Raw genomic sequence first — 108,753 nt, 5'->3', positions numbered from 1 at the left:
GATACTCTAACTCACATACTTCCAAAATAATTATACTTTTTCACATTTTTTTAAACAAATAAATATTTAAGAGACCCATGCCAATTTATAATATCATTAGCTCTCATGCATTGCTTATTTGATGGTCTTATAAATCATTTACCAAAAAGTTTCCCCTTTTACCCGACTCCACCGTAGAGAAATCATAAGAAAATATAAATAAGAAATATGTATGAGTGCAAATAATAATGCTGAAAAATAGGATACATCAATAAGTGTGCAAAAATGAAAGAATAGTTTCAATAAATAAGAATATTATTTTAAATGTACTATATAAATAAATGCACTGTTTATGCCAGAATAAACCAGATTATTGCACAAACATTATTATACTGTTAAGTATAGTTGAAGATATAATAAATTATGGGGTTATAGCTGTTGACAGGGGTAAAAAAATAATGTTGCATATGTTGTATATATGCGGTATGTATAAATATACAATACTTTACAATCAAATGAACATGTCTACCATTTTCTAGACAAGACAAGAGTGTATTTGATCCTAAATACAATCTATTTACCTGAAGTCGATGACAACTGTATGACAATTAAAGTAGTCTATCTTAGTTTGAGATACAGTCTAGTTTGAGTAGTTTACGAGTAAGTTTTTACCGGTAGTCCCACGGAACTGACATTGGAGCGTGTACCATGACGAACACACCTACAATGAAACTAACCTGCATGTCTTTGGACTGTGGGAGGAAGCCGGAGAACCCGGAGAAAACCCACGCTAACAAAGGGAGAGCATACTAACTCCACACAGAGGGGCCCTAAGCTGGGTTTTGAACCTGCGACCCTCTTGCTGTGAGGCGACAGTACACACTGCACCATTTGAAATACTAATTGTATTGTAATTAGTATTCCAAATTTGCCACACCATAACCAGCTGCAATATTAATGTAATACAGTAATGCATCAATCACTATTATCCAATAGTATAATAGGCCTACATATTATTCTGAAATGGGCCCTTCTCAAAGCGGATTGACAAGGCAGTGTAACTGGAGCTGCCAGATCAGATTTTACTGCGCATGTGTCAAATCCCCGAGATATGACGCGTGGATGACGTGGCGTATGTCCTCTTTTCACCCTCCGTGGAGTGTCTCACTTAGTGATGGGAATTTGGTCTCTTTTTAGTGATCCAGATTATTTGGCTCAGCTCACCAAGAATAGTCGGCTCTTTCGGCTCCTAAACGGTTCTTCGTTTTACCACTTCTGCGTTTTATAATTCAGCCAAATTTAGCGCATTTCTGACCTATGATTATTATGTGTGCACATATATCATTTAAATTATTCAATATAATTATACTAAACCTTATAATTTCCAGAATACCGTCATTTTAAGTGCTGCTTCGTTTCCGACTGTCACTCATCTTGTCTGCTATTTGCGCATCACACTCCTCTCTCTCTTTCTCTCCTCCTCTCCCTCCTGCTCTCTACCTGTAGACCGTCAGCGCGCCGGGCACCGCCGCCCCTCACTGCTTGATGGTATGATCCTTGTCTGTCATCACCTGATTGGTTGCATGGACATCATTAACACAAAATTAAGTCACAGTCATAGTATCTGTCCACAGGGGCGTTTTTTATCACGAGGGGACGTGACGCTTCCCAACATTGGACGCTTGGTGGGCTGTCACTAGACACAGGCTGTCCCCACCTGATTGGACGAACGCTTTCCCTCCGTTGGCTGCTGCTCCCAGCTTTCAAACCGCAAACAGTATAGAGGCTTGTTTGGAAACTTTCTTCTCTTATTTCACAAAAATAGTTCACCAAAATGTGTTTCTGAAAACATTTGAGGTGAGAAATAAGCCATGCAGCTGCTGAATCCGTCTTTATTTTAGATTGACAACGTTTATTTTAAAAGATTCTCAGGAGTTTCAAGAGGCGGCGAGTCGCGTCGGACGTCCATGATTTGCATAAAGTATACTAGCCCTCCACTTTATGCAAATGAGGAGCGGGCGTTGTGACGCTCCATTTTTCTAATCGCGACGCCACAATACCAGAATGCATTGCGCGGCTGCTTACATAGACAATGAATGGGGAGCGTGGAAAGCACGGAGCCTGTGGACACGTACCATCAGTGCATGGAGTGCCCGTGGCGCAGAGAAGATCGTCTTATCATTCTGCCTTGAATTAAGTAAAGAAAAAAAAAAAAAAAAGGCTCTCGGACGGGAGTCGGCACTTATCGTTCACTTAAAAGAGCCGGCTCTTTGAACCGGCTCGTTCGTGACCGACACATTACTACTGCGCAGTGCTCGATGTCCAGGCTCGGAAGTGGAAAGTGACAGTGTGACTGCGCTTCATGAATCTATGTAGTTTAATATAGATATATAATATATAACAGCGTCACCAGACCAGAGACAGACAGACAGCTCAGCTCAGCTCAGCTCAGCTCAGCTCGTAAACATGATTTGGTTTGACGGCTCGATCCCTGACGCCATTAACGAGGCCAAACAGCGGGGCTCCGTGTTTGTCGTTGTCATCACAGGTATGTTTGTGTGTTTGTGTCTGTTAGCCAGCTAGCGAGCTAACGCTAGCCTGCATAGGGAACAAGTGATTAAGAAGGGATAGAGCTAGCCTGCTAGCTAGCTAGCCGTGGCAGTCGTCGTAACGTTGCTAAGCCATTAGCCAGCTAGCATAGCTACTAGCATACCCAACCAGCTGTCAGAGACAGACGGAGTGTCGTCACGCATGTTTGATGACAATGTCCCCGAGAAGACGGAGACATTGTCCCCCACATATGATGGACAATGTTGTGCTAACGCGTCATGCTAGCTAGTGGTGTCGGTGACTGGCCTGTGTAACGTTATATGGTCATGTCTGTCTGGTGTCTCTGACAGCCTCACGTCGGACACATTAGGTCCATTTAACGACAGATAGAGGACAGGACAGTTGATTCTGGTGCACCAGCTAAATGCTTTCACAACTCTGTCACTGATGTGACATTAGTCCGGTTATGATGGGAGAGATCCGGGCGGTGGGTTCCCTGCTGACAGGATGGGTACTGTTGTTTCTAATTCACATGATAGATAATCAACGTTACCTTAGTCAGGTGAGTTAAAACGTCATCAGTTGGTTCAGTATTGCATCGTAGGGACCATTAGTAGCCGGATGGGGTAATGCAGGGATTCTCAAGGCCCACTTCCCATTGTTAACCACCTTCTCAAATAAATGACAAACTGGGCTATAAAATAATGTGTGATGCCACTGTCAGGTGTACTGACCCACATAGATATTCAGCTTACCCTCACCATCACTGCCTGCCATTATGAATCCAAAGTACTCAGGGTCATATTTCCTCACTAAACACTTTTACTTGATTTTGTTTCACTGCATCTGTGACATATATGTCTATAAAGGGGAGACTCCTGGGTACCCATAGAAACTAATTGCATTCATATATCTTGAGGTCAGAGGTCAAGGGACACCTTTGAAAATGGCCATGGCAGTTTTTCCTCACCAAAATGTAGCATCATTTTGGAGTGTTATTTAGCCTCCTTCCCGACAAGCTAGCATGACATGGTTGGTACCAATGGATTCCTTAGGTTTTTCTAGTTTCATATGATGCCAGTACCTTCACTCTAGCTTTAAAAGTGAGCCGCTACAACCTCTGAAATACAGAATAGCGGTTAATCTAACTAACTAACTAACTATTTGGCAGCACCTTCGCGGCCCACCAGGTGGCTCTCTGAGGCCCACCAGTGGGCCCCAGCCCAGTGGTTGAGAATAGCTGAGATAGAGGACAGGCCAGTTGATTTTGGTGGACCAGCTAAATGATTTCACAACTCGGTCACTGATGTGACATCAGTCCGATTATGATTGGAGAGATCCGTGCAGTGGGTTTTCCTGCTGACAGGATGGGTACCGATGTTTCTAATTCAAATGATAGCCAATCAACGTTACCTTAGCCAGGTGAGTTAAAACGTCATCAGGTTGAGTTGGTTCAGTGTATTGCATCGTAGGGAACCAGTATTACTAGCAGGATGGGTTAATGTGTTGACAGTGAGCTATGACTAAATGACTCATCTCTCTGTCACTTCGTCTCATCTCAGGGGAAGATGACCAGTCAGCACAGCTGATGTCCAGCTGGGAGGATGACAGAGTCTCAGAGGCAGCACACAACTGTTGTGTGGCCATCAAAGTCGATGCCAAGAGGTACTGACGTGTTCAAGTTTAATGCACACTGCATGGTACTGAATTTTAGAATCAGTTTTACCTCTAGATATTCCATAAGTGAGCACTCATCGCTGTCTCCCGTAAGCAAAATATGATGTCCCACAGCTTTAGTGCTTACCACCGCAAATATCCAATTTCCTGGGGAAACTGGTGTCTAAATAGTTTTGCAGGGCACGTTGGCTTAAGAGTATTCGGCGTACAGATATCAGGCTGCTTGCATGGCCTGTTTTGAAATTCAACTTAAAGTTGTTGTAGTCTCAAAAGTCATTCGATGAACTTAAATTTAAAATCTTAAGGTTTCCTCCCACAGACCAAAAACATGCAGGTTGTTATCGGCTCCAGCCCCCCCCGCGTCCCTGAATAGGATAAGCGGTTACGGATAATGAATGAATAATTTGTCTTTAAAATAATAAGAAAATGTTATGTTAAGAACCTTATTGTCCACGCTGTGAAAAAATAGTTTTGGCTGCACAAATAAACTGATAAAAACAATACAGGACAATACATATTGACCATACAGGAAAAGGATTGTCCTCTATGTCTTATAGGAATGATAAGTAGCCTTTTCCTAAAAAACAACGTATAGACTCGTTAAAAAAATAATCCCTCTCAATCATCACTATGCCCCACTAGAAATGTGTGTTATTTTGCCTTACTCTGTATGCTTCTGGGCATCTGCAAACAGCCTTTCAGCCCCACATGGGGATGTAACCCCCAGCTAATAACAGCACACAGGGTGTGCAGCCCGTTCTAATACCCAGGTCGTCAAATACTGCTGCTTTGTCATGCCCCTCGGCTTCTGATACAGAGGATCAGGGCATCCTTAGAGGCGGTATTTGATGACCAATGGATTGTTCTTTTATCTGGCAGACCTCAACTATCTTGACAAAATGGAGAATTGCTTCTACATTACTGCCTGATTTGTTAAAATTCTTTGAAATATAAGGAGTCTGTGCACCCTAGAAAGCCTCTCTGTTGTACAGAACAGAACAGTCTGCTCTCAATCCCAGCAAAAGCAGCAATTTGCATCTACATCTTGATCACACCAGTAACTTATTTATTGCAAATTATTAGACTGGTGTTTGATGTAATACAGTTAAAGAATAGATGTGTTGATGTGTATAGAGATTCAACTTATGATGCTTCAACATTTTTTTCCACAGCGAGCCATGTGTGCAGTTCTCTCAGATCTGTATCCTTTTTGTTGTCCTAAATATTTACAATTTCTTCTTGGGTTGAATGAGTGTGGAGCTACTCCAGAAGGAAGTTATTGATGAGTGGCTAATCTCTGAGGAAAGCTAATAGTATTACTGTATTCACAGGGCCAATAGATACCTCTTGACCTTAACGTACTCTCCCGTTTCTTTACTGTACTCTCCTGTGTTTCTTTACCATACTCTACTCTATTTGTATTACTGTACTCTCACTGGCTGCAGGGAGCACACAAACCTGACAACAGTTCAAGTTCAGTTTCGTTCTTGAAGTTACACAGAAGGAATGTTAACTAGCGACAGCTATTATGACCTTTCTGTCGTAGATGTTTGACATTTTAACCGGTGAAAGTGACGTCAGCACCGGCTAAAAATGAGAATCTGCCACCTGAAGGTTTTCTACACTGCTCAGATAAGTAATGTCGGATTTTCGCTAATCTGTGTACTTTACCGACCTCACTGTCAGAACTCTGAGTCAATCACCGTTGCAACCAAGTCATTTTTCGGTTTCACACATTCTAATTTTCTCTTTGATATGCAGTGAAATGCTGTAAAAACACTGTGACGCCCAGCTGAGATAAAGGAGAGCAGCACTGCTACACTAGCAGGCCGAGGGGGACGGGGTCACGTACAGAAAAGAAACGCAGTAGAGTCATTAAGTACGACTTTCTTTGTGTCAGTACCAGTCCATTAAAATATACCCGGATCAACTCGGGCCATCTCTATATTTTAATTAATTTTATAACTTTTAGTCAGACTTTTGACAGGGCATCTCAAAATATCATTCCTTACCTTTCAGTTTTTTCAGACTTTCAGACTATGGTGTAAATTTTCCTCCGTATGTGATCAGTGAAGAGTGCTATTTGTACTGTGTATTATGTAAACAATACAAAATGTCAGTTGCTGGGAGCTTGTTCCTTAACCCCCCCCCACCCCGGTGTGAAGATCCAGTGGTGTGCATACCCTCAAGCTTCTTTATCGGGGAGAATGGGATCCCTCTGGAGGTCATCGCTGGCAGTGTGTCTGCTGAAGATCTGACGACAAGAATCATCAGAGTTAAGCAGGTACGGTCACGAAGGTTAGATTGTAAAGAGTGTGATTTGGCAGGGAGCTCACTACTGGTTTTATCTAGCTATCCACAGCACCCCATGATGAAGTATCACATGCATGTTTTCAGCCATGCTAGCGGCTCTTGGGATGGCAATGTCAGGTGTACGGCTGCAACTAACGATTCTTGTCATTGTTGATTAATCTGTCAATTATTTTCTTGATTAATCGATTAGTTGTTAGGTCTATAAATGGTGTAAAATGAAAATGGTCTAATTGTGAAAAATGTTGATTAGTGTTTCCCAAAGCCCAAGATGACGTCTTCAGATGTCTCGTTTCTTCCACAACTCAAAGACATTCAGTTTACGGTCATAGCTCCCCTTTACATCTGGCATTAAAATGCTTTTTGGGTGTTCGGATTGCAATTGGGTAGTGCTTGACCACATGATAGTACAGGTGTAAATGCACCCGAAACACACTGAGGACAGATTGCGATCCGATCAGCCAAACCACCTCCGGAGGTGGTCAGGGACACATTGTGACTACATCGAACACAAGTGTAAATGCGTATGCGTTTTCAATCCAAACGACATGGGCGGAAATAGTAATGCTTGGTCTGTCCTGAATACCATTTTTTGGCTCCGGAGCTTCGGTAGTAATCAACAGATGTTGGATGTGTGTGTGTGTCTGGGGGAGGGCTTAACCTGCAGCACGCTCCCGGTGCTCCTCCAGTCACTGGACTGCCGTGACCAGAGAGGTCACCGCCACCGCTGTCGGCGCTCAGCATCTCTCCTCATCCCACTCTGTGAGTGTAGACGTACCTCAAAGTCATGTTTGCGGGCCCTCTCCCCCTTTAACGGTGACATTTTGAGGCTTAAGTGTCTGCGAATTACCGGCTGGAAGCCTGTGCTTAATGCAGCCTTTTGCTCAGCCCAGAGCGATCGGAACTCAATGTGGACACTGGAGACGCATATTAATACCAGGTGTAAATGGGGTCATAGAGGAGTAAAGAAACCAGAAAATAGTCAAACCAATTATGAAAATAGTTAGCAATTAATAAATAGTTGACAACTAATCGGTCAATCATTGCAGCTCTAGTCAGGTGGTCAGTCCAGCAGTTTGGTCCTGACTGAAATATCTCACAATTATTGTTTTTTAATTGTTATTTAACATCCATGGTGCCAAGACGATGTCTCCTAATGACTTTACCATAGTTGAATGCAAGTATATCACGACCATAGACATGAAGATGACCCTCTAACACCTGAGTGACACTACTGCTATTCAATCTACATGATGTTATTTTCTGGTAAAGATCTTTCTCTCTGTTTTCTGACAGATGCATGCTCAGCAGATTGGAGGTGGGACAGTGTTGCCTGAGGCCAGTGGTCCTGTGGAGACCAGCCCACTTGATAGCACAGCTCAAGCCTCTGCTCCAGCAGGGCCCGTCACGTCAGCAGCAGCCACAGAACTAGCAGCAGTACCAGGAACAGGTGAGTGAGCCTGGATCATATAGTCATCCAGTAAGCTAAAAGCTAAATCTATCAGGTAATCTTTGAATTATTTTTTTTTTAATCAATTTTTGTTCTCAGCATGGGGAAGTAAAATATACAGATGTTTTGGCTATGCCTACCTCAGTGTCCAGTAGTCTTTCCACCTTATGCTGGAAAAGTTGCTATGGCGTGTCACGACCAGCCTGTGGACCTACAATCGGAGCCAGGCCGTATTAGCCTTGCAACATGCTAATGTTAACAGGCAAACAGTCTGCTAAATAAACAGAACATAAAACAACATGAACATGACAAACTTACAGCTTCCAAGTTTGAAGCTGGGTCCCAGACAGCCTGTTCAAATCCATCCTGAGCTTCAGTTTGAAGTGAATCCTGCTGTGTAGCCTACTGACCCTCGTGTTTTCCTGTTGCTGTGAGGACATTTCAGTCAAAAAACACCTAAAAAATAAAGTGAATCCACTGGGTCTTCACGTCCTCAGATGATGGGAGTACATGAAGACTTCTCTGTTGATTCTTGCAGCCAACAACAGAACTACTAGCTTGCTTTGCTTGTTCTGTGTTAGCAGGTCCGTGATAGCGAGGAAGTCGTGGACAGCGAGAGATTTAGCAGCTACTCCCTAGATGGAAGTTCCACCTGGAAACCCATATAGGGCATACTAAAAGTGTTGATGTCAACAAGGGAGACAAATCTGATCCACTTGTTTTCAGACACAGTTTCTGATAGATGTAGCAGAATAAAAAGAGAGAGGATGGTCTTTTCTGAAACTTTGGGGGTCTGTAGACACACCGGGACACATTTATGTTCAAAAGACCTAAAAAAGTGCATTTTGCATAACAGGTGACCTTTACAATACATCTACAGCATGTGCAGTGGAGCGAGAGATGAAACCTTGTTTCAGCAAACTATTTAAAGATGAATTGAAACTCCTTTGCCAACGGCTGCATAATTTCAATGAGCAGCCATTGAAACGAACAACACGGATTTAGGCCTAGTTGCAAAACACACTGCAGCGCTGTGTGGCATAAAATGAAGAGAAAAAAATATATTGTCAATGCAATTATTTTCATGACAATTAATCGTCAACTAAAATGTCATGATTGTGACAGCCCTATGGATGTATAAATCAATCGAGGGTGGATAGACTTTGTTTGCTTTGTACTGATAAGGTGTCAATAAGCCAGTTAACCCAGTGCTTTCTGCTTGTGTTTCTATTCCGCGTAGCGTCCCTCTCGAGCACAGTACATGATAGCAGCCTTCCAGCCGCAGAGACTCTCGCAGAGAGTGCATCTTCAGATGCAACTCAGAGTGAAGAAAACCTGGATGCCAAGGTGGAAAGGTAGGAGCCTACATTCTTGTCAAGCTCTGTATGTTCTAGACAGAAATGTGCTTTGTGTTGAGGTGCTGGTACTAAAGACCTCATCTGTGTGTAAGTCAGATGGCAAAACAACAGTTTAAAAAAAGTCATTTTAGGCTACCAAACACACACTGTTCATCAGTATAAGAACTAAACTAAAAGATGTTTCTGATATCAAGTCCCAAACATTAGAAAGGCCTCTCACTAGAATGGAGTCTAATATAAATCCACCTCTGTTATAGCCAAAGCCCAGAGTTTACTCACCTTGTGAGCCAGTACCAGTCACCAGTGTCAATCTGACTTAACATTATCAGCTTCACAATCCTGACTTTTATCACAGGGATGTTAGATTAGATTGGTACCTCAGTGTACCTGTAAATTACTCCTTTATATAGATGTTTTTGGTACAGTCTGAACAAAAATGTAACATATAAAACACAATATTTTCCCTGGATACTGAATTTCATTACAGCTACTAAGGCTGGACAATGATCACATTTTCTTGAATTACCGACATTATACTATTACTCTCATACTGACCTTATGTCACTCATTTTTCATTTTCAATAAATTATCAGAATCCCATCTCATTAAACTCTGAATAGCTACATCAACCAAAGACATCTAACCTGAAATGCAACCAACCAATCAGTCCAGTTCAGAATCGTTTAACTGATGAGATTGTAATGAATTAAAACAGAAATGACTCAACATGATGGAAATAGCATGCATGTATTAAAAAAGTCTGTAATTGTTACATTTATCATTCTCAAGTTAAATGTGATATTTCATCGGTATATTGTCCTGTCAGGTTAACAAAGAAACTGGAGGAGAGACGAGAGCAAAAGAAGAAAGGAGAAGAAGAGGTAAGGAGACTAGCCGGTTTTGGGCACCATATTTACTCCGTATTTTCATGGGTCACATTCCCCCAATATATCAAATATGGAAATATTTATAATATTTGTTATCGACTAAGACACATGATGAGATTCCCCAAAAGCTGACAGAAAACTAATTTGTTACCTTCAATATTCAGTGTTAAGCTGACTCCAGAATGGATGGATGGATGTGTGAACTCCTCATGCTTTATGTTGGTGTCAACCAGCAACAGAGAACAGCTCAGCAGCTGCTCTGTATCCTCCACACTCCATGCACACATCTCTGATCGACACAAGCTAATCACTCACATGTTAAATATACTGTACATCAGAGCTTCACTGCTCTTGTTCATCAACATGGACAGGTGTTTTTCAGTATAACATAAACTCAATCTCTAAAGTCTCTAAACTGTGTTGTTGTTGTTGTGAACCGACCGGGTAAAACGCACACAGTACTTGCATCCAACTGCTGTATGTAACTTTTAAATGTACAAAACGCACATTACTTTCCCCTCACTTGAAGACACTTGATGTTTTCATTTCCTGGGAGTCCCAGTCTTGTGTCGAAGTCTGTTCCCCTTCAAATATAGTAATACGTTTTTCCCTCCCGTTAGAATAGTGCAGTACCTTCAAAGCTTACGTATCAACACCATCCTGTAATCGCCACTGGTGGCGACAGAGGCAGCTGTAGCTCTAGCTTTAAAACTGAGCCCGCTAAAATAGATTTTATTTGATTTTATTCCTTTTATTTATTTAAATTTTTTTACTTGTGTGTATTCTTTTTATTTTTTTATTTTTTTTGTGTTTGTATGTTTTTCCTGTATATATACTGGCTTATTTTATATTAATATTATATTTGTTAAGTTTCTTTTTACTGAGAATGTTGTTATTGGGGACGTTTGTGAATATTTGTTCCATTGTTTCAAAATGAAAAAAAAAAACAATAAATATATTATTGGGAAAAAAATAAAACTGAGCTCGCTACGACCTCCGAGGGACTGATCGCATTAACGAGTTGCTAAAGAAACACATAGTGCTAAGTTGTTTTTACAAAAGCAGCTAGTCCACAGACGTTGTGCCAGGTGTTTGCATGTTTGGTTACAAACAGGACATCTGACCTATCTGTCTTTCTGTCAGACTGAAATCAAGAAGGAAATAGACCGGCGGAAGATTGGGAAGGATGTGGGGGACTTAAAGAAGAAACAGGAAGATGACAAGACCAAGCGACTCATGGAGGAAAGGAACAGGGAGAAGGCTGAAGAGAAGGCTGCCAGGGACCGGGTCAAAGCACAGATTGCCTTGGTAAGCTCATCTTTCTCTCTCCTCTCTTGCCCTACCTAAAGATGACGTCACAGTTTGCAGGAAGTGAAAAACAGTTGTCAAGCTACTCTCTGACATGTAAGAAATAACATTTAGAATAGCCCTTTTTTGCCAGTGTTTGAAAGCCACGGTGGTTAATGCTGGAAGCATTCACAACCTATGTTCTTCTAAATCTTATTTAGTGTTTTGCCTGATGTGCAAAGCACAAGGCAACACTACTTGTTATGTGTTGGGCATATACTTATTCTTCATCTTCTGTCTAGATTTTTGCTGTACTACTCATCTCACACCACATTACAAACACATGCGTCAAAAATACATATAAATATGCGGAAAGATTGGGAATGGTGATGCAATGACTTTTCTCAGAGATTCGCTGAACCGTTTTTGCAAAAAACGCAATTTTTTTTATAAATATCCACGCAAGCTGAACTTCCACCGTGGCGTTGTTCTATCAGGAGAAGCAGTGACATTATGTTAAACCAAGTAAGAGTAGAAGAGCTATGAGTAAGGAAAAGTAACTAACTAACTAGAGTGGGCTAGCCGCTAGGCTAATTCATGTAGTATAAAATGCCATTGACATGTAGGAAGTGCTCTGAGTATCATAGCGACAGGTACGGCCCACATTTCCCCATCATGCCTCCCTGGTCCCGAGTGCTGGACTGAGTAGTTTCAGTTTGCTGTTTTATGTTCCAAAATGCAAATGTTACTTTCGTTAGTGTTTGTAATGTAATGTGTCTGTTCAGAACACAGTGGCTGATGTTGGTAATAGTGATTTGTATGCTGGTTTATAGTTTTAATTGTGAGTGAGGTGGCTGTTACATTTCTTGAGTCCAGCTGTATTTTCCTTCCAATACACTAAAGTAGGCGACAGCGCAGAAAAACAAAATAATCGTTATCCTGCTTTTGATTTTGATGACCAAAATCGAAAGTTGATTTCAATGGATTTAGAATTGAAATTCGGTTTATCTGTCTGGGTGTGACTAAATAGTTCACTAGAGCACACAGCCCTTCACAGATCTAGCCTCGTGATGTTGCTCTCAGAGTCCACCACATTGATCCATTTAACAGTAAAATGTAGGCTATAAAACAGTTATTTCTAAATGCATGATGTTTCCAAAGTCGATGAGTAATCATGATTCAATAATAACCCAAATAATTGTGATTATGATTTTTTCCATAGTGGTGAGTATGACATGACTGTGTTGTACTGATGGAATTAGTGCTGTAGAGACATGTGAGCTATTACAGCTAGAGAGTTACCAGGGTTCACTCTTTATTTACAGTTTCAAAATTCAGGTACTATTAGATAATATTGGAATATTGATACACAGCTCAACACAAAGTATGCCTATGATATGAATAGATGAACATGAGATTACCACCTTTTTAATTTGAACTGTTTGAAACAATGCAGACATATTTAAGCCTTTTGTCCTCTCTGTCCTGCAGGACCGAGCTGACAGAGCAGCTCGCTATGCCAAAAACCAGGAGGACGATAAGACTGCCAGGCAGGACCTACTGCAGGCCAGACAGGCAGAGCAGGATGCCAGGAAGGAGGCGTTGGTCAGGGAGAGGAGGTAAAGGCTTCATGGAGGCAAATCATTGATATAAATATACACAAACTGCCAGCACTGCAGGATAAAATGTACATTCAAAACAATTATCATCCTGAAGTGTGCATATTAACATAACACTATTACAACCGGCACTGTTTTACACCACACACAGTCTGACATATAAGAGGCTATATTTTCTGAAGAAAATTTCCGTGTGCTTGTTGCTGAAATTTATTTAGCAGATGAAACATTTGAAACAGATGAAGTATTGAAAGAAGCTCATAGAGCAGTCGAAATGGAAGTGCACATGCATACATACATACATGCTGTCCATCCCTGATAAACCGTGTGTGTGCGTGTTGTGCGTGTGATTTATCAGCACCATAGCGAGGATACAGTTCCGCCTCCCAGACGGCTCCTCCTTCACCAACCAGTTCCCCTCACAGAGCAGACTGCAGGAGGCTCGCCAATTTGCTGTTCAGGTCTGTCTTCGCGTCTACTTGTTGGTCTGTTTGAGTTTCAAATGATTTCCACGAGGGAATAAATCACTCTTTTACCTAGAAAGTCTGGATTCACCACCACCATCATAAAGAAGTGAGACTTTAAACACAGAACTGGGGGGAAATGAATCATAATCTCATCATGAAATTCTGTCATACTTGTGGTAATATTTTTAGGGAGAATGCAATTCCTCTTAGAAGTACACAATCTTTGAGATGATTGAGGTAGCATGTGCTGATAGCACTGAGCTGAGGTTACCCACTCAGCCATGTTGTGTTGGGTGCATTGCTCAGTTGTACCATCCATACCGTCCTGCATTCATACTGGGCCACAGATCTGGGCTGTAAGCTGACACACTAGCATGAAAAGTAACTGAAGGAAAGGTACAAATATATCCCTGTAACAACAGCACATTAGTGTTAGACTTAGTATTTGTCCATGACCGTAGCATGGGAGTTTTAGAACATGTACACATAGACACAGATACGCGACCACACATTTAGTTTCCCAGGTTCCTGCAGGTATTTTTCCTGAGTAAATGGAGCAGATTTTGGACAGAAAATGTGGGAAAATACGGGAAAATACCGCATTCTCAACTCTAGTGACAGGTTAACAATAATACGACATGAGACAAGAGGCAGAGTTGTTGTTAATTACAAGTGACATCATCGGAACCATGAATGAAGTACTTGTGTGGAATGAGATGAAACAGTGATAGCAACAGCAGAACGTGATATTTTATGAGCTGAAATGTAAACAATATAATCACATAATCAAATATTAAAGTAAGGCAATAAATAAATGTCTTTGTCTGATGACAAACAAACTCTTATGACCATGTGATGCAGATGAAAGTAGTTCATGTGTGATGAGGACTCGTGACTCATGGCATCATGAATCATGGCAGCTCATTTACAGTGTGGTGATCATGTTTCTAATAAAAGACAACAGAGGTTATTCTGAACTTTGCGCAATGAAAAAGCAACATGTATTTAGTGTGATAAAGAGTGACACATGGAAAGTCTTTCTACTGATCTATACAATATCTACTGCTGCTTTACTTTACTGTACTTCACTTTATTGTTGTGTCAGCACTTCTGTCCCTGTCAGGATCCTGTAGGAATGCTGACTGTGTATTTTAGTGATGGGATTATTGGTCCGTAGTCAGGCTGTGGACAGCGTTCTGTCTGATCCTGTGAGAGCTGTGCAGTATAGATGATGTACCCAGATTAAAACCTGAATCAGTCCCAAACATAGCTGCATGACCCACTCATCTGGCTCCGTGATACAGGCCTCTGGTGTTGTAGAATCTCAGAGAGAGTCTCTGGACACAGCTGTGACTTCCCTATGGCTCCTTTTCATTGTGCTAACTCGCATCCTATCTCCTCGCTTGACCCGTAAATCGTTCCCCTTCCACCGTTATGGAGGATCTTCCAATCCCTTAAATGCACCTCGAGGAGATGAGGGGAGAGGAGGCTTCTGGAGGAGCTGAGAGCGAGGAAACCAAGGCCTATTGAAAGAGTCTGGGACACGGGTCTTGAGCTCTGGGGTATGACACATGCGCAGTGTAACTGGAGCTGCGGTCGTGCATTGCTGTTGGCTCAATTTCGGTGAGTGCAGATCAGATTTTACTGCGCGTGTGTCGTACCCCAAAGATATGACGCGTTGATGACGCGTGACCTCTCCTCTTTCCACTCTCCTTGGAGGAAACACCGATGGGTGTATCCCCGCCGTCATCAGAAACAGACGTCGCTTCAGAGGAAAGGACGTCTCATGTCTCTAAAGACGTATTTCCTCTCTCCTTGCATGGTTTCCTTGCGTCTCTCCATGCATCCCCGGTAGGAGGGACTAAGACGCAAGGAAAGGAATCGAGGAGACACGTTAGCATAATGAAAAGGACCCACTGTTTCCACATCTTGTAATAATGTTTCATGCTGGTTCTGTCTCAGGAAGTGGGAAACCGCTATGGTAACTTCTCCCTGGCGACCATGTTCCCTCGACGGGAGTTCACCAGTGAAGACATGGACAAGACTCTGCTGGAGCTGGAACTGGTTCCGAGTGCCTCCATCGTGCTTCTGCCGGTGAGTAGACCAGAGTCGCCCCTGAATGATCCAAATAGATACCTAATAGATAAGAGATACCTGATCATTTTCAAGTGATCTAAAGAAACATATTCGAGTATGACCTTATGCCACTGTGTTTTAGTTGGACTATGTCTCGTAAAGTATGCACTTTATTGATCAGAATGTTGGCATTTTATAAAGTTGCCCTTTTATATTGATCAGTCATAAAGCCATTTGGTATCCCAAGTAGCATGCATATTGGATCACTTTCTAGATTTTATTAATTGCCTGCCCTATAATATGCCAAAACCTCTGAATTTTCCAGCAAGACTACAGGCAATGAGTGAGACTACCCGTCTCTATTTTGCACTTGAGACATAGAGGAGAGAAGTTAGCATCAAACTTAATGGCATTGGGATGAGGATGAGTTGAGCTTTTATTCTATTACAGATGCTTAAGGTTGTCACACTCTCCCAGGCATCATCCCATTCATTGTCATTTCTATATTAAGTTCCTTTAAGTGAAGGGTGCCTGTAGTAACGTACTCTTTGAGCATACTGTGGTTTATAGAACTGTCCACCCGCATGAAGAACTTTGATTGGAGATGGTGTAGAGTCCCTCCAAACATCATCTCTTATCTGTAAGGAGCAGGGAAATCCCTGTTTTTTAATATTTTGTCTTTTGTTTAATTGACTAAAAGACATTAAAGTGGGTTCATGAAATAAATCACACAGATTAGAAATGCCTTTAGTTGCCCAAATCCGGAAGCTACAGTCTGTTGTACCTGGCAAGAAATCAAGATCATCACGTATCGGAGTGAAACCTGCCCTCTAATCCTCCTCTAGCCCGCCATGATGATTTACTGTGACATTTTAAACTGCCATATTCAGTCGCACTGGTGTTAAAGGAATGATTCAACATTTTGGGAAATGATCTGAGATCAGTCTCATGTCTGTGTTAAGAGCTTAGCTTAGTTTAGCATATGTGGAAACTTACCTTAAACGTGCCTCTTGTATCAACATTATTTTCGATGCTCTCCCTTCCAGCAGTCCAGCAGGCCCGCTAACTCAGTGGTCCAGTCCTCTGAAGGTGGGATCTGGGCAGTTCTGGGCACAATCCTCTACCCTCTGCTGGCTGTGTGGAGATTCCTCAGCTCCTTCCTGTTTGTAACCCCGCCCCCTCCCGGAGCAACATCCAGAGGCCCCGGCCACCAGCCCAACTCTTACACAAACTCAGCATCAGCCTCCGACAAAACAAAGAGGTAGATTTCAGATAGAAATGCATGTAGTATTCAGTATACAGCCGTCTGTCTGAATGTCCTTCACATATCTCGCCATCCGATCGACTTCACATTTGGTGGGTGTTTTGCTGGGGACCCAGGGGAGTGCTTTGGTGCAATTTGGAAACGTGACACCGTCAGTATTAATAAACTTTGAATAAACAAGAACACAGCGCTCTGTGCAGCAGCGGGGGAGGGGCTACAGGGCTCCGCAGACTGAGTCCAGCATGTTGTCTACAGCGACAGTGAGTAAGCTGCTGGTGTGTTTTTCCTCCGGGAGTAAGACTGTAGTTCCCTGGTGTCAGGGATAGTAACTTATTGTGTCATAAGTTACTTGATAGTAACTTATGACACAAACAACGTTACCACCAGCAAAATACCTCCGCTAATTATATATCTATGCCCTACTTTATAACCGCAGTGCCCTACTTTATAACTGCAGTGGTTATGTCAAAACCATCGACTAATGCGCCTTTTTGAAAATGACCTCCGCTACGTGTACTTCACAGATGTTTCTGACTGCGAGTAACTTACCTGGAAGTGGGTTTTTTTCTGTGTGTGAACCAGAGTGTATTTCACCAGTGTTTCTGACCGTGAGTGGCCAGGGTGACACAACTATGTCGCAGCTGTATTGCTCAGGACCAAAGGAAGCACAGTGTGAAGTTGTTTGTATGAGCAGCTCTCAAGAAAGCTGGAAGCAGCAACACCACAGGCCAAGATCGGCCTAACATCATTCCTCTAAAATGTATTAAGCCGTCAAATGTGATCAGAAATCTACACAACATAAGCTGATAAAACTGGCAAAATTAGGATTGAATTCAGGAACTAGCAATATGACAAAGAAATTGAAGAAAATTATGAATTTGACCAGACATGGCAAAAGAGCATTGAGGTTCAATATCTAACCTTAACAGACCATAAAAAATATATATATATATCAGAAATGTGAACATGAGCAGTCTGTAAACCACACAGTGGATTCCTAAAATCTGCTGCTGGAAGCACAAGCTGAGCTGTGTTATTCACAAGGATGTGCGTTCATGTAGTGTTGTTGAAAAAAACACATTTAGATGGAAACTCTGACCCGGGAACTCGCATAAAAACACAAATACAAATCTGAATCCTCGCTGAATCAGCCGTTTATCACATGGTTACGAGTGGATCTGTACGTTTGTGGGATAGAAAACAACTAAACCCTCACACACCAGACAACATTGCAGCTTTGGTGGCAGAGACAGTTTCTGTGCTTATTCATTTTATTGTTTCCATGATTCATCAGAAAAAAGAATGGCTTAGCTTTAATAGAAGGAATGCTCCTCTGTTTGTGTCTTTATTGGTCAACACTGTTTCCAGAACAGCCCAGGAGTCACATGGACTTGACAGCAATGTTAGCAGCACTTTCTCAGGGTATAACAAACACAATCCCACACAGCATTTAGTGCGTGCGTGCGTGCGTGCGTGCGTGTGTGTGTGTGTGTATGTGTGTGTGATGAGAGCTTAAAACATTATTTAACTTATAAAAGAACTAATGGAACACTCATTCTCTACAAATAAAAAGCAATAAAACAGTGAATCAGGGCTCTGCTGCTATGTCTTATTTATTTGTATTTATTCACTAGTGCTGTGACCAGTAGTAAACTTCACAGACATTGTTGTGTAACCGTCTGATATTATTGAGTCAGTATTGTGTATGTGGTGATTCACTCCCTGTGTGCCCTGCCTTTTTTTCCACTCAGAGAAAGTCTCACCAAGCACACTCTGGAGAAGAGAACCAAGGACTTCAAGAAGGATGGGAAAATCTGCCGGCTCAGGACTCAGGAAGACAGCGAGGACGACAACAACACCTGGAACGGGAACTCCACCCAGCAGATGTAGCGCAGTGACGGCAGCTCTCCCCCGTCCTCTCGCTCTCCTGGTGTGATTAGTTCAGTCTGACCGGTTGAAGGTTTCTGCTGCACTTACTGTAGGGCTGATCCTTTTTGTTCTCTTCTTCTCTTACTGTGCTCCAGGCCTGCGCCCCTGCACCTCGCCTGCATGGGTACATCAATAATAATCAACAGAACCTCCTTTGGGCTTAAGCTGAGTGTTTTTTGTGTTGATTATGACACGATTCTGTCTCCAACCCCAGGCTCAGGCTACACCAGCAATCCTCTCATGTTTCATCATTGTCAGATCCAGCAGACAGGTTTAAACTGACCTGCTGCCACCAAATATATAACAATAAACCGCTGACCTGACCTGAGGCCTGTACTACGAAGCCAGTTCACCATACCCAGGGTATCTCCTCGTTATCTTGCTTCACTAACCCTAACAAACGAGATTTCGCTGAGCGGTCCTACGAAGGTGGTCATCAACTCTGTAAATCAACCCAGTGTTTCTCAGTCTGGCTAGGAGCGCGATCACAAACATGGACAAGTTTACTGACTTGCGGACAGACAAGCAGAGCGGCACGTTTTACAAAGGAAGAGCAAACTATATTAGACAAATACGAAGAAGTGAAACACATAATCCAGACTGAAACTAACACAGTTGAAGCTGCCAAATGCAGGAAGGACAGCTGGCAAAAGAAAAGAACTCCCGATGTGTGAGTGCGTAAATTAACAGACTTATTAATTTAACGGAACACTCAAAAGTCAGATATAGTCGTCTAGATAAAAATAGCTTTTAGAAGAATAATGGATGAACAGATTACACTTCATTATGCCCTTTATCAAAGACGTGGAGTTTATGACTATTTCAGCCTTCCTTCAGCTGCATCTACATCTACAGTGTGAAACGGACTCGAGAGGAAGTAAAAAAAATAAATTATATAAATATAATTCAAAGAGGTAAACACCCACAGCACACAGCCAGCCGTCCTTCCTGCATCTGTCAGTTTAAACTGCTGTTTTTAGTCTGGATTATGACTTAAACTTCTTCATATGTGTGTAATATTATCATACGATCTGCGCACCGAGCTCCGATTGGTCAGTAGGCGGTGTTTTTACACGAGTTGATTTCTTATCTGGAGCAGGTTAGGTGTTCAGCATCAGTTACCATGGCGATTTACCCCGGTAAGAAGTGAACCACCTTCGTAGGACGGAAAACCCTGAAGGGTTAACCCTGAAGTTACCTCGCTAACGCTAAATCCTGCTTCGTAGTACAGGCCTCTGAAGATGTTGTAATCTGAGCCTGGCTTCACATTATTTTATGGAGTCGCTGTGTTTTGGAAATGTTTAACTTTGAAAGGTGATTGGCTGATTGCCAGGGACTCATGCAGATTAATAGCTAACAATGAAGAATGAAGACATTTTTGTTTTAGATGTATAAAATATTTCATCAAACAGCTTGCAGCTGCTGGCTGAGGACTATGTGTCTGTAGCTGTTGGAGTTCTACCATGGTGGTGGTGGCACATACAAACACACACGCATACACACACACACACACACACACATTGACAGAGTACGTGTCTCTATTAGTAGACAATGGGTGACTACTGTAGTTCTCCTCATCCAACAATAAAAATTGAAGCAGCCTGTTTTTCAAACATCCTTTGAATTGTGTCTTGGTTGTTTGTTAACAAGGAACGAGTCTTACCTGACCGGCGTATCTTAACCAGGCCAACATGATGTCATCATGATCCGGATAAGTTGGCTCTTATTAATTATCTTAAATAATTGTTTTCTTATTTTAAAATAAAGACAACATGATCAGAGTGAAAACATCATCAGTAGTCATATGATGCAACCTCATCTTTATATGTCTCATATCTAGTATCTAAATAATACTATCATTTATTAAAACGAGTCAAATGTAACTAAATTGTTTGCATCCCACTCTATCCAATTTGTATTTGTAATTCAGCTGAATATATTTATTTTGTTCATAACGTCCCAAACTAGGTTTACTGATTAAAATGTATTGTATAATCTAGTTTATCATGTAAAGATACTTGATCTTTATTGTGATGATCTCTCAATAATTTGCATGTTTTCATTGAAAATCTGAAAAATCTACTGTAACTCATCCTTTTTCTATTGGTGCCATTTAGGGAAAGGTGTCATTAGCATCTGTTAATTACTTCAGGTTCAGGTTCAGGAGGTTTGGGCTGAAGGACAACTAGATCAACTTTAAAGCAGCTTTGAAGGACTAACTAATCCAGCAACAATCTATCTACTTATAGATGAATTCAATGACATTTTTTACGATTCTATTCATTATTTCATATTCATCTGACAACTTTTAATCAGTCCTGTCTGAGTTCAATGTGAAGCAAATATCGAATAAAATAAAGTAGACTATTAGGCAACATTTGAGTGAACAATCAGTGAGGCGCATCTTGATTTAACTATTAATCTTAAACATTAGTTTCATGGAAAGAGTGTGTGTGTGTGCGCGTGCATGGGTGCACATGGGGGAAGTTTGCTTTTTCTCACAAATTTCCTTCAGTTCAGGCAACAAACCCACTTACTTGAACATTGTGGAAATACTGCTACTTCTTACAGCTACTTCCTACCTGCTCTGAGTTCGATTGCTAAGACTGAAGCATGACACAACATGAAAGCAACGCCCCCTCATTTGCACAATGAAGCAGAAATACACAAAGAAATGTAAAAACAAAGGAATAAATGTATAAAGAAAGGAAAACAGAGCTAAATAAGTTTAGGGAAATAAATAAGGGGTGAAATGCTAAGAGAGAATCATGCCGAAATAAATGAATAAAAAAAAAAAAATGCTTAAACACATAAATAAATACATAGATTTAAAAATAAATATGAAATAAATTTTAAAAAATGCATAAATAAATACATCAATTTAACATTTCTTAAAAATGAATACATAAATAAATAAAAGTGGAAAAATAAACGAGTACGAAAATTAGGGAATTAATACAAAGGTAAATAAAAAATAAAAAAGCAAATTAATGAGAAATATCAATTTCTGTCACATTTTATCAATTACTTAATGATTACATTTATACAATATGTTTGCTACTTTTAAAGGCATATTTGTTTAATTATCGAGTCATTTATTTATTCCTTTATTTTTGATTTTGGCAGGTTGCATCCTTCATACACAGTAAGTAGTATACCGTTGAGTTGCATATTCTTAAGAGCTTTGGGGGCCTTTTGTAAGTTACTTTGGGGTACAAAGAGTTACATCAATCCATTATCTGTAACCACTTATCCTATTAAGGGACAATGAGTTACAATAGTAACATTATTCAATACTTTTCATATGTAAACATAATATATCTATAGATGTTTGGGGCCCTTAATGACAGCAACGGGTGGTTACAGTTGTACTAAGTGAGTGTATAGAGTTAATACTCAGTGTGGAAGATGTAAAGGGGTCAGATGACTGAATACTGTCTAATATATGGACCGGTGGGACTGATGTTCATTTCACCATGCAGACATCCCAAAAGTGATTCTTCTTTAACAGCTGGGTGGAATATGAGGATGACTTTTCAGTCTGTGTAGAAATGAACGTAACGTCTGTGTGAGTTTGTCCATATGAACACTGAACCATGAACAATTTCTCTGAACTGTATGTTCCACCATTCTAAATGAAACCCAGTTGTGTTGTCACTCACAGCAGGCCTGAGAAGAAAGGAGACACTAGATGGATAGTTAGCCACTCACTGGTGAACATAGTGGAGCATTCAGGAGCTGGTAGAGACCAAACCAAAGCTAAAAGGAGACTGAATATTGCATTTATTGTTGTGTGGTGGACAGAAACAGCTTTAAATCGTACCTAGTATATACAGTATGACATTTAAAATAACAAAATTGTGAAAATGTTTCATTTTCTGATATTTTTTCATTCATTTTGCCTCAACTTCAAATTGTATTTCACAAACATTTTGAAGCAATCATTTTAGAAATCACTACAAGCATCAACAGAGAAACTGTGTTGAACCAAAAAATGAATATCAATATTCTAATGTATGTATGTTACACTTCATCAAATCCTGCCCTTCTTCTGCCCTACTCTCCTACTGTATATATTATGAGCGACATGTATTACAATATATCACATGTAAATATTACAAGCAATAAGCAACAATATGCATATTTTTTGGAATAATACGTAAAGAAATACAAATGCAACTGCAATCGCAGTAAATGACAAGCAAGTCACCATTAATGCCAGTAAATAAATGTGAATGTGGACAGTTGCAAATAGCATTACAAATAATACTCTCCTAACATACAACTCTCGCCACAGCTGTGTTTGGTCACAGCGGTCGTCCTCATTCTCCAGTGAAGGTCGGGTTGGTCACAGTGGTCATCCTCATTCACCAGTGAAAGTTGGGTTGGTCACAGTGGTCGTTGTCATTCTCCAGTGAAGGTCGGGTTGGTCCCAGCGGTCATCGTCATTCTCCAGTGAAGGTCGGGTTGGTCACAGTGGTCATCCTCATTCACCAGTGAAAGTTGGGTTGGTCACAGTGGTCGTTGTCATTCTCCAGTGAAGGTCGGGTTGGTCACAGTGGTCATCCTCATTCACCAGTGAAGGTCGGGTTGGTCACAGCGGTCATCCTCATTCACCAGTGAAGGTCGGGTTGGTCACAGCGGTCATCCTCATTCACCAGTGAAGGTCGGGTTGGCAACAGTGGTGGTGGCAGTCTGGAACAGGGGGTTGTCAGCCTGGCAACAGAGATTAATCCAAATAATTAGTTTCTTTTCATCTATGTTGTTTTAAAATATTGTTTTCAAGTCACTGAAATTCAAGATTTCACATGATATGGAACAAGCACTTTACAAAAAAGGCTGGTGTCTCATAATGTTGTATTGATGTTTCTTCTTTCCTTCGATAATAACTAGGGCTGTCAATCGATTAAAATATTTAATCGCGATTAATCGCAAATCAATCACACATTTTTTATCTGTTCAAAATGTACCTTAAAGGGAGATTTAAGATTAAAAAATTCAATTCAGATGGATAACTCAACCCAATAATGGCTTCTATCCGACTACGTTATAGTGAAAAAAACACATGTATAACTTCATGTTGTATAGTTCTGTGTTTGCCGTTAAAATCACAACCGCTGCTGCTTCTATGCCCCGCCATTTTCACAAGTTTGAAATAGGTCGGTGGCCCCTCTTCCTTCCGCTGCGTAGCAAAGATGGCGACCGTTGAGGGTGAGAAGTGTCCAGCGTTCCACACCCAATGTTTTGACAGTTATGAGTACAACATCCGGGTACTTAGGGTGCACTGCATTTTGCCATACTTTTGAGTGTGAACATACTTGTGTAAGTACGGTAGTAGTAGTAGTTTAATAATATGTAACGTGAGCACAACATCAACTGGAATAATAAAGCACAACAAGATTAATGTATGAATAATTAATAACTGTTTCTCCTTCAGGATCATTCTTTCCAACTCTTTTCCAATTAAACCTTCAAGTCAAGTTGTGGCAGTTGTAGAAACACAATGAAAGGTCATGGTGTGACGCTACTTCTGGCAGTAGCACATCTTTACATTATTGTACTGTAGAATGCTCCAAACTGAATATTTTTCTACAGATTGGATCATGTATCGTGCCATTCAAACCGTAAAGGAGGCTTGCTTTCAATACACAACACTTGATAATGTGGCAAAAAGACACCAACATGAAAGTTCTTGCTCTTAAAATGTTTTTATTTCTAGTTTTTTATTTTTGTTAGCAGTGATAATAAAAGAAATACATGTTCTCACCTCTGCCCACTTGGATTTCTTCTTTTCATTTTCAAATTTCTTGAACTCTTTCAGGTCCTTCAGGTGGAGAAGTCCCTTGATGAGCATCAGCAGCAGGATGCCAATGAGAGCCACCGCCGCAACGGAGCCTCCGATGATAGCTATGACGCTGGGTGGTTCCGGACATTCTGGAGGAAGAGGGATAAATTACAGACATTTTTCACATATCCAAATGCAAGAATGAATGTATGTATGTCTGCTGAATTTTCTAGCGGTGGCAATTTAGGTCTGCCTGTTGGTCCGTTCCTGGTCCGTCGGTCTACCACTTGTCCTCAACAAAATGAGTTTGGTTCAAACATCCATGTTCACCTCAGGATTGTAACAGCTTTGGTGATCCTCTGACTTTTTCATCTAACACCATCATCAAGTCAGCATTTTAATTAGTCCAATAGGCCTGGTTTATGACCACATACCTGCTAAACTTCCCATCAGCCTCAGTGCTAATCAAGCCTCCAGGAAGAGCGCCGGGCTTTAAAGTAAATTGTACATAGTGGCCAAACGGCGGTACTACAACGTCCGTGTCCGTCACGTGATGCCATTAGGCCGAAAAATACTTTTTCCCCATCGACACACATTGGTAAAGAGACGTCTGTAACTCGGCGTAGCTTTTTTTTTTTAGGTGAATCAACTTCCCAGTATGAACAGTTGAATAGCCCTTATTTAAATCGTTAGGTCCTAAAAGTTGTAAAATGCGCCGATAGCTGAATGCAGAGTTATTTTCCTTCCTCCGTTCATGTGAATGAGACCCAGACTGAGGCTGGAGGGAGGGCTGGGAGGTGTGGTTAAAGGAAACGCTACAGCGCCTGCTCTATGGGCCCAATGGATGCAGAAGATCCGGGTTCTTTATCACTCGGCAGTCGAGTCATTCCGGCTCTCATAGGTGTGAACTGGAGCCTCCAATGCTGAATCCAGTTCTCTTCATACATCCATGGTGCCAATTAGCAAATGTAAGCATGCATGAACATGATAAACATCACACCAGCTTAACATCAGCATGTTAGAATTATCATATGATTGTGACCATAGCACAGCTACTCCTAAAGTAGCCTACAGCCTAGCCTGGCAGTCTCAGTCCTGTTTAATGTTTCCAAATATTAGAACCAATGAAAACTTACATTTAAGAGTTTGACTGCTCTGTAGCGTTTTCTGTATTTCATCAGCAGCTTACCTCTCTCTTTCCTAATTTCAGCTTTGTAGACGTCTACTCCGTCCAACTGTTCCAGATTAAAGTTGATCCAGCAGCCCTTCGAGTCCTTCTGATGGCACTTCTTGCTTTGTATGTTGAACTGATCTACCATCGCGTAACTAATCTGGCTGCAAGCCTCACTGCAGTTTTTTTCAAAGGGACCTGATTCAAAGCCGAGGCATTCAATGCAGTTCCTGAAAACAAGATTAATAGCAATAGTTAATAATTAGGTCAGTAGTGGAGCTACTTTGTTGATATATGACCTAATACTCTGAAGTCTTTTTTTTTTGTAATTTTGGTGAATCAAACCTTCAATAATAATTTGAAAGTAAAGGTTAAGTAGAAGTTTGGACTCCTTACAGTTTGGTCTGGCAAGGGTCAGGGCAGCCGAGGCATGTCTTGCATCGTGGATGCTGGTATCCCTCGTTACATTCACAGCGGTTACACTTGCAGGTCCCTCTACCATGGCACACGGTTTTCTCGGTACTACAGCCTTCCACAGACGTCTTACACTGACAGGCTGAGCCCTCGTGGCCTGAATCGCATTCACATGTGCCACAGTTGCACCTGCCGTTTCCTACAAGTTGAGAGAAATGGAGAAAACAGTTAGAAAGCTGTACTTTGCAACCTCACGTCTCCTGCATTACAACTGAGGGGTGGTTTGTGAACAAACTCGGGAATTAATGCCAAGTATCTGCAAGCTGCACCTAAGCCCATAAATAGTTGGGGCCAGTAGATCTGGTCAGCACTAGAGTCTGAAAAAATCACAACAATGGCAAAAACCTTGGAAGAGGAGCTAAAGAGGGATGACAAATACTTCTGCATATCTGTTGAACCATAAAGGAAAATGTTTGGCTGTAAAACTTTAAAATCCAGATAATTTGGAAATGACTGAAACTCTACCTCCACATAGTTTATTCTGGAACCTCTCGCAGTGTTCGTCGTCACACTCGCAGAAGACACCATGGTAACTGCTTCCGGTGACTGTGGTGTGGCACAGGCACCTGCCACACACGCAGTCTCCTTGACCCTCGCACTCGGTGCCATTCTGCCTCTGACAGGATGCACGCAGGGTTCGCTCGTCTTTGTTGCCAATGGAGCACTCGCAGAACTGACCGATGAAGCCTTCGTTGCAGCTGAATGAGGACATGTTAGAAAGAGTGTTAAAACCTCAAATCAGCAAAGAAAAATACAAACCGTAACAGCTTTCTTCGCTCTATGATGCATTTTATTATAAAAACTGATCCGTTTTTGTTTTTCTTATCTCAGATTTCAGATTTAACGATGACATCGTACTATTTTGAGAGGGGACACAAGGGAAAATTATGGACTTTGTATCATATCTTAATAACAGCTCAAGTTTCCTGAAATTCACCTGTGAATTTGCCCTATTTATTTTTTCCGCCCCTGCCCCTCAGACAGCCTGATGGTATGTGTCCACAGGGGCGTTTTTTATCTCGAGGGGACGCGACGCTTCCCAACATTGGACGCTTGGTGTGCTGTCCCTAGAAACAAGGCACTCCGCTCCTTATTGGACGAACGCTTTCCCGCCGTTGGCTGCTGCTCCCAGCTTTCAAACCGGAACCAGTATGGAGGCTCGTTTGGAAACTTTCTTCTCTTATTTCACGTAAATAGTTCACTGAAATGTGTTTCTGAAAACATTTGAGGCGAGAAATAATCCATGCAGTTGATGAATCTGACTTTAATTTGGATCAACAATGTTTATTTTAAAAGATCCTCGGGAGTTTCGAGAGGCGGCGAGTCGCGTCGGACGCCCGTGATTTACATAAAGTAGACGAGCCCTCAACTTTATGCAAATAAGGAGCGGGTGTCGTGACGCCTATTCTCTCGAATCGCGACACCACGCTACCAGAATGCATTGCGCGGCTGCTTACATAGACAATGAATGGGGAGCGTGGAAATGACGGAGTCTGTGGACACGTACCATCAGACAGAGACGCGTCGCTACAGGCGCAGCACAAAAAACGCTTTCTAAAAAATGTTAGAAAGCCACAGCGCAAGAGAGGAGTGCACAACAGGCATGCTGTACCGTAGGAAAACTATGTTTTTTAGCGACATGTCTCTGTCTGATGGAGGCCTGAGTCCACCACTGGAATAGAGTAACCATTGATCGCTACGATCGGCATTTCCCCCATTCATTGAAGTGCTGCTTACATAGTTGAGCTGGAGTAGAAAACAGCTGTGGCACCATGTTCCCTGAGAGTGGGATTGGTTGTCTCTGGACTGTCGCGCCCGTGCATCAGAATATAGTTTGCACAAAGCTACGACATCAAGCTATGCTATGCATTTTTTTGCTCCTGACAGAGGACAGTCGGTCATTATTCGCAAAAGAGTTTGTTTGTCAGGAAAACAGGTAATTTTACATGTTTGAACAAATGACTGATGCTCGCAATTTTTTGGCGAAGACCAAATACTCTACTTTTTTTAAGAAATCATTGTGTAGGAGGTATAAAGCTTACCTGCAAATACCACAGCTGACTCTTCCCTTGTCCTTGCAGTGTGTGCTTGTGCCCAGTGGGTCCTCACATTGACACTCACAATTTGTAGATACGGTCACCGTCAATGTGTCTTTAATGCCCAGTGGTCTGATAGTGAAAGACTTCTCCTCCATACATGAGAGGGCTGTCACTGTGACATCAAAAGAAATCTGGAGAGGGCAGTAAGGATTGTAAAGTCAGAAGTGTAATACATTTGTTACAAAATTTTAAACATGGGTATTAATATTCAGTGTATTCAGCTCTCCTTCTCAGCTCTTCCTTAATCTGAGGTTCTACAATCAGCTGGATCCTCTTTTCCACCATTGTGGCATTATCTTTTGCTGGGAGCCTCTGGTCCCTTTAAAAATCCTGGCCCTGGCCACCCTGGCCTGCACAGGCCCAACAATGTCTAGAGACTTCAGCATCTCAATGCCTGATGCCTTGCCTCTGAATTGTTTGACTTCCTCAGAGACCTCTACCAATTGTCGAACCTCAGATTCAGGAGAGGCAATGCAGATTCCTTCCTGGTTGTGGAACAGTGGACATGCTCTTTGCAATTGCAAGGATACTGAGGAGGGGAATGTGGGGGTATGAAGTGCCAGTGCCATTACTATGGCTCATTTGGTTATGGTATATCTGAAGTGAGAGCTGTGTTTACTTTCTTGGCAGGAAGTCGAGTTCATTCTCAGTTTGTGTTGGGCTCTGCCAGATTTGTGCCTTATTCTGCCAAGGTGAAGAGCGTGCATCTCTGCTTGTTGCAGATGATGTTGTTCTGCTAGCTTCATCAGGCTGTGACCTCCAACACGCACTGGCATCCAGTGGCATCAGTACCTCCAAGTCCGAGGCCATAGTCCGAGGCCTAAGGTCTTGAATTACTGGTCGATCTAAGTCCCAGCCATCACTCATGATCATGAATTTAGGGCAAAGACTAAAATAATTTGCAAATTCAAGTGTCTGAGATGAGTTTCCTTCACAGCGTTGCTGGGCTCAACCTTAGAGATAGGGGGAAGAGCTCAGATATCTGGAGGGAGCTTGGTGGAGAACCACTACTCTGGGCATGCCCAACTGGGAGGAGACTCTGGGGGGGGGAAGACCCTGAATATGGTGGAGGGATTATGTATCCCATCTGATCTGGAGAGGCCTTGGGATCTCCCCGGAAGAACTGGAGGAGGGGGGCCAGGTTGGGCTACCTACTTAGTCTGGGGGGGCCACCAGGATTGATGACTGATCACTGATTGATGGATGACTTTTGAATGAGAATCACAATGTGGACATGTGGAGCTTCCAATACAATGTTTAAACCAAGAACTACAGTATGTGTATTTGATACACGAACATCACCATGAAAAGTAAAAAAAAAAAAAAACATAAAAAGAACTGACCTCCGTTGCCACTGGTACATCGTCACAAATCCCTTCATTCTCGCTTTCTCGTCCTGGATTTGTGCATTTAGGGGTGTAGACAACTCTCACGCCATCAGGCAAATTGTCGTGGGTCAAGGTTACTTTGGAGGACAACCTCTGTCATGGTACACATTTTAGAGGGTTGTGAGATGTAGACAAAAAATAGCACAAAATCATGTGGAAAATAATGCATTGGTCACAAAGGACTGTTACACATGCATACGAAAGGAGAAAGGTAGCAAAGTGACAACTTACGCTGTAGGCCCTCTCAATCAATTCAACAACGTTTGTAGAATCCCTTGACAGAACTCCCACCTCTGATTTTGGAATCATCCCGGAGAGTTCCTGAAATAACAAGGTCAAATGAAAAATCCATCGTAGTAACAATATAATGTGTACTGTATAAATAAATAAAATTAGGTACAGAAATAAAAGGTAAATTTACTTCGTACACACTCTTCACATTTTCTGTCACCGCAAATATCGGCTGGATATTGTTTTTTTTCAGCTGTATAGCCAGTTGTCCAACAGATGGGTAGTCCTGCACACAACAGTCATAGAAATCAGTGACAGTTTGTAAACCTAATGTCCATGTTTCACCTTTTTGGAATCAGTGTGGCGATAGAAATGAAAATGGATACTTGCAATTTATTACAACCTGGGTGTTATTTTTTTTATAGTTTTGCCCATCAGTTATGATAACATGGCACTCAACCCTTTTGATTGTTGAGTCCTTTACGTGATCCCATACATACCATCTCAGTGCTCTGGGTATAAAGGTTGTTTTCCATGTGGCACCGTTCATCATTGGGTTCCAGTATGCCAGCTAGTTTTCCATCCCCGGCCATGTGGAATCCATCATCAGTGGTCAGCACAATCAGTCGAGTGCTGCTGTTCCTCCAACCTATTTTGTCCTAAACGACAAAATGTTTTAGAAACTTTTAACTTTTAATTGGTTAAAAAAAAAATGTGATTGCCCTTCTCTGCCTCCTACAAAATACCTTTATACCCCAGTACTTTGCTTTGCTGCCTGGGGTATGTTGTAAACCTTTTGCAGCCCACCTCTTAAGTCTAGGCTTTCAGAAGAAAGTGGCAGTAGGCAGTATATTTTTGGCATCATTGGGCAAAAATTCCATAATAACCTTTCAGCATATTGTAATCCAAGTGTTCTGAGAGAAAACTAGACTTCTGCACCTCCTCATGGCTCTGTTTTCAGGCTTTAAAAAATCCACCAATCACAGGTCATTTCATTGAGAGAGCGTTCCTATTGGCTGTGCTCCGGTCATATGGCCGGAACTTGGCGTTCCTTCACCAGATTTTACAATGGCGGCGGCGTCACAAACTTTCTCATTTTACAGCTAAACCGTGCACTACAAGATGATTCTGAAAACATTTGAGGAGAGAAAAAGGCATTACAGTAACAAAATATTGATTCATATTTGATCAGCACTGCCTAGTTTAACCGTTTGGTCGGAGTTCGCGAGTGATTGACAGCCGGCTCTCATAGACAGCAGCTGGACAGCAGACCTCAGATCAGCTCTTACTGCTCGTTTTCCTCCTCCTTTTTCTATAGGCTTGACTACTGTTCATATAGGGTGATTGTTTGCCGGCCAGCCAACACTACAAAATTCTTTCACATCCAGACAACAATGATGTACTTTCATTCCCGTAGTTTGGTTCAATTGGACAGTTTTGGTGATCGTCATCCTGCATCATTTGTGCTTTAAGGACCCATTAAGGACAAATGTATTAACAGCAGGTCATGCAGCACTTTACTGAACTTTATGAACTTATTTATTTTCTCTGGTGTGATAAGGAGCTCACAAATAATGAAATGATTATGAGAATGTCTGTAAATGGACCTCTATCATAAATAGTGGCTTAAAGCTGAAGCCTGTAACTTTGAGCAAATATGATAAAAAATCGTATTTTATAAAACTGTAACTATGTCCTGACAGTAGTGAATGAGACCGATAATCTGTGAAAAAAGTCATGTTCCTCTGTGTCCTCTGGTGCTCCTAATGGCATTTGTAAGATTTCACAGCGCCAAAAAATCAGAGCCGAGGAGTCTCTACAGCAGCGCTGATCAATTATGAATCAATATTCTGTTACTGTAATGCCTATTTCTCTCCTCAAATGTTTTCAGAAACATCTTTTAGTGTACTGTTCAGATGTAAAATGAGAACGTTTACTTGCTTGGTTTTGGTTTTAGTTTGCACTGTCGCCTCACAGCAAGAGGGTCACAGGTTCAAACCCGGCTTGGGGCCCTTCTGTGTCGAGTTTGCATGTTCTCCCCGTTTCTCGAGTCCAATAGTTGACTCTAAATGTCTCGTAGGTGTGAATGTGAGTGTGAATGGTTGTCTGTCTCTATGTGTCAGCCCTGTGATAGTCTGGTGACCTGTCCAGGGTGTACCCCGCCTTCACCCAATGTCAACTGGGATCGCCACCCCCCCCCCCCCCCCCCCCACAACCCTGAATAGGATAAGCAGTTACAGATAATGGATGGATGGATGGACGTTTTCAACATGGTGACTTTCTCATTTCACAGCTAAACAGTACAGTAAAATATGTTTCTGAAGACATTTGAGGATTGAAATAGGCATTACAGTACCAGAATTTGTATTTATATTTGATCAGCGTTGCCTAGTTTGACCGTTTGATTGGAGTTTGTGAGTTTTCGTGAGCGGTGATTGACAGCTGCTTAGAGACTGGTCCAGCTCGGCTCTGATTGGTTCTGGTTGAGGCGCGGTGAAAACTTGCAAAAGCCATCAGGAGCACCGGAGGATGCAGAGGAACATGATTACTTGTCTCATGCACTACTGTTAGATACAGTGGTCGTGTTATTAAAATAAAATTACAGTTCACGTTAGAATGAGTGTTATACATGGTACTGCTACTTGAATGGGTTAGGGTTAGGAAACAGAAGGTTTTCTAGTTTAAGTCTTTTCTAATAATAAACCCATGCTTGCTTTTCTATTGTGTTACTCACAGTACATAGTTATCTCTTTGGTTGAGTCCTTACCCCACATACAGCAGCCTGCATCATGGCATCAAGACTCCCTTCTGGAGAGTCCAAGTTCCCAGAAATGAACTGCTGGGTCACTTTTTTGTTGAACTCATCTTTCCTTGGTGTCATACTAAGCACGTGTCTGTAGCCAAAGGCAGCCTGGCACTGCTGGTCACTCTCATCACATGGCTTCAACAGTTTCTCCTTGTTGGTGTTCGTGAAAGGGAGGACGGTCTTATCAACAAAGGCACCAAACCCTGTAGTTATAGAAACAGTTATTGATTCCCTATGCTTTTTTTTTTTTTCCTTATTGGAAAGGTTTAACAAACATTTGAGACCATTGAGATGCATTAACAAATAACAAACTTAAATAAAATGCATCACATTAGATTACAGCCCGTACTTTTTGTGTTAATAGTTTGTGCACATGAGATACCAACAAAATACATACCGGTAAGTACAAGGGAGGGAGTACAGTGAGACTATACCATACTATATTATACACAAGATCTTTGTGGCTACTGGAGACGATATGCTGCCGTTCTAGCCAGAGTGTGTGTTTGCATCTGGTCTATTTTTGCTGGAGCATCTCCAGAGAGCATTATCTTAGTATATGCCCTAAATTCAAGACACTGACTACCTTGCAAATTGTGGAGTGGACCAAAGTAGAAGACCATTCTCATTCTCATACCGGGGCTTAGTCACAGCCATCGGCGTTCGATATACTTTCAGTTTAAAAAATACTTAAAATGTAATCTATTAAATCCCTCCTAAAAACAAACCTCTTGACTTCTTTCCTTGTACCGACTTACAGTATGTGTCCCAATATGTATTTATTGATACGTGATATGTACAAGATAATTACACTTTAAGTCGTGGCTGTATTCTAAAGTGTTATCAAATAATAAATATTAGTATTTTGGACAAATTCAAGTTGCCTTATTAAGATTGATTATTACCTATTTGAGCATGTTCAGTGATTTTATTCAGTGCTGCAAAAAGACTTTGTCCCAGCTCTTTGACAAATTCCAAGTCATCTTTCATGGAGTAAGACAGGTCCATCAGGTAGTAGAGATCAACTGGATAACCCTGAACTCTTTTAAAAGAAACAGGGAATGTGGTAGGAAGCCCTGTAAAAAAATGAAAGAAAGATACGAAAATAAAATGCTACCATGCTCATGTGTGAATATTTAAAGTTCAGTGACATTAAGTTTATACAATGTGATGGTAGATGATATTGAAACACATGAAAACATAGAAAGGTTATTAGAATTTCTCACTGCCCAGCCCAATCCTGTACACATCCAGATAAACTGCTTTAGTTTTACTCTGATCTGGAATTAACATATTCCACTAACCAGGTCGCAGTTTCAGACTAATCCTCTGTGGACTCAGCTGGACGGGCTGTTGCTGCAGTTGGTTGAATGACTCGGACAGAGGATCTTTCTTTACAATCGTTACAAAGTTTTCAGGGGAGATCATTTCTTCCATCTTGCAGCCTCTCTCCATCAACTTAGCTTTGGTTTCACAGCGTACTGCTTCCTGCTCCCCTGCTTTGGTGAAATTCTGCACAAAGGGAAGGCAAAAAAACAGAAAAAAATATAAGAATTGTCTTTTATACAAAAGATATACGAAGTTCATTTTCATCTGTGTCTGCATAATGTTGTTACTATTACTCCCTTTCATTTTGTCTTAGCAAACTACAGTATACTATAAAACTCAAGTAAAAGTCAGTTTTCAAATGTCTCAACGAATATCTGTACTATAATATCTGTATAATGTTCACCACACCATTCTGCTGACTTTTTAACACTACTACTGTTTTTATTCCCTAACTATTTCCAGTCTGCGTCACTTTTGCCATTTTTTTCAATCATAGTTAAGTTTCAGGTTATCATTCCTCATTGTTGGTGTGCTACATACGAATGCGAAGAGCAACTTTTGTTGAGACTGTGATGGGCAATGAATGCTGTAACCCTCATCCCGAAGGTATTTTGATTTATGTCTGTATCTGTTTGCTAACCTAAATGAACTGAAACCAACACTGAGCTGCACAGTTGGCGACACAAGGAGGGAAGAGGACGCCAGGCCAGGCTCTAAAGACCAGGACAGACCGTCGCAGGAGCAGCGCGTGACGGCTGCGTTATCTGTTGTGTTTTTATTTCGGTGTCCGTGTTAACAGGTTTGAGCAGCCACAGAGCCCGCATGAGACGCGCAGCTCGGCTGCGTGTCAGCTGCGTCTCTTCTAGAGATTCGAGGTCTCGCCTATTTTTGACTCGAGCCGCGCGGTTCACAGCAGCAACAGACAGTGAGGGTGATCTATTGACTGTATATTGACATCATACCAGCAACGTTACTACAATTTCAATGTCTATATCTGTAGAATATGTTACGGACATGAAAAAAAGTAAAGATTTATTTTTAAATCAACACTTCCTGCTTTCATTTCAGAATAAAAGCCCTCCCGCGTTTTTTTTTCTGTGAACAGAATTCCTTATTCTGAAATATGTGCAGGACAGTGTTGAAGAACATGCAGTGACTTGCAGAGCTCCATGAATGAATATAGTACTGGGTTTCAATTGTGGATTATTATTATTATTTACAAATAACCACGTTTCTTAACCTTTCTCCTGCTAAAATAAATTAAAATGACATTTATAATGAAATGAAATGACCATTAGGAAAGGCAAACTTTATGTAGAAAGAAAGGGCTGGCAGCAGCCCAGTAGCAGAAACGCAGCTGGTCTGACCACCCAACGCATGAATCACACAGCCGCCACGCACTCCTGACGTGCCCCGTCTGTCCCGGTCGTCAAACTCACAGACAGTGATGGGATCAGGCTGTCTGAGGGGCATCAACAAAAATAAAAAAGGGCCCCAGCTGCATGCGGTGGGAGAAGCGTGCAGAAGGTTTTCTAGCATGTAGGGCAGCCTATATGGCGTTGCATCACGTTTTCTCCACTGAAGGGCCTCCTAGAGGGCACTTCTGAGCTTTGCAGGCATCTGCAAGTCGCCGCAGTGTTTTCAATGGTAGGGTAGACTACATCGAGGAGTTGCTATAGTGTTTCTATAGTAAAGTACTTTTAGGAAAAACTTAAATTCTTTTGATTGTGGTGTTTCAGGGCAGAGTTATAAAGATTTTGTCTGTGTTTATGTCACACTGTGGGAAAGAAAAAGAGAGCGATAGAGGGGCTTTGAGTTTAAACATGTCTTCAGATTGTCTTTGTCACCGAAGCCATGATCTGTTCATAAGAAGCCTGCACCAGGATGTGGTGTTTGCCATAGCATTACTTGCATTAGGTAATTAAACTAGGGTTGTGCCCTGGGGATGATTGGCTATGTCATTGGAATGTAAGAAACTGTAAGATACTGTAATGTTAGTAATTAAAATAGATATGAGTAGTGGAGGCCGCCCCAGTCAAAAGAAGTCTGGTGTAAACTCCTGAGTAGAGACAGTATGTAGGTTACAGAGGTTAACTGTTTCTCACCAGCTGGTGACACCACACACAGTATGGCCCAGATCTGATACAGTCACCACAGGAGTTGATCAACGACTTCGTGCAAACTTCCTCTTGTTGACACAGTCCTGCAAAAGAAAAACACTAACTTGGTCAACAACACAACAAAGTATCAAGAGACGCAACTCAAACTCTAACATTGAAGTAATGTGCTGTGGACACAGATACTTAAAAAAATATTTTTTTATGTTTATTTTGCATTGAAATGAAATATATTTTGTAGGGGTGGGCAGATCGATACCTGTAGAATCTTTAACATTGATATGAAATCATTACAATCAATGCGTGTGACATAGTAAGTAATAACAAAGATGAAAAAGAGTAAAAGGAAAAAGAAATGCATTCTCTGCATTCATGTTTTAAACTAGGATCACTTGGTCTGAACATCCTTTATTATTGACATTGACTGTTTATAGTGTGTCTCTCACAATAACGGAGGATAAAAAGCTCTGAAGAACTGCAGGGCCTGTATGTTTGCTAGTACGACTGACCCGTTTGGCATTACACAGTTAATTGATTTATTTTCAAATAAATTATGTAATGTTAACTTTTCAAAACTTACCATCTCTGCCCATCAGCAGGAGCAGAGCAAACAGCCAACACATATCCATCTCCTGATGACAAAAACAAAAAGACTTATTTTTCTCTTAGAGCAACCAATAAGAATGAGAATCGTTTGGTATTTCAACATTTTTACGCTGATTTACTTAATGACTTACTTAATTTTTCAATTAAGGTGTAAATTGCCCTGGCCTTGTTACTTGATGAATATCAACCCCAGATTTGGGGTTAATTAATGATTAATTAATTGGTTCTAATATGGTAGTGTTTTTATGGGTTTTCTGCATGGATTAAAGCATTTACTGTTGTTATTACTGATATTACTACTATCACCCACTGCTATTGATTATTGTTATTAGTCCTATTTGTATTCCTCCTTATAGCTGTTGTGCTATTATTGTGGTTGATGTGCATCTCTCTCTTCCTCTATCTCTCTCTCTCTCTCTCTTTCTCTCTCAACCCAACCGGTCGAGCAAGATGACCGCCCACCCAGAGCCTGGCTCTGGTTCTGGTTCTGCCCAAGGTTTCTACCCATTAAAGGGGAGTTTTTTCTTGCTACTGTCGTACCTAGTGCATGTTCATGGGGATCTATTGTTGGGTCTCGGTCTAGACCTGCTCTATATGAAAAGCGTCTTGAGAAAACTTCTATGATTTGACGCTATATTCAAATAAATTGAAAAGAAAAATGAATTGAATTTTTAAGGAGTAGAACCCCTTCAAATGTACCCAAGTAGAAAAATACCATCCTTGAAATTTCACCATAATTTACCTTTTCCCACAAAATATAGCTAATGATACGGTGTTCATAGGCTTGCTCACAACCAAACGCTAAAACGCAAGAGGACCACAAATCAAACAAACACACTTAAGTCATCAGAGAAAATATAAGTTGTGACATTTCTACTGATGGAGGTGTGTCTGAAATCCTTCCTGCTGCCGTCCCTCCGTTTGTCTATGAGCCACGGCGAACTGTGACAGTTACGTCACAGACCGTGCACCCTCATGTGCAACCGAATAGGTTTGTCCCCACCAGTTTGATAGCGACCCTGGTCCGTGCCGTTCACATCGAAATCGACCCTGGTCTGACCAACCTATCGACCTGGGTCGCAAAGGCGAGTCGATCAATGCGGGTTAACCCTTTCTTACACACATCCAACCCTGCTTGAGTCCTTGGCGTGAAAGGGGTAATAGACTCAGGTAGACATTACTCCTCTATATCTTTACATAGACAATAGTTGATAATAATATATCACAGTAATGCTCTGAATATCATATAGAGCACCTTTAATCTATCAAAGGAGGTCCTTGTAGCATCATGCAATCAGGGGACGACATACGAAAGTGACCGACATTTTGTTGATATGTGTGAAACATCCAGCCGCTGTCAGAGCTGAGGCTAACAAGTGTAATACTGACATGGTTTCCTGAACACTCAGGACTGAGTTGCGCTCTGTGTCAACGCTGTCAACACCATAAAAGGGAACAATGAAGTGTTGTGTCATCAGAACATTTCCACTTTTTGACTCAGGCTGAAGGAGTTGTGATAAGAAAGCAGAATGTATCTACAGTATCTTGTGTATTGATATGTGTTTCTTTGTTTATTCTACTGCTGCTGCTTCTTTTAGCTAAACACTTCACTGAGTACACAACTCTATCCCAAATGACACATTTTCTAATGTGATTTCAGATGGATGGATGTTGAGGTAGCAGCTGGTGGATTAGTGTTGTACTTAAACCCTTACAGTACATAATGTATTCCAATATGACACTGCTAACTATGGCCTCAGAAATGACCATCAACACATCTGTGACTCAGTCTCTCTACAGCGTAGATCTAGTTCAGTTTCTGTGTCCAGCCATGAACACAACATACACTTTTCATACCACTCACAAGAAATAATCTGAACTGAACTGAATTAAAAGACACATTAAAGGGTTAAACTATGTAACTTTTAAATGTACAAAACTTACATTGTTTCCCAAAACAAAAGTTACATTTCTAAGTAATAGAAGTAATGTACCACACCCACCCTAACTTCAGTTTCGGTCACTACTGCCTACTGTTCTCATGTATTAGGGTATGACCCAAACCTCCAGATGTGAAAGTACTGGTGTAACTTCCTTTTTTTTGAAGGTGTAAACAAAGGTTCTGTGGGGAAAGCAAAGGGACCATCAAAGACACAGTCCGTAGTAGTGGCTGGCAGTAGAGCGTCACTACAAGGAAATGCTGAAATATTTTTAGTACGGCAGCACTGTGAGAAATCCCGTCATGTTATGTAGATAAGCGAGATAGACTCACCATAGGATAAATAGAATAAATTCACATTCTTGCTTTCTTGGCAGCAAACTCAGCAGTAGGATCTGTGTAACTCATCTTGGATGCATGAGACACTGATGTACACAAATATTGGGAGGAACAGAGGGTTTGTTCTGTAGTTGTATCCTGTCTCTGAGTATCCTCGGAACAGGTCCTGGGAGTTTATCTCCTGAGATTCAGACATGTTCAAACGTTCAAAGTGGAGTTTGAGAGGATTTGAAGATTCTTTCCATCGACTTCCATTGTAAAACAATTTTTTTCTGGAAAAAGTTTAATATTTTAAAAAGTATAAATGGTATAAAAAATATCATTAAGGAGGTGAATATTTTGATATTTGAAAGGTTTCTGTAGCTTAAAGTATGCAGAAGTAGTTAGAGCCAAAAAAAAAAACGTACGGAAGAAATCGAAGATGAAGATGATGAATAAAGATTTGGATAACAATACTGTGAATGTGGCTGTGCTGTTGTACAGCATACACACAAATACACTATAAATATACCAGACTATTACAACTAACATTATATATATATATATATATATATATATATAAATATATATAAATATATATACATATATATAAATACATATATATAAATATATATACATATATATAAATATATATATAAAAATATAAATATATATATATATATATATATATATATATATATATATATATGATTTTGTGCTTCAGTGCAAATGTTCAACGAAATGATCACAAACCAGTTGAGACAAAGCAAACCTGGAGTGTGGGCAGTTACCAGCTTTGCCTGGTCATGATGATCTTAAATTTATGAAAAAAAATATATATAAAGAAACTTTTTGATCTAAACTTTATTTACTTTAATAAATAATTACTGCTCTGTAACTGTGTTTCTTGTTGTCTTCTTTTTTGCAGACCCGTCTCTAGAAATTACAATTTTACCAAATACTATAATTTTATTTTACAATAAGTTATTGCTGGTTTTATTTAAATAAGATATCTTAACACCTCAACCACTGCTTGTATATATTGTACTCAGTGAAGACAACCGCTAGTTGTACTAAATGAGGAAGCAGCAGCAGGGTTAGCAAAGAATATATTTAGATACATTGCTGCTTAATCATGAAAGTGGAAGTGGTTTATTGGTGTTAACTGCAGTGGAGCAGAGTAAAGTGCCAATTCTCTTTTTGAATATGAAAGTGGTGATGTGTTAAGTCTGGTTCTCATGAAAAGGTGGAACACCCACAGTCAAAATATATTGTTTTATTAACTTAAATTCAAAGCATTGATAAACTGCATCATGTTTTGCTCACTTAACAAAAACAGGTGACTCTATGAGTGTTAACATACCAGACAGTTGAGATTTTTATTTTCTTGATATGCCAACAGAAGTGAGAGCCTAAAGATAGATATTTCTGCCTGTCAGCAGCACATTTGTATGGGTAATATGATATGATATAGACGACGTGAATTAAAAACTAAATTCACATCATATAATTAAAGTGTTCTGGATTCAGAAATCCAATTAAAAATACATTTCTTGGAACTTGTCGAATGTGTCTGTCAGTAGTTAATTCAGTCAACTTCCTCTCAGAAAACAAGAAGCTAGTCTTCCTCGTGTTAATATGAATTCATTCCAAACAGCGGTGTTGCTACAGTATATAGACTTTTTTTTTCATATTAAAGTATAGTCTGACTTCTCTGACTTGATATGACACTAAGAAATAAAATATAGTTCTTCACAAAATCCTTTGATGATGAAGTTTTTTTGTCCTTCATCAGACTTCCTTTGAAACACAATATCACCAGTTTTTCATGTTAGAAGAAAATTGACGAGGGTTATAAGAGTAAAAAAACAAACTATTTCTTTAATAAAACAAACAATTTTGTAAGAAAAGCAAACTTACCAGTAACAGGAAGACGTGTGTGGTTGACAGCTGTGTTGAACGCTATGTGGATGGAGAGACTACACCCACATGACAGGAAGTGTGTTCGAGAGAACAGGGAGGGTTGTGTCACAGAGATGTGAAATCTTGATGTAAAAATAAATTGCACATTAAACTGCCAGTAAGAGGCTTAGTCACATTTCAATCACTAAAATAAGAACTTTAGACTTGATCTGTGCCTGACTTCCTTGTCAAAGTTTTACCAGATCTGAGATGGGGCGGGGGGTGGGGAAGGGAGAGAAAAAATACAGGCAGACTAGCATATACATACATACAGTGGAGGAAATAAGTATTTGATCCCTTGCCGATTTTGTAAGTTTGCCCACTTACAAAGAAAAGAACGGTCTATAATTTTAATGGTAGGTTTATTTTAACAGTGAGAGACAGAATATAAAAAAAAAATCCAGAAAATCAATTCATATAAAAGTTATAAATTGATTTGCATTTGATTGTGGGAAATAAGTATTTGATCCCCTAGCAAAACATGGCTCAGTACTTGGTGGAGAAACGTTGTTGGCAAGCACAGAGGTCAGATGTTTCTTGTAGTTGGTCACCAGGTTTGCGCACATCTCAGGGGGGATTTTGGTCCACTCCTCTTTGCAGATCATCTCCAAATCCTTAAGGTTTCGAGGCTGTCGCTTGGCAACTCGAAGCTTCAGCTCCCTCCACAGATTTTCTATGGAATTAAGGTCCGGAGACTGGCTAGGTCACTCCATGACCTTAATGTGTTTCTTCTTGAGCCACTCCTTTGTTGCCTTGGCCGTATGTTTTTGGTCATTGTCGTGCTGGAAGACCCATCCACGACCCATTTTCAGTGTCCTGGCTGAGGGAAGAAGGTTGTCGCCCAACATTTCACGGTACATGGCCCCGTCCATCCTCCCTTCGATGCGGTGAAGTCGTCCTGTCCCCTTAGCAGAGAAACACCCCCAAAACATAATGTTTCCACCTCCATGCTTGACGGTGGGGATGGTGTTCTTGGGGTTATAGTCAGCATTTCTCTTCCTCCAAACACGGCGAGTCGAGTTGATGCCAAAGAGCTCGATTTTGGTCTCATCTGACCACATCACCTTCTCCCAAGCCTTCTCTGAATCATTCAGGTGTTCATTGGCAAACAGACGGGCCTGTACATGTTCCTTCTTGAGCAGGGGGACATTGCGGGCGCTGCAGGATTTTAAACCATTACGGCATAGTGTGTTACCAATGGTTTTCTTGGTGATTGTGGTCCCAGCTGTCTTGCGATCATTAAGAAGTTCCTCCCGTGTAGTTCTGGGCTGATCCCTCACCTTTCTCATGATCATCGATACCCCACGAGACGAGATCTTGCGTGGAGCCCCAGACCGAGGGCGATTGATGGTCATTTTGTGTTTCTTCCATTTCCGAATAATGGCACCAACAGTTGTCTCCTTCTCACAAAGCTGCTTGCTGATGGTCTTGTAGCCCATTCCAGTCTTGTGCAGGTCTACAATCTTGTCCCTGACGTCCTTAGACAGCCCTTTGGTCTTGCCCATGGTGGAGAGGTTGGAATCTGATTGTGGACAAGTGTCTTTTATACAGGTAATGAGTTGAGACAGTTGTCTTTTATACAGGTCACGAGTTGAGATTCAGAGTACTTTCTTAAAGCGAGAGGACTAATCTAACCGGTCTGTGGGGGCCAGAATTCTTGTTGGTTGCTAGGGGATCAAATACTTATTTCCCACAATAAAATACAAATCAATTTATAACTTTTATATGAATTGATTTTCTGGATTTTTTTTTTTATATTCTGTCTCTCACTGTTAAAATAAACCTACCATTAAAATTATAGACCGTTCTTTTCTTTGTAAGAGGGCAAACTTACAAAATCGGCAAGGGATCAAATACTTATTTCCTCCACTGTATATACACACACACACATATATATATATATAATATTATATAATATATAATATATATATATTTTTGAAAATGCACTGAAGCACAAAATCATATATATATATATATATTTATATTTTTATATATATATTTATATGTATGTATATATATTTATATATATGTATTTATATATATATTTATATATATATATATATATATACATATATGTATATATATATATATATATGTATATATATATATATATATATATACACACACACACAAAGTGCTTTAAAATGCATAATACAATACAATTTATAAAAAGGAAGCAGATCCTCAACAATAAAAGCAATATAACAAACACAAAACAATGGATAGATAAATAAAACAAAAGGATTTTCGAGCAACAGAACGACAGCCTATATACTGTAGGTGGGTTTTTACACATTTTTTAAAATGTGGTTCAGACTCAGCTGATCTGACATTGAAGGGAAGCAATTCCATAGTGTTGGAGCTAAAACGGTAAAAGCACAGTCTCCCTATATGTTTTAAGCCTGGACCGTGGGATATTTAAGAGCAATTTGGTCAGAAGATCTGAGAAATCCTGGTGCAGAGTATTGGGTTATAAATACAGAAATACATGTATAAGAGGGTGCTATGGAGGGCTTTGAATGTGATCAGGATTGGGAAAGAGACGCCTGTAACTCAGCGGATAATTGTTTTTTTAGGTGAATCAACTCCCCAGTATGAACACTCTAATAGCCCTTATTTAAATCAGTAGGTCCTACAAGTTGTAAAATGCACTAATAGCTGAATCCAGAGTTATTTCCCTTCCTCCGTTCATGTGAATGAGACCCAGACCGAGGCTGGAGCGAGGGCTGGGAGGCGAAGTTAGCAAGCCTTGACGACAGCGGCAGATAACATTTGTGTTTCTTCCATACAGTCCCACCCGTTTGGGTAAATAACTAATGTAACCGATCTTGACATCTTCTGAGCAGTAACAAAGAGCATTGCATTTGGGCACTGCCTTGGCTCATTTACAGCATCAAGTGCATCCCTTCCTGCAGCCACAGTGGATGCATCTGGAGGTGTGGTCGCCACTCTATTCCCTCCTTCACCTAACCCCAAGTCAGAAGAGCGTGGCAGCACAGGGTTAGGAATATATACAGTAAATTGGCCTGGTAGGCTGTGCACTTTACAAGTTGTTCTCCAGACGCCTAGATTTCTGATTAAAAAAAGCTGTTCCCTTGCTTCAACCACTTCCACGATGTCGCTGGTTCTGTCGTACATCAGAACCACAAAAAGCTCCAGCAGCAACATGGAGGGCTCACATCTCTAACAGCTCTTCAAATGCCTTGGTCACCTCAGGAAACTCTCTCATCCAGAGAGTCCCAAACCGGGGTTCTGTGTCTGTCAGACGGTGTGAAGGGGATACTACCATATCAGCGTAGCAGTAACGTAATGCACAGCAAACTATAGGGCAGGTAGAGTTTTTCTTCAAATATTACGACTTTATTCTCCACTTCTCAGAGAACACAGATATCTGGGAAAAGTTTTCAATGTGCATGTGTCATTTTTTAAACATGAGCAGGAATCTTTCTGAAACACATATGAGCTATTAAAGTCCTGGGGTTTAGCCTTGCTGCATTAAATTCCATTATATTTTATTTTGAATTGTCACCTGCTGCCTGCATTTTGTGTTTTTGCTTTACATACATACATACATTTCTTGAGGGAGGACCCCCCCACCCCTCCGGTTATCATGTGTGTGTGTGTCAAATTTATAAATATAATTTATATTCACATGGCATTTTTTCTCGCTGGGAAACTAATGATAATGATATTCACACGGTCCAGTTTAATCAAAATCTGTTATTGATCATTCGGTGATATGCTTTTTTAATGATATAACACATAATAATTGTAGCCCGTCTACCCTCTTATGTATGTAGGTGCAGGCCCTGAGTTCTTTCCCCCCTATTAACTTCTGTAGGGTAACTCGGATTTACTCAATGTTATTTATCTTGGGTCACTACAGAAATAATTGAGTGTACCATTTAGCACAAGGCTATATACACCCTTTAACCTCTGAAATAATAAACACACCCAGAAACCGTTTTAAAATAGAAATAAGTAATTTCTTACTTTAAATGTAAGGAAAAAATAAATAAAACAATATTAACTTAAACTTGTGTTTTCTACTTTTGTTTCTTAAACAAGTGTTTCCACTTAACAGCAAACATACTGTGTATTCAAACCATAGCAACAGCATATTTTCCCGTAACTTATCTTATTGACCAAACACACACCAATATTTACATACTAAGCCAGCAAAATATCAAATCAAATCGTTGAAGGCAGCTGGTTCGCTGCTTGTGATCGTAGGGGCCAAAAACTTAGCGGTCACTTCAATCCAACAGGATCAGTGTATCTTCTGGTCATTCGATTTTCCTTTCACAAACGGATATTAAAAAACTAAAAATAAGTTGTTATTTGATTTTCGTTTTAAATTACAAAAAATAAAATTGAAATACAAGGCGTTTTTCTTTATCAGGGTCATAAAGGGATGAACTAAACTTTAAAAACAGGTTGATTTTCATTTTCGATTTCTAAAAACAAAAAATAAAATCACAAAACACCCGTTTTTTCATATTCTGCGACCGGAAGTTGCGTGTATGAGGACGGTGACGTGTATGAGAGGGGGAAAAGACATGACTGCAGTCATGTCTTCTTACCTGAGACAAACCCTTTTATTGTTTCAAAAAAACGACGTACTGCGTAAAACGATGGACATGGATCGATCCATGTCCATCACCTTCTGTTACACAGCAGCACCGTCCTCATACATGCTCTTACTTTGTAAATGGCAACTTCCGGTCACAGAAGATGAAAAAACGGGACGTTTCTTTGTTTCTGTCTTCTAGTGATTTTATTTTTTGTTTTTAGAAATAGAACATGAAAATCAACCTGCTTTTTTAAGTTTAGTTCATCCCCTTTTTAACCCTGATAAAGAAAAACGTCTTGTATTTCAATTTTAATTTTTGTATTGTAAAACGAAAATCACCACAATAACCACTTATTTTTTGTTCTTTAATATCCGCTTGTGAAAGGAAAATTTAATAACCAAAAGATACACTGACTCAACAGGAGCATAAACTAAATAAAGCAGTGTGGTTGGTACCTTTGAGGTAGTTCTGATGTCCTCTGGGCATCACCACCAAGTCTGGTGGTTAACCAGCGTTGCCAGAGGAACTCTGTCCATTCACCGGACGACTCAGAGAGCTACCTGGGTGCAAGGCCTACAGAAAGGAGGTTGAATCACGGGCAGAGAAGGGGTATAACGCATGCGCAGTGTAACTCAAGCTGCGGTCGTGCGTTGCGATTGGCTCAATTTCGGCGAGCGCAGACCAGATTCTACTGCGCATGTGTTAAACCCCCCTAGATATGAGGCGTGACCCAGCCTCCTTTCCATAGGCCTTGCCTGGGTGTTGTCTCTTGCTTCCACTTCGGAAAGAGTCCAGACGAAGATAATGTGTTAGCTGGGTTAGCTATAACAGCAGACGACACAACTGTGCTAATTCACCACTCACTTAGTTAACGAGCGGCCTCATAGGCTACAGATTACAGGTTACAACGGAGCAAACTTCAGGTAGAAATGTTCTGTAACTCCGTCATTGTGAAAAGCATGTCCTCTTGGAGGTTCTCTAGTTGACAGACTCAGACATGTTTAATACAAACTTTTCCTCTCTCTGTCTCTCTCTCTCTCTCTCTCTCTCTCTCTCTGTGCATGCACACGCACGCCAGCCAAAAACCAAAAGCACGTGATTAGATACACAGAAGGATGCCACTCTGTCAAATGAAAAGCTTCATCAAAATAAAATTAAAAGAATACACGCATGAAAAATATGTATTTTTACCATTCTTTTTTTTTTTAACAAACCGTATTTATTTATTTATCACAGACAACTATTTATATATGCATCATTTTAACTGGGCTACATAATAATCAACATTCATCACAAAAAGCCCCAAAAAATAATCTATAAACAAAAACTAAAAGACTAAAACATGAAATGTAAGATTAGGATCTGGGAATAAAAAGTCAGGAAGAGTGAGAAGCAGGCCATGAAGGGCCTTAAAGTAATCAATAAGATCTAAAAAAAATCCATTCTAAATCATAATTGTGAGCCAGTTGAAATACTGAAGTTTCACAAACTGCAGTCCACCTCTGTGTCCACACGGGGGTAGTCTCCCGCTGTCACAGCACTGAATCCACATCACAGTGTCCTTTTACACTTGAGCAGAGGGTGGTGATATTGCTGCTGGTAGATGCCTCTATTTTGACAGCAGCATTTTAAAAGTGCACATTTGTAATGCCTCAAGAGAGAGAGAGAGAGAGAGAGAGTGTCTTTATCTTTTCCAGAAGACTCCTCAGAGCTCTGAGGGAGGAAGTAGCATCAGATCTCCTGTCAGGACTGTTTTACACTCAGCCATCAGTCAGCAGAAACACCAAAGTCTGCTGATTGAACATTGCAATATGTTTTGTTCATTCAAACATAACCTCAATTTTGGTGACAACTGCATTGCAAAAAGCTTTCTGAGGCAGGTGAAAGGGGAAGGAAATATCTTGAACTTTTAATGTTTTACTTTCCTGTTAAATTTTCAGTTTTACAAGTTAGTAGGCGGTATATTTTTGGCATCATTGGGCAAAAATTCCATAATAACCTTTCAGCATATTGTAATCCAAGTGTTCTGAGAGATAACTAGACTTCTGCTCCTCCTCATGTCTCTGTTTTCAGGCTTTAGAAAATCTAGCCTGTGACGGGAGACTTCGACCAATCACAGGTCATTTCAGAGAGACAGCGTTCCTATTGGCTGTGCTCCGGTCATGTGACCAGAATTTAGCATTCTTTCACCAGATTTCACAATGGCGTCACAAACTCTCTAATTTTACAGCTAAACCGTGCACTACAAGATGATTCTGAAAACATTTGAGGAGAGACATGGTCATTAACGTAACATAATATTGATTCATATTTGATCAGCGCGGCCTAGTTGACTGTTTGGTCGGAGTTCACGAGTGATTGACAGCCGGCTCTCAGACAGCAGAATTCAGATCAGCTCTTACTGCTTGTTTTCCTCCTGTCTGTGAAATCTTGCAGATGCCGTTAGGAGCACCGGAGGACACAGAGGAACATGATTTTTTTCAGGTTACCTGTTTCATGTACTACTGTCACGATATAGCGACTGTTTTATAAAAATAACTTTTCTTAATCATATTTGCTCTAATCTCGCCTACTTCAGCTTTAAGTGTGTGCTTATTGACAAAAATTCTTTAAAACACATATTAATTAGCAAAGCAGGAATTGTGCATGGTCTGCCCTATTATGACCATTATTTATTTAGAAAGAAAGAAAGAAAGAAAGAAGGCTGGATGTAGCCTACATGTCAGTCTAGTGGAAATACTTATTTAGTCCATAATGGATAAGAAGTCAGTGATGTGGTGCTCATGGAAAACATCATTTTTAAGAGGACCCAGATACTGTACAGCCTGAGAGCAGCCTGGCATCGTAGTGAGTGTAGGACATCCACACCATGCAGAGTTAACAACTGATATTTACAGAATTCACAAACTGTTAGATGTCTGTACAGCACACACTTGAAAAAACATACTGAGGGGATTAGACAGAGAAGTAAGTGATCATTTCAATGTACACTGTAAGTATTCACAGTAACAGGATGTATTAACCATTGCTGTGTGTTTCTCTCCCAGCAGACCAGTGATCCAAGAAAAATAAAAGGTCAAAGCATGGTGGTGTCCTCTCCCTGTTGTTTCATGAATATACAGAACACTATATAGTTACTGGTCCAGTGAACTTCATCAGCCATTTCTAATCAATAATATATTCATCAAACCTCTAACAACAAAATGAACAGCAGTCTTCATAAACACAATATAACGTAATAATGATTATCACATGAATGATTATAAAAATAAAAATTAATGATGATCACAATGTTTAAATAACAGTACTGAACGGAATGGTGGTATGTATTCAGTTAAGTACTTGTTTTTATTAAAATATGGTATTTTAATGCAGGCTATCAAAAGTTCAGTAACAAAGACATCGGGGAGGTGGTTTTACAGCTGCAATAAACCCTGCTCACTAAACAACCCAAGACAAAATCTTCAATAAAATGTGTGATAAAATGTTATCAGACCAATTATACTCGGTCTCCAGTAGTTCTTCAACCTCAATGTTGTATGTTTCTGTAGTCAGAGTAGGGGATTAGAGAGAAAAACTATTTCACCAACTAGATTTCTCCTCGATGGTTAATACAGTTTCTGGTCAGCTTTTATGTATTACGCAGGAACAAGACTGACTAGAGGAGCGACACTAAAGGACGAGGAAACCACTAAGACACTACGAGGACACTGCGAGGACACCACTAGGACACTACGAGGACACCACGAAGCGTTTTCATATTCAAAATAGTTAGAAAAACTAGACAGAGAGTAGTCGGCCCTAGATAACATTCACATGACTAGTGAGTTAAAATAAGAAATACTTCCAAAGTAAAGTCGGGGAAAGAAGAAAAAGACGGAGAGACAACTGTAGGACCTATAAAAGTGAGCGATTATGGGCAAAATGCTAATCACGATTATTTTGATCAATATTGTGATCTAACATCTGCCGCCGTCGCATCATCATTACGGATCTTCTAGTGAAAGAGCAGTGGGATTCTCTGAACACCACGGTTGTCTTTTCCTGAGTCCTTCTGAATCCTCCTTCTCATCTTTCCTTGACCTCACGACGTTTTCCATCGAGGTCAAGGAGAAATGGTTAGATAAATGCATTTTGACTTTTCAAACGTAACGTTACAACAACCCACTTGCAACTCTTCTCACTAACATTTCCATAAATCCCAGTGCACATTATGTTCATACGAACATTAATAGTACAATCATTTAGAGCAATAATCCAGCTGTGCAATAATCTGGTTTACTCTGGCTTTCACTCTGCTTTTATTTATACAGTACATTTAAACTAACACTCATATGTATACTTTTCTTGCATTTTTACTCACTTAATGATAGTGTCGCGGGTTTGCCATGGTGAAACTACAATGATCTGAAGATGGACTACAAAAGGCACATGGTGTGTGAAAGAGAAATATATACCACACGTCCTGCTGCTGTAACACTTTACATTAACATACTATAATAAAGGATTATTTTACCTTAAATGTGGACAACCATTGAACAAAATATCACTTCATTACCAAGGTAGGAATTGAAACAAAAAAAAGTAATGTATGATAAATATTGAGTTACTTGCTTGAGTTATGGAGAAGGACCATATAAGTGTATACTTAAAACGGAAAACTGAACCAACTCACAGCTAAATCTTAATGATGAACTCTTCATACAGTGATGATGACTGAAACAAATATAACAGTTTACAGATTTTAGAGGATCTTCATGGAGTCACATCAACCAGACTTGACTGTTTAGACGTCTTGTCTCAGCACAACTTCTGAGGTGATGTTATCTGTCATTTACCAAAACAGTCACATTTTATACTGTTTGACATCAAACATCTGGAAGGATGGAAGCATCATTTACCCTGACATTAGTTATTTCTGCTGTAATAACACGAAGCGGAGGGGTCTCTCATCGCCCTGGAGGGGATTCTTTCACACCAGTGACCCGCTAGCTGTACATTATCCTTCTTATTACACGGCTACTTAATGAAGAAATCAATAATTTGACACAAAAACGGTCCTGCAGAGTCCGACATCCGAACTGCGCCCATAGCAACGGTCTGTTACACATAGCAACGGTCTGTTATAAAGAAATTATAAAGAAATTGACCTCTATTGGTTGAGGTTAGGCACTGACGTTGGATGGTTGAGGTTAGGTTAGGTTGTCTGGCAGCGAGTGCCGCAAGAGTTTTCGTACATTTTCGCAGCTTGTGGGTTACCTTCTAGACACAACCTTATCTTAGCACCGGAGGTTGTCGTTTGGTTGGTCGTGATGGGTTGTTTCTCTAAGAAACTGAACGTCTGTACGGCTGTATCGATGTTTCCTCTATTACCAGTAGATTTAGTAAAAGAAAGACAGAAGACAAAGCAGAGTCCAGCACAGAGAGCCAGAGCTGCTGTCAGTCCAACGTAGAGGCCGATCCTTCCCCGACTCTCTGGTTGTGGTCTCATTGTTGGTCTCTCTGGTTGTGGTCTCATTGTTGGTCTCAGAGGTTTGGGCTCATCAGCAGCTGCTGTAAAGGACAGAAAATAAAATGTGGCTCATTGTCTGAAGTTTCACACTAAACTAAAATGATACGACGACAAACTGAGACTTTCTGGACTTCAAACATTATGTTTTAAATTGACAAACATCATGTGTGTGATTCATGGTACGATTCAAACAGGATCAAAACAAATATTGATTGCGTTGACTAGCGTTCATATTTTTTCAGAAATCAGGTCCCATGGTGGTCCACTAGAAGAGGAGGGACTTCACCGCTCTATGGAGTTCCCAGTGTTAGCCGCCATGTTGGAACAGTGTTTTGCCCTCCAGGCTCTGTGCCAGTCGTGACTGCAGCATGCTAACATGCTAAACTAAGATGTGTTTAGCACTAGCAGGGCTGTAGACTCTTAGTCTGGTTTCACTTACTGAGTTCTACTGAATCAACTCACCTGTGACATTGAGTTGACATATCTTGTAGCTTTCACCATAACCTGTGTGCACTTCACACGTGTACCGACCAGAGTCATTAATCCTGAGTCTGGACATGTGAAGTCTGATTCGTCCGTCTCTGAGGACGTCTTTGTCACACCGGACTCGTCCTGTAAACTGTTTATCCTGAGACTCTGGGAGCTCAACACCTTCATAGAGATGAAACAGGACTAAGGGTTTGAGATCAGCTAACAGTTCACAGTAGAAATAAAGTGAGTTGGGGGAACTGTCGGTTCTGGTTGTGAACATCCACTCCAGTGTGATGTTGTGGTTCTCCTCTGCCTGATAGGAGGTCTGTGTCACATTCACTACAAATGATCCTGTAGAGGAGACAGAGAGGGAAAGTGAGCAGCAGACAAACTCACAACTTTAACATGTCAAACTCCATCTAGAGATGTTTGTCTGAATGTGTATTTAGTGTTTGTGGATAATAAAGTGAAGGTAAACTAACCAGAGACACAGGAGGTCAGACTGAGGAGCAGCAGGATGCTGCAGATCATCTTCATCCTGTGAGAGGAGACAGAAACACATCAGATACAAGTTCAGTTGTTACAGGTAGAACAGAGAAAATCTACAGCGGGGGTCTCCAACACGTCGCTCACGAGCGACCAGTAGCTCACGACTCGTTTCTGAGTCGCGAGCTAAAGGTTCAAAGAAAGCGATACGGCCCAGCTGGCTGTCTTGAATGCCATGAAATCTAAGTTCAGAACCAGACTGACAGATGAACATTTAAATGAGTCCATAAGAGTGAACCTAAGTGGATCCACTCCAGCAGACACCTCTCTTGTTGACTCCATGCAGTGCCAGTCATCTCACTAACTGTTAAAGGGACTGAATGCATGTAATACATGCATGTGAACTACAGATGATGAAGGGAATGTGAAGGTAAGTGATGTGATACAGTGATATGTGGACAGACAGAAAACAAGTTACAACATAGTTTTGTTTTCTATGACTTTAATCTGATGTGGATTTATGAGTGTGAGCTTGACACGTTGAAAATGTAAAGAAATGCAAACAGAAAAAAAACATGCACATGCTGCTGAATTTAAGATGTTGATGTCAAAATGTGAGTGTTTGACATCAACATTTTCTAAATGTTCACACAAAAGAAGCTTATTCAGCTGGTTTGGGTGGAGCTGAGCAATGTGAATAAATGTTACTAATAATATAAAATATGAGGAGCTCTCGGCCACTTTCATTTTGTCAAAGTAGCTCTCTGAGGAAACAAGGTTGGAGACCCCTGATGTACAGTCTGTCTTTAGTCCTCACAGTACTTCTTCCTCTGTGCTACTGATTACACATGACTGACCAGGAGACTGACACCAACACAGGTACACTAATGTACTTCTGACACAAGATGGCGCCAGTTTAGTAGATTACAATTTTACAACTGAGGAAAAAGAAGTTCTGCTTTGAGATGTACAGTGACTCAGACTGTCACTATAACTCAGCACCTCCTACTGACCAATCAGAGCTCAGTGCGCGGATTGTATGTTAACATTACACACATATGAAGAAGTTACAGTCATAATCCAGACTAAAAGCAACACAGTTTAAACTGACAAATGCAGGAAGGACAGCTGGATTTATGCTGTGGGTGTTGACCGCTTTGAATTATGTTTTTATATTTACTTGTTTATTTTTTGATTTGCTCTTGAGTCCGTTTCACACTTCGTTGTTGTATCATATAAAACTAGAAAACATAAGGAATCCATTGGTACCAACCACGTCATGCTAGCTTTTCAGGAAGGAGGTTAAATAACGCTCCAAAGCTACGCTAAACTTTAGCGAGGAAAAACTGGCATGTCCATTTTCAACGGGGTCCCTTGACCTCTGACCTCCAGATCAGTGAATGTAAATGGGTTCTATGGGTACCCACGAGTCTCCCCTTTACAGACATGCCCACTTTATGATAATCACATGCAGTTTGGGCCAAAAACTATGCAATTATTTGCATGTATGTATACATTTTTTATTTTGTTTTCTATTCTAAAATGGTGTTTGAATATGTGCGGGGATCTGAGCAGTTTACACAACAGTTTTTGATATGTGTTGATTAGAATATTTATTTTTTCCCCTGGTTGCCAAGACTTGGGAGAACAATTTTCAAAAGCCAAACATCTTGTTCTTTATTGTTTTCTGTGTGATTTGTGATGTGAGATTCAATTTCCGTTTTGTTTTTTCTTTTGTATTTATGGTCATAAATGGTTTTCAAACGCGCTAACTTTTGTAACTTGTGAATATCTTAACAAACATGATTACCATCAGTTCTTAATGCGTTCTTGTTTTTTATCTGAATTCCAGGTGATGAACATGCAGGCTCCTGCTGTGGCAGAATGACCAGGACACAGGTAATGGAGTAATGTAGACACTGTCAACACAAACTATTTATGTTGACCTGCACATTATGTAGTTCAATTACCAAGATAGGAAGGTGTTCACATTGCTTTTCTGATACAGCTTTTCAGTCAGTGTTACTCATTGGGTGATGTGGCAGACGTCTGATTGAGAGAACAGAGTTAACCTGACAGAAAACGTTCTAGTCCATTCCGCATGGTGCCAGTTAACCTCACACACATATATGTTTCTAGTCCACCCTCATGGGGCCCTCAGGTGTAGATCTCCCTCTGGGTGAATTTAACAGTTAAGCTCACACACACACATACATTTCTAGTCCACCCTCATGGGGCCCTCCCGTATGGATCTCAATCTAAGTGATTTTACATCATTTGGGCAACACTTTCCAGTATCTAAACTCAAGTTATTACAGGTATAATTTTACACTTCCTGCGCTGTTGCATGTTTAAAAATTGCATGTTTGAATATGTTCCATTGCAGCCCCTTATATGTTGTTGTGAGACCACAACCACACCCACATACGTTTCTAGTACATCCTCATGGGGCCCTCCTGTATGGATCTCACTCTAAGTGATCTCTCATCATTTGGGCAACACCTTTCAGTATCTACACTCAAGTTATTACAGGTATACAAGTATAGAAGATCATATTTGTATGCACTGGTCCCATGGGCCACCATGCCCCTAAATTTGGTCAGCCAAATGTAAACGTACTTAAAATTTGTAAATAGAGTAAAGTTATATGCTGTTTCAGAAAAGGTTTTCACATGAGCCAACTATTGTAACTTGTGAATATCTCCACATTCATGACAACTATCAGCTCTTAATGAATACTGATTATTTTGTGTTTAACTATATTTAGGTGTTTACTGTCAGAGGGTTTCGTCTAGTGGAGTATCCCGACACTGATGAAACCGATGAGGATTGTATAAAAGACCAACCTCCGACTCCACACTGTGATGAACCTTTTCGAAAGCTCAGGGGGATGGAAAACATTCTGGTATGCCTCGGATTTTGAATGCCGGTACAATTTTGATAGACTAGTAGTCCAAAAAAACTTTCACTGTGATTGGTTTTAATAGAATGGAAACAAAAATGAATAACTATATCTTGACATGACTCCCTTTTTGCGGATTGATAGAGAACCAGATTTTCCTGATGCTCTGTACGACTCAAATGAGAGTAAAGTGCACGAAACCGATGATGAGGATTCTATAAAAAAATATTCTAGTGTGCAATCAGACAATGAAGTTGTTCGAAAGCTGAGAAGGACAAAAAGCATTCTGGTATGTCTATGACACTTTGAATACTAATAACTAGTTGATAGGCCATTTCCTACAAAATCTTTCCCCTTTGATTGTAATGAGATGATAGAAAAGATATCCGCACACTTAGATCTATGCAGTATTTCACTTCATTCTAAGCTTTTGGTCTGTCAGACCTTCATCAGAGCATACATCTTTGATTTTAGTACAATGTCAAAAAAAATGAGTAACCATACCTTTAACTCCCTTATTGCAGATGGATAGAATACCAGACTTTTCTGATGCTCTCTACGATTCAAGTGATGACAGTACAGAGGGCCCTCCCAATTCTAAGTCTGAAATGGCTTCACAAAGGCCGAGAAGAGGCTGTTCCCGTCCTGCAAGTCTCTTTTTTTACTCAATGTGATCACTAAAAGGATAGCGCCACCCAAACTCAACACCATGTTCACTAACTAGAGTGCCAGACATGCATATAGACAATGCATGCATGTCTGGTGTTAATTGTGGGGGGTACTACCCTTTAAGTAGTAACTCTTTATTGTTTTCAATATTTTTTCCCCAAGTATTTTAGTAAATGTATGCCTGGAGTGTGCCTTTTTATGCTTTACTCTACATTTGACACATTCAAATTATTTTGAATGTGTTTAGTCCCTTAGTGCTCTAGTGACGGTGAGCAGTGTGACGTCCACAGTGTCTGCCCAAAACCAGAGGAAGTCGGCAATAAAGAGAGGTGAGCTTAGAAGAATAGTAGATTGAAAAGTAGATTGATAGATATAGATTGATTGATTGACTGACTGACTGACTGACTGACTGACTGACTGACTGACTTTATTGTCCACCTCAGTGGAAATTTGTCTTTGATTGATCGTTGACTTAAAGTGGGTAGAATAGAGGACACTGAGCAGTGATTGGAATCACCTGAGAGAATAATTAATTTATCAGGGTACTAATTCTGTAAGTCCTCAGTTGCCCTGTATATTGTATCTGTTGCAGTCTTAGTGTCAGCCAAATAGTGCAGGAACCCCTACCTGGGGTAGAACATAACATGACCTTGTTTTTTCATAACTTTGACATGTGACCTTCATGAAAAGGATGGAACATTTTTTTCTTTTTACTGCAAAAATTATTAAATTCATCAGTGAAGTAATTCACCACATAGGCAAAACAGTGCACTGGTAGTCTACAGGTAGTGTCCCTACAGTCCAAATGAACCAGAATGTCAAAATGTGGTTCTATTGTGAATCAGCAGCTTTTTATATAATGTCTTATGATAGGCAGAAATACTCCCCTCTAATCCTAATCTAATAATACTGTAATTAGTACCCAATCATGCTAATAATTCATTTCAGGTAGTCACTAACATTGTCTCATCAAAAACACAAGAAGTAATAGTTTACCACTGAACACTATTATTGTGACTATCCAGTGAGTATAACCCAAAAAGTACACAAAAATCCCTGCCTTGTAACACAATACCAAGTTGATCCCATGTTTATTACCCACTGGTTGTATTTACATATTTCATAGGACAGCAGGGATGGTTCTCAGGTAATATCTCTAGAGGTATAAGGCACATAAGTTATAGGTCTGTAAGCGTGCAGTAGTCTGGAGTATAGACAATCTCTCCACAACTGTTGTGTAGAATAAAAGTATGTACAGTATAATTCTCAGTGACTGGGGGAAAGTCCTTTGTGGTCTCTGAACCAAGTCAGTACTACAATGGATGGCCTGTGTGATCAAACCAGTAGTGTTTTAGTTCTGATTAAGATTTAAAGTTCTTAAACTTTGAATGTGTTCTTTTTATGCCTACTTAGGGAAACAAGCTGCTGTGAAAAGAAGCTGGACACCAGAGGAATGTGCTGCAGTGGAAAAGCATTTAAGGAGATGCATCGTGATGAACCAGGTTCCAGGTAAAATGGACTGTCGGCGCTGCATTGATTCAGAACCTCAAGCCCTAGGAAACCGAGACTGGAAAGCAGTAAAATACTTTGTCAAAAAACGGATTTCTGCCCTGAGAAGAGTGAATGCACTTCAGTGAACAGGGGTAGCTTGGACTCAAAGATGAACGGATTAGAATTTGGTGGTCAAAGGTCAAGGACACTGTGACCTCAGAAAACTGTCCATAACTCAAGACTTCATATGCTAATTACGGCCATTTTGTTTTGTTTATGTTGGTATATTTATGTGTTAACCCTAAGAGACCCGTGGGGCCGGGGGCGAGCCTGACTGACTTTACTGTTTTTCGGATGCTCAGCAGGTTCAGTTTTAGGGCTAGAGTGAAGCTACAGATATTATATGAAACTAGAAAAAGGAATCCATTGGTACCAACCATGTCATGCTAACAGGTCGGGAAGGAGGCTAAATAATGCTCCAAAGTTGGCCTAAATTTTAGCTAAAAACTGGCATGGCCATTTTCAAAGGGGTCCCTTGACCTCTGACCTCAAGATATGTGGACAAATCTCCCCTTTACAGACAAGCCCAACTGTATTCATGTGTGATGTTAGTCCCCATAGGAGACATTTCATTGTAGTGAGACCATTTTTTGAAACATGACCTCACTGTATAAAATGACCTGTGGTGACCTCTAGGAGAATCACAGCCTCATGAAACTTTACAGCCACAAACTAGAGACCTAGAGCATTCAGAGGATGGATGGATCAGACTAGAGATCTAGAGAATTCAGAGGATGGATGGCTCAAACTAGAGACCTAGAGCATTCAGAGGATGGATGGATCAAACTAAAGACCTAGAGCATTCAGAGGATGGATGGATCAAACTAGAGACCTGGAGCATTCAGAGGATGGATGGATCAAGTCTTGCACATTTTTACAATTTATTTTAAATAATTAAAGGGACTGTTTGTAACTTTTTACACGTCTAAATCTACCGGGTCGGGATTCCATGCACGTATGCGCGCTGGCGTATGCGCGCTGGCGTATGCGCACTCGTGTGTGGCAGGAAAAGCCAACACTAGGATCAGCAGTGATTCATGGAGAGACCTTCGTCTGGTCAGCTAACATTACTGCCAAGCAACTGAAATATAGAGTGATATTGTGGTTTTAGCTGACGTGTGTCGCCTCACTGTTTTGAGCGATGCTCGTTCATGTGAGAGCTCTCAGACCTTCTGAGGTCTCAGAAGGTTAATGCGTTGTTATGTTATGTTATGGTATCACGTATGTGATAAAAATTATAATGGTAAATGGACTGTTCTACAATATTTACTCCATTCACACACACATCCATAAACTCATAGCAGAGGCTGCCATACAACTAATGCTCATTCACACACACACACTGATTGCACAGTCTTCGGGAGCAATTTGGGGTTCAGTAACTTGCCCAATGACACTCGAGATCGGGCATCTCCTGAGCCACAGCCACTACCAAGTATAGACTCAGACCAACCCATAATGGCAGGTATATTTAGTTTCAAAGAAAGACCCAAAATGGGATTTGGGGACTCATTCATTTTGAAAAGTCTCCATGGTTTGGGAAGTGTTGAGCAGGAGGTCATTACTTGAATACCATGTTACTGCCCTGTCTACCTAATGATCTTTTGTTGAGTTGAGGCCCACCAGACCAGACAAGATGAAGGATGTAAATTAGAATGTAAATCCCTGATGCAGTCCTGCAGTTTATTTGGAAACCGTTAGAGAGAGAGAGAGAGAGAGAGAACACTGAATATACAGTTTTTTTATTAATTTTACAGTTAATTTACTGTTTAAAGATACATCATATAGCTGTTTTATCCCTTTCTTTTACATTATCTTACTGATTTGTTTCAATGCACTATTTAGGTTGTATTTTTTACATACATTTTAATAAACATTATTTTTTGCCTAGATGAATAGACTTAGCAGGTTACAGACATAGGAATAGTCACACTAAATACAATTAAAGGCACTTGTTAAGAAAAAGGCTATAATTAAGGCTATAAGGCCCAAAATGTCTGTCTATATGGCTACAAGCACAGAATGCAAACCATAACAACATGTGAGTGAAGAACAGAGCTACTTCACTGATTTTCCAATCATGTACAATGTGTGAGAAAAGAACATCTACAGCTTATCTTATTGCACTTTATTTTTTATTTTCATATGAAGTTCAACACAGCGCCAACAAAAACCTGACACAGATAACAAACCAAATTTCAGAAGAAATAGCATTTCTGAAAACATCTGTCAATCTTACTAACCTTACTTTGTGGAACAGTTACAGAGAGTTGAGCTATATCATAGAGTTAAAACAAAACTCTCAAATAATATTTTGCCTTATATCATGTAACATGTGAATATACTGAATATATTGCTGAACCTTAAGGCATATCAGTGGTACAAATAAAAAAAAAAATTAACATAAAATACAAAATAATTTGTCTATATACTAATGAGCACCAACACCACCAGACATGTGACATCATGTCCAAGTATGAATATTCAGGCTCTAACAAGGCACATGGATAAGTGTGGAAGTCCAAGTATTGGGCGATAATGGGGGAGTGAGTTAGTGAATGACTTATGGCCCACTCAAAGACACCAGTTCTCTCAATCCAGCCTTGGTAGCCCGCTGACTGTGTGAGAGAGAGATATATGAGTTCCAACATAACTTTCATTGTAACTTCTCACATACAAAATCAGCGTGTGTAGCCCTCATTTCCTCTTATCATGTATGTAATGTAAACTCACCATTTTAAATGAAGTCCCACTCAAGTCCATGAGTCCCATCAGCAGAGTGGATACATGTGGATATACGGTTGTAGTCTTGTCTTGTGAATTTGCCAGTTTTCTTTGAGAAGACTTTGCCCTGTCCATCCTTGGTGCCTCTCTCAGGGTTTATTCCTACGGTGCACCTGAAAAATTATAGTGTTTCTTCAGGCACTGTGTAAAAATCAAGTTGTGTGAATCACTTAGATTAATGCCACAATAAAAATACAGGTTTTACTGAAAGTATCTAACCTTGAGATTAACTTGAGCGTGCAGGTGTAGAAGGTGGAAAATAATGCAGCAAGCCCCATCAAGAAGGTGGGCTGGATCCCCTCACATATGAAGTGGCCCTCAAGGCTGACCATCCAGCGCCAATAGCTTCCTGCTGTTTCACCTGAAACTTAGAAAGAAATTTCCTCAGTCAACTACATGGATTTTTAGTCAATGTTTGAAATGAATTGTGTTGAGTGGTGTGCATTACTGGTTGAGAAACGTTTTTTTGATCAATTATTAATATTCTGACCATCTGATCTATAGAACATGTGGTTTTCAGATATCATTCAAAAACACTAGTTAGCTAGTAAATAAACTTGCCTTCAATTTTGTATCTGCTCTGCTGAATTACCACCCAATAACCAACATGCACTGAAGTCTTAATGTTACTTTAAATGTTGAAGGGACTTCCATAGACTGTAAAATGTATACACCGTCGTTATGCATGAATTCACTGGCAAAATACATGTGTCAGCACATTAACTTAGATATTAACTTGAATACATAGAAATTAAAATGAGCTCCTTGTGTTGTCCGATTAATGTGCAATCATCTGTGAAATTCTAGCTAGCTGTTGAATCCCTCTATCATGACATGCACATATTCTGTTATGCAAACTAACTGGAAACATCACTGATAAACTTTGCACAGATTTATTAATTAAATAAAATTACTACTCACCAAATAATCAGTAAGATGGGGATGGATGAATAAAAGAACGGATCCAGCCTCACATGTGCAGATCAGGTGAAATGCTCTTCCCAGAATTAAAAAAATACTGCATGAAACTGTTATTCATGATACTTTAGACAGTTGATCAGCAGTAAAGTGCTGTTTTTTAAGAATACATTATAGTTCAGTTAAAAAACGGCCTATGAGCATAATTTAACAGATTTTCTTTTGTATTAACAGTAAAGCACTGTTTTTAGCAATAACAGGTTAATACTGTTGAAATTCTGCTGTAAATTAACAGCAATTGTTTACAGTGTAGCTGTGTGAGAGTATATGACTTGGTGTGGGAGATATATGACTTGGTGTGTGTTTCACACTGGTACTGCACCACACACCTCCCATATAAGGTCAGTACCGCCCTTATGGGAGGTGTGTGGTGCAATACCAGTGTGAAACTCACCCACAGGAAGAGAACACGGGCAGGAGATATGAGCTAAGAACTTGTGCAGAGGAGCAAACTAACACACAAGGTAAGCACATGACATTTGTATTATAGCTGGTAGATAACCAGTGTTCTAGTAGGTTAAATAAGTTTAGTTAGTCAGCAGAATTTAGATTCCTGCTGTAAATACATAATCCTAATTGATTAGTCTTGGAGGGGATGTGAGAGTGCTTGAAGTGGGGAAAAAATAAGTGGCAGTATTCTCTTATTCACATTGTGTTGTGTGTATCGGCAGGTATCTGCAATCTCTTGCAACTTATTCCTATTTATTCATTATTTCTTTAAGCATGTTAAACTGTGTCAGTCATAATCAGTTGTGATTTTATTGTTATATTATTATACTTGGACTATGCATCTTCTATAGTATAATACTCTAATAATATTCGATCTGGAACATTACAGGGTTGAGGTGATTTGTTTGTATATAGTGTTAATAAACTGGGAAAAAAGAGTTCGGAAACTTGTGTTTGGTCGAAGGAGGGATGAATCTGTTAAAGTGACGTCCTGCAGCAGCTTTCACTGTTGCTTGTTGCTCAGCAGAGTCTCGTAGTTTGGTCCTGGAGTACGACAGAAGAGACACAAGGTAATGTGGAAATACAGATAGTTGATATATTATATTAATCATGTTTTCTTTGTGAAGAAATATGGTTTAAATGATTTGGACTGTTTTATATTTTGTGGCTGACTAGGAAGAGAATAGAGACGTGAAGTGAAATAAATAGAGTCCTGCACTACGAAGCGAGTTCAACATATCCAGAGTATCTTCTCTTCTCTTATCTCGTTATCTGGCTTCACTAACCTTAACAACCGAGATCACACTAAACCAAATTGTTCATCAACAGTGAGTATATAACAATCAGTAATCAGGTACTTAAACCCCAGAGTTTCCCGGGAAGGTTTCAGCGTGTTCACAAGACGTGCGGGGTTTCTGACCAATCACAGACACGGAAACGTCTCCCGTCGGCAGAGCGGCACATTTAACAAAGAGTAAACAAATACGAAGAAGTTAAACACTTAATCCAGACTACAAGTAACACAGTTGAAGCTGCCAAATGCAGGAAGAACAGCTGGTAAAAGAAAAAACTCCAGATGTGTGAATGTATAAATTAACAGACATTGATTTAACGGAACACTCAAAAGTAGATATGCTGTCTAGATATTAATAGCCTCTAGTAATGTAATAGATGAATAGATTGCACCTCTTTTTATCCTGTGACTAAAAACTGGTTTCTATGATTATTTCAACCTTCTTTCAGCTGCGTCCCCCTCTCTCCGGAAACGGACTCAAGAGCAAGTCAAAAAATAAACAAGTAAATATAAAAACATAATTCAAAGCGGTCAACACCCACAGCATAAATCCAGCTGTCCTTCCTGCATTTGTCAGTTTAAACTGTGTTGCTTTTAGTCTGGATTATGACTGTAACTTCTTCATATGTGTGTAATGTTAACATACAATCCGCGCACTGAGCTCTGATTGGTCAGTAGGAGGTGCTGAGTTATAGTGACAGTCTGAGTCACTGTACATCTCAAAGCAGAACTTCTTTTTCCTCAGTTGTAAAATTGTAATCTACTAAACTGGCGCCATCTTGTGTCAGAAGTACATTAGTGTACCTGTGTTGGTGTCAGTCTCCTGGTCAGTCATGTGTAATCAGTAGCACAGAGGAAGAAGTACTGTGAGGACTAAAGACAGACTGGACATCAGGAGTCTCCAACCTTGTTTCCTCAGAGAGCTACTTTGACAAAATGAAAGTGTCTGAGAGCTCCTCATATTTTATATTATTAGTAACATTTATTCACATTGCTCAGCTCCACCCAAACCAGCTGAATAAGCTTCTTTTGTGTGAACATTTAGAAAGTGTTGATGTCAAACACTCACATTTTGACATCAACATCTTAAATTCAGCAGCATGTGCATGTTTTTTTTTCTGTTTGCATTTCTTTACATTATCAACGTGTCAAGCTCACACTCATAAATCCACATCAGATTAAAGTCATAGAAAACAAAACTATGTTGTAACTTGTTTTCTGTCTGTCCACATATCACTGTATCACATCACTTCCCTTCACATTCCCTTCATCATCTGCAGTTCACATGCATGTATTACATGCATTCAGTCCCTTTAACAGTTAGTGAGATGACTGGCACTGCATGGAGTCAACAAGAGAGGTGTCTGCTGGAGTGGATCCACTTAGGTTCACTCTTATGGACTCATTTAAATGTTCATCTGTCAGTCTGGTTCTGAACTTAGATTTCATGGCATTCAAGACAGCCAGCTGGGCCGTATCGCTTTCTTTGAACCTTTAGCGAGCGACTCAGAAACGAGTCATGAGCTACTGGTCGCTCGTGAGCGACGTGTTGGAGACCCCCGCTGTAGATTGTCTCTGTTCTACCTTTAATAACTGAACTTGTATCTGATGTGTTTCTGTCTCCTCTCACAGGATGAAGATGATCTGCAGCATCCTGCTGCTCCTCAGTCTGACCTCCTGTGTCTCTGGTTAGTTTACCTTCACTTTGTTATCCACAAACACTAAATACACATTCAGACAAACATCTCTAGATGGAGTTTGACATGTTAAAGTTGTCAGTTTGTCTGCTGCTCACTTTCCCTCTCTGTCTCCTCTACAGGATCATTTGTAGTGAATGTGACACAGACTTCCTATCAGGCAGAGGAGAACCACAACATCACACTGGAGTGGACGTTCACAACCAGAACCGACAGTTCCCCCAACTCACTTGATATCTGCTGTGTACTGTTAGCTGAGCCCAGACCCATCCTGTTTAATCTCTATAAAGGTGTTGAAGACCAAGGGTCTCAGGATAAACAGTTTGCAGGACGAGTCCGGTGTGACAAAGACGTCCTCAGAGACGGACGAATCAGACTTCACATGTCCAGACTCAGGATTAATGACTCTGGTCGGTACACGTGTGATGTGTACACAGGTTATGATGAAAGCTACAAGATATGTCAACTCAATGTCACAGGTGAGTTGATTCAGTAGAACTCAGTAAGTGAAACCAGACTAAGAGTCTACAGCCCTGCTAGTGCTAAACACATCTTAGTTTAGCATGTTATCATGCTGCAGTCACGACTGGCACAGAGCCTGGAGGGCAAAACACTGTTCCAACATGGTGGCTAACACTGGGAACTCCATAGAGAGGTGAAGTCCCTCCTCTTCTAGTGGACCACCATGGGACCTGATTTCTGAAAAAATATGAACGCTAGTCAACGGAGAGAGAGAAATAATTTTTTGATCCTGTTTGAATCGTACCATGAATCACACACATGATGTTTGTCAATTTAAAACATAATGTTTGAAGTCCAGAAAGTCTCAGTTTGTCGTCGTATCATTTTAGTTTAGTGTGAAACTTCAGACAATGAGCCACATTTTATTTTCTGTCCTTTACAGCAGCTGCTGATGAGCCCAAACCTCTGAGACCAACAATGAGCCCACAACCAGAGAGACCAACAATGAGACCACAACCAGAGAGTCGGGGAAGGACCGGCCTCTACGTTGGACTGACAGCAGCTCTGGTTCTCTGTGCTGGACTCTGCTTTGCCTTCTGTCTTTCTTTTACTAAATCTACTGATAATAGAGGAAACATCGATACAGCCGTACAGACGTTGAGTTTCTTAGAGAAACAACCCATCACGACTAACCAAGCGACAACCTCCGGTGCTAAGATAAGGTCGTGTCTAGAAGGTAACCCCCAAGCTGCGAAAATGTGCGAAATCTCTTGAGAGTCTCGCTGCCCGACGACCTATCCTAACCTCAACCCTTCAAGGTCAATCCCTAACCTTAACTCATCATCACTGTGTGAAGAGTTCAACATTAAGATTTAGCTGTGAGTTGGTTCAGTTTTCCCTCCAGCTGTTATCAATCAAGTGTTTTATGTCCTCTGTTTACTGATGGATATTGTTACCTTGCACTGTTACCTTAACTTTATAATGTGTTCATACTGTAAATGTAGTGATTCCTTCATATGGCCCTTTAGAGTTTTTCAGATTTTAATCTGTAACATGTTTATTTTTTTATGGTTTTCATCACTTATTCTTATACTAAATGTCCTGACTGCAACATTACAGTAATGTTCATTTTTTAAATTTTCTATTTTTGATTTCTATAATATTTTGAAGACATTTAAATTTATTTCATCAAGCTTTGTGCATCATTGTCAATATTGATATAAAAACATTTTCTCTACACCCTGAAAGATGTAGACAGTAACCACAGATGTCAGTCTTCATCAACAAAACAATATAAAATGTGTTTTTTATGACAGATGTTGTAATTCTAATGTCTAATGACTTTACACCATATTAATATTATTTATTTATTTACTAATCATTTATATCATTTTTTCATCTATGGTAAAGTAATGTGTATATGAAACAGTTCCATTTGAAATAATGTCATATTATAATTGAATTAGCTCATTTTATGTATCTCAACATTGAGACCACAGTTGTGGGACATGAAGAAAAAGTGGTGTTTGGACCCATGAAATGCTCTATAAATTGATTTTATTATTTTTTTTATGTCAACATGGGGAATAAAACTATATATTTTTGAACAAAATTAAAAATAAAATGTTTTTACTTTGTCTTAAGATGTTCTATTGCATATTTCTTTTAGCTAAGTCTATCTTAAGATGTTCTAAAGAATGTTTGTTTCAGCTCAGTTTATTTTAAGTTGTTCTAATGATTATTTGAGGACACTAGATTTTAAAAATGATCCACCCTAAAAACCCAGCCCTTCTCCAGTGAAAGCAGCTGGCAGTGCTAGCTCCAAAAGTCCTTACATCTAAACAGTTACAAACATCTTTACAGGCCGATATGGAAAGACATAGATAAGAAACAGATTTGTAGTTTTTAGGGCTGTCAAAGTTAACACGATGATAAGTGTACACTTATATGGTCCTTCTCCATAACTCAAGCAAGTAACTCAATATTTATCATACATTACTTTTTTTAGTTTCAATTCCTACCTTGGTAATGAAGTGATATTTTGTTCAATGGTTGTCCACATTTAAGGTAAAATAATCCTTTATTATAGTATGTTAATGTAAAGTGTTACAGCAGCAGGACGTGCGGTATATATTTCTCTTTCACACACCGTGTGCCTTTTGTAGTCCATCTTCAGACCAGAGGTCCACAGACAGCATGCTAACGATCAGGTAAATAATTCCCAGATAGTTACTATTTGCTGATAAAGCTGTTGTTAGAAAGATGAGTTGCTCACTTCCAACAGTCTGTAAAAACCTAAATGTGCCTTGTCATCAAAGTGAATGAATATCATAAAGCACATCACAATAATATCTGCTTAGAATTTTAAAAAGGAAAGAGAAGAGACAATCAGATTTGGATAATGATGCAGGTAAAGTAGTTATTAAACACAATCCACCAGGTCAATTTCTAGAAGAGGCCTAGTTATTATTGAAGATTCATTTAATTATTATTCAGATTATACACAGGCTAAATGCACAGCAGAATAACATTACATTGCATCTGGCCCGTGATATAAAGATGCTAAAAAAATGACTATAGTTTTAAAAAAGGGAATTATATAAACATACTGTAAACAACAGGGAGTATATTGAACACAATAAATATAATGAGAGAGCCGAGCCGAGCGAGTGAGAGAGAGCCGAGCCGAGCGAGTGAGAGAGCCGAGCCGAGCTCTGAGAGAGAGCCGAGCCGAGCTCTGAGAGAGAGACAGAGCCCGGCTTCGCCCGCGAGCGAGAGCCGAGTCTCGCGGTCAGAGCCGGGCTCCGCGAGCCGTCTCGCGGTCAGAGCCGGGCTCCGCGAGCGAGAGCCCGGCTCCGCGAGCGAGAGCCGAGTCTCGCGGTCAGAGCCGGGCTCCGCGAGCCGTCTCGCGGTCAGAGCCGGGCTCCGCGAGCCGTCTCGCGGTCAGAGCCGGGCTCCGCGAGCCTTCTCGCGGTCAGAGCCGGGCTCCGCGAGCCGTCTCGCGGTCAGAGCCGGGCTCCGCGAGCGAGAGCCCGGCTCCGCGAGCGAGAGCCGAGTCTCGCGGTCAGAGCCGGGCTCCGCGAGCCGTCTCGCGGTCAGAGCCGGGCTCCGCGAGCCGTCTCGCGGTCAGAGCCGGGCTCCGCGAGCCTTCTCGCGGTCAGAGCCGGGCTCCGCGAGCCGTCTCGCGGTCAGAGCCGGGCTCCGCGAGCGAGAGCCCGGCTCCGCCCGCGAGAGCCCGGCTCCGCCCGCGAGAGCCCGGCTCTGCCCGCGAGACGGCTCGCGGAGCCCGGCTCCGCCCGCGAGAGCCGTGCTCCGCCCGCGAGAGCCGAGTCTCGCGGTCGGAGCCCGGCTCTCCGCGAGTACCACCTATATATCACAGGTGGTACTGCTCCCCATTAAGTTTTTCAGATGCAAAGTGGCATTCGATGAAGTAACCAAGTAAGACGTTCATATGCAGGAGATATGCGTTAAGAAGCTAAGAACTTGTGCAGAGGAGCAAACTAACACACAAGGTAAGCACATGACATTTGTATTATAGCTGGTAGATAACCAGTGTTCTAGTAGGTTAAATAAGTTTAGTTAGTCAGCAGAATTTAGATTCCTGCTGTAAATACATAATCCTAATTGATTAGTCTTGGAGGGGATGTGAGAGTGCTTGAAGTGGAAAAAAATAAGTGGCAGTATTCTCTTATTCACATTGTGTTGTGTGTATCGGCAGGTATCTGCAATCTCTTGCAACTTATTCCTATTTATTGATTATTTCTTTAAGCATGTTAAACTGTTTCAGTCATAATCAGTTGTGATTTTATTGTTATATTATTATACTTGGACTATGCATCTTCTATAGTATAATATTCCAATAATATTCGATCTGGAACATTACAGGGTTGAGGTGATTTGTTTGTATATAGTGTTAATAAACTGGGAAAAAAGAGTTCGGAAACTTGTGTTTGGTCGAAGGAGGGATGAATCTGTTAAAGTGACGTGCTGCAGCAGCTTTCACTGTTGCTTGTTGCTCAGCAGTCTCGTAGTTTGGTCCTGGAGTACGACAGAAGAGACACGAGGTAATGTGGAAATACAGATAGTTGATATATTATATTAATCATGTTTTCTTTGTGAAGAAATATGGTTTAAATGATTTGGACTGTTTTATATTTTGTGGCTGACTAGGAAGAGAATAGAGACGTGAAGTGAAATAAATAGAGTCCTGCACTACGAAGCGAGTTCAACATATCCAGAGTATCTTCTCTTCTCTTATCTCGTTATCTGGCTTCACTAACCTTAACAACCGAGATCACACTAAACCAAATTGTTCATCAACAGTGAGTATATAACAATCAGTAATCAGGTATTTAAACCCCAGAGTTTCCCGGGAAGGTTTCAGCGTGTTCACATGACGTGCGGGGTTTCTGACCAATCACAGACACGGAAACGTCTCCCGTCAGCAGAGCGGCACATTTAACAAAGAGTCACCTAGATTGGACAAATACGAAGAAGTTAAACACTTAATCCAGACTAGAAGTAACACAGTTGAAACTGCGAAATGCAGGAAGAACAGCTGGAAAAAGAAAAAACTCCAGATGTGTGAATGCATAAATTAACAGACATTGATTTAACGGAACACTCAAAAGTCAGATATACTGTCTAGATATTAATAGCCTCTAGTAATGTAATAGATGAATAGATTGCACCTCGTTTTATCCTGTGACTAAAAACGAAGTGTGAAACGGACTCAAGAGCAAATCAAAAAATAAACAAGTAAATATAAAAACATAATTCAAAGCGGTCAACACCCACAGCATAAATCCAGCTGTCCTTCCTGCATTTGTCAGTTTAAACTGTGTTGCTTTTAGTCTGGATTATGACTGTAACTTCTTCATATGTGTGTAATATTATCATACATTCTGCGCACTGAGCTCTGATTGGTCAGTAGGAGGTGCTGAGTTATAGTGACAGTCTGAGTCACTGTACATCTCAAAGCAGAACTTCTTTTTCCTCAGTTGTAAAATTGTAATCTACGAAACTGGCGCCATCTTGTGTCAGAAGTACATTAGTGTACCTGTGTTGGTGTCAGTCTCCTGGTCAGTCATGTGTAATCAGTAGCACAGAGGAAGAAGTACATCAGGGGTCTCCAACCTTGTTTCCTCAGAGAGCTACTTTGACAAAATGAAAGTGTCTGAGAGCTCCTCATATTTTATATTATTAGTAACATTTATTCACATTACTCAGCTCCACCCAAACCAGCTGAATAAGCTTCTTTTGTGTGAACATTTAGAAAGTGTTGATGTCAAACACTCACATTTTGACATCAACATCTTAAATTCAGCAGCATGTGCATGTTTTTTTTCTGTTTACATTTCTTTACATTTTCAACGTGTCAAGCTCACACTCATAAATCCACATCAGATTAAAGTCATAGAAAACAAAACTATGTTGTAACTTGTTTTCTGTCTGTCCACATATCACTGTATCACATCACTTCCCTTCACATTCCCTTCATCATCTGTAGTTCACATGCATGTATTACATGCATTCAGTCCCTTTAACAGTTAGTGAGATGACTGGCACTGCATGGAGTCAACAAGAGAGGTGTCTGCTGGAGTGGATCCACTTAGGTTCACTCTTATGGACTCATTTAAATGTTCATCTGTCAGTCTGGTTCTGAACTTAGATTTCATGGCATTCAAGACAGCCAGCTGGGCCGTATCGCTTTCTTTGAACCTTTAGCGAGCGACTCAGAAACGAGTCGTGAGCTACTGGTCGCTCATGAGCGACGTGTTGGAGACCCCCGCTGTAGATTGTCTCTGTTCTACCTGTAACAACTGAACTTCTATCTGATGTGTTTCTGTCTCCTCTCACAGGATGAAGATGATCTGCAGCATCCTGCTGCTCCTCAGTCTGACCTCCTGTGTCTCTGGTTAGTTTACCTTCACTTTGTTATCCACAAACACTAAATACACATTCAGACAAACATCTCTAGATGGAGTTTGACATGTTAAAGTTGTGAGTTTGTCTGCTGCTCACTTTCCCTCTCTGTCTCCTCTACAGGATCATTTGTAGTGAATGTGACACAGACCTCCTATCAGGCAGAGGAGAACCACAACATCACACTGGAGTGGACGTTCACAACCAGAACCCACAGTTCCCCCAACTCACTTGATATCTGCTGTGTACTGTTAGCTGAGCCCAGACCCATCCTGTTTAATCTCTATAAAGGTGTTGAAGACCAAGGGTCTCAGGATAAACAGTTTGCAGGACGAGTCCGGTGTGACAAAGACGTCCTCAGAGACGAACGAATCAGACTTCACATGTCCAGACTCAGGATTAATGACTCTGGTCGGTACACGTGTGAAGTGCACACAGGTTATGATGAAAGCTACAAGATATGTCAACTCAATGTCACAGGTGAGTTGATTCAGTAGAACTCAGTAAGTAAAACCAGACTAAGAGTCTACAGCCCCGCTAGTGCTAAACACATCTTAGTTTAGCATGTTATCATGCTGCAGTCACGACTGGCACAGAGCCTGGAGGGCAAAACACTGTTCCAACATGGTGGCTAACACTGGGAACTCCATAGAGAGGTGAAGTCCCTCCTCTTCTAGTGGACCACCATGGGACCTTATTTCTGAAAAAAATATGAACGCTAGTCAACGGAGAGAGAGAAATATTGTTTTGATCCTGTTTGAATCGTACCATGAATCACACACATGATGTTTGTCAATTTAAAACATAATGTTTGAAGTCCAGAAAGTCTCAGTTTGTCGTCGTATCATTTTAGTTTAGTGTGAAACTTCAGACAATGAGCCACATTTTATTTTCTGTCCTTTACAGCAGCTGCTGATGAGCCCAAACCTCTGAGACCAACAATGAGACCACAACCAGAGAGACCAACAATGAGACCACAACCAGAGAGTCGTGGAAGGACCGGCCTCTATGTTGGACTGACAGCAGCTCTGGTTCTCTGTGCTGGACTCTGCTTTGTCTTCTGTCTTTCTTTTACTAAATCTACTGATAATAGAGGAAACATCGATACAGCCGTACAGACGTTGAGTTTCTTAGAGAAACAACCCATCACGACTAACCAAGCGACAACCTACGGAGCTAAGATAAGGTCGTGTCTAGAAGGTAACCCCCAAGCTGCGAAAATGTGCGAAATCTCTTGCGAGTCTCGCTGCACGACGACCTATCCTAACCTCAACCCTTCAAGGTCAATCCCTAACCTTAACTCATCATCACTGTGTGAAGAGTTCAACATTAAGATTTAGCTGTGAGTTGGTTCAGTTTTCCCTCCAGCTGTTATCAATCAAGTGTTTTATGTCCTCTGTTTACTGAGGGATATTGTTACCTTGCACTGTTACCTTAACTTTATAATGTGTTCATACTGTAAATGTAGTGATTCCTTCATATGGCCCTTTAGAGTTTTTAAGATTTTAATCTGTAACATGTTTATTTTTTTATGGTTTTCATCACTTATTCTTATACTAAATGTCCTGACTGCAACATTACAGTAATGTTCATTTTTTAAATTTTCTATTTTTAATTTCTATAATATTTTGAAGACATTTAAATTAATTTCATCAAGCTTTGTGCATCATTGTAAATATTGATATAAAAACATTTTCTCTACACCCTGAAAGATGTAGACAGTAACCACAGATGTCAGTCTTCATCAACAAAACAATATAAAATGTGTTTTTTTATGACAGATATTGTAATTCTAATGTCTAATGACTTTACCATAGATGAAAAAATGATATAAATGATTAGTAAACAAATAAATAATGTTAATATGGTGTAAAGTAATGTGTATATGAAACAGTTCCATTTGAAATAATGTCATATTATAATTGAATTAGCTCATTTTATGTATCTCAACATTGAGACCACAGTTGTGGGACATGAAGAAAAAGTGGTGTTTGGACCCATAAAATGCTCCATAAATTTAATTTATTATTTTTTTATGTCAAGATGGGGAATAAAACTGTATATATTTTTGAACAAAAATAAAAATAAAATGTTTTTAGTTTGTCTTAAGATGTTCTGTTGCATATTTCTTTGAGCTAAGTCTATCTTAAGATGTTCTAAAGAATGTTTGTTTCAGCTCAGTTTATTTGAAGTTGTTCTAATGATTATTTGAGGACACTAGATTTTAAAAATGATCCACCCTAAAAACCCAGCCCTTCTCCAGTGAAAGCAGCTGGCAGCGCTAGCTCCAAAAGTCCTTACATCTAAACAGTTACAAACATCTTTACAGGCCGATATGGAAAGACATAGATAAGAGATGTATTTGTAGTTTTTAGGGCTGTCAAAGTTAACACGATGATAAGTGTACACTTATATGGTCCTTCTCCATAACTCAAGCAAGTAACTCAATATTTATCATACATTACTTTTTTTAGTTTCAATTCCTACCTTGGTAATGAAATGATATTTTGTTCAATGGTTGTCCACATTTAAGGTAAAATAATCCTTTATTATATGTTGATGTAAAGTGTTACAGCAGCAGGACGTGCGGTATATATTTCTCTTTCACACACCATGTGCCTTTTGTAGTCCATCTTCAGACCAGAGGTCCACAGACAGCATGCTAACGATCAGGTAAATAATTCCCAGATAGTTACTATTTGCTGATAAAGCTGTTGTTAGAAAGATGAGTTGCTCACTTCCAACAGTCTGTAAAAACCTAAATGTGCCTTGTCATCAAAGTGAATGAATATCATAGAGCACATCACAATAATATCTGTTTAGAATTTTAAAAAGGAAAGAGAAGAGACAATCAGATTTGGATAATGATGCAGGTAAAGTAGTTATTAAACACAATCCACCAGGTCAATTTCTAGAAGAGGCCTAGTTATTATTGAAGATTAATTTAATTATTATTCAGATTATACACAGGCTAAATGCACAGCAGAATAACATTACATTGCATCTGGCCCGTGATATAAAGATGCTAAAAAACTGACTAAAGTTTTAAAAAAGGGAATTATATAAACATACTGTAAACAACAGGGAGTATATTGAACACAATAAATAGAATTGCACATTAAGGAGTGTGATGACTTTATTTTATGGACCAGGACCTCCATTTCCTCTCTGTGTGAGGACAGTGAACCTGACCAGCAGCACCAGAACCATGAAGCGATGAAGGATCACCTTAATGCTCTGGCCATGCTCTCCATGGAGAAGAAACTGGTCAGAGACATTCCTGACTTTAAGAAGAAGGTCATTGAGAGGTTTGCCACTCAGAAGGAGAGAAGAGCCAAAGTCTTCTACAAATAGGCTGTCAAAAACATGCAGGCTTTCTCACCACATTGACTTTTCTTGTTCATAGTTGTCCTCAGTCTCATTTGCTTAAATTGGTCATGGAGGCATCACAATTTAATTGAGACCGGTAAGACCATCATAAACGTTTCAATTACATGTTACATTAGTATTGTATTACATGTTTATTATTGTATTATAGTACATGCAGTGGTGGAAGTACTCAGATCTTGTACTGCAGTAAAAGTAGCAATACTACCATGTAGAAATACTCTGTAACAAGTAAGGGTTCAAAATCCTTATTAAGTAAAAGTGCAAAAATATTAGCATATGAATATACTCAAAGTACCAAACATAAAAGTGCACATTATACAGAATAATGTATATTATTGGATTATACTTATTGATGCATTAATGTGTTCATCACTTAATGTTACAGCTGGTTATGGTGGAGCTCATTTTAATGACTTTATATACTGCTGGGTAGTTTAATCTATAATAATACATCATCATTTATTATTATATACTGCTGGGTAGTTTAATCTATAATAATATATCATTTATTATTATATACTGCTGGGTAGTTTAACCTATAATAATACATCATTTATTATTATATACTGCTGGGTAGTTTAATCTATAATAATACATCATTTATTATTATATACTGCTGGGTAGTTTAATCTATAATAATACATCATCATTTATTCCTTGATTATATTTTGTAATAATAATCTGAATCTGTAAAGTAACTAAAGTTATTAAATCAATGTAGTGGAGTAAAAAGTACAATATTTCCCTCTGAGATGTAGTGGAGTATCAGAACATGGAAATACTCAAGTAAAGTACAAGTACCTCAAAATTATACTTAAGTACAGTACTTGAGTAAATGTACTTAGTTACTTTCCACCACTGAGTACATGTTATACTGTTGTGTTTTTCTAAGCATTCTTTACTGCTCCTGTTGGAATAAAATAATTGTTTATTATTTAACTGCAAAGTAGTAATGTGTTTTTGATACCTTCACTCTTTTGCATTAAATCCTACCTGGATGTTTGCTGAAACTGACTGGATGTGGCACAGCTCCACCTAGAAGAATTTGAACCAGCCGCCAACTGGCCAGCCTGTGAGGTGACTTCTAACGGAGTCAGAGGAGGGAGTCAGAGGAGGGAGTTAGAGGAGGGAGGGATGGACCTGTTAGAGGGAGGTTCAGCAGAGAGGGGCAGCAAGAGGAGCAGCAGAGAGGAGCAGCAGCAGCAGTAATGAACTAATAAAAATACATGCATGCATATGCATTATGCATTTTTTTTTTACCATTCTTAACATTTTTTAACCCATGAACTCAACATTTTAACACAATGAAAAATATGTATTAAACCATTCTTTTTTTTAACAAACCCTATTTATTTGTTTATTTATCACAGACAACTATTTATGTATGCATCATTTTAACTGGGCTACATAATAATCAACATTCATCACAAAAAGCCCCAAAAAATAATCTATAAACAAAAACTAAACAAACTAAAAAATGAAATGTAAGATGAGGATATGGGAATAAAAAGTCAGGAAGAGTGAGAAACAGGCCATGAAGGGCCTTAAAGTAATCAATAAGATCTAAAAAAATGTATTCTAAATCATAATTGTGAGCCAGTTGAAATACTGAACTTTCACAAACTGCAGGCCACCTCTGTGTCCACACGGGGGTAGTCTCCCGCTGTCACAGCACTGAATCTACATTCCAGTGTCCTTTTACACATGAGCAGAGGGTGGTGATATTGCTGCTGGTAGATGCCTCTATTTTGACAGCAGCATTTTAAAAGTGCACATTTGTAATGCCTCAAGAGAGAGAGTGTCTTTATCTTTTCCAGAAGACTCCTCAGAGCTCTGAGGGAGGAAGTAGCATCAGATCTCCTGTCAGGACTGTTTTACACTCAGCCATCAGTCAGCAGAAACACCAAAGTCTGCTGATTGAACATTGCAATATGTTTTGTTCATTCAAACATAACCTCAATTTTGGTGACAACTGCATTGCAAAAAGCTTTCTGAGGCAGGTGAAAGGGGAAGGAAATATCTTGAACTTTTAATGTTTTACTTTCCTGTTAAATTTTCAGTTTTACAAGTTAGTAGGCAGAATATTTTTGGCATCATTGGGCAAAAATTCCATAATAACCTTTCAGCATATTGTAATCCAAGTGTTCTGAGAGATAACTAGACTTCTGCTCCTCCTCATGTCTCTGTTTTCAGGCTTTAGAAAATCTAGCCTGTGACGGGAGACTTCGACCAATCACAGGTCATTTCAGAGAGACAGCGTTCCTATTGGCTGTGCTCCGGTCATGTGACCAGAATTTAGCATTCTTTCACCAGATTTCACAATGGCGTCACAAACTCTCTAATTTTACAGCTAAACCGTGCACTACAAGATGATTCTGAAAACATTTGAGGAGAGACATGGTCATTAACGTAACATAATATTGATTCATATTTGATCAGCGCGGCCTAGTTGACCGTTTGGTCGGAGTTCACGAGTGATTGACAGCCGGCTCTCAGACAGCAGAACTCAGATCAGCTCTTACTGCTTGTTTTCCTCCTGTCTGTGAAATCTTGCAGATGCCGTTAGGAGCACCTGAGGACACAGAGGAACATGATTTTTTTCAGGTTACCTGTTTCATGTACTACTATCACGATATAGCGACTGTTTTATAAAAATAACTTTTCTTAATCATATTTGCTCTAATCTCGCCTACTTCAGCTTTAAGTGTGTGCTTATTGACAAAAATTCTTTAAAACACATATTAATTAGCAAAGCAGGAATTGTGCATGGTCTGCCCTATTATGACCATTATTTATTTAGAAAGAAAGAAAGAAAGAAAGAAGGCTGGATGTAGCCTACATGTCAGTCTAGTGGAAATACTTATTTAGTCCATAATGGATAAGAAGTCAGTGATGTGGTGCTCATGGAAAACATCATTTTTAAGAGGACCCAGATACTGTACAGCCTGAGAGCAGCCTGGCATCGTAGTGAGTGTAGGACATCCACACCATGCAGAGTTAACAACTGATATTTACAGAATTCACAAACTGTTAGATGTCTGTACAGCACACACTTGAAAAAACATACTGAGGGGATTAGACAGAGAAGTAAGTGATCATTTCAATGTACACTGTAAGTATTCACAGTAACAGGATGTATTAACCATTGCTGTGTGTTTCTCTCCCAGCAGACCAGTGATCCAAGAAAAATAAAAGGTCAAAGCATGGTGGTGTCCTCTCCCTGTTGTTTCATGAATATACAGAACACTATATAGTTACTGGTCCAGTGAACTTCATCAGCCATTTCTAATCAATAATATATTCATCAAACCTCTAACAACAAAATGAACAGCAGTCTTCATAAACACAATATAACGTAATAATGATTATCACATGAATGATTATAAAAATAAAAATTAATGATGATCACAATGTTTAAATAGCAGTACTGAACTGAATGGTGGTATGTATTCAGTTAAGTACTTGTTTTTATTAAAATATGGTATTTTAATCAGGCTAATAAAAATAAGGCAAAATACATCCATAAGATAGACTAACTGTAAAAACACACTGGTTTCTGATTGAAGTGACTGCTGACTGAACAGATGAGACACCAGGATAAATTAAGACCATAGTCTGGAGCAGGCTAACTGCACAGATTAGATCTCCATAATAACTAATGTGCCACTGCTTGACATAAAACCGGGTCAAATCTAATCTCAAGGCTGCTTTACCAGGTGAGCTACCTGGAGGAGGAAATATGATCTGCTTCAGATCAAAAGTGCAGTAACAAAGACATCGGGGAGGTGGTTTTACAGCTGCAATAAACCCTGCTCACTAAACAACCCATGACAAAATCGTCAATAAAATGTGTGATAAAATGTTATCAGACCAATTATACTCGGTCTCCAGTAGTTCTTCAACCTCCATGTTGTATGTTTCTGTAGTCAGAGTAGGGGATTAGAGAGAAAAACTATTTCACCAACTAGATTTCTCCTCGATGGTAAATACAGTTTCTGGTCAGCTTTTATGTATTACGCAGGAACAAGACTGACTAGAGGAGCGACACTAAAGGACGAGGAAACCACTAAGACACTACGAGGACACTACGAGGACACCACTAGGACACTACGAGGACACCACGAAGCGTTTTCATATTCAAAATAGTTAGAAAAACTAGACAGAGAGTAGTCGGCCCTAGATAACATTCACATGACTAGTGAGTTAAAATAAGAAATACTTCCAAAGTAAAGTCGGGGAAAGAAGAAAAAGACGGAGAGACAACTGTAGGACCTATAAAAGTGAGCGATTATGGGCAAAATGCTAATCGCGATTATTTTGATCAATATTGTGATCTAACATCTGCCGCCGTCGCATCATCATTACGGAGCTTCTAGTGAAAGAGCAGTGGGATTCTCTGAACACCACGGTTGTCTTTTCCTGAGTCCTTCTGAATCCTCCTTCTCATCTTTCCTTGACCTCACGACGTTTTCCATCGAGGTCAAGGAGAAATGGTTAGATAAATGCATTTTGACTTTTCAAACGTAACGTTACAACAACCCACTTGCAACTCTTCTCACTAACATTTCCATAAATCCCAGTGCACATTATGTTCGTACGAACATTAATAGTACAATCATTTAGAGCAATAATCCAGCTGCTGATATGTGTTGATTAGAATATAGCATACATCTTTGATTTTAGTACAATGTCAAAAAAAATGAGTAACCATACCTTTAACTCCCTTATTGCAGATGGATAGAATACCAGACTTTTCTGATGCTCTCTACGATTCAAGTGATGACAGTACAGAGGGCCCTCCCAATTCTAAGTCTGAAATGGCTTCACAAAGGCCGAGGAGAGGCTGTTCCCGTCCTGTAAGTCTCTTTTTTTAATCACTAAAAGGATAACGCCACCCAAACTCAACACCATGTTCACTAACTAGAGTGCCAGACATGCATATAGACAATGCATGCATGTCTGGTGTTAATTGTGGGGGGTACTACCCTTTAAGTAGTAACTCTTTATTGTTTTCAATATTTTTTCCCCAAGTATTTTAGTAAATGTATGCCTGGAGTGTGCCTTTTTATGCTTTACTCTACATTTGACACATTCAAATTTATTTTGAATGTGTTTAGTCCCTTAGTGCTCTGGTGACGGTGAGCAGTGTGACGTCCACAGTGTCTGCCCAAAACCAGAGGAAGTCGGCAAAAAAGAGAGGTGAGCTTAGAAGAATAGTAGATTGATAGATATAGATTGATTGACTGACTGACTGACTGACTTTATTGTCCACCTCAGTGGAAATTTGTCTTTGATTGATCGTTGACTTAAAGTGGGTAGAATAGAGGACACTGAGCAGTGATTGGAATCACCTGAGAGAATAATTAATGTTTCAGGGTACTAATTCTGTAAGTCCTCAGTTGCCCTGTATATTGTATCTGTTGCAGTCTTAGTGTCAGCCAAATAGTGCAGGAACTCCTACCTGGGGTGGAACATAACCTTGTTTTTTTTCATAACTTTGACATGTGACCTTCATGAAATGGATGGAACATTTTTTTCTTTTACTGCAAAAATTATGAGAGAGAGAGAGAGAGAGAGAGAGAGAGAGAGGCTCTGAGAGAGGAAGCTCAGAGAGAGAGAGAGGCTCTGAGAGAGGAAGCTCAGAGAGAGAGAGAGAGAGAGGCTCTGAGAGAAGGAAGCTCAGAGAGAGAGAGAGAGAGGCTCTGAGAGAAGGAAGCTCAGAGAGAGAGAGAGAGGCTCTGAGAGAAGGAAGCTCAGAGAGAGAGAGAGAAGCTCTGAGAGAAGGAAGCTCAGAGAGAGAGAGAGGCTCTGAGAGAAGGAAGCTCAGAGAGAGAGAGAGAGAAGCTCTGAGAGAAGGAAGCTCAGAGAGAGAGAGAGAGAGGCTCTGAGAGAGGAAGCTCAGAGAGAGAGAGAGGCTCTGAGAGAGGAAGCTCAGAGAGAGAGAGAGAGAGAGGCTCTGAGAGAAGGAAGCTCAGAGAGAGAGAGAGAGAAGCTCTGAGAGAAGGAAGCTCAGAGAGAGAGAGAGAGAGGCTCTGAGAGAAGGAAGCTCAGAGAGAGAGAGAGAGGCTCTGAGAGAAGGAAGCTCAGAGAGAGAGAGAGAGGCTCTGAGAGAAGGAAGCTCAGAGAGAGAGAGAGAGGCTCTGAGAGAAGGAAGCTCAGAGAGAAAGAGAGGCTCTGAGAGAAGGAAGCTCAGAGAGAAAGAGAGAGAAGCTCTGAGAGAAGGAAGCTCAGAGAGAGAGAGAGAGAAGCTCTGAGAGAGAGAAGCTCAGAGAGAAGGAAGCTCAGAGAGAAGGAAGCTCAGAGAGAGAGAATTTTTTGAATTTTAACAATACTTTATTAAATATTCAAGATTTAACAAAAACCTCAACAGTAGTTGAGGTTCAAGAACAACACGTCATTAAAACAAGATTCACAGAATCCAAATCATCTCAATACATTTCCAAAGGACAGCTCGTCATCTACAACACGACAAAGCACATGTTTATAACACCACACACTGGAGAATCTTTCCAGATCCTTCATCATTCTGTAATAATTAAAATCTATTTTTAAACGAGCTTTCACCATTTTTACAAACACAAACACAGCATCATCATCCACCGCTTTCTCTATTCGGTTTCTCCTGCTCAGATACACGGCCATCTTTGCAGTCCCCAGAATGAAGTTAAAAAGCTGGCATTTATCTTTACTCTTCTGAGAGTATCTGTATCCCAGAATGAAAACACGTTTGGAGAAAACTTCCCCAAACAGTCCAAAAAACTGTCCCAACATTGTGAACAGCGGCAGCAGTCGACAACACTCCATGAAACAATGAAAAACAGTTTCACGATGAGTGCAAAATGGACATTCATGACTGACATCAGAATTAATGACAGAGACAAAAGCATTCACAGCCACGATACCATGTATAACCCTCCACTGCAGGTCAGCAGTTCTTTTGACCAATGGTGGTTTATACAGCGCTCTCCATTCAGGTCCAACACTATCACTGAGACCTAAGTGAGCTCTCCATGGAGTGTCAGTTTTACCATTTAATTTGTCCCTGTGCAAAACTTTGACAAACGTTTTATACATTAATTTTCTATTTGCATCTTGGAAAGAAAACTCAGAGGAACTCCCACTCTTTAAAAACAATCCTGTACAGTCCTTAAAATCTGGGAAAATGTTCACCGAAGGGAATACATCATTATCATCAGGTTTAACAGAGCTGTCACAATACTGCTGTAACAGAGTCCGCTCACTAACTGTGAGAGCTTCTCTCCATCTATTGAGCAGAAGAGAGATAGCTCGAGTCGATTTCACCTCTAGGCGGCAGGCAAGAGGAGCTGCATTGTCCAAGTTTGCACCTGCGAGCTGAACTACATGTCCCAGAGTCACCACATTAGACACACAGAACCGCCGGAGCAGAGTCGGCCCCACCTGACAGACTGCACTGAAACGGGTCCCATAAAGAACTGGTTCCTGGAGCAGCCAGTACATTGAGCTGTGATGTCCCAGCCTTTTTTTTATTAAGGAGGCTCCACACCTTAAACAGTCCACGATAGAAAACTGGTAATTCCTTGATGTCAGGCTGCTTTAAGTCCATCAGAAACAAAGATCTGTTCAGTCCCAGTCCACCTAGCTGACTCAAAATGGTGCAAGCCAGCGGCCTCCACACTAAATCAGCAGGACCACACAGAAACCTTTGTAGGAACTGGAACCGGAAGGTAGCCCCCCTGCTGCTCAGATGGATCAGGCCCTGTCCTCCGTCATCCTTCGGCAGATTCAGCACACTCTGAGGCACCCAATGCAGTCCGTCCCAGAAGAAATTCACAAGAAGAGCCTGGATCTTTGACAGCAGATCAGGTGGGGGGTCAACACATGACAGGCGATGCCATAAAGTGGACGATACCAAATTATTAATGACGAGGACTCGACCTCTCTATGACATTTTTGTTATAAGCCACTTCCACTTTGCTAAACGACCTCTGACCTTCTCAAGAACATTTTCCAAGTTTTTAAGAACAAATGATTGATCACCCAAAAACACTCCTAAATATTTCAGCCCCTCTGTCTTCCAAATCAACCCCCCAGGCAAACTGAGCTTCTTCTCTAGTCCACCAACACTGAGAGCTTCACTTTTGTCCCAGTTAACTTTAGCTGAAGATATTGAGCCAAACTGGACAACATGTTTTTCCAACGTGTCAATATCCTGTTAGCTGTCCACCAGGATGACCACATCATCTGCATAGGCTGACAATTTTAAAGGTGTATTACAACCGCGAATAGTCAGCCCCTTAAGATCAGATCTAAGTTTGTTCAACAACTGATCGATGGCTAGAGAATATAACATGCCAGAGAGGGCGCAGTCTTGTCGAACTCCCCTTTGAACATGAAACGGAACGCTCAAACCACCATTGATTTTCAGGACGCTCTGAATGTCACAATACAAAACCTTAACTGTATTAATAAAACCAGGACCAAAACCAAAGGCACTCAACGTGAGCCATAAATATTTATGCTCGACACGATCAAAAGCTTTTTCTTGATCATTGATATGAATCCACCTTTGAGGCCAAACAGCTTACATATCTCTAAAAAGTCTCGAACCAAAATAATATTATCAGAAATCAGCCTGCCTGGTACACAGTAGGTCTGATCGCACTGAATCACCTGCTCCATCACTCTGCTCAGCCGCGTTGCCAACACCTTGGAGAGGAGCTTATAGTCAGAGCAGAGCAGAGACACGGGCCTCCAGTTTTTAATGAACTGCAGGTCACCTTTCTTACGCAGTAAAGTAAGGACCGCTCTCCTGCAGCTCAACGGCAGATGCCCTCCGGCAAGACTGTTACTCAGTACTGCCAGCAGATCCCCCCACCACCGACCACAAAGACTTATAGAAGTCAACAGGTATACCATCGATTCCGGGCGCTTTCCTACTTTGCATGCTCTGCAGAGCAGCATAAAGTTCATCAGATGGGAGAGCTGCTTCCAACTCCATGTTACTCTGCTGCTCAACCTGAGGAAGACCGGCACAGAAGCTCTGAAACACTGCCTGCTCCTCTCTGTGCTCACATTTGAACAGGTTACTGTAAAAGCTGAAAGCATGTTTGCGGATTGCAGTGTGATCAGTCAGAACCTGCCCCGTGTCAGACCTTAAACTGTGAATGAACTTTTTCTGTCCATTCTTACGCTCCAGACCAAAGAAAAAATGTGACGGGACATCCATTTGGGCTACATTTTGAAAGCGGGACCTAACCAGAGCCCCCTGAGCTGAGACACCCAGCAGGTTGGCTAACACACACTTTTTGATTTCAAGTGTCTCAGTATGTCGTTGGTCTCTTGTGGTCTCAGCTAAATCTCTGAGTTCCTCCACTTCAGACTCCAGAGCTTTCACTGAACTCGTCAAGGTTTTTGTGACATTCTGAGTGTACTGTTGACAAAACTGTTTGATTTGGACCTTTCCAAAATCCCACCACTGTTGTAAAGACACAAAATCATGCTTCATATTTTGGTGATTTTTCCAAAAAAAGATAAAAGTTTCTCTGAAGTTCTTATCCTCCAGTAAAGCCGTGTTAAAATGACAATAAGCACTACTGGATTTTACACATTTTATAAAAACAGAAGCTGTTACAAGCGAGTGATCAGAAAAACCAACAGGGCTGATCAAACAACTTTTAAAAACATTAAAATGATGTTTAAAACAATAAAAACGATCAAGCCTGGCCATAGACAGTAAGTTCTCTTTAACATGTGTCCAAGTGTATTGTCTATGTTTGTTATGAAAGCCTCTCCACACATCACACAACTCCTGAGCCTCCATGAGATGAATGAGACGAGTGGGAGAGGCAGCGTGAGGCTCTGCATGGTTCCTGTCTAACCTGCTGTCCTCAGTGCAGTTAAAGTCTCCACCGATGAAAACGTATTCTTCACTGTTACATTTCTCAATCACTTCATTTAAAACATCTAGAAACACGACTCTCTCCGCTCCCACAACTGGAGCATAAATATTAATGAACACCATCTTTACATTTTCATACACTGCTCTTACTTTTAACAGACGACCTTTAATAACTTCTTCACATTCTACCGACTGAGGAATAAAGTTTTTGGAAAAAAGAATTCCAACACCACAACTGTTACTGGTTTTATGAGTTAAATAAGTTTCACCAGTCCATTCTCTCCTCCAGTCAGCCTCGTTATCAGAGGTACTGTGTGTCTCTTGTATCAAAATGATGTCCAACTTTTTAAGAGAACACAGCTTGAAAAGAGAAGCCCTTTTCCCATCATCCCTTGCTCCATTTAAGTTCAGGCTTCCTATTCTTATGTCCCCCATGGCATAGAAAAAAAATTGTAAAACAAAACAAGAAAAACAAGGAATATCTATCAGACTTATTCATCATCTTTTAACTGTTTTTTGACCTTTTGAACTAGTTTCTTTATACGGTAAGTCTCCTGGTCAGTGAAAGCTTTCTCCCCAAAAATTCTAGGACTTCTTAGAGAAACCTTCACTGAATCAACAAAGAGCTGTAAATCAGGGAACACGCTTTCAACTTTAACATTCCTGGCTCCCTTAGTGTCCTGCAGGAACTTCTTAATACTGGTTAAAGAGTAGACACTCCTCTTGTGAGCCCACGTCTGTGAGGAAGCTAGAGACTCCACATCACTCTCCTCATCACCTTCACTCTCACCTGACTGCAGACTGAGCTCACTCTGAGGAGAGATCTTCTTCACTTCACCAGACGACTGACACTCGTCACTAGTCACCTCCCTCTTCTTCTTCTCTTTAGAAGAGTCTTCATCCACCAACATCTCACTTTCCTCCTCCAGAGAACATTGTGCCTCCTTCGTTTCAGTCTGTGTGTCGACTGTGTCACTATTAATACTGTCAGTGTGTGGCTGATCAGTAACCTCCACAACAGCACCTGAACCAGCAGAGACTTGACCAGCCGCACCTGAACCAGCAGAGACCGGACCAGTAGAGACTGGACCAACCGCACCTGAACCAGCAAAGACTGGACCAGCCGCACCCGAACCATCAGAACTTGAACCAGCAGCCTCTGAACCATCAGCCCCTTGATGCTCAGCTTCAGTCTGCTGTGTACTGTGTGTACTCTGAGTATTGTCTTGTTCTGGACTTGGTGCTGCAGACTCACCATTATGTGTCCCAGCGTTTTGTTTCTGTGGACAGGCACGGATGAGGTGACCCTCCATTCCACAGCCAAAACATTTCATTCTCTCTGAAGACACATGAACAATGTAGTCAAAATCCTCCACCCTGAACTTCAACATCAAGTTTAACTCCTCAGTGTTGTTCTTTAGAATCATGAAGACCTGCCTTCTGAAGGAAACAACGTGATTCAGGTGTGGAGATTTTTTTTTTTAATTGTGTAATGAAGAGAGTGAGTGGGAGAGAGTGAGAGAGAGGGGGTAGAGAGATTTTATCACATGTCGCAAAGTATGGAAATGTGTGTATGAGGTGTGGGGGAAATGGGGAAGCTGTGGTTATTCTGGATAAAAAGCACTATAACGTTTATATTTCTCAAATGATTTAAATAGTTACAGCTGCCCAGTCTATGACTATGTAGCGGACCGTGAGTTAAGCTTAACCACTGCGTATTACGATCGGCGCATCTACTGTCTGTTCTATTTTTAGCTCAGGGTCCCGGGAACCTGAGCTAAAAACATTGCACATTGCTTTTCTGATACAGCTTTTCAGTCAGTGTTACTCATTGGGTGATGTGGCAGACTTCTGATTGAGAGAACAGAGTTAACCTGACAGAAAACGTTCTAGTCCATTCCTCATGGTGCCAGTAAACCTCACACACATACAGTATATGTTTCTAGTCCACCCTCATGGGGCCCTCAGGTGTAGATCTCCCTCTGGGTGAATTTAACAGTTAAGCTCACACACACATTTCTAGTCCACCCTCATGGGGCCCTCCCGTATGGATCTCAATCTAAGTGATTTTACATCATTTGGGCAACACTTTCCAGTATCTAAACTGAAGTTATTACAGGTATAATTTTACACTTCCTGTGCTGTTACATGTTTAAAAATGGTATTTTGAATATGATCCATTGCAGCCCCTTATATGTTGTTGTGAGACCACAACTTCACACACACATACGTTTCTAATACACCCTCAAGGGCCCCTCCCGTATGAATCTCACTCTTAAGTGATCTCTCATCATTTGGGCAACACCTTTCAGTATCTACACTCAAGTTATTACAGGTATACAAGGATAGAAGATCATATTTGTATGCACTGGCCCCATGGGCCACCATGCCCCTAAATTTGGTCAGCCAAATGTAAACGTACTTAAAATTTGCCACTAATTTTTACTGACTAGAGTAAAGTTATATGCTGTTTCAGAAAAGGTTTTCACATGAGCCAACTATTGTAACTTGTGAATATCTCCACATTCATGACAACTATCAGCTTTTAATGAATACTGATTATTTTGTGTTTAACTATATTTAGGTGTTTACTGTCAGAGGGTTTCGTCTAGTGGAGTATCCCGACACTGATGAAACCGATGAGGATTGTATAAAAGACCAACCTCCGACTCCACACTGTGATGAACCTTTTCGAAAGCTCAGGGGGATGGAAAACATTCTGGTATGCCTCGGATTTTGAATGCCGGTACAATTTTGATAGACTAGTAGTCCAAAAAAACTTTCACTGTGATTGGTTTTAATAGAATGTAAACAAAAATGAATAACTATATCTTGACATGACTCCCTTTTTGCGGATTGATAGAGAAAACGTTGATGAGGATTCTATAAAAAATTATTCTAGTGTGCAATCAGACAATGAAGTTGTTCCAAAGCTGAGAAGGACAAAAAGCATTCTGGTATGTCTATGACACTTTGAATACCAATAATTAGTTGATAGGCCATTTCCTACAAAATCTTTCCCCTTTGATTGTAATGAGATGATAGAAAAGATATCCGCACACTTAGATCTATGCAGTATTTCACTTCATTCTAAGCTTTTGGTCTGTCAGACCTTCATCAGAGCATACATCTTTGATTTTAGTACAATTTCAAAAAAAATGAGTAACCATACCTTTAACTCCCTTATTGCAGATGGATAGAATACCAGATTTTTCTGATGCTCTCTACGATTCAAGTGAAATGGCTTCACAAAGGCTGAGAAGAGGCTGTTCCCGTCCTGTAAGTCTCTTATTTTACTCAATGTGATCACTAAAAGGATAGCGCCACCCAAACTCAACACCATGTTCACTAACTAGAGTGCCAGACATGCATATAGACAATGCATGCATGTCTGGTGTTAATTGTGGGGGGTACTACCCTTTAAGTAGTAACTCTTTATTGTTTTCAATATTTTTTCCCCAAGTATTTTAGTAAATGTATGCCTGGAGTGTGCCTTTTTATGCTTTACTCTACATTTGACACATTCAAATTATTTTGAATGTGTTTAGTCCCTTAGTGCTTTAGTGACGGTGAGCAGTGTGACGTCCACAGTGTCTGCCCAAAACCAGAGGAAGTCGGCAAAAAGGAGAGGTGAGCTTAGAAGAATAGTAGATTGAAAAGTAGATTGATAGATATAGATTGATTGACTGACTGACTGACTTTATTGTCCACCTCAGTGGAAATTTGTCTTTGATTGATCGTTGACTTAAAGTGGGTAGAATAGAGGACACTGAGCAGTGATTGGAATCACCTGAGAGAATAATTAACTTATCAGGGTACTAATTCTGTAAGTCCTCAGTTGCCCTGTATATTGTATCTGTTGCAGTCTTAGTGTCAGCCAAATAGTGCAGGAACCCCTACCTGGGGTAGAACATAACATGACCTTGTTTTTTCATAACTTTGACATGTGACCTTCATGAAATTGATGGAACATTTTTTTCTTTTTACTGCAAAAATTATTAAATTCATCAATGAAGTAATTCACCACATAGGCAAAAAAGTGCACTGATAGTCTACAGGTAGTGTCCCTACAGTCCAAATGAACCAGAATGTCAAAATGTGGTTCTATTGTGAATCAGCAGCTTTTTATATAATGTCTTATGATAGGCAGAAATACTCCCTTCTAATCCTAATCTAATAATACTGTAATTAGTACCCAATTATGCTAATAATTCATTTCAGGTAGTCACTAACATTGTCTCATCAAAAACACAAGAAGTAATAGTTTACCACTGATCACTATTATTGTGACTATCCAGTGAGTATAACCCAAAAAGTACACAAAAATCCCTGCCTTGTAACAGAATACCAAGTTGATCCCATGTTTATTACCCACTGGTTGTATTTACATATTTCATAGGACAGCAGGGATGGTTCTCAGGTAATATCTCTAGAGGTATAAGGCACATAAGTTATAGGTCTGTAAGCGTGCAGTAGTCTGGAGTATAGACAATTTCTCCACAACTGTTGTGTAGAATAAAAGTATGTACAGTATAATTCTCAGTGACTGGGGGAAAGTCCTTTGTGGTCTCTGAACCAAGTCAGTACTACAATGGATGGCCTGTGTGATCAAACCAGTAGTGTTTTAGTTCTGATTAAGATTTAAAGTTCTTAAACTTTGAATGTGTTCTTTTTATGCCTACTTAGGGAAACAAGCTGCTGTGAAAAGAAGCTGGACACCAGAGGAATGTGCTGCAGTGGAAAAGCATTTAAGGAGATGCATCGTGATGAACCAGGTTCCAGGTAAAATGGACTGTCGGCGCTGCATTGATTCAGAACCTCAAGCCCTAGGAAACCGAGACTGGAAAGCAGTAAAATACTTTGTCAAAAACCGGATTTCTGCCCTGAGAAGAGTTAATGCACTTCAGTGAACAGGGGTAGCTTGGACTCAAAGATGAATGGATTAGAATTTGGTGGTCAAAGGTCAAGGACACTGTGACCTCAGAAAACTGTCCATAACTCAAGACTTCATATGCTAATTATGGCAATTTCATTTTGTTTTGTTTATGTTGATGTTATATTTATGTGTTAACCCTAAGAGACCCGCGGGGCCGGGGGCGAGCCTGACCGACTTTACTGTTTTTCGGATGCTCAGCAGGTTCAGTTTTAGGGCTAGAGTGAAGCTACAGATATTATATGAAACTAGAAAAAGGAATCCATTGGTACCAACCATGTCATGCTAACAGGTCGGGAAGGAGGCTAAATAACGCTCCAAAGTTGGCCTAAATTTTAGCTAAAAACTGGCATGGCCATTTTCAAAGGGGTCCCTTGACCTCTGACCTCAAGATATGTGGACAAATCTCCCCTTTACAGACATGCCCAACTGTATTCATGTGTGATGTTAGCCCCCATAGGAGACATTTCATTGTAGTGAGACCATTTTTTGAAACATGACCTCACTGTATAAAATGACCTGTGATGACCTCTAGGATAATCACAGCCTCATGAAACTTTACAGCCACAAACTAGAGACCTAGAGCATTCAGAGGATGGATGGATAAAACTAGAGACCTAGAGCATTCAGAGGATGGATGGATCAAACTAGAGACCTAGAGCATTCAGAGGATGGATGGATGGATCAACTCTTGCACATTTTTACAATTTATTTTAAATAATTAAAGGGACTGTTTGTAACTTTTTACACGTCTAAATCTACCGGGTCGGGATTCCATGCACGTATGCGCGCTGGCGTATGCGCGCTGGCGTATGCGCACTCGCGTGTGGCAGGAAAAGCCAACACTAGGATCAGCAGTGATTCATGGAGAGACCTTCGTCTGATCAGCTAACATTACTGCCAAGCAGCTGAAATATAGAGTGATATTGTGCTTTTAGCTGACGTGTGTCGCCTCACTGTTTTGAGTGATGCTCGTTCATGTGAGAGCTCTCAGACCTTGTTATGTTATGTTATGGTATCATGTATGTGATAAAAATTATAATGGTAAATGGACTGTTCTACAATATTTACTCCATTCACACACACATCCATCCACTCATAGCAGAGGCTGCCATACAACTAATGCTCATTCACACACACTGATTGCACAGTCTTCGGGAGCAATTTGGGGTTCAGTAACTTGCCCAATGACACTCGAGATCGGGCATCTCCTGAGCCACAGCCGCTACCATATATAGACTCAGACAACCCATAATGGCAGGTATATTTAGTTTTGAAGAAAGACCCAAAATGGGATTTGGGGACTCATTCATTTTGAAAAGTCTCCATGGTTTGGGAAGTGTTGAGCAGGAGGTCATTACTTGAATACCATGTTACTGCCCTGTCTACCTAATGATCTTTTGTTGAGTTGAGGCCCACCAGATAAGAGAGAGAGAGAGAGAGAGAGAGAGAGAGAGAGAGAGAGAGAGAGAGAGAGAGAGAGATTCATATATATATATATATATAGAGAGAGAGAGTTTCATATATATAGAGATTCCTGTTTTTCACTCAGCTTCCTGTTTGATTTGGTTTGACTGGTATTGCACCACACACCTCCCATATGTGCGCTTCCTCATGGAGGAAGCGCACATATGGGAGGTGTGTGGTGCAATACCAGTGTGAAACTCACACACAGATTTTTGGCAGGAAGAGAACACGGGCAGGAGATATGAGCTAAGAACTTGTGCAGAGGAGCAAACTAACACACAAGGTAAGCACATGACATTTGTATTATAGCTGGTAGATAACCAGTGTTCTAGTAGGTTAAATAAGTTTAGTTAGTCAGCAGAATTTAGATTCCTGCTGTAAATACATAATCCTAATTGATTAGTCTTGGAGGGGATGTGAGAGTGCTTGAAGTGGAAAAAAATAAGTGGCAGTATTCTCTTATTCACATTGTGTTGTGTGTATCGGCAGGTATCTGCAATCTCTTGCAACTTATTCCTATTTATTGATTATTTCTTTAAGCATGTTAAACTGTGTCAGTCATAATCAGTTGTGATTTTATTGTTATATTATTATACTTGGACTATGCATCTTCTATAGTATAATACTCCAATCATATTCGATCTGGAACATTACAGGGTTGAGGTGATTTGTTTGTATATAGTGTTAATAAACTGGGAAAAAAGAGTTCGGAAACTTGTGTTTGGTCGAAGGAGGGATGAACCTGTTAAAGTGACGTGCTGCAGCAGCTTTCACTGTTGCTTGTTGCTCAGCAGAGTCTCGTAGTTTGGTCCTGGAGTACGACAGAAGAGACACAAGGTAATGTGGAAATACAGATAGTTGATATATTATATTAATCATGTTTTCTTTGTGAAGAAATATGGTGAAAATGATTTGGACTGTTTTATATTTTGTGGCTGACTAGGAAGAGAATAGAGACGTGAAGTGAAATAAATAGAGTCCTGCACTACGAAGCGAGTTCAACATATCCAGAGTATCTTCTCTTATCTCGTTATCTGGCTTCACTAACCTTAACAACCGAGATCACACTAAACTAAAGTGGTCATCAACAGTGAGTATATAACAATCAGTAATCAGGTATTTAAACCCCAGAGTTTCCCGGGAAGGTTTCAGCGTGTTCACATGACGTGCGGGGTTTCTGACCAATCACAGACACGGAAACGTCTCCCGTCAGCAGAGCGGCACATTTAACAAAGAGGAAACTAGATTAGACAAATACGAAGAAATTAAACACTTAATCCAGACTAGAAGTAACACAGTTGAAGCTGCCAAATGCAGGAAGAACAGCTGGTAAAAGAAAAACCTCCAGATGTGTAAATGTATAAATTAACAGACTTATTGATTTAACGGAACACTCAAAAGTCAGATATACTGTCTAGATATTAATAGCCTCTAGTAGTGTAATAGATGAACAGATTGCACCTCTTTTTATCCTGTGAATAAAAACGAAGTGTGAAACGGACTCAAGAGCAAATCAAAAAATAAACAAGTAAATATAAAAACATAATTCAAAGCGGTCAACACCCACAGCATAAATCCAGCTGTCCTTCCTGCATTTGTCAGTTTAAACTTGACTTTTCTTGTACATAGTTGTCCTCAGTCTCATTTGCTTAAATTGGTCATGGAGGCATCACAATTTAATTGAGACCGGTAAGACCATCATAAACGTTTCAATTACATGTTACATTAGTATTGTATTACATGTTTATTATTGTATTATAGTACATGCAGTGGTGGAAGTACTCAGATCTTGTACTGCAGTAAAAGTAGCAATACTACCATGTAGAAATACTCTGTTACAAGTAAGGGTTCAAAATCCTTCTTAAGTAAAAGTGCAAAAATATTAGCATATGAATATACTTAAAGTACCAAACATAAAAGTGCACATTATACAGAATAATGTATATTATTGGATTATACTTATTGATGCATTAATGTGTTCATCACTTAATGTTACAGCTGGTTATGGTGGAGCTCATTTTAATGACTTTATATACTGCTGGGTAGTTTAACCTATAATAATATATCATTTATTATTATATACTGCTGGGTAGTTTAATCTATAATAATACATAATTTATTGTTATATACTGCTGGGTAGTTTAACCTATAATAATATATCATTTATTATTATATACTGCTGGGTAGTTTAATCTATAATAATACATCATTCATTATTATATACTGCTGGGTAGTTTAATCTATAATAATATATCATAATTTATTCCTTGATTATATTTTGTATTAATAATCTGAATCTGTAAAGTAACTAAAGTTATTAAATCAATGTAGTGGAGTAAAAAGTACAATATTTCCCTCTGAGATGTAGTGGAGTATCAGAACATGGAAATACTCAAGTAAAGTACAAGTACCTCAAAATTATACTTAAGTACAGTACTTGAGTAAATGTACTTAGTTACTTTCCACCACTGAGTACATGTTATACTGTTGTGTTTTTCTAACCATTCTTTACTGCTCCTGTTGGAATAAAATAATTGTTTATTATTTAACTGTAAAGTAGTAATGTGTTTTTAATACCTTCACTCTTTTGCATTAAATCCTACCTGGATGTTTGCTGAAACTGACTGGATGTGGCACAGCTCCACCTAGAAGAATTTGAACCAGCCGCCAACTGGCCAGCCTGTGAGGTGACTTCTAACGGAGTCAGAGGAGGAAGGTAGAGGAGGGAGTTAGAGGAGGGAGTTAGTGGAGGGAGTCAGAGGAAGGAGGGATGGACCTGTTAAAGTAGGGTGCAGCAGAGAGGGGCAGCAGAGAGCAGCAGAGAGCAGCAGAGAGGAGCAGCAGCAGAGAGCAGCAGCAGCAGAGAGGAGCAGCAGCAGAGAGGAGCAGCAGCAGAGAGGAGCAGCAGCAGAGAGCAGCCGAGAGCAGCAGCAGAGAGGAGCAGCAGAGAGCAGCAGCAGAGAGGAGCAGCAGGGAGGAGCAGCAGAGAGGAGCAGTAGAGGAGAGCAGCAGCAGCAGCAGAGAGGAGCAGCAGCAGCAGAGAGCAGCAGCAGAGAGGAGCAGCAGCAGAGAGGAGCAGAGAGGAGCAGCAGAGAGGAGCAGCAGAGAGGAGCAGCAGAGAGGAGCAGCAGCAGAGGAGAGCAGCAGAGAGGAGCAGCAGAGAGGAGCAGCAGCAGCAGAGGAGAGCAGCAGCAGAGGAGAGCAGCAGCACTAGAGAGGAGCAGAGAGCAGCAGCAGAGGGGAGCAGCATTCTCCGAATGGCACTCTGAGGTTGTCTACTGTCAACCTGATCTGAAATCCGTGATAGTGGATAGTTTCCTTTTAATTCTAATTTGAATTTAGAGGGAAGATAGCACATATATGAGAATTTAAAGAGCTTTAATTTAATTTAATTTAATTCTCTCTCTCTCTCTCTCTCTCTCTCTCTCTCTCTCTCTCTCTCTCTCTCTCTCTCTCTCTCTGCATGCACACACACGCCAGCCAATCCACAAGCAAAACACACGTGATTAGATACACAGAAAGATGCCACTCTATCAAATTAAAAGCTTCATCAAAATAAAATAATAAAAATACATGCATGCATATGCAATATGCATTTTTTTTTACCATTCTTAACATTTTTTAACCCATGAACTCAGCATTTGAACACAATGAAAAATATGTATTTAACCATTCTTTTTTTTAACAAACACTATTTATTTGTTTATTTATCACAGACAACTATTTATGTATGCATAATTTTAACTGGGCTACATAATAATCAACATTCATCACAAAAAGCCCCAAAAAATAATCTATAAACAAAAACTAAACAAACTAAAACATGAAATGTAAGATGAGGATCTCAAACTGCCTACATGGCTCATATGGGAATAAAAAGTCAGGAACAGTGAGAAACAGGCCATGAAGGGCCTTAAAGTAATCAATAAGATCTAAAAAAAATTATTCTAAATCATAATTGTGAGCCAGTTGAAATACTGAAGTTTCACAAACTGCAGTCCACCTCTGTGTCCACACGGGGGTAGTCTCCCGCTGTCACAGCACTGAATCCACATCACAGTGTCCTTTTACACATGAGCAGAGGGTGGTGATATTGCTGCTGGTAGATGCCTCTATTTTGACAGCAGCATTTTAAAAGTGCACATTTTCAATGCCTCAAGAGAGAGAGAGAGAGAGAGAGAGAGAGAGAGAGAGAGAGAAAGAGAGAGAGAGAGAGAGAGAGAGAAGAGAGAGAGAGAGAGAGAGAGAGAGAGAGAGAGAGAAAAAGAGAGAGAGAGCGTCTTTATCTGTCCAACAGTTGTGTTTTTTCCAGAAGACTCCTCAGAGCTCTGAGGGAGGAAGTAGCATCAGATCTCCTGTCAGGACTGTTTTACACTCAGCCATCAGTCAGCAGAAACACCAAAGTCTGCTGATTGAACATTGCAATATGTTTTGTTCATACAAACATAACCTCAATCATTAGATTTTGGTGACAACTGCATTGCAAAAAGCTTTCTGAGGCAGGTGAAAGGGGAAGGAAATATCTTGAACTTTTAGTGTTTTATTTTCTTGTTAAATTTTCACCTTTACAAGTTATAATTCCATCAATACTGTTAGGCTTAATTTGGCAGCAGGCAGTATATTTTTGGCACCATTGGGTAAAAATTCCATAATAACCTTTCAGCATATTGTAATTCAATCACTTCTGCTCCTCCTCATGGCTCTGTTTTCAGGCTTTAGAAAATCTAGCCTGTGATGGGAGACTTTGACCAATCACAGGTCATTTCATTGAGAGAGCGTTCCTATTGGATGTGACCGGAACCTGGCAATCCTTCAACGGATTTTACAATGGCAGCGGGATCACAAACTTTCTCATTTTACAGCTAAACCGTGCACTACAAGATGATTCTGAAAACATTTGAGGAGAGAAATAGGCATTAACGTAACATAATATTGATTCATATTTGATCAGCGCTGCCTAGTTTGACCGTTTGGTCGGAGTTCGAGAGTGATTGACAGCCGGCTCTCATAGACGGTAGTTGGACAGCAGATCTCAGATCAGCTCTTACTGCTTGTTTTCCTCCGATCTGTGAAATCTTGCAGATGCCGTTAGGAGCACTGGAGGACACTGAGGCACATGATTTTTTTTCAGGTTACCTGTCTCATGCACTACTGTCACGATATAGTGACCGTTTTATAAAAATAACTTTTTTTAATCATATTTGCTCCAATCTCGCCTACTTCAGCTTTAATGGAAGACAGTGTGCAAGACCAACATGTACTCACAGTCCACACAGAAACAATGTCTCAAGATCACTTGAGTCTTATCTGCCAGGATTTTATCATGACCAACAATATTGATTTTTTTTATCATTAGAGTCTTGTATTAATACTGCTGAATGTGCATCTCTCATTCAGAATTTTTACATTTCCATCAGCCAAGATTGTTGTTAAGTTATTTATCAACATGAATATCAATTGCTATATGAATGTATGAAAATACGAGATAAGCATCTTGTTTGTTTTCATGAACAGCAGAATGGTGCATCGCTTTAAAAGTTGAAGCCGCAGGGAATTGTGGGATGTTATTCTCTCCTTTCCTTTGGTAAAGGATGCTCCGGTGTATCCTATGCTAAAGGAGATAATAAAGGAAGCATTGAAGCACCTTTCCTCAGCATACGGAGTATTAGACCAGCTCTTATCATGGCTGCTATACTGAGATACTTCTGGGTCAGTTCACTCCGTTAGGAACCTTCCTAAGAGAAAAATACTTTTCGACCGCAGAACAAGAGTGAATGAAACCTTCCAGCAGAGGAGGAAGAATATCCCATGAGTCTTTGGGACAAAGGCTGGATGACTCAGAGTTACCTGGACAACAGCAGTTAATATGGAAACAAAGAAGAAACATCCCCAGGCTGCAGGGGAAGAAGCTTCAGGTGTGTTTGAGGTCAGAGGTCATCTGATCAGATTTCAGTTTTACAGCTCTGGTGTGATGCTCAGAGGCAGCCACGAAAAGTACAAATCACCTGAAGGTATTCAGGAAGGCAAATCAGTCTGTACTAATTCATAAACACTGGGAAAAGGAAAGGAGCTGACTAACGAGCGGACTCTGTACGTACAGATGAAACGAATCAGGGCGGGAAAACACAAAAAGGCAGGAAGTAAAACCAAACAGGACACATGAGGAGAGCGGCTAACAAAATAAAACAGGAAACACTAAATGAATGCATGAAACAAGGAATATAACAGAAAACCCCAAAACCTAGAAACCCAAATCCTCTTCTAGACTAATCAGAACGAATTATAAACTATTATATATATATATATATATAATACAAGATAATCAAAAGTCTTAACAAAAATCCGAGGGCCACAGAGGCAAATCGTGTCATTTTTCTTATATAACATTATAATACTAACCCGACAACTAGTCCGAGGAGAAAATCGTCCTCATCCTTGAAACATTTTTTCTCATAAAAGTGAAAGATAAAATACTTTTAATCAACAACAAACATAAGTCCCACATTAGTGTGCCATGTCACATATTCACACTCAGTCCTGTCAGGCTGCTGGAGTGGAAGGATTTTCTCTAGCTGTTAGTATCTTTTAGACTGTTCAAGCTCCTTATCATCAGTTTCCATGACAGCGGTAATTCTTGGTTGACAGATGATTCGGTCGCTTAAGATGTCAGGAGACAATTTCGACTCATTTTCACTCGTCAGGAATTATTTTCCTCGGTGGCGGCAAAACACATTATATGAGCCGGTAGACACTACTGTAGGTTATACGAGCTAACTACACACTAAGTGCTGACACAGTATAAACAGACAGAAAAAAACACTAGTCTATAGCAACAATAGCTTGCTCTTTTGCTGTGAGGTTTATACCACTCTCGTATCTGTTTGGTCAATATGAACTTTACAGATAGTGGCCAGTTATCTTTCCATAAAGACTGGAAACGGGGAACACAGCCATCCTGGCACTGTCGACAAACCTCCACCTCATAAACATGGGACTCTTTCTCCCATGTAATAGTCCACCATCCATCCCATATGATGTTAACAAACAGATGGACAAACCTTCGAGAAATCAGTTGTTGTGAGCACGTAAAGGTCTCGTCCTCCAATATGATACGACCCCCATTTTTTATAACAGAATTTCCAGGAAAAATATTGTCATATATTTCAGCCAGTACAGTAGGAAAGTTGTCTGTCTTTTTTCCTTGCTTCCTTCCTTCCTTCCTTCCCTCCTCACTCAGCTGAATGATTGAACTGCTCCATTGCTGCAGATGGATGCTTGATTTATTTTCAGTCTTCAGCAGCAGCGTCTTTTCTTTTATTAATACATTTATACATTTTTCTGAACTTGGAAATGGTACTTGTTTGACTTGAAATGCCTTTTATTTGCTTTTAGTTGGATTTTACTCCTTGGGGATGAATAAAACATAGGAGCATCAAAATAATGCAGATCCATTAATATTTCAGCAGATTCAGTTGTAAAGAGTCGATTTTTTACAATTTCAATCCAGACCAAAAAAGAAAAAAGAAAAAAACATCTGGTGTTCTGCTGCTGAGGACTGCTTCCCCACGGTCACACAGATTTATTCACTTTCATACCAAAAGAAAAGAGTGTGTGAGCTGTGTAATATGGAAAGTGACGCACATTTTCGTCCGCGTTCTTGACTTAATGACTTAAGAGTTTAAATTTTTTTCATGACTCGACTGAACTCTGAAATATTCCTGTGTACAGATTAAAAAAAAAAAAAACTGGAACAGTACCTGCACAAACTTGCCCTAAACCTACAAACTGTTGTTTTTACATGTTTGTATGTGTACAGATTAAACACTTGAGACACATATTTAATTAGCGCTGGCAAAAAATTTAATTTGCCACTGAGAGTTTTTCACATTTGGTATGTACCTGGGGCCAGATGTTAATGTAAATAATACATATGCACAAAAGCCATGCAGACACCATTTCTTACACATGGTATTTATAAAAGAGCAACATATGGTGAGAACGTGTGCACCTCATGCATACTTCAGACCAGGCACACATTAAGTTTTCAAGAGCCAGTCGCAGGTGATATGATGAGGTGGAAATGAAATATACAGTGAAAGACGTCATCGTAAAGTCTACACAGTGTTCTGTGTAACGTCAATCAAAGCTGAATTAATGAACTTAAAGGTCACATATTGTGCCCATTTATCAGGTTCATATATGTATGTTTATTGACCACTACAACATGTTTACATGCTTTAATGTTAATCTGATTGGCAACAGATGATTCCCTGTTGAAAAAAATGCATTTGTGGATCGGTGCACGTCAGGGGAGTCTCATAAAACCCACACACAGATCCAGTGAAGGTCACACATGACCAGCAGTTTGTAAATGCAAGTTCAACAGTTTGTATATAAATGTAACAAAATCCAAATATGTTTTTGATGAAGATGCTAGTACTTTATTTTTGAGGATTTCTATTACATTTATTTAAAACAAGAAATATTTGTGTGTTCATCAGAAATATATTTGTGAACCTTATTTATTTATGTGGATTTTCTTTTTACATTTATATACAACGATATATATTTTTTTGTTTAGTGAAAAATATTTATGTGGAGAGAGTTTATTTATATATAAATCACAAAATACATTTGTGAATCCTTCTGTGTGCATTTGTGAATATTGAGACCGATCTGACCCCATACAGAACTACCAGTCCAGACTGCAGCCATACATCAAGGCTGAGACTATGCCGACTTGGCCTGCCCGGCTTCGGGGTGACTGTTTTTGTTCCGGCACGCACGATTCGGGCTGCACGTGGGTCGACACAATTTTGCTAGCTGGGTTCATACCAGCAACATTACTGCAGTTTTAACGTCTATATCTGCAGAATATGTCACAGACATGAAAAAAAAGTTAATATTTATTTTTATCACAACTCTTCCTGTTTCCGTTGGACAGAATTTATTTATTTGTTAACACAAGGCTTTTATTCTGAAATATTTGCAGGACAGTGTTGTGGGACATGAAGTGACTTGCACAGCTCCATAAATTAATACTTTTAATTGTGTATTATTACAAATGAGCACACGCTTCTTAAACTTTTTCTGTCCAAAATAAATATAAATGACATTTATAATGAAATGAAATGGCCATTATGAAAGGCAAACTCTATGTAGAAAGAAAGAGCTGACAACAACAGCAGCAGCGCTGCAGCAGAAACGCTGCTGGTGTGGACACCACATGCTTGAGAAACACAGTAGTCCAGCGAGGCAGCTGCTCACATTCACAGTGTGTCCCGGCCATTACGAACATTTAAGAAACACAGTAATGAGATCAGCGCAGTAGCTTTCTTCCATCTCTTTCAGCCAAATTTCTTTCTATCACAGTCCAATGCAGAATTTCTCAACACCAGACCATTTGCAACTGTTTGACAATATCTAAGATGTGTTTGGTGATTCAGATGTGTGCATCCGGATGACTGTTATTGTTAGAGCTGTGAATTTTTCATCAGCTGTCTCCAGACGGCTCCCCGGTCTCCGTTACTGGGGGACAAAATGCTCGTTACAGAAAGTGATTAAAGGTAATCATGAATTATTGCTCAGCCAACATCTGCCCGCCTTCACTCCACGTTTTGCCAAAGGACAATGTATGTGTGTGTGTGTGTGTGTGGTTGATCATCCCATAAGCCCAGCAGTGTTCAGCACACAGTATTAATGTTGAGCCTGATGTAGGCAATTAACAGACAGGCTCATTAATGCCTAATCACCTCAAACATCGAGGTGCTCGCCCACTCATTAAATTCTCATTGAGCTGCATTGTTTACAGTGTGGATGAATTGAGTGCAATTAAAGTAGAATTACAACACTGGGTCATGTGGGACAGAGAGAGAGAGAGAGAGAGAGAGAGAGAGAGAGAGAGAGAGAGAGAGAGAGAGAGAGAGATGGGAAGTTAAAGTTCACTGACTGAACACTGTAAAAACTACTTACATGCTGTGAGGAACATGAATGTCTGTACCAAGGTTCACTGCAATCCATCTGATAATTGTTGATGTATTTCATTCTGGACCAATGTGGTGGTGGACAGATAACTGCATTATCATCCCTGGAGCCATGCCACTAGCATGGCTAATAAAAAATAAAATAAAAACCACAAGACAGAAAAAATAAACCTTACACTTTTGTATATGGAAGGATATGAGGAAACATAACCCCTGGTTCCAGATGTATCAGGTTATGATGCTTCCATTAAAATGCTGTTATATTACGTCAGCAAGTTTTACACCTGCAGTGTCTCAGGTTGTGAACACCTCGCTGGTTTCTCCACCATTCTCACCTCAGAATCACTCCATAAATGTATAATTTCTTTCAAGTCTGAGAGATGCAGGAGATTTATTATTTAAAGAGGAAGAATAAAGAATGAGTTACATTCAGCCAAAGATCCAAAACTCCATAACCAGGCAGGCAGGGACTGGCGCTGAGATCTTGAAGACAAAATGCTTCATGTGATATAATTCAGTGTGTGTGTGATCAAAAAAAGAGCAGCTGATACTGTCATAATATGTTTGATCTAGTGCGGTGAGTCCGTGACAATGAAGCCACACAACAAAACAGCCGACAGGACGGAGTGTGATTTAATTTTGGCTCCACCACAGTCTCGTATTAATCAAGTCATTCGTCATCGCCGGGCTCCCTCCGTTCGAAGCACAGGTTGTTTTTCAACGTGTCGAGAGCTGCCATCTGGCTCATTTTGGTGATGTTTCAATATCTGCTGGGAACAGCTGCTCTCCCACCTGTCCACCATGCACTCCTCTGGCCTTCATCACTTTCCAGCCCGCCCGGTAGAAACCAACTGCAGAGCCACTAGACGGGCTACTGCTGCTGAGCATGTCTTAAAATATAACGTCTACCATTTTTCACTCATCTCCTGCCATCCCAGTAAACTCTCAAACCATATTCTGTATGTAACACACTAACATCCCATGTAGCTATTTAAGTCTGCTATGTGTGGTAGTGCTATGGGCGGGGCCTGGGTATACGGTTTCAAATATAATGGCGCTATTTCCTGTATATCTGATTAGTATTTTCTACAACCTGTCTTTTTTAGTCTAATTCAAATATCTGGCGGTGCCTCCAATAAATCTAAGTATAATACCGTTATAAACCTCCTGTTTAACTTTTGTTATCCTGTGTTTTACTTTTATAACCCTTTTTAAGCAGTTAGTACCAAAACATGAATTATCAATGATGAAATATGACACAAGTATACTTTAAATTCAAATAGACTAAATAAATTTAGTTAGGTATTAGTCCAAAAACGCAACACAACATTAGCTTAGATCACTCCCTGAATACACATACCTGAGAATACCCAATGGTAATAAACACAGAATTAATAATTGGGTTCTCTTATGACCTTTAAATCTCTCTTAAATCTTTGTCAGTTAACTTTAATTAGGTTTTAATATCACGAGTGCATCCTCTTTAACATGTGAACATCACCTTTAATCTACTCTTGGGCTCACACACTCGCACACTGTTGCAAACACAAACCAAACTGTAATTGAAACCCCTGTTGCAGGCCTGAGTCATGGCTTTGGGAAAACGTTTCAGGCCATTTCATTTGGTCACAAATAAAGGTAAAAGAATGCTACTCACGGATCCAGGGAATATTATTTTAAAGAGGAAATGTTTAGGAGGTACAACAGCTCAGTCCTGACTCTGTAGGCCACACAGATCAGGACCTCTCAGTGCTACAGTGAGTATAGCGTGTAAAAATCATTTGTTCTCCTGCCATCATCTTCCTCCTTCACCGTGCCTATGCTCACCTGGACGGGCCAGGTAGCACTGTGAGAGTCATGTTCGTTAATTTCTCCGGTGCATTCAACACCATCTGGCCTGCCCTGCTGGGGAGCAAGGGGATAGCAATGAAGGTATAGGCGAGCAACACGTGGGCCCCACAGGGGGATGGTTGTGTCACAATTTCCGCTCACCCTCTACACCTTCAGATACAACTCCAAGTCCTGCCACCTGCACAAGTTCTCTGATGAGTTTGGTTCTATCATCGAGGGGGGAGGAGGCAGCGTACTGGACTCCTTCGTTGAGCAGTGTTGAACCACCTGCAGCTTAACACTGGTGGACTTCAGCAGACGGAAAACACCCCCTACACCTATTTCCAGCCAAGGAGTGGATGTGGATGTGTGCAGGACTACAAGTACCTGGGAGTCAATCACTTCACTAACTCAAAGTTCAGCTAGCAGAGATTGAAATGAACTAGTTCACGTTCATAGTTCACAATTTTGAACGAAGCTCACCGTCCCAAAAAATGAACAGTTCACGTTCATTCGTCTTTCAGACTTATTTTCAGCATCCAGTCCCACAACACCAGGCTCAGGGACAGATTCATATCACAGGCCAGAAGAGACCCTGAGCTCATCACTATGACACGTTACCATTATACTGTCACCTCTATATACCTTAATTACTGTTTTACAAAAAAAATATATGATTTATTATATAAAATGTGTGATTAATGTTGTGTAATTTTAGTGTGTTGTTTTCTATGATCATTTTAACTAAAGTAAAGTGTCTTTGAAGCACTCTGTAAATAAAATGTATACTGTTATCATTGATTCACAGGAAGTAGAATCAGTGTGGGAGTCCAGCAGTTATTCATTTGTTATCTACTGTAGACAGGAAGTTGAAACAAGCCGCCAGGCATGTGCTTTGTTTTTCTGTTTTCTTTCCTTATTTCCCCTCACTGGTGGCTGGTAGGTATAATGCTGACTCAGAGTATCATCCCTTTACAGTTGTATACTCTGTTTTAATCATTGCTGTGATGACTCGGCTCTTCTGACAGGCTGCCGGCTCCAGTGGGAGCTCCCAGTCAGCTGCAGTTAGAGCCTCTTATGTCAGAACAGTGTAATAACAGCCTCGCCCTGCCGGACACACGGGGGACCAAGTGTCAACATTTATCAGCTCTTCGGCCACGTCTCTGCTGTCCCAACACATAAAACCTTATCAGCTTTAAAGGCGGCCAGTGGCAGAGGCCACGGGCTGTAATTAGCATGATTAATACAGTCCGGCTTTCATTAAAGCAAGAAGAGCTCCAACAAAACACTGAAGTTGTGATATTTCAAAGGAACAGTTAGACAACTTTGCCCTCGCTCCTTTAACTCCGCCTCCCAGCCCTCGCTCCTTTTAACTCCCCCTCCAAGCCCTCGCTCCTTTATCTCCGCCTCCCAGCCCTCGCTCCTTTTAACTCCCCCTCCAAGCCCTCGCTCCTTTATCTCCGCCTCCCAGCCCTCGCTCCTTTTAACTCCCCCTCCAAGCCCTCGCTCCTTTAACTCCGCCTCCCAGCCCTCGCTCCTTTAACCCCGCCTCCCGGACCTCGCTCCTTTAAGCCCGCCTCCCAGCCCTCGCTCCTTTATCTCCGCCTCCCAGCCCTCGCTCCTTTTAACTCCCCCTCCAAGCTCTCGCTCCTTTATCTCCGCCTCCCAGCCCTCGCTCCTTTAACTCCCCCTCCAAGCCCTCGCTCCTTTATCTCCCCCTCCAAGCCCTTGCTCCTTTAACTCCGCCTCCCAGCCCTCGCTCCTTTTAACTCCCCCTCCAAGCTCTCGCTCCTTTATCTCCGCCTCCCAGCCCTCGCTCCTTTAACCCCGCCTCCCGGCCCTCGCTCCTTTAAGCCCGCCTCCCAGCCCTCGCTCCTTTAACCCCGCCTCCCAGCCCTCGCTCCTTTAACCCCGTCTCCCAGCCCTCGCTCCTTTAACCCCGTCTCCCAGCCCTCGCTCCTTTAACCCCGCCTCCCAGCCCTCGCTCCTTTAACCCCGCCTCCCAGCCCTCGCTCCTTTAACCCCGCCTCGCAGCCCTCGCTCCTTTAACCCCGCCTCGCAGCCCTCGCTCCTTTAACCCCGTCTCCCAGCCCTCGCTGCTTTAACTCTTCCTTCCAGCCCTCGTTCCCTTAACTCCGCCTCCCGGCTCCTTTAACCCCACCTCCCAGCCCTCGCTCCTTTAACTCCCCAAAAAATGATCCGCTGAGTTACAGACGTCTCTTTCCCAATATATGTCCCAGCGACGCTGCATACAGCACTGTGACAGCTACACCAAGAGAGACCTGACGGGAATGTAGATGGTTTTGAACAAAAGCTGCCACTTCGAGCACTGTGAGGAATCATTTTGAGAAATACGAATAATCTACGTCACAGTCAGAAAACAGTTAGTGGGCTGTTTGTGCAGATACACCCTGCATATCACAGTGTCATGACCAAAGTGAATTAAATGGTGTTAAAATGACAAACAGAGTGATGGAGAGCAGAGGTAAAGGCTTTGGGCCCTGCCAGTGAAGGACACACACACACACACACACACACACACACATACACACACACACACATACATAACGAGCGGACTCTGGTGATACATCAGAGGATATGAGGCGTCCCATTAAACCTGCAATAAAACCTCCTCCTCCTTATTCAATAAGATAACCTGTCATTCTTCACTTTGTGCCCTTCAGAAGCGTTCTGCTCTCTGACTGCTTCACAAAAAGGGAAAACCTGAACAAGAACTTTTTCTCTTTTTGTTCTTCTGTGTAATTCATTCAATCTATGCAATCTGCTTTTTTTTAATGTAATGTCTGTATTCAGGAAAGAACACTGAGTGTAAACTTGAAATGAGAGTTATGAAGTTTATTATCATAATGTATTTCAATGTAATAGACTGAGCAATGAACCTCTCTCTCTCTGTTTGTACAAAATACTGCATCCAAACAAGATAAAGCTCAGTGGGAGAAAAGACAGTGTGTGGAGAAAGAGACTGAACGTCAAAATTAGTAAAGTTAAGATTAAATGAGAAAATATCTCAAAGATTAACAAGACTAAGAATCTCAGGAGCTTTTTGCCAACTACAGAGACCTTGAGAGTTTTCAATATGCTACAAAGACAATAGAGTCTCTACTCAGAGATATCCAGCTCTAAATTACACCTGTGCATATAGATACATATCAGCAGTTGTTTGAGCTCTGAGCAGCTCTGCTGCTTGATAATAACCTGGAACAGGTCCATGTTTGCTGCTGTTCCCTCTGTGGAAACCTCCACCCACCTCCAGCTCTCTGGAGCTCACTGCCTCCACTACGGTGGTACAGCAGAGGAGACACTGAGGCTAATATGAAAGGTAAACAGGCCGATGATTAAATAACAACTCTGCCTCCTCTCTCTGGATAATACAGGAGCTGATATCTCATATTGCCTTCATGTTACTGCAAATACATCAAAAGGCACACTAGCAGAGGACAGGTTATTATCTTTATGTCAGACAGGTAATATGAGCCTCACAGAGAGAAGACTGCAGGCTCAGATCAGTCATTCACGTGGCGTTCGCTGGGATTCAGCCGGAGATACAATCGAGATCAACGCCGATTTGACCGAGGCTGAAAATATAATAAATAATAATAAAGTAAAAGAAGTGCAGGACTATGGTTGCATGTGCACCCTATTACTTTTAAGACATGGAAACTGACTGTCAGTTCTACATACGTGATGCTGAAACAGATGAAGGAGCACTTTTCTTTCAGCTCTGGTTTGTCTTCACCAACTCATGAAAGAAAAAAATATCCACTTTCCTTCAACAGCTTGTCTCTAACTTTGCCCACCTGCTGTTTGGTGCTGAGCAGCTAGTGTACAAAGGCTTTATTACAGTTAGTTTGATGAAAACACCTGCTTGCTGCAAATACTCAACTCGTTCTCATCCCAGCTCGTCACATACTGACGCTTTGTCAGACCCCTCGGCGTCACCTTTTTCGGTCGCAGTAAACACGTGCTTAATGCTGCGAATTAAACAAAAACACTTGCTTAGGTTCAGGCAATAAAACCACTATAGTTAGGTTTAGGAAAAAACTGCATGGTTGGGCTTAAAACTAACTACGTTTGTAGAGTAAAAATGTCACTGAACGTTGTGAACATGGGACACAAACGAACAGCTGATTATAACGTGAAAGTGAAACCTTAAAGGATAACTTTGGTATTTTTCAACCTGTTTTAGTGTCTAGGTGACTAATGGGGACAACACTTTTTGAAATTGGTCCAGTATTGAGGGAGAACGCTGCAGCCGCCAGCTGCTAAACAAGCTGTAATGTAATCGCTTGGGGCAACCTGGCACCGTCAGTTTACACCCACTAAAAGTGTTTTTTTTTTACCACTGACGGGCTCAGATTGTTATTAGAAGTGTCTGAAAACATTATGGAAAGGACCCTACAGACAAATAAAACCTTTTTCTTACCTTTCACTTCCTGTTTGTCATTGTGTCATGTGACTTTTCGCCGGAAGAGACGACAGTGGAAACATTAGTGATAGTTGGAGAGAGGAGTGCCACGGGACACTGGTGTTGTCAGAGTTTGTAGGGTTGGAGTACAGAAAGCGTAGCTTAGTCTTATCTAAAAGATTCAATGTCATGGTTGAGTATTTAGATGATTTTGACAATGGGGATGCAACGTTAGATTTCAGAACGAGATTTCTCTGAGTGAGACACACAAACAGACTGGGTCAAGCGAAAGGTCAGAAAAACATTTTATTTCTCTTTAGGGTCCTTTCCATAATGTTGTCAGACACTTATACTAACCAATCAGTGGCAACAATAACCCCCAAATGATGACTTTACAGCTCGTTTAGCGGCTGCAGCGTTCTCTCTCAATACTGGACCAATTTCAAAAGGTGTTGTCCCTGTTAGTCACCTGGACACTAAGTAAGGGATAATGTACAGCAAGCCGGTCATTGTTGTGAAAGAATCCCCGACACGGCGATGCTTCGCGTAGGGGTCTCTCTTCGCCCTGAAGGGGATTCTTTCACAACAATGACCCGCTAGCTGTACATTATCCCACTTATTACACGGCTACTTACTGAAGAAATCTATATTTTCACGCAAAAACGGTCCGCCAGAGTCCGACATCAGAGCTGCGCCCATAGCAACAGTCTGTTATACAGAAATTACAGACCGCAGAACGCTGTGATTGACCAATCAGAATCGTGTTTGTTGGACTTGGATTTGTCTTGACTAACTAGAGATGTGGGTTTGTCTCTAGTCAGTCAAGACAAGTCCAAGTCAGTCAACTGAGTCTCCACTGAGGCAAGACCTAGTAAAATGTCAAGTCGGTCAAGACATGCTGAAGTGTCCTGTCTCAAGTCAGATGAAAAAAAGTCTCAAGTCCTCATTATTATGACTCAAGACTGACTCAAGTCCAAGTCTCAGGTCTACAGGAGATTTTATTTTATTACACTATACGTATACAAGTACAGCTAATGTTCTGCTTCATGAGTCCAAACAGAAAATCTATATCATGATTGACAACACTGTAACCTGCCTGTGGTCAATCCGCTGACAGAGGCTTCCACTGCTCTCTGGACAGAAAAACAAAAAGGAGAATCATATTGACATATTTCACAATAAAGTATAATCTGATAAAAGTGCACATGCTGCTCTCAGGCTGTCAGATGATGATGATAGCTGTGTGTTCAGGGACCGGGGGAGTCTGTTCATTCAAAGATTTGTACTTGAGAAAATCAACCTTGAATGTAAAATAATACACCGCAGCAAAACCCAGCAGAGAGAAATATGAGGGGAATCCATCATCAAAGGACAATAAATGCTCAATTATTGAACCAGAGTTATTATTTCACTGGTTTCTGTTTTGTGTTGTGAGCACTTTTTTTCCTCCATTTATCATCCTGCTCATAAAAAATTCAGCAGTCTAATGTTTTTGTCCATAATTTCATTATCTGCAGATTTCATCAAGTGAATCCATTAATCCACTGAAGTTTAACATCACAAAACCTAGAGACACAAGTCCAGGAAACCAGGTGGCTATAAAATCACATGAATTATGAGGGTTTAGAGTTTTTATTTTTAGAGAATATGAGGACAGACTATGCATTTTTAACGAATATTTGTTCTCATATTAGTATTAATGCTAATATTTGTTTCGATTCATAGACCATCAGAGATCCCGGGAACATGTTTCTTGTGTAATCTCCGCTGGTGCTGCTTATCTACGTCAGGATAACAGAGACAAGGACTGGTGGGAGACGGTCAGAGACCCGGCGCTATGGGGAAAGGAATCTGTTCAGAACTAGGTACACAGCATCACAAAGAGATGGGGGAGGCATTCACAGGCTTTAACAAACACCTGACGTAGTTACACACTTCCTAATGGAGAAGCTGTTCAGCAAGACTAGCAGGATCATTTGTATTGACCGCTGACAAACATACAGCCAGACATTAGTGAAATATTGTGCAGCCCTTATCGACAATGTTAGCCTTAGCAAGAATGACAGCATACAAACGCACTAAACATCAAGATATATCAAGGCATCGACGTTACAAAGCGAAAACAAGTCAAGATGAACATTATTGGTTTCCACAGGGATTATTTCTGTAGTAAAAGTAGTTCTAATTAAAACAGTTAGGTCTGTAGGGGCAGCTGGATATTGCTCTATTTATTACATTTCTTCTCACCCAGATTTCACCTGTAGATCCACTGCTGCCAGTCTCTGACTTTGTCCGTCTCTCCTCAGTCCGTCTGTGTCCTCAGCAGCACTTTCTGGGACTAATGACAGTGTTCTCAGCTTTATTGATCAATTAGATATTCTACTTGTACAACTTGAACCGACCAGTTGCTGCAACAATTTAACAGTTGATGTTGTTTTTAAAGGCTTCAGCTCTGCAGCAGCAGCAGCCAGCTTCTACTGTCTGTCTTTATTCATTTATTCCTCAGCTGTGT

General features: G+C 40.5%; 5 protein-coding genes and 3 long non-coding RNA genes across 10 annotated transcripts; 6 read left to right on the top strand and 2 right to left on the bottom strand.

The window, feature by feature from the left end:
• Positions 1-2,271: 2,271 nt before the first annotated feature.
• ubxn4 (UBX domain protein 4) lies at positions 2,272-20,470 on the top strand. 2 transcript variants are annotated; one of them, XM_074658263.1, is made up of 13 exons: positions 2,272-2,527; positions 4,092-4,194; positions 5,379-5,407; positions 6,372-6,490; positions 7,813-7,966; positions 9,207-9,321; positions 10,151-10,205; positions 11,355-11,519; positions 12,990-13,117; positions 13,476-13,578; positions 15,547-15,678; positions 16,710-16,921; positions 18,676-20,470. In XM_074658263.1, the coding sequence occupies exons 1-13, from the start codon at positions 2,446-2,448 to the stop codon at positions 18,812-18,814; spliced, it is 1,536 nt and encodes a 511-aa protein (XP_074514364.1). In that variant the 5' UTR covers positions 2,272-2,445; the 3' UTR covers positions 18,815-20,470. The 2 variants fall into 2 exon arrangements, with proteins under 2 accessions (XP_074514364.1, XP_074514362.1); XM_074658261.1 differs by having other exon boundaries at positions 2,273-2,527; positions 16,707-16,921.
• A 1,653-nt stretch (positions 20,471-22,123) lies between these two features.
• LOC141782198 (uncharacterized) lies at positions 22,124-23,506 on the top strand. Its single transcript, XR_012597072.1, has 2 exons — positions 22,124-23,191; positions 23,274-23,506. It is a non-coding gene; the product is annotated as an uncharacterized LOC141782198 (long non-coding RNA).
• Positions 22,614-41,141, bottom strand: itgb2 (integrin, beta 2). 2 transcript variants are annotated; one of them, XM_074658256.1, is made up of 16 exons: positions 41,037-41,141; positions 36,834-36,885; positions 36,242-36,339; positions 34,112-34,319; positions 33,713-33,883; positions 32,769-33,010; positions 30,502-30,660; positions 30,192-30,287; positions 30,002-30,091; positions 29,726-29,863; positions 28,326-28,513; positions 26,749-26,981; positions 26,206-26,422; positions 25,828-26,039; positions 24,621-24,787; positions 22,614-23,569 (listed from the first exon to the last, which is right to left on the bottom strand). In XM_074658256.1, the coding sequence occupies exons 2-16, from the start codon at positions 36,880-36,882 to the stop codon at positions 23,504-23,506; spliced, it is 2,334 nt and encodes a 777-aa protein (XP_074514357.1). In that variant the 5' UTR covers positions 36,883-36,885; positions 41,037-41,141; the 3' UTR covers positions 22,614-23,503. The 2 variants fall into 2 exon arrangements, with proteins under 2 accessions (XP_074514357.1, XP_074514356.1); XM_074658255.1 differs by lacking the exon at positions 41,037-41,141 and adding an exon at positions 39,132-39,314.
• A 9,297-nt stretch (positions 41,142-50,438) lies between these two features.
• On the bottom strand, positions 50,439-52,241 carry LOC141782047 (uncharacterized). Its single transcript, XM_074658058.1, has 3 exons — positions 52,118-52,241; positions 51,627-51,986; positions 50,439-51,205 (listed from the first exon to the last, which is right to left on the bottom strand). The coding sequence occupies exons 1-3, from the start codon at positions 52,170-52,172 to the stop codon at positions 50,850-50,852; spliced, it is 771 nt and encodes a 256-aa protein (XP_074514159.1). The 5' UTR covers positions 52,173-52,241; the 3' UTR covers positions 50,439-50,849.
• A 1,131-nt stretch (positions 52,242-53,372) lies between these two features.
• Positions 53,373-55,792, top strand: LOC141782394 (uncharacterized). The gene is made up of 4 exons (XR_012597108.1): positions 53,373-54,020; positions 54,889-55,026; positions 55,168-55,312; positions 55,548-55,792. It is a non-coding gene; the product is annotated as an uncharacterized LOC141782394 (long non-coding RNA).
• A 5,667-nt stretch (positions 55,793-61,459) lies between these two features.
• On the top strand, positions 61,460-65,182 carry LOC141782179 (uncharacterized). The gene is made up of 4 exons (XM_074658240.1): positions 61,460-62,024; positions 63,881-63,936; positions 64,068-64,424; positions 64,850-65,182. The coding sequence occupies exons 2-4, from the start codon at positions 63,882-63,884 to the stop codon at positions 65,179-65,181; spliced, it is 744 nt and encodes a 247-aa protein (XP_074514341.1). The 5' UTR covers positions 61,460-62,024; position 63,881; the 3' UTR covers position 65,182.
• A 1,872-nt stretch (positions 65,183-67,054) lies between these two features.
• On the top strand, positions 67,055-72,200 carry LOC141781925 (uncharacterized). The gene is made up of 5 exons (XM_074657908.1): positions 67,055-67,789; positions 68,431-68,471; positions 70,269-70,324; positions 70,456-70,812; positions 71,239-72,200. The coding sequence occupies exons 1-5, from the start codon at positions 67,055-67,057 to the stop codon at positions 71,670-71,672; spliced, it is 1,623 nt and encodes a 540-aa protein (XP_074514009.1). The 3' UTR covers positions 71,673-72,200.
• Positions 72,201-78,454: 6,254 nt separating this feature from the next.
• On the top strand, positions 78,455-88,466 carry LOC141782049 (uncharacterized). Its single transcript, XR_012597016.1, has 3 exons — positions 78,455-78,578; positions 87,151-87,232; positions 88,289-88,466. It is a non-coding gene; the product is annotated as an uncharacterized LOC141782049 (long non-coding RNA).
• The last annotated feature ends 20,287 nt before the right edge of the window (positions 88,467-108,753 follow it).

This window comes from Sebastes fasciatus, chromosome 14 (genome assembly GCF_043250625.1).
Source record: "Sebastes fasciatus isolate fSebFas1 chromosome 14, fSebFas1.pri, whole genome shotgun sequence".
Taxonomy (NCBI): Eukaryota; Metazoa; Chordata; class Actinopteri; order Perciformes; family Sebastidae; genus Sebastes; species Sebastes fasciatus.
This window is presented reverse-complemented; position numbering and strand designations above follow the sequence as displayed.

Excerpts from the sequence above, each read along its gene's own strand:
- LOC141781925 (XM_074657908.1), top strand. The coding sequence starts at position 67,055 with ATGAGAGAGCCGAGCCGAGCGAGTGAGAGAGAGCCGAGCCGAGCGAGT. Across the intron at positions 67,790-68,430 it reads CCACCTATATATCACAGGTG|TCTCGTAGTTTGGTCCTGGA; the intron begins GTACTGCTCCCC and ends GTTGCTCAGCAG. Across the intron at positions 68,472-70,268 it reads TACGACAGAAGAGACACGAG|GATGAAGATGATCTGCAGCA; the intron begins GTAATGTGGAAA and ends CTCCTCTCACAG.
- LOC141782179 (XM_074658240.1), top strand. The coding sequence starts at position 63,882 with ATGAAGATGATCTGCAGCATCCTGCTGCTCCTCAGTCTGACCTCCTGT. Across the intron at positions 63,937-64,067 it reads TCTGACCTCCTGTGTCTCTG|GATCATTTGTAGTGAATGTG; the intron begins GTTAGTTTACCT and ends TCTCCTCTACAG. Across the intron at positions 64,425-64,849 it reads ATGTCAACTCAATGTCACAG|CAGCTGCTGATGAGCCCAAA; the intron begins GTGAGTTGATTC and ends TGTCCTTTACAG.
- LOC141782047 (XM_074658058.1), bottom strand. The coding sequence starts at position 52,172 with ATGAAGATGATCTGCAGCATCCTGCTGCTCCTCAGTCTGACCTCCTGT. Across the intron at positions 51,987-52,117 it reads TCTGACCTCCTGTGTCTCTG|GATCATTTGTAGTGAATGTG; the intron begins GTTAGTTTACCT and ends TCTCCTCTACAG. Across the intron at positions 51,206-51,626 it reads ATGTCAACTCAATGTCACAG|CAGCTGCTGATGAGCCCAAA; the intron begins GTGAGTTGATTC and ends TGTCCTTTACAG.
- itgb2 (XM_074658255.1), bottom strand. Across the intron at positions 36,340-36,833 it reads CCTGCTGATGGGCAGAGATG|GACTGTGTCAACAAGAGGAA; the intron begins GTAAGTTTTGAA and ends TTTCTTTTGCAG. Across the intron at positions 24,788-25,827 it reads TGAAATTAGGAAAGAGAGAG|AATGTCCGGAACCACCCAGC; the intron begins GTAAGCTGCTGA and ends CTCTTCCTCCAG.
- ubxn4 (XM_074658261.1), top strand. The coding sequence starts at position 2,446 with ATGATTTGGTTTGACGGCTCGATCCCTGACGCCATTAACGAGGCCAAA. Across the intron at positions 7,967-9,206 it reads AGCAGCAGTACCAGGAACAG|CGTCCCTCTCGAGCACAGTA; the intron begins GTGAGTGAGCCT and ends TATTCCGCGTAG. Across the intron at positions 11,520-12,989 it reads TCAAAGCACAGATTGCCTTG|GACCGAGCTGACAGAGCAGC; the intron begins GTAAGCTCATCT and ends TCTGTCCTGCAG.